The sequence below is a fragment of the Megascapheus bottae genome, chromosome 5 (assembly GCF_031878675.1).
Source record: "Megascapheus bottae isolate mThoBot1 chromosome 5, mThoBot2.hap1, whole genome shotgun sequence".
NCBI classification, from domain to species: domain Eukaryota; kingdom Metazoa; phylum Chordata; class Mammalia; order Rodentia; family Geomyidae; genus Megascapheus; species Megascapheus bottae.
Genome location: NC_143513.1, coordinates 59222664 through 59359430, shown reverse-complemented (window position 1 = coordinate 59359430; position 136767 = coordinate 59222664). Strand labels below are relative to the sequence as shown.

Genomic DNA, 136767 nt, shown 5'->3' with positions numbered 1-136767 from the left:
TCCAGTGGAGAGCTAAACAAAGGGAGCCAGGTCACTTGTCTGCCTTTGTATAAAGCTCTGCTCCAGATCTCAGCCTGGTACTGCACCAGGCTTCCCACAGTCTGCCTGCCAAATCTCCAAGTTTTTTTTTTTTTTCCTGGCTGCTATTCAGGAAAGTACAGCTCGGTCCGAAGCATGGAAAGTTAAAAAGGCCTTGCTTGGATACGCTAAAATATATACAAAACACTGCTTGACATATGGGGAGGGCCAGATCCTCACAGACTGGTGTAGCTGTATTCTAAGGAAAGAGAATGTGAGACTTTTCAAAGCCATTATGGTTAAAGGATTGAAATAATAGCTGGAAGAAAACAACACTACTGAGGCACAACAATAGCAACAAATTTGTCATCCACCCTTCATCTTAATAAATATCTACTTTAGTAAGGTAGCCTACAAAATATAAATCATATTCTGAGCTGGGTCATCTTGGCCAGTCACCAACTTAAAGCCTGGGTTTAGCATCTATGGGAGATCCTGGATGGCTGCTGAAATTCATCTTGAAGGTCAGTGATATGAGCTGGGGTGAGCCACACTAGTCCTGGTTATGCCACAGACCGGGACTCAAACATACATTTGCTAGTTGGTGGCCTTGTCTGTGGTTTCATTATGTGACAGGGACAATCTCACCAATGGGACTGCGTCTGAGTTGGAAGAAATTTCAGTATGATTAGAATGTTTGTTCTCATTATAATTAACATCCCTTCAGAAATCACAGCAAATTTACTCACCATGATTATTTTTTCTTTTGTTGGTACTGGAATTTGAACATAGGATCTCATGCTTGCTGGGCTGGCACAGTACCACTAAGTCATGCCTCTAAGCCATTTTTTACTTATTGTTTCACTCATTATTTTTTAGCATTGTTCAGTTGTATATGTTTTCTTATTTTCAGTTGTTTTGTTTTGATATGTGCATATATTTTCAATGTATTTAATCTGATTTAGTCACTGTGGTATTCTCTTATTCCCTGTACTCTTACTTTCAAACCAATTTCAACAAGCTTCCTTATTCCATTTTCATGCATGTGAACAGAAATCTTATGCTAAGTAAGCCAGGTTCAGATCAGCCAAATTTACACATTTCCTTTCATATGTACATGTTAAAAACTAAAAAATAAACATATACAAAAACACAGGATTCTATCATCTGTTTATCTATCACCTATGAAAAACACATTTAACTGAGAAACTGAATATTTGGGGGTAAACAGTACTAAAATACACTTCACCTGTGAAAGAGGATAGCAGAGTGAAACTGTGGAAAGTTGTTGAAGGGATAGGAAAACCTAAGTGTGATGGTGGTAGTGGTGGAAGGGAGGTGGTCAATCTGATTAAGACAACAGATATAAAGGGTGAAAACTCTCTGAACAATGAGAATTCACTAAAAAATTAAATGACAGAAACATAAAGTTGGTCCTGTGTCTGGTGTATGGGTATGGAATGAGGGGAGCAAGAATGGAAAGGCTGAAGGGGAGCACTGCGCCACTATGGCCAAAACATCCGATGCCCACGTGTGAAACTTGGACAGTGAAGCTTATTTCCACCGAGGATATTTTAAGAGAATGTCTTGCTTCCTGTCTAGTGAGCCCTTGAGCTTCAATCTGCCTGCTTTCTGGCTTCTTGTCATCTCTAGGATTATAGAGGTGTGCCACTACACCCAGCTTCTCTGTGTGCAGATGGATACTCACACATTTTTCTGCTAGGGCTCATCTGGACCTGTTGAATACACAGAAGCTTGAAATGCCTCTTTTAATTGTAGCTAATACTAAAATGCACTGTCATGACACCAGTTATTGTTCATACATTATGGCCATTCTCCTAGTTGTGTACATCAAAATGAGATGAAACAAAAATTACTTTGATTACAAATGTAAAACATTTTCTCAAAGCAACTGTCTTATGCTAGAAAACAAAATAGATTGTATATTTCTATTAATGCATACAAATTAAATAATTGTTGACAGAAATAGGAAGGTAATCACCTGTTGTTGCCAATTGTCTTATTACTTTTTATTTGCCGCTATAACTGCATTTCCGCTAAATTAATGAGGCAGCCTGGGATATGATGAGGAACTTAGAAGGCATTTACTCAAGAATGTTGGGAACCAGGATCTTTCACTGCAAGAGAGAAAAAAATAGCAAAAGAACATTTGAATCAGTATTCTGAATCTTTAATTTGGTTCATTCCAGTCAAATTAGAATAGCTTTCCAATGTTCCCCATTCTTCCACTCATCTCTCAGTTTCCTTAGGTACATTATAGCTTCTGTGATCTGGTGCTTGGTTTCTCTCATCTAGAGTGTGCTTTCCTCTACTCTCTGTCTTCCAGGATTCAGTTCAATTCCCATCAAATTGCTGAGTCCTCTGAGATTTCTCTAGCATCATCTTGTTTTTCCTCTTTCCCCTTTTGTGAAGAAAAGGTTGCATAGAATGGATGAATTGTTAAGATTAGGCCTAAGTTTGAACATGTTACTAGAAGGAAGAAGCAGCCAAGGAGTCTTTAGTAGATGAGCTAGAATGGAGCTGGCAACAGCCCACAACTTGAGATAGACTAGGTTGCTCCTGGAAGGTTGCTCTTCCTTCTGACTTATCTCTGTAAGTTATCATATTCTCTTGGTAGCTGGTCTGCTAAACAGAACTGAGACTCAATTAAATAAATGAATTGCAATCTTGCCAAACAAATAACTAATGGGAGATTTGAACTCAACTCCTTTAGGTCCTAAGTCAGACCATTGATCTCTCAAGAATTTGAGTAATCTTCCCAAAGAGTATTATAACTTCTAATTGGACTCTGCTATTATAAAACAAAAAAATAAAAGAAGATAAAAAAATCCATTTTCTCTGACACCCCTTTCTTAAGTGAAGTCTATCACAAATAATGGGGAACAGAACTTAGAAGAAATTCACTTCAGCTGCAAATAAGAATCAAACTAGTCCTTGAGTAACGTGTATAAACTACCAAACAAGGGCTACCACTTAAGAAAAACTAATAGTGTGGCAAGCACAATCACTGTCAGAATAAGGGTCTTCATAGAAAACAGGAGAGATGCCTGAAAAATCAATTGTGTATTAGTTTCATTTTTAAATTAACATATGGTGTATTTAGAATGATATGCTCAGAGGTTTTATCCATAAAACAATTCCATTCATTAGAGAATGAGTCAAGAATTCCTAGAAATAAACAAAAAGTTGTTTTAATTTAAAAAGAAAATTATGGGAGATAAAGTCAGTTAACTATCTCAGAAGATAGAGATTAAAATACATGAAAGTTAAATATGGTGAATCAAATCCAGAATGTGAGCATTCAGCTGTTAAAATCCTGTGTGTGTGTGTGTGTGTGTGTGTGTGTGTGTGTGTGTGTGTGTGTGTGTGTGTGTGTTGTGCCAGTCCTGGAGCTTGAACTCAGAGCCTAGGCACTGTCCCTGAGCTTTCGTACTTAAGGCTAGTATTGTACCACTTGAGTCCCAGCTCCATTTGTGGCTTTCTTGGTAGTTAATTGAACATAAGAGTCTTATTGGCTTTCCTGCCTGGAGTGGCTTTGATTCACAATCCTCAGATGTCAGCCTACTGAGTAGCTAGGATTATAGGCATGAGACACTGCCACTCACCTAGAAACCTATTTCTAAAACATTGTAGGAAAAGATAGAGAGTAAGTACAAAAATCTTTTTCCACATCTGAACAATCATTGTACTGGCAGATTCTATCTGATGATTTGAACTTTGGATCTATTTAAAAGCTTCCAACTTTTAATTTTGGATCTTGGTCCAACATCACCTTGCCTCTACCTCGTATCTCCAACCCCACAAGAGACAGCCATGTATGTATTCCTCGAGCAATACATACAGCTTGTGGAAGTCAGAGTTAGCAAAAAGAGTCATATTCTACAAATCTTTGCTTTTCTTGTCATTCGTGATTACAGAGGTACAAAATTACAAGAGAAAGGCAGCCATTTCATTGTACCTCTTTATGTTATTTGTAAGGCATTCCTTTGAATCTGAGTTGACTTCAAGGGCAGTTATTGGCCTAAAATTCTGTTGTTTTTTTTCTTTCCCCTTAGTTTTACTTTTTTCTCTCTTAGGAATCCGTTTATAGAAGACTAGACAATTCAAAAGCAACTGGGAAAATTAGAAAGTGGGTACATGGTCAAGGAAATGCATGGGTGTACTGAAGTCTTGAGAAGACCTAACGTTTCTACTCCAAGCTCATTGACAGCACAGATGCAGACTAAAGCAGCAAAAAAAAAAAAACATAAACAAATGAACAAATAAACAAAAGCAGCATCTTCAAAGAATAGGGAAGAATCTGATTTCCAAATTTGATTCAAGTATTTGTTTTCTGGCCACAAGGGAAAAAAAAACCAGGAAAACAAAAAAGCTGTAATGTATAGAAACAAAAAGATGGCCAGTTTAAAAAAATCATCAAAGGAATCAGTCTCTGAGAAAAAACTGATATCATCTTGCAAGGAAAAGACCGACTTTAAAGACAGCTATTTTTTAAAAATTATTTTAAAAGCTAAAGACGAAAGTCAAAAATGCATTACATGAGCAGAGAAAAATACTGAAAAAGAGAATTCTTAAAACAGAAACGTATAAGAAATTCTAGAAAAATACAAGCACTGAAATGAAAAAAAAAGTCATTGGAGGGAATTTTTAAATGAGCATCTGGTCACCATTGGCTCACATCGATAACTTTAGCTGCTCAAGATGCTGATATCTGGGGCAGGGACTTTGGCCTAGTGGTACAGTGCTTGCCTAGCATGCACGAAGACCCAGGCTTGATTCCTTGGTACCACATGCATAGAAAAAAGGCTGGAAGTGGTGCTGTGGCTCAAGTGGTAGAGCTCTAGCCTTCAGAAAACCAAAGGACAGTGTTCAGGCCCTGAATTCAAGCCCCAGGACTGTCAAAAAAAGAAAAAAAAAGAAAAGAAAAGAAAAGAAAAAATAAGTTGCTGATATCTAAGGATTGAGATTGCAAGATATTCTAGGGAAACATATCCTCAACACCCTTATTTCTAACGAAACAAACGAACCAAAATGTGACTAGCTAGTAGAGCACCAGCCATAAGGGAAAAGCGAATGAGATGAGGACTTGAATTCAGTCCTTAGGTCTGGTGCACATATAAAAAAGACAGAGAGAGAGAGAGAGAGAGAGAGAGAGAGAGAGAGAGAGAGAGAGAGAGAGAGAGAGAGAGAGAAACTTGGAGGCCAGTGGGATAGAATTAACATATCAGCTACGCATTGTGTATATTCCAGGAGTTGTTGAGAGATAAAAAGAGACAAAGAAAATTAAGAAATTACTAAAATCAACCAAAAATGACCGAGAAATCAACCTTCAGACCTGTGGCTACCTAATCTCTGATAAGGGAGCAAAAAAAAAAAAATAACATGGAAGAAAGACAGCTTCTTCAACAAGTGGTTTTGGAAAAATTGGTTAAGCACCTATAGAAAACTGAAGTTGAATCCTTCTGTTGCTCTGCACAAGGATTAATTCCAAATGAATCAAGGACCTTGAGGTAAAAACAGATGTCCTGAAAACTTTACAGGAAGGAATAGAAGATATACTAGGTCTCCTTGGTACAGGTTGAAACTTTCTTAATAAAGACCCAGAAACACAACAAATTAAAATGAATTTAGAAAATGGGATTGCAGGGCCAGGAGTTTGGCCTAGTGGTTAAAGTGCTTGCCTAGCATGCATGAAGACCTGGGTTCGATTCCTCGGTACCACATACATAGAAAAAAGCCGGAAGTGGTGCTGAGGCTCAAGTGGTAGAGCTCTAGCCTTGAGAAAGTCCAAGGACAGTGTTCAGGCCCTGAGCTCAAGCCCAGGACTGGCAAAAAAAATGGGATTGCATTAAACTGCAGAGCTTCTGTATGGCAAAAGACATGGCTAGCAAGTTAAATAGAAATCTCACAGAGTGGGAGAAGATTTTCACTAACCATACAACAGACAAAGGCTTCATATCTAAAATATATCTACATGCTGCCCCTTAGTTTTCTCATATTGTTACAGTACTTTATCTTGTTATCTGATATATTGTATATATGTTTATTTGAAATAGGATAAGGAAAGGAGGAAAACAAGATGAAGGGTAGGGGCGGGGGGAGGGAAATGGGGACCAAGACATGAGAAAGGGTATCAATGTTTGTGAAGTAATGCACCTTCTCTCTGGTGAATATAATGTAACCCTTCTATTAATTACAATAAAAAAAGAATATCTACATTCTAAAAAAAAAAAGAAAAAAATGCAAATCAAAACAACTCTGAGATTCCACCTCACTTCAGTTAGAATGGCTATGATCAAGAAACAATAGATGCTGGCAGGGATGCGGCCAGGAGGAATCACTACTACACTGTTGGTGGGGGTGCAAATGTTTCAACCACTATGGAAAGCAGTATGGCGAATCCTCAATAAACTAAACATAGAGCTTCCCTATGACCTAGCAATTCCAGTCCTTGGCATTTACCCAAAAGTCCAGAAACAAGGACATACTAAACATACTAGCACAATGATGTTCATTACAGCATTCCATAGAGAAGATATGGAACCAATCCAGATGCCCCTCAGTAGATGATTGGATCAACAAGATTTGGTACTTATGAACAATGGAATTCTATGCTGCCATCAGAAAGAATGGTATTGCCCCATTTGTAAGGGAATGGAAAGACTTGGAATAAAACATTAAATGAAGTAAGCCAGACCCAAAGGAATATAGGAGCTATGGTTTCCCTCATTTGTAATAATTAGTACACATCTAGGACTCTCCTAGCAGAGGATTTACAATAGTTCAAAACCTAGGTACATAAGGACATATAGGATAAGACTAAATGAAAGGAACTCTAGGAGTTTTATCTTGTGTGATTGTTGTTCTTAATGTACTATGTTATTTCTCTTCTCTTTTTTTGCTCTCATACTGTTACTGTATCTGACTTTGTTACCTGGTATGTTGTATATACATTTATTTGTTAATTTGAAATAGGAAAGAGAATGGGAAAAACAAGATGATTGAGAACTGTGGGGAATGAGAAATGGGACAAATACATGAGAAGGGGTATCAATGTATAAGAAGTAATGACAAATATAACTGTATCCTCGCTAAACATTATCCTAACAATAAAAAAGTTAACACATACTAAATAGAGCAGAGACTTATAATTAAATGTATGCCTACAAAATTCTAAAAGAAAATGGAGTACAAAAGCTTTTATGATATTGGACTTGGTAAAAGTTTCTTGGATATGACATTAAAGGCACAGGTGACAAAAGAAAGAAAGCATACACTGATTTCATGGAAATTAAAGTTTTCTATATCAAAGCATAATGTCAACAGAGTGAAAAGGTAATTTATAGACTAGAAATCAATAATTAGGAATTGTATGTATGTTAAGTGATCACTATCTAGAAAAAATACAGAACACCACACACTTAACCATCACACCAAAACTGAATATAAATAGGCAAAGTATTTGACTATCAAAAAAGCTTATCAGAAAAGAGAAACTCATGGCATTAAGCAGATCAACAGATGTTCATTCAGTATCAGTAAACCACAGAGAGATAGCACTTCATAAAGTTGAAGTAAAGTTCAAAAAATTAAAACTGAAAAGTAATAGTGTAAAGCAGCCCAGCACGGTGGCTCATGCCTGTAATCCTAGCTACTCTGGAGGCTGAGGTCTGAGGATCAAGGTTCAAAGCCAGCCCAGGTACTAGAAAATCCATGATCCTTATCTCCAATTAATCTGGAAGTGGTGCTGTGCCTCAAGGGGTAGGGTAGTAGCCTTGAGCTGAAGAGCTTATGGACATCACCCAGGCTCAGAGTTCCAGTCCCATGACCAACCAAAAATAATAATAATAATAATGTAATGCATGTGGAGATATATAGTCCACTGTATACTGTTAGTGGGGTTGCTAAAAGCTACATCCACTGTGGAAAACAGTATGGCAGTTCCTCAAACTATTAAAGAATACATATGAGCCTCCAATTCCATCCTAAGTATACAGCGAACAAAGCATGACTTAGAGTTTCACAGAGATGTTTGTACATTACTGTTCATGGTGGCATTATTTTCTATCTCCAGAATATGGAAGCAACCTAAGTGTTGAGTGTTATCCATTCATCCATTGGATGGGTGGGTAAACAAAATGTGCTAATATTCTACCTTCAGTAGAATATTTAGTCTTAAAAAGGAAACAGCATTCAGATACATGCCAAAACACAGTATATCCTTGAGTGCATTATCTCAACTAAAATGATCCAGTCACAAAAGGTAAACACTGTATGATTCCGTTTATACGACGTAGTTAGAGTATTCAGAATCATGGAGGCAGAAAATAGAATAGTAATTGGTGTGTTTAGGGAGGAAAAATGACAGGTATATTTACTAGAAATAGAACAAAGTTATCCAAATTTGATCAAAAAGCATAAATCTACCATTTATAAGAGCCTACAAAGTATTGATAGGACCAATGAGAAAAAAACCCACTTGTAAGGTTAACTCCAGTCAAACTTGAGAAATTCATAATCTATGAGATTGGTTGGAAAGAAAGATATAAAGAACAATGCTAGAACAGTGACATTGTAAATATTTCTTTCTTAGAGTGAAAAAACCATTTACAGAGTTTAAAAGATTATACATAGGCAACAATACAAGGCAAATATGATAGGAAATCTTACATTAATTATGGGCTCTGCATTGTTCAACTCCCACAGACGTAGTTGGTAAAAGAGGCAGGAAGACATTTACTCTGTTGAAAACCAGGCTGATGTAAAATGAAAACAATGCACCACATCCCTTTTGAGTACCAGCTTCCTGGAGTTTTATATTGCTGAACTTTGATTTTGGCCTTCTTAGGAATTACTATTCAAGATCTTCCTGGAGCCTATCATATTTCAGTTAATACATTTGTGTATACATGTATAGCATACAACATACTTATGAGATTGTAAACTAAAACTGGCTTCCATATATAAAGAGAAAACATGTATCTCTTCAACCCTGACGTATTTCTCTTAACATAATTTTTCCAAGTCTTTCTAATAAATCATCAAAATTCCATTGTGTACATATATCACATTTTCTTGTTCATTTGTCTTTTAAGGGGTATCTGGACTGATTACATTCATTGACTATGGTGAATAGTACTGCAATAAACATGGCTGTGCTGGTGGCTTTACTGTATCCTGGTTTGTAATCTTATATGCAAATTCCTAGGAGTGAAATTGCTGGATCAAAAGATAGTTATGTTTACTTTTTTTTAGGAACTCTACACTGCTTTCCAGAATGGTTAAACTTGATGAACCAGAAAATAGAAAGTCTAAGTGCCTCACAAGAATAGAAGAGGAATCCAATTACTGAAACTAAGAGATCTGCAATACAGCAAAACCTTGATACATAAGGCCATATAGTATGAAGCTAATTGAAAGGACCTCCAGGATATTGAAACAAAAGCCATATAACGAATGATTGTTGTCCTTAATGTACTATGTTATCTCTCATCTCCTTTGCTGTCCCTTGGGTATCTCATATTGTTACAGTATCTCACTTTGTTATCTGATATATTAAATTTATTTGTATTTGGTTATTTGAATTTTGATACCCAAGACGGGGGGGGGGGTAGGGGGTGGGGGGGGAGAGTATTGGGTACCAAGACATGTGAAAGGGTATCAATGTATGTGAATTAATGCACCTTCTATCTGGCAAATATCATGTAACCCTTTTACTAATTACAATAAAAATATATTTAAAAAAAGAAATGGGATAGATAGGCAGTGGTAAATTTTGCTCATCTTGGAATTTTGCTTATCTTGGAATTTTGCTTATCTTGGAATTTACTGTTAGCCTTTTAAGATCTCTGTTTTGATTTCTCAAATATAAACCAAATTTAAGCCTCATAAGAGCTCTGCAAGGATTCAGGAAAGATACTAAAATACTCCTCCATTTAATAGACAATTTGGGATCACTGAGAAAGAGCTGGAGCTAGCTATAATTTTTCCGTCCCCTATTCCACACTGTTTAGTAATCTGCAGGGGTATCAATAACATTTAAAAAGTATGCAGACAGCTTTTGAAAACATGAGAATCACATTAATAAGAAGAAAGGACCCACAAACAGGAAATCCTAGTGAGTGCCTCAGCTGCAGTCTTCCTCACTGCTAAATCTTGTTCAAATTGAGCAGTGTAATCATTAGAATGTAGAGCAGGTGTGTGTGGAAAAGGAAAGAGTAAGATATGTCACTTACTTTTTCCTATGTGTTGTGGTATCACAAATTGAACTCAGAACCTCATGCTTGCAAGGCTGGCACTTTATCTTTACAGTACCTCCCTGCCAGACCACGATTCTGTCTTTTATGCTCACCCAAATTGGTTTAGTGCATGGTCAGATAGGAGAGATTGATGAACTCATATAGGTCAGAGAGTTCAGACTATTAGTTCTGACATCTTCATAATGCTCTTTTTAAAGCTTAGATTTTATTAAACAAAAATACATCTAAGAGCATATTTTTGTTTATATGAGGCTCTCCCTCTACTATTTAGAATTCTTGACTTGAACTGGATTTTTTAAAGCAAGTTTAGTTTCAGGGCACTGCCTCTGTCTTACCTGGCATCAGGGTCAGAGTTGGATGAAACATGTCTAAATACTGGGTCTCCCACACTGACTCAGTTTCTACCTCCTGGTACAATGTGATCTGCCAAGCTGGAATAGATGCCATATGATGACTCAAATTTTTTTTGCTTCTATTTCTAAATAAGTCAAGTGCAAAAAACATTGACAAGAATGATATTAGCAATCTTATTATCAGTTTATAATGAGGTAATTCCTCTTCCTTCCTCCCCTCTCTCCACTCTCCTCTCCAATCATAACAGCCTTCACCCAAGAGAAACAAGCTACAAAAAATTTTAAAGATATATTTTCAGTTTTCATGTTGGCATTTTATCTTGGAATTGCTTAGGAGTTTAGGGCACTTAGCCAAATCATTACTGACATTCTTTTTCTTGACAATTGCCATGGCAAACAATGTAAAATGTTTCTATCATGGGCATCTAGCCACAGACAATTAAGATGTATCTTAATTTAGAGACTTCACTGATTATTCTAATCTCCATGACATAAATGTGTTAGAATAAGGAATGAACTGATACCAGTCATTTAGTTGGCTTTTAAATTTAAAGTTTCTTGCTTCTACAAGATATACTAGACAATGAACTATATAAACATGCTCATACTTTTCTTCAAGCTTTACTTCTCTCTGAGCATATGGTTCAAGATAGTTGAAGACATGAGGCATATTGGCATTTGTAATTTTTGTGTTCTCTAATTAAAATTTCATTTTCCCTTTCCTTCTTTGTAGCAGGAGCAGGAGATTACCAAGAGTTATCTTCAATCTGTGTTCTCAGAGAAGGGACAGCAGGCCATGGAATAAGGACACATCCTAAAATTATCAACAGCTTCCTATGATTGTATCATAACCTGCTCAACTAATCCCTAATGTTGCCTATGCTTTCTTTTCACTTTTACCTATTTATTTATTATTTATAATTAAATTGTGCTCTTGAAAACCCTTGATGCTAACATGCATTTTCCTCCTTCAGATTAACGCCTAGAAGCAGAATTGCTAATATAAAGCATGACTACTTTTAGAACTTCTGATGCAACTGAAGCTCACTTCCAGAGTGTTTGTGCCAATTTATACCATCTCCAGCTACTCCAAAGCACTAATTTTTATATACCCCCATCTAGGCCTATTAATTAGATATATAAAAACACTTCATTGTTTTAATTTACATGTCTTTAATTTGGGTGATCTTTCTTAGTAATGTGCTAGCCCTTGTGTTTCTTCATCATTTCTTTTATACATTCTTCTACTACTATTGTGCTCATCATTGTCATTAATTTTAAAAGACTCTTCAGTTATAAAAGCTAACAATCAGCTGGGCATGGTGGCTCAACCTGTAATTCCAGCTATTCAGGAGGCTGAGATCTGATGATCAAGGTTAAAAGCCAATTTGGGCACAGAAAAACATGAGACACTTAGGTCCAATTAACTCTAGAAAATGGGAGGTAGGGCTTGGGTCAAGGGTAGTGTGGTAGCCTTGAGCTGAAGTGCTCAGAGACAGTGCCCAGGCCTAGAGTTCAAGTCCCATGACTCACAAAAAAAGCTAACAATCACTTACCTTTTATGCCCCAAATATTTCTTCAATACATTGTCTTTGAGGTTTGATATCTAAATTTTAAAGAAGGGTTTTATTTAAAACATATAATGTAACTAAATCAAAGTTTTGGCTTATTTTTCTATGTGAAATATGATAAATTATTGTTTTACCTTCTAATAATAGTGAGTCCAAACATACCATAGGCCAAGTAGGGCTGCAATTGTGCTCAGATGATGTTAAGGATTCATCAATAGCTTTGTTATAACAACTGTACTTGATCTCATTTAGTTTTGCCACTTTGAGATAGGATAAAATGGGGAAAAAACTATGCTGCAGCATCAATTATCAGCATATTATCTCTGAGCTCTACTTCTGGATCTTCCTTCACTTTTCCAAATATGTTTTAAATGCCACAATGTTGTTGAGAGCTGACCAGAATTAACTTCTGTGAGTTAGATGGAAACTGGCTGAGAAGCAATGTGTGATGGGAGGTATTTCTTCCAAGAGATAGCAGGCCGATGGACTGCTAATCTGCATGCTTTAAAGCTTTTCAGAAAAGTTAAATCATTTTGTCTTTTGCTCTAAGACACCAATCATCCATCTGCAAGCTTTCCAGCCTTGTGTGAGAGAGTTACTGGTCATATCTTTTTAATCTTTGTTTTTTATTACCACCTAACAAAAAATACCACTACATTTTTGCTGTCCTAGTAAAGTTTTATTTTCATGTTATAGACTTTATCTAGCATAAGCTAGATAAAGAAATATTAAGAAATTGGAGGCATTATTGAATTAATTGCTAAGTTCACTAAGGAGCATACATTCTAGATGCATGCTTTCTGGTTTGTAATGGCAAATGACTCCTCTTCCAGAAGTTTCCTCCAACTCCTCATACAGAACACACCCAGACTATGCACCCCTTAATCCCCCCACCCCACCTGCACAGCTAGCTCCCAGTGAGTCTCTTCATTTGTTTAGTGCTTGATCCTGAGATGTGAGTAAACCTATGGCTTGAGTCCAACCAATAAAACATGGCAAAAATTTGATGAAATTTCACTCTTTGGAGTAAGTTATATTGCAGGGGAAAGGAAGTGGAAGTTCACTATCTTATGTATAGCAGCACCTGTCTTTGTATACTGATCCTGCCATTGACCTTGAAGAAGCAAAGCATTATGAGAACTGCCTTTCGGGAAAGTTAAGTAGCAAGCAGCTACCCTCTGAGACTCAGGGTAACCTCCAGTCAACAACCAGCAAAAATAGCTAAGAACATTAGTCATATATTTACAAAGAAAATGGTTCTTAAAAATTTTGAGAGGGAAAAAAACGTGAAAAATTAATCTTCCACAGTCAAGCCTACAGATGAGAAGGTAGCCCAGTGATGCTTTGTTTTGCAGAATAGTGATCCAGAGTCATTCAGATATTGATCCACAGAAATGATGAGGTACAAAAGGTATTTGCTGTTTCTAGTACTGTGTGAAACAGCAAATAGAACTAAGATACTGAAAAGTGCTATCATTATACCCTTCTCAAGACTCTTGTATTTTCTTTATATCACTACAATTTTTCCATAAAATTTATTATTGTGCTCTAAAGTCAAAAATCACCAGATCCTGTTGATTTTGCATCTAGACCATCTCTTATACTACAGTTTTCTGTCTTTATTCACTTTTCTTGTTAATTCCCTTGTGTCTTCTCACAGACCGATGAGAATCTTTTCCTTATCCTTTTACTGTACCTTCGTTCTGAGCAATGTAGGCACATTTCTCTACACATGATTGTCCAACCTAAATCCCCTTTTGCTGATACCAGCCTGATGAAATGTCCACTACATTCAAGCTCTGTGCAGGAGGGCCGGTGGCTCTTCCAGTTCACCAGTTATATCAGAAGTTTGATGAGTCCCAAGTTTGCATGTTGGACGATAACAAGTGTACAGATCAGAATTTTGAAGATTAAAAATAACAACATAAAATCCTGAGAGTTTTTGCTTTAGGTTCTAGGAGAAGTATAATAAATTATTGCTGTATGTAGAACTTTCAGAACCCACCAGTCTCTGAACAGATATGGGGGCATGCCATCCTAGCCAGAGTAGGAATGTATGGTGGTTGATAATGGATAAAGTTGCTAGCATTATAGTTGAGGAGGAACATCAGATCAATTAGTCAGGTATGATTCCCCATTCTAGCCTCTATACATTGCGTCCTTTTTCAACACATTGGATTGGGAGGACATGTAGAGACAACAAAACTGGATATTCTTGACAATTTTTTCCCTCTCTGTTGTTAAACCATTTCAGTTTGCCAGATCCTTTAGCCCCAATTGTAAATCTCAAAGGGATTTCAATCCCATGTGTTTCTAGTTATTTTGCACTTGAATTATCCAAAAGTTGTGTAAGAATATTTGAAATCCAAAAACCTTTGTGAAGCCTTTCCATTCCCTTTTATGTTACTTTTTTTTGTTAGTGATATGTTAGTAAAGGAAGTCAGTAGAAAGGGAATATTGAGTTTAAATGAAGATCAAAAGAAACATCTCTAAAATGGTGAAAGTAACAAAATAATAAATTTTTAACATACAAAGCCTGCTCTCTCTGTCTCTTTCTTTTTTTTTTTTTTTTTGTGGGTGATAGTGTTTGAACTCTGGGCCTGTGCACTGTCCCTGAGCTCTTCAGCTCAAGGATACTACCCTAACCTTGAGCCAAGCCCCATTTCCCCCATTTTCTAGAGGTTAATTGGAGATAAGAGTCAGAGGTCCTTTTGTGCTCGGGCTGGCTTTGAACCTTGATCCTCAGACCTCAGCCTCCTGAGTAGCTATGATTACAGGTGTGAGCCACTATACCCAGCTATATGTGAAGGCTGTTCTATTCAAATAAATTTGATTATTGTGAAGTAAATGGCCTCATTGTTGAAAACAATCTCTGCCTGTAATAAACATCCATATGTTTCCCAATTTATGTAACAAGAGATTTAAATACCTTATTTCTGATTGGGGAAGAAAATATTGAAATGCTTGGCCATCTATTTTTTAATATTAGTAGAATCTCTTTTCTATTAAATGAAAATTAAAAATTAGAGAATCTCCAGACTCAGAGAACAAAGGAGCTCTTAGCAATAGACTACCAAAAGACTGGATGATTTTATATTGAGTTCTGATATGTGCACAATAATATAACCAGGTAGCACTTTTGAAAATGGATGTTTGCAGCATAAAAGTTGGTTGCATTGGGCCGGGAGTTTGGCCTAATGGTAGCTTGCTTGCCTAGCATACACAAAGACCCGGGTTCAATTCCTCGGTACTACATACATAGAAAAAAAAAGCCGGAAATGGTGCTGAGGTTCAAATGGTAGAGCTCTAGCATTGAGAAAGTCCAAGGACAGTGCTCAGGCCCTGAGCTCAAGCTCAGGACAGGCAAAAAAAAAAAAAAAAGTTGTTCGCATTGTAAACAATTTTTAAACCATTGTAATATAATTGTTTTATATGGAAGTACATAGAGTAATGTTGCATTTACAAACTCCTTTTTGTTCAATTTATTTTGCTAAATTTCAGCCTCTCACATCCCTAGCAGAGAATGGCAGTATGCCGAGACCTCAGGGAGTGGCATCTCACCTCACTGTTTCCACCTATTGCAAGTTGTATTTGGTCCAGACATGGTTCATGACTTACCATGTCAAAGTTGCAATGACTTACATTACGAAATGAAATTCTTATGAAGCATCATTTCCTAACTCTCTGAAATTGGATGGCCCGATACATTCAGGATTTAAACATACATATATCAGTTCATAGGCTTCTCCCCTGCCTTTGAGGCATTACTTACTCTATTCAGTGCCTCTTATTTTTGAACAAAAGACTTTATCACCATAATCATAGAATTAACTTGCAATGAAATTGCTGCTTACCACATGCAGTAATGGTAACATACTGGCTTCTTTGGGGAAGCATGTTTATTTTGGGGTTTCTGAGCAGATGCGTTTCTACAGTTGAAAAGAAGCTTGCCAAGAATGTAGTTCTGAAATCTAGCCATTTTAATAAGTAAATCGAAAATAGTGGTATAAGTTCTCAACCATCTGCTAGTGTTTTTATAGAGCATTATGGCCTAGAGTGGGAAGGAAGAAAATAATGAATTTTCAGGTGCTAACCAGTTCTAAAATTCTGTTACTTAAACAACTCATGTTCACTTATTATTTAATGAAATGTATTGTAATTTATTTTGGGTCTAGCTGTGCATAGGCTTTGTGTTGAGTTCCATAATTAGGCCTGTCAAGTTTATTTCTCTAACCTTATTGATATTTTTGCTATTCAATCCTTGATTTTCAAAATGTACTTAAAATCTGAGGAAGAAAATAGAAAATAATATTCTCCATGTTGTAAATAAAGATTAAAATTTTCATCTTTAGGAGGTCGAGCTGTGGTTCAAAGTTGCCTTAAACAAAAAAAAAGAAAAAGCTTAAGCAAAAAGCCTTGGCCCTGAGTTCAAGCCCCATCACCAACCAAAGACAATACAATTTTTTGGGAGAGGGATGAGATATTTGGAACAGTTGCCTAGTAAGCATGAGGACATGAGTCAATTCTTGATATCTGGTGCAAAAAAAAAATCTTTATGCAGAGAATATATAGCTGCTTTAATTTTCTATAAGGCAAAAAATGATGGATTCTAGTTTATGTACTGAGCAGACTGCGCAGACAGACATTCCAATTCCTTAGAAGGGACATTTCCCCAGAGAAAGAGGGTTCACAGAAATAGAAAAAGTGGGGAAATCACCATTTGTTTTAGAGGTAGCCTTTGTTTGTGTCATCCCCTTGTAAATGGAAAGCTATATAATCTCCAGACTTCATGGTTACATACCCCCAAGGCATTGCAGAGTAAACCTAAGTCATTTGACTGCTACCTTCTTTCTACAAAGCTTAGGATTGTTTTCACTAGGAAAAGGGGACAAAAAGCATTTGTTTGGCATTTAATCATGTGTTCCAGGGAATATAAAGAAGTACAAAAGTTAATAGTTTTAAATAATACAGAAGGAAAAGGGAAAACAATCTAATCTTAGAACTAAATTGCCATTCTAATGAGTTTAATTATATATGTAATTCTTGTCAAATTGATTCTTTATTTTTTACAATATTTATATTTGATACAAGGTACCTAATTGTCTAGCCATAACAAAATTAATAATAACAAATACTAATTTTTCATGTACCATAACATTATCAGAGGTTTAGGGGCAAACAGGCTTCTGTTCTTTTCAACAGGCTATGACCCTATTAGGAGATGTTTTAAAGGCGTTTCTTAGCATTTTGAACAAAATATTTGTACTCCCTACTGAAAATAGTTTAACAAGAAGTCCCTAAGGAATCTTGTCTTCCTCATAAAGTTGCTTTTAAATTTTTTAGCTTTGGACTTTCCAAATGCACAGTTGATACATGCTTGATTTCCAAATGTAAATTTTGGGGAAACATGTATTGCTCTTAATAGATTTTTGCCCAGTTCTTCCAATAGAGGACATTTAACTACCTTGAAACACTCAATTTATAAGCCCACAATTTAAAACAATGGCTTATCAGTCAATTATAGTATAGTTCCTAGTATGTTCAACTCATCCTCTCTTTTCTGACATACAAACACGCATGCCCACTCTTTAGCTTCCATATTTATCCTAGTCTAATAGATTGTGCATTGTAATAGGTTGTGACTTTGACTATCACATACCTGCTGTGTAGCCTTCCTTAAGAACATGACTTACCTAATGATTCTTTCCTAGCTTGGAAAATAGAATTGTCGTGGCAACACCAGTTAGGATCAGTGCAAAGGATACAGTTAACTGTTTGTAGCCTAGCAATGTGGTTAATATATGATAGTCATTTTTAGCTTGTCATTAATTCTTTCCTGGATTTCGCTAACTAAATCATATTTTCCTAAAACCGAAATGCTGCTTTTCAATAATAATAATTATCAACCACTAGTCAGTTTGTGAGCAAGTGCAGGGTATTTGGTACACATAGATAGCAGTGTATGTCATGCAGAACCTTAAGATTGTTTTGACCCCTGAAAATCATCACCTACAAATGTGCTTACAGCTCATTGTAAACTTAAAGACTCACTTTGATATATTAACATTTTATTGGCTAAGTATAAAAAGAATGCATGCTATAAGAAAGTAGATTTGATATATTTTTGAAAACTCTCAACCTAACTAATTCAAACATGTCATTCATTGTGTATCAGATCCTTAAATTCCAAATCAGGAAGATAAATGAAGAAATAGGTATGGAGCCTTCATGATCCTCTCCTAAGAATACCCTCCTCCGGTCTACTGTTTGAGTGTCTACAGACCTGTATAATTTATCCTAATAGTTATCAAAATGGCTCTGAGAGATGGAAACAAGAAGGCTTTTCTTCTTGTTGCTGTTTTTGTTTTCTGTCTTGTTTAGAAATTTATCTGTTCTGGGGATGGTAAGGAAGGAGACATAGAAAGAGTGGGACAGAGACTAAACTAATGTCGCAGTGCTACACACTAGACACTAGGTGGAACACGAACTATACAACTGGTAGGTGGGGAAGGAAGGGAAATGACACTATTCAAAAGGAAATGTACTCATTATCTGAATTACTGTCACCCCTCTGTACATCAACTTTGCAATAACAATAAAAATATGTACTTCTTATAGAAAAAGGAAAAAAAGTAGAGATCATCGGTTCTCGGGTTTATACTGGGTCATTTCTATTATCATCTGAGATGCAGTATTATCGCCTGCCTTCAACATACAAATAAACCCTAGCTGACTCTACGCATGCCTCAAAGACCACCCTATTTCTCTGACCCATACTATATCTCAGCTCCTCTTTGGGGTTGTCTTGGTCTAACAATTCCACTGAAAGTTCTCTTGTCAAGGTCACAGATAGCTCCAACATTGCCAAGTACAATGATATGCTTCATTTTTCCTCTTTTACTCCGTCTATTATTTCGTGGCATCTAATCCACTGTCCTGTCTTACCTCCCTTATTTCTAAGCTTTGAGGTGCTTGGCAAGGCCAAGTTCCCCTCTCCTGCCCCCATCTCTCTGCCTTTGTCTCTCTCTCTCTCTCTGTAACCTTTCATCTTATCCTTTACTTCCTAAGCGTCTGCCACCAGGTCCTAACTTCTTTTTTTTTTTTTCAGATTATTGTTTTATTTTTATTTCTAAGATTCCACACAAATTAACAGAAATTTTGGCTACATATATGTGAAAACCAAATTGAGCATCCTTTTATTTCAGTCAAATATATCAAAGGATTAAGACTACTTCTGAATATCTCAATATACAATTTTATCCTAAATCTCCCAATACTGACCTATTCCTTATAATACTGATTTGTTTAGTCCATGGCTGATTCCATTCTCTGGTTAAATGAAATATAGGTACTACAAGGTTAATTTTTCCACAACAAATTTCCTTCAAATTTCTTCATCCTAGAGATCTAAAACATGGAATATAGTTTTCTATTCGCTTTGCCAAAAAAAAATTTCCAACAAAATTAACAATTTTGGAGGCCAGGAGCTTGACCTAGTGGCAGAGGGCTTGCCTAGCATGCACGGGTTCGATTCCTCAGTACCATAGACAGAAAAAAGCTGGAAGTGTTGCTGTGGCTCAAGTGGTAGAGCTCTAGCCTTGAGAAAAGTCCAAGGACAGTGCTCAGGCCCTGAGTTCAAGCCCCACAACTGGTAAAAAAAAAAATTAAGAACTTTGTAATTTCTTCTTGTATTTTTGTCTTTCATGTTCCACATTCTATTTATCAGTGAATCCTTCAGCTCCACCAGAGCAGAAACTTCTCACCACCTACCACATTAACCTTTTCATAAATGCTCTCATCACCTTTCCCTTTTTTAGAAATAGATTATTTATCCTCTTGTAGTCTGTGATTAATCTAAATAACATCAATATACTTACCACACTTAAGTATCTTGGTCATGGGCCCCTAATACTAATTCTTTTATAATGAGAGTGGTTATAGGAAAGTGGTTCAGCAAGTACTCTAAAAACAGGAAGTTAAGAGTGTTGTGTTTGGGGGGAAAAGATGAAATCATAAAGTAGTTTGGGGTCTTGCATTATGATTTTCTAGGTGAGTCCAGGGCAGGCCTCCCTGACTTCTAATTATGTCCCACAAATGAAGCTAATGGATCTTAAACATTCTCTATAATGACTTGTGTGCTAGAAATTATTCCACTCTGAATTGGAGGAATAGGTATTGGTCTGAGTTCTGCACAAGCTTATTGATATCTGAAAATGGTGTATATATTGCACTTTTTTCTTTGTAGGGCTGGGGACCAAATCCATAGCCTTGTATGTAAAGCATGTAGTCTACTACTGAGATGCATAGTATGTCAATTCATTGTACGTGTCCTCTTTAATTTTTATCAGAAATTTTATGTTGCTTTTTTGTTAAGTTCATGCATTATAATTTTGCCTTTTTAATATTTTTATAGATGTTTCTATTTTGTTGTTTTGTTGGTTTTTTTTTTTTTTTTTGCCAGTCCTGGGCTTGAGCTCAGGGCCTGAGCACTGTCCTTGGACTTTCTCAAGGCTAGAGCTCTACCACTTGAGCCTCAGCACCACTTCCAGCTTTTTTCTATGTATGTGGTACCGAGGAACCGAACCCGGGTCTTCGTGCATGCTAGGCAAGCACTTTAACCACTAGGCCAAACTCCCAGTCCCAGATGTTTCTATTTTGTTAGACCTTTTTTCTTGTTTTGTCAGTAATGGGATTTGAAGTCAAGGCCTCACACTTGAGTCATGTCTCCATTCCTGCCTTCTATTCATTATTTTGGAGATGAAATGTACTGAACGTTTTTTGACTGGGCTAACCCCAGTATCCTGAGTAGCTAGATTACAGTATCTGACTTTATTAGTGTTATACTTTACATTTTTACATTGTTCTGAGCCTAAAATGTGCTATTTTAAATTCTAATTTTTCATTAAGTACTAGAACATAAAATTATAACCAATATTAATACATGCACTTGTATCCTGAAAGCTTATTAAACTCACTTATTAGTTCTCATGACTTTAAGTCATTCATTGGAATGGTTTATTCAATCTAAGACTCAATGTTCAATAGAAAGGAAGAAAACAGGCATTCTTATTTAATTTCTGATCTTAGGAAAAGCATCTAGTCTTTTACCAATAAGGGTGATCTTTCCAGGCTAAGGAAATTTCCTTCTGTTCCTGAGAAGTGTTCTTAATACAATGAACAGATATTGATTTTTGCCCATTACTTTTACTGCACCTGCTAAAATGAGTATATATCTTTAAAATATGACACACTAAATTGATTTTTAAATGGTTAATCTCTTTATTTTCATAATGAATTTATTTATTATATATTATTGTTTTACACAGTATTGGATTTCATTTGCTAAAATTTTCCTCAGGTTTTGTATATAAGTTCATATGAGTTATTACTTTGTAGTTATCTTTTCTTGTAATGCATGGATTATGGGTTAAGACAATGCAGGTCTCATATATGAGCAACTGGTCTCTTAATTTTTCTGGAAGATTCTGTATAGAATTGATTTTCTTTCTTAAATGTTTTGTATAACTTAACAGGGAAGTTCCTGGTGACTAGAGTTTTCTTTGTAGTGTTTATAAAGTAGAAATTCAACAACACTAATAGATGTAAGGCAGTTCTAGTAGTCTATTACTCCTCCACGTGAAATTTTCCCTTTTCCATGTCACAGGAGTTCTTGAAGACCAGCTTATTTCTCATTTACCCAAAACTTCCTAAAATACTCCCTTCAATTCAAGCTACTCAGGAGGTTGAGATTTGATTACCAAGACTCTTAAGTCAGCATAGACAAAAAAATCCATTATATTCTTATCTTCCATAAACTGCCAAAAAGCTGGAAGTGGAGTTGTGGTTCAAGTGATACAGCATCAACATTGAGCAAAAAAAAAAAAATGTTCAGAGTCAACACCCAAGCTCTGAATTCAAACAGAAGGACTGGCACAAATACACACACACACACACACACACACACACACACACACACACACACACACATCCCTTGCTCCCATGCATGACTTATTGATTGCATTATATTTAACTTTTTTGTCTGTGTAGTGTCTTCCCAAATAAACTAGAAAATGGATAAGAATTATGTCTTTCTTTCCAGACATTCTGGGACCTATCTGCAATCCCAGCATTTGTGGCTGAGAAAGTAACATCCAGTTCTATGTGAGCCTGGGATACATAGTGAGACCTTGATCCCAAAACAAAATCAAATGAAACAATCTCCCCCACCAAAATGTCTTTCTTATTATAGCCTTGATCTCTAGAAAACAAAGACAGAGACATTGAAACTCATATTTATGCATGCATATTTGCATATATATATTTTATTGCACATGTATGCATATATGCATACTTCACATAAATATATAAAAGCAAGTCCTTTTAAACAGCTCCTTAAAATGAAAATTGTCAGCCCCATTATTGAAATCACTGTTGAGCTTAACCGAATGAGATTTAGAAAATATTTTGGAAATTATTTAGAACCCTTGAAATTAATTCTTGTGTGGAAAACCAGGTAAAAGCCAATGTTATTTCCTTATTTTCTAGAACTTACTTGAAATCGTTGAGATTTATAACAACTATTTTGATTATAGGACATCTATTAATTCCTACACAAGTTTCTTTCTGTCTTGTTTAACATTTTTCTTTCCCTTAAAATAGGCTATAGCACTGGGCACATTTTAACACCACAATTAGTCATGGATGTGGTGATTCATCTGGTTGGCTTATAAAATGAAAGCTGTCTTGCCCTTCCTAAGTATTGACTGTTGGCGACTCTTCTTCCCCCAACTCTGAATCAGATGTGTATTTGTTTGAGTAATCAAGAAAGAACTGTCTGTCTTGTGACCTTAGAGGCTGGTGAAAGGGAGTAACTGAGTGTTTTTGGCATTGGAAAGTTAGCAGAACAATGCAAATCTGTAGACCAGAGAGCCCCTCTGCTTGGCTGCTTCTTCAGGGCAGACTTGAATGTCACACAATACTCTGATTGCCGGCAGGATTTTTTATCCTCAACAGAAAACCATTTTAATATAAGCAAAATGGACCTCAGGTCTTATTAAAACACACACACACACACACACACACACACAAGCTTAAGCTCTCAGTGTGTTCATTTTGTTAAATTCCCGCCTTCTATTAAGACCTTCTATTAAGACCTGCAGCCCTTCTTACTGTGATAAGAGCCAATAAGAGACAGCTTTACAAAATGCATCCCATTAGGAAAAAAAAAAGCACTCCAAATAACCCAGCTGGGGAAAGAATGAATCAACCTAATGTAATTAGGTGAAACAATTAGACCACACAGAGAGGAGATGGAAGCCATTTCAAAGATGAGTTAGCAGGGGAATAGATAGCCAGGGAGCCCAAGAACTTTGAAGGAAAGGACAGATCTGATAACAATGAAGCCAAAAGAATCTGTGAGAGCAAAGGATTCACATCCTATAATGAATCCACTCATCTTATATGCCTGTTAACCAATGGGAGCTTTGAAGATGTCATTTAAAGGAAGTTCAAGTTTTTGCTTTTAAGGATGCCTATTAGATACTTACAAGATTCTCTGTCTCTGTCTCTGTCTCTATCTCTGTCTCTCCTTCTCTCTCTCTCTCTGAAATGCCACTAGAAGGCCAGATACCTTAGTGCAGTTTATAATGCAAACATTTAAGACTCCTCTAATGTTTGCCATCCTTCAAATATATGCTTTTTGTTTTGAACTATTTAGAACACTCTCCAACGTTCTTTTGCCTGAATAAGAAAAAAGATCTCCGTTAACAGAGCTGAGGTTGTTATACATCTTTGACTTGATCTTATTTCATATACAATCATATGCAATCTGTGGAGATATGCATGTTGTTCTGCTGTCTTCCAAAAGGAAATTATTTTGAAAATAAAGTATCTGATAAAATTAACTCAGTAAAATACACTTTGGAAATATGAAGATATAAGCATTTTGTAAGCCTTGCTATAAGAATACTGATAATTATTCTTATCAGAAGGCAGTATTAAATAAAATTAGGGGAACATTATTGTTTTGGATTAGGGTTCTTCATATGACTTCCTCAACACATCAGACAAAACCAGAAGTGAGTTAACTCTGAGTAGGTGCTATGTAATCTGAACTGAAACAAAGTAGTAAGAAAGAAATATTGAAGTCTCAAAACTGGTTCCTTAAACAATAAAAGAAAAGACAATCATTTAAAAATAGCCTAATATTTTGAAGATGTTCATTTATTCAGAAATAATGCTCTTTAAAACATTATAATGCAGGTTAGTAAAATCTTAGTATTTTCAAGTGGTGGTTCTAGTCCATACTTCATATTTTCATTAAGAGTATAATTACAAGTGATGAAAATATTATTAACTATATAATTAAAGAAGGTTAAAATGTTATGTTGTTTGACACATTAGCTACATTTCAGAAAACCTGGTCCAAGAAGAATTATTAAGTTCACCTCTCATAACGTGGTTCAAAATAGTGAAAATAAGCTAAATACTAACAGTAAGGAAATGGTCACATAAGAGAAGAAATAATTTCAGAAAAATTACTGAACAGCACAGCATCTCTAAGAGAAACAATACTTTCATAAATCCAATTGCTACAAGGCTATGATTCTAAAACTAGCAATTATTTCATCCCAAATCATGTTCTTTCTAGGGGGCAAAAAACCCCCAAACCCTATCAATCTAGATATAACTGAAGCATTTAACAAGATTGTCTCCAACAGTGAACAAAAACACCAAGAAAAATCTTATTTTCATTTGTAACATGACATGACATGAGTTTCTACCAAATGAGGCCAATCTGTGTGCAGTCTTGGGAATTCCACATGGAAACTCACCTATTTCAAGTGACAGAATAGAGCTCACAGTTCTGTGTTTTAGAGTCCAGGCTGGAATCAAATCCATACTCACCCACACACAGTATGTTTGTCAGGTATGCAATTCTGTAATGAAGTGAGGAACACAAGATAGTTATGAAGAATTACTTAGTTCACAGTTTGGGAGGCTCAAAGCCCAAATGGGAAAGAGCAGGTGCTATGGTGAAAGCCATTTCTTATGTGTATTACAATATGGAGAGCTATGGTGGGAGCATGTCTAAGAGCAAACAAGTAGTTCCATCTTGAATCATGGGCAAAGAAGATAAGACAGGACAGACTTCCCCTTTCATCACAGTCTTCATCAGCACTCTAAAAGTCCTATGAGAACTCCCATCAAAGAGCAAGGTCTGAACGATGTGAGGACCTTCCACATAGGCCCCGTCTTGTTCCTCATCACCCCTCAGTGACAACATCCTGGAAACCAAACTTCTAATTGCACTGGAACTTGAAGTATGCTCAAGCCACAGGCAAACCATGGTACAGAGGAAAACAAAAAGAGTAGAGGGATGAATGGGAGCTTTGGGGAGACAGGATTCTCATCACACAGAATTTTAATCTTCAGAAAGAAGGAAAATAATAGGGAAATGGGAAGGAGAGACAGGAAGCTGGAATGAAAAGGGAGATTTCCTATGGCATGGGAAGGCATTTGGGAAGGAACCACAGGTTTCAATTTTCAGATTATTTTGACATACACAGATGATTTGTTTATTTGTGCCCAGCTTTATTTAGGAGGGACTTGGAAGAAAATAAAATTTATGCCATGAAATTCTAATTGCATATTTCTATTTCTGTTTCTAAACATTATAGTGAATTGTATTTCAAGAATTAACTGGGTCAATGTTCCTATTATGCACAAATATTGGCTCTAGAAATAACTGCAGCTATCTCTAGGTGGGTGTTTAGTTACTATTGTAGAAACTGAGTAAGTTTTCAAACTTCTCTCTTCTACTTCTACATCTATATGATGGAACTAAAGAACAGACTGTTTCTGGAAGACGCCTCCAAAAATAGAAGATTGGAAAAAAAATAAAACAGAATTGATCCTTCAAAAAAGTGATGTACATGAACAAAATCAAAATGCCAACTGGGTGTGTATGAAGAACACAGAAACAGAAAAAATATGCAAACCTTCCTGCATCATCACAAATTATGACTGACATGCATTTTATGTATGGCTTTAGACAGTCAAGAAGCCTCACTTCCTCTTGCTAATTTATGAATAGAGGCCCAGTAACCTTGCTATAGCATTTGTAATCCAGATCCTCTATGACTAAGGACATTTTATTGTTACTATTTTTTTTAACTAGTTGAGTGTGGGAGTTGTCATTTAACAAAGCAATTTGTAATTACAGTATCTTAATCAATGTCACTTTTTTTCAATATTCTCACCTAGTCCTTCATCATCCATTCATTTTGAACTCTGGGCCTGGGCACTGTCCCAGAGCTCTTCATTTCAAGGCCATTGTCTTACCCCTGGGCCTGGGTGGAGCTGTTCAGCTCCAGGCTACTGCCCTACCCCTGGGGCCATAGCCCCACTTGCCATTTTCTAGTGATTAATTGGAGATAAGAGTCTCAGAGTCTTTTGTGCCTGGGCTGGCTTTGAACTGTGATCCTCAGATCTCAGCCTCCTGAGTAGCTAGGATTACAGGCATGAGCTACCTCACCTAGCCTTACATTGGATTCTTAACTGCATTTTACTATACTTTTTCTCTTCATTTGTCTCCTTTCCTCTTGAGCCCCACCCACCACATCCATTTCACATATACATTTCTAGGTGTTTTATTTTGCTAAACTTTGATTTTTGACTTCCTAAGGAATTAAACTATTTGACTTTTCCCTCGAATATATCATATTTCAGTTAATACATTTGCATGTGCCCGAAAACCACCAAATATATTTACTTAGATGTTTACGGGCTAAATTTAGCTTCCACAAATGAGGGAAAACATGAGTTCTTGTTTCTTTGGGCCTGATTTACTTCACTTAACATAATTTTTTTATCATTCTTTTAAATGGGTGAGTAAAATCCATTTATATATTTATATATATACACCATATTTTCTTCATTTGTCCATTGAGGGATAGCAGGGCTGTGGTGAATAGTGCTGCAGTAAACATGATCTGATAGCTATATTTTGTCCTGGTTTGTCATTTTTTGTGTAAATGCCCACAAGTGGAATTGCTATATCATAGAGTAGTTCTATATTTAACTTTTAGGGGAACCTCCACACTACTCTCCAGAGTAGTTGAACCAGTTTGGTTTTTTTTTTTTTTTTTTTTTTCATTCTTATCTGAAGTGTGTAAAGGCTGGGTACTTGTGGCTCACACCTGTAACCCTAGCTACTCAGGGGGCTGATATCTGAGAATGAAGGTTAAAAGCAACCCTAGGTAGAAAAGTCTGTGAGAGTATTTTCTCCAATTAACCATTGGAAAAACAGAATTGGAGCTGTGGCTCAAAGTGGTGTAGTGCTAGCTTTGAGCAAAAGGGCTCAGGGACAGACAGCAACCAGGCCCTTAGTTCAAGTCTCATGACTGACCAAAAATAAAAATAAAAAAGGGCATTAGGATTCCCTTTGTGCCACAACTTTGCCAGCATCTGTTATCATTTGGTTTTTTGATAATGGCCATTCTAACTGGGGTGAGGTGGAATCTCAGTGTCATTTTGATTTGCATTTTCTTTATGGCCCAAGATGTTGAGCATTTCTTCTCATGTGTGTTGACTATTTTTACTTCTTTTTCACAGAAGACTCTCTTCAGCCCATTAGCCAAATATTTACAGGCAATGGGTGAAAGTAAAATGAAAATTATTTGATATAGGGAAATGTCAATTTTAGGGTCTGACACATGGGGCTTGAACTCTGGGTCTGGGCACTGTCCCTGAGCTCTTCAGCTCAAGGTTACCGCCCTACCCCTTGAGCCACAGCCCCACTTCCCATTCTCTAGTGATTAATTGGAGATAAGAGTCTCACTTTCTTCAATGCCCTGGCTGGCTTTGAACTGCAGTCCTCAGATCTCAGCCTCTAGAATAGTGGGAAATGTAAACTTTTAAGACTGTATAATCCATATTGTTTGCTTTTTTATTTTCTTCTTCATTGCACAAAAGAGAATTTTCAGATTTTTTTACAACTCTGTACAACTTTTTTTGGGGACTACTTGATAACATCTGTTGACTTTACAGACAAGAAAAGAGATTAGAAGAGAAAAGTTATTTACCATAAATATAAACTAGTCTAGGACTTTAATCTCCATATTTGGTCGCCTTTATTCCCTTCCATGCTCTGTCAACTCCTAGCACTGGTTACATATAGCCAAGTCTTTCATTTGCCCTGGTCTCTTGCCTTTCTTGTTCTTAAATTGTTCTCTTCACCAGCTGATTCTTTAGGTATTGAAACCTCAGTTCTATACATTAAAGAACAAGTTACATTGAATGAAAACATATCCAAGAAGGAATGTGCCGACCCTAACCTTCTCTGAGGATCCACCCTGAGTGACCTTTCTTGTTGTGTTTCACTCACACTGTTTTCCAGGGGTTGGCATCACCTTAGCTATTTTAAAGCAAAGTTAAAGATCCAGGCCAGGGAAAGACTGCTTCTTCTGATGTTTTTGTGTACACCACTTGCTCTTTCAATAATCTCCCCATGAGTTTCTGGAATGTGAAGATTACTTTCCTCTGAAGAAATCATTGGCCTACATACTTTCATTGCAAAAAAGAATGTTATAGGAGGTACTTCTATAGCAAGTCATCTAAAATATTGGACTGCTTTTCTAGATAATTTTCTCTTTGTAGTTTATCCACATGTCTGAGGAGCCAGTTTCTGGTTACATTAAAATAAATAAGTCAAATAAATTAACAAATAAGTAGACTGAAGAGTATATTGAACAGTAAGCCACCTTCTTCTATAATATGCTCTTTCTAATTGCTTGACTTCCTTTGAAAATAGCATTTAGTCTTACTTATTCATACATTCTCTTTTTTTTAACACTTCTGCTTTTTCTTCAGCCCATTTACTTTTTGTTGTTGCTGTTGATGATGATGATGATGATGATGATGATGATGATAATGATGATGATGACTTTTTTCTTCTTGGTCAGTCATAGGGCTTGAACTCAGGGCCTCAGCCCTGAGCTTTTGTGTTCAGAGCTAGTGCTCTATCACTTGAACCACAGTCCCACTTCTAGATTTTTGGTGGCTGACTACAGATAGAAGCCAACAGCATCCAGCCCTAATTCACTTTTCTGTCCTCAGTTCCCTCCTTTACACTCCTCACATTCCACTTTAGTCTCTCCCACTCAAGAGCAGTTGTGATTGTTTAATCCTATTGATGGTGGTGACAATGATTACTCCTGTCACCCTGGTAGAGTCTCAGCACAAGAGTTTTTCCCAGTTGATCTATGATCAGAATTTACTGAAAAATTTTACAAAGAGAATAGTAAAATAGTTTGGTAACTTACAGTTCATTATTACTTTATTTCAGAGATTTTGAATAATAGTTATGGCCTTATGTCTTATAACAGAGGGGAGGAGAGGAAAGACTTGTTCCTTGTGCTAGCTAGAATCTGCTAAGGCAGAACAGAAGACTGATGGAAATTTCATTTCTGGCAATTTCTGGAGTGGTAACAAAAGTACCTTAAGTATAGCAGCAGCACCAAACTATTGTTCCTCAACTCTACGAGCAGTGCCATGGGGTGCCCTCCTCCAACAAATACTGTCTGGATTGTGGGGGGCATATATCAGATACCTCTCAGTGGTGTCTTATGGTTCTAGAAACAGGTTCCTACAAGGAAATGCACTCTCGTGCATGTAGGCAGATGAAATTTCTTTTCTTTTGCTTAAAGTACGTGGAACATAATGTTACCAAAGCTTTATTTTATAGGTGGATAAACAAGGCATTAAAAGGAACAGTACCTTGTCCAAGATCCTAGTTTACATAGAGCAGACTCACTCTCAAACCCAAGTAGTCTGGCTTGAAGCTGAGCTTGATATAATCTGATTTTAATTTAAAGTTATTAAAGACAGTGAAGGAATCACTCTGCTTTTATTCTAATAATTGCTCCAAAAAGTGGAAATAAATTCTTTCTGAGGTGCTTACACATTAGCATGAATTAATGTCACAGGGTGACAGGAAGCTATCAATGGCATTTTACTGCAAAAAAGAGCCATACAAAAATATCTAACATTTGGCCTTGGAAAAGTTGAGGCTGCCTCTGTACACAAGATTGAGATAATATTTAGTTCTGTGAAACATTTTGAGTCTGTTCATTTTTACACCCTGAAGCTTGGCAACCCCAAATTTGCTTAACCTTGTTAGTATATTTTGTTGATGGCATTTTATAATGAAATCCAAGTTTTAGGTAAAAGGAAAGGCTTTCTTAAAATAAGTGTTTTCACTACTTCTCTCCAACTTGGTGTCTGAAACACAGGGATTGTAGATCATAAAGTTTAACAAGGTTTAAAACATGTAATTTTAAATCAATAAAAACTGTTTTTCTTAAGAATTTAAAGCCTCAACTAATATGTTATTATTATCAATTAACTTTTGAGAACATACAAACTTTTGGGTATTCTTTGGAGCCAGAGGATTATTTAATGTGCATGAATTTTCCAACAATTGTAATTAACAACAGTTTCCTTTATTAGAGATACTTGTTCATTAAAAACAATGGAAGAACCTTCATATGTTTTATAAAGTCTAAGGTTATATTGCACTTATAAACTGGCATGTTGAATTGTAACTCCTTTTTTACAATTACTTGCAAACAATCAAAAGAAAAAAAGGGAAAAAAGCCTAAGCACAGGTAATAAATTTGGTCTGGATAGTAATTTTAAAAAAGAGAGAAGCTGTCAGTAAGTTAAAAACATCACCAATTGGAGATGTATTTTACATGTGTAATGTTACATACTTAGGATGCTCAGATCTAGAGATTCTGATTTGAAGCTAGCCAAACCAGTCCATAAGAACTCCACCATCAAAATAAGCAACAAAAATCTTGGCTGGAGATGTAGCTCAAGTGGTATAGCACAACTCTACCAAATGCAAAGCCCTGAGTACAAATCTTGGTGGAAAAAAAGAAAAGAAAAAAGAAATCGAAATCTTAATGTTGCTTCTTTCAAAAACTCTAAGCCAAGCCTAGTGGCTCACACCTGTAATCCTAGCTACTCAGGAAGCTGAAATCTGATGTTTAAGGTTCAAAGTGAGACTGAGACTCTCATCTCCAATTAACATCTAGAAAATGGGCAAGCAAGGCTTGCCCAGAGCTCAGAGACAGTGCCCAGGCTGAGTTCAAGCCCCATGACCCCCTCTCCCACTCCCTGCAAAAAAAACAAAAAACAAAACAAAACAAAAAACTCTAGGCACATATTATTGGGTTTTTTCCCCTGGGATATGACATTGGCATTTTCAAGAAACATATTCTAAACAAAACTCACCATTTTCTTCCCTCAAATCTGTTTTTTTTCCTGGACATGTACATTCTCTATCTTTATCCAGCACTGCAATTGGAAGTGGTACTGACTTCGTTTCTTACAGTAAAATCCTGAGAATGATAACTAATTAAAACATTTTTAGTTTCACTAATTTGAAACTTATGGAGAAGCTACAGGAAAATGTACTAAATGTTTCCATATACTGCTGGCCCAGATTAATTTTTTAACATTTCTTATTTATTATTCTTTGTATATGGATATAATATACTCTAAATGCATCATAAAATACTACTAAGCATTTACATAATCCTTATATTCTTTTTGGAAAGAACATTATAGACATCTTCCTTTTCCTTTGAATGTTTTGATGTAATTTTCCAAGTATCACAATATTGCATTATATAATTCTTTGATTATATAATTTCTTGGATTTAATGGTATTTAGCTCGCTGATCTTGTAGAATTCTTTTCGGATTAGTTTCAGCTTCAGCATTGTTGGTGATGACACATAAATATATCAATATACATCAGGATCTCTGTGATATCAGTTTATATCATTTCTAGTGGTGGTACATTTGATCACCTGGTTAATTCATTATTTACTCTCTACCTCCATTCATGTCTTCATTTTTCATGTCAACTACCTTTTTGTTGCTGATAATTCTGAAAAATGTACAAAATACAGACTTTCTTCTTTGTTCCTATGAACTTTTACCATTAAAAGACCAAACCTACAGATGATGCACATAGAAGGAGGATAGATTTGAGCCAAAGTCATAAGAAAAGTAATAAAATAATAGGAAAAGACATCTCTAATCTAGGAAAAGTGATGGACATCCAGGTACAGAAGTTTTTTAGGTTACTAAAAGAATCAACCAGGAAAGATAAAACCAGATAAAGAACCTTAACAAACTCTATGGAACTCACAGCTCCACTGTGCCTTGAATGGAAGGTAAAATGCTGACTTTGAACAAAGGAAGCTCACTCACCTCTGAAAGACCCTGCTTCCTCATACCAGCACCTTGGAAATGAAGATCTTAATGTAAGAATTTGGGGAAGGCATACATATTCTGGCCATATCCATGACGTTTGCATGTCAGCCTCCTTCCCCACATTCTAAATATCTTGAGCTCTTCAGCTTGTTGTAAACCTTGTAAAAATCACAAGACTTGGTAAGCAGTGAGCATTGCCTGGTGAAAAATGAGCAAACACTGGTTTTCTTTATACTATGGGAAATCTTTCTTTAAATAGTGATGATGTACTGGTATCAGATATAGTTCCAGTTCCATTACTTTTTTTTTGTAAGCTCTATGTCTAGTAATGTATCATTGTTTTAGGTTTTAAAAACCAGAGGAAACTACAGCATATGTACATTCTAAAATTTTAATACATGGTCAATTATGTATAATATGTGAGTTCCATGTAGTTAGCTTTGAGGGGAATTTTACTTTTTTAGGCACACATTTTCTTGTTTTTCCTGTTCATCCAACAAAAGCTTTCACTAACTTTGAAGATCCTAACTATGTAGGTATTTTGTAAGACTTACAGAGTTTCTCTGAACTAAAATTTAGAATTTGTCTGCTGGTCTTATCTCATTTTGCTAGACTAGGTGCACATTACTGTTGAGTCCATATTTTCAACTTAGCACAAACAAGTTAAGACATGATAGAGAACCATGTTTTCGTGGCAAATCTATGTCTTTTATGAGCAAATCTTTTCTTGCAATTTTTTTTGAGTGTATACAGGTTCTGGGACTTGAACTCAAGGCCTAGGAACTGTCCCTTAGCCTTTTTATTTAAAGTTGGAGCTCTGCCACTTGAATCATAGGTCTACATTGGGCTTTTTGGTAGGATATTGGAGATGAGTGACCTGGACTTTCCTGCCATTGCAGTCCTCAGATTAGAGCCTCCTAGGATTTGAGTTATAAGCCAGCAATGCCCAGCTTCTTGTAATATATTTTAGCCTTCATGTAGTCAAAGATACGATCAATTGAACATTTACATTTATTCAAGGGAACTAATGGAATCCTTGGACTATGAAACTTGCTTATTCCCAGGGGAGCTTCTTTCCATTTCAGTTCCTCACTGGGCTAAGTGCCCTTATTACCTTTGCAGGAAAGCAAGGTCACCTAAAAGCAGCAGGAAATGGGAAGGGTCAGAAACCTCAAAGCTTGAGTTGTGCAACTTCACTCCTGTCCCTGTGAAGAGAATGTTATGAAAGCAAACTTTTCCATAGTAGGAGAGACTGATTTTTCCCCCATATTGTTGTCCAACTTCTTGAGAATGTGTTTGAACTAAATTATAGATTTCCCTCTTCTGTTTCAAATACATTCCTTGCAGATTATGGCACAAGACTAGGCTGAATCATGCAGTCTCCCTGCCTACTATGATTCATTAGGCAACCCCTTTTACTGGCTGCCAACAAGTTAAGAGCTGAGATACTAGTGCTTGAGGGAGTATAAATTTTAGGGGGAGCTTGATCTAGGCAGAAACACAGTGTGCCTCCCAGGTTGGCAAAGGCACACAGTTTACATTTGCAAGGAAAGGTGGAGCTGTCAAGCAATTTGATAAGTACTTAATAAAAATAGCTATAAAAATAAAAATCTTTCTCCTCTCTCTCCCTTTTTCTCTCTTCCTCTCTTCCTAATGTGCTTGCAGAGCTAAAGCAATAATTTTCAATGCTCCAAAGCCCCTTATCCATCATTAATGAGGACCATTAAATAGCTGTACAACTACATAGAACCAATCCAACTCTCCAATCACAGCAGAACTCGGAATGCCTGGGAATGTGGTGGCTTAAATCAGCATGGCCCTACAAGGCAGCTTCAATTCCTCATGGCAACCTTTTTATTACTGTTTAAAAGTTTCCCAACTACTGCCAAATGTCTTGAACTATGTGGAATGATTGTAAACTGTTATAAAGATAAACCTTTCATTCCACTTTGAGGTTCTGTTCAAGAATGCCAAACTTACAATAAAATTGCAAATATTTCAAAATTAAAGATTTGCCTGAGAGACCATTTTGATTATTCAGCCCTAGAAAGGATCTGTTGGTATCATGGACAGTGCATAAATGGGCATCACTGTGACAACTATGCTGGTTTTTAAATTCTATAAATAAATAAATAAATAAATAAATAAATGATGCCTGGTCTTCAAAGCTGGGCTTTGTGTCTGGGTTATGGGTTGGATACTTTGGATATTTAGAAAGCTACCACTTTAAAGCCTCCCAAACATTTCTTAGAAACACTTCACAATCTGTTTGTTTCCCTTGGCACCTGAGCAAAGTGGTTCTTGCTTCAACCCCTATACCAGGGATTTCATTTAGAAACAAAGGGTTTGGGGAAGTGGCTCTGTGGCTCAAAGGGTAGGGCAGTAGCCTTGAGCTGATGAACTCAGGGACAGTGCCCAGGCCTAGCGCCCAAGTTCCATGAATGACAAGAGAGAGGTGTGGAGTGGGGGGGGGGGGGGGAGTTGTCTCTTGCAGGCTGACAGAGTGCTTCTGCTGGCTCTAGAGCTCCATGGTCAGATAAGTCCTTAAAGAGAGAAAAGCTTGTCATAGAATGGACAGAAGCTTCTAAAACAATAGCATGTTAAGAATTCTCAGTTAAATAGCAAGCAAGCAAATCCTCATTGCTTTTATGTGGTTCTGACAAAGTGACTTGTCAGTATTGGTATGAAAGAGGAGATTTCTCTATGTAACAGTTTGGGACAGTAAATAAGAATTTAGACTTTGTGACAAGGACCTCTAGGAATCACTAGACTTTTATGTCTGGTTTTGCGTTCATTACAACTGATTGCTAATTTGTATAAGTAACTCTTCTATGAGGTTTAAGATGGTTGACTTTATATTAAATTTTATGTTCACCATATTTGGGTGCCAGAGCCAGCCAGCAACGAACTGTGATTCCTGCCCCTAGGGGTGAAGACTGGGAAAAGAAGAAGAAGAAAAGAAAAAGATGGGGTCAGGAGGACTACAGCCTAAGTCAGCAGCCCAAGACACCAGCTTAAGGAAGACTGTAGCCTAAGGCCGTGAGCTTAAGACTATAGCACCATTTATTTCGAGTTCCAACCTTAAATACTTTTCTTAAAACCAGGAAACTGACAGGGGTTACATTCCTACAAAACAGCAATCAAGTCTCAAATAGGTTAAATGAGAAGTGATTGACATCGCCCAAAGTCATCATAACAGCTTACTTCCTTGTGTACTCAAATGTCCAAGGTCACTGACCCCATACTCGGTCCCCAACATTTGGGAACTCATGGTAATTAACTAGTTTCTTCCTTTGTCCTTAAATAAAAACGTTTGATAGCTTGGAAGTTCAGAATAAACAAGGCCTTGCAGTCTATGTTCTCTCTCAATGAATTTTTTTGTAAGACTAAAGATGTTTCTCATATCTCTCATCTCCTTTGCTGTCCCTTGGGTATCTAATATTGTTACAGTATCTCACTTTGTTATCTGATATATTGCATTTATTTGTATTTGGTTATTTGAAATTTGATAGGGAAGGGGGGAAAAACAAGATGGGGGGTGTGTGGGGGAGGGTAATGGGTACCAAGACATGTGAAAGGGTATCAATGTATGTGAATTAATGCACCTTCTATCTGGCAAATATCATGTAACCCTTTTATTAATTACAATAAAAAATATTAAAAAAAGATGTTTCTCATTTTGAATGAGAAACTGGTATGCTAAAGATTCCATTTGCTCAACATAAAAATACTAGATCTGAAGATGCCCAGGAAATACAAATCTTTCACCTGTTCCTAGACTAGAAACCTAATGCCTCAAATGCACTATTTTACAAAATAGTGCTCTCTAGATTTTCTGAAATATAGATTATCATAAATGCTCAAGGGTTTAGAATATAAAATCTATAAAGATTGCCTAACTGCATAAGCCCTTCAACAAAGGGAGAAGGTGGATAAGAGAATGCAAAGATAAAAACACAGTAAACAATGTATTTGCATGAATCACAAATTATAACACACAAAGAGAGGCAAGAATCTGATGGCTCAAACCTTTAGCTCACATCTTCTTTTAGGATCTGTCACTTCTTATCATTTAATATGTGTGCCACATTACAGGTAAGAAACAGAGGCACTCCCAGTGAATGAGATATTAGTATTCCAATGTAGTTGAATTCTTTCGAAAGTGATGTGCAGTCATGCCATACAACTTGGAGGTGCCAAATCTTCATGCAAGCAATCAACAGAAAGAGAGAAATGCTAGGATGCATTTTTTTGGTCATGGGACTTAAACTTTGAGCTTTTCAGCTCAAAGCTACCACACTACCCATTGAGCTACAGGCCCCACTTCCGATATTCTGGTGGTTAATTGGAGATAAAAAGTCTCAGGAACCTTAGTGCTTGGGCTGGCCTTGAACATGATCCTCAGATCTCAGCCTCTTGAGTAGCTAGGATTACAGGTATGAGCTACTGGGCCCAGCTAGGAATGCATTTTTAAGTTTGTCTTTTAAATTGATAAATACTAATTGTATATATGATGTTTTGATGTTCACACTGCAGAAAAATTTAATCCAATTAATTAAAATGGGCACCATCTCATTTACTTTTTTTGCAGTAGAAATGTTTCAAATTTACTCTTTTAGAAATGTTAAAATACATAATACATTGTTGGTCACTGTCATAACCACTGCTGTACCATGGAGCATTAAATCTTATGATTCATAGACAATGGTATACTACATACCCTAAGACAATGATATCATTTGTAACAAAAGTATGAACTTCAATTATATGCCTCATGTAGTTCCCTATGCTAATAAGTTTAAAATATTCACTGTTATTGTAAAGGTAATGTATAGAGGAGCTAGTTACATAAGTCAGATGATGAGTACGTTTCTTTTTGAGCAGTGTCACCTCTTCCCTTGTTTTCTCCAAGTTTTTCCCTCCTGAGTGACCTCCTTTTGTTAATTGTCTAATCTTATTCCCCCATCACTCATTGGCAATGATTTCATTTGATCCATTGCATTTGATCATTTACAATCTTTATACTGCATTCTTTCTAGAATATAAACTACCACCTTGTTTGTCTTGCCTACAAAGTTGTTCCTAGTTCTATAGCCACCCTGGCACATGGCAGAAACTCAAGAAATAGTGATTGACTGCTCATGTGAATAAATAAATACCCCAAGAGAGGGCAGAATGCAAAACAATAGAAACTGGGCAAGACTAAGGTTTGGACTTGTACACGGTATAAATAAAGGTATATTATTCTGGCAGTCCATGCTGCAGTAGTAGCATGTTGAGGAACCTCATTCTGGACATGAGTAGACACTGGTTCACACCAACAAGACTTTAAACCTCGGGTCTCCATGTACTGTACTTGTGCTGGCTGCTTCAAGAATAGAGTCCCTTCTCATTAAAAAAATTTTTTTTTCTGTCCCACATAAGACAAAAATTCTGTTGTCAGCAGACATCAAGAAGATCATTGGTAGGATGGCCCCTGTGCAAGATGACATGCAAATCGTGAAGCATCCCTTATTTTTATAGTTTATGGATGGTTTGTTCAGTGCATGAAAATTTTAATTCAGGAATAGATTCTGCACCAGAACTTTGGTAGAAGAAGAAGAAGAAGAAGAAGAAGAAGAAGAAGAAGAAGAAGAAGAAGAAGAAGAAGAAGAAGAAGAAGAAGAAGGTGGTGGTCATTGATGGGGTGCCGGGTGCAGTGGCTTATGCCTGTAATCGTAGCTACTCAGGAGACTGAGATCTGAGCATCAAGGTTCAAAGCCATCCCAGGAACAAAAGGACTGGAGTCTCTTATGTCCAATTAACTTCTAGAAAACGGGAAGTGGGGCTTGACTCAAGGGGAGGGTGGTAGCCTTGAGCTGAAGAGCTCAGGGACAGCACTAGGCTGACCCACAAAAACAAAACAAAACAACAAAAACAAACAAAAAAACGGAGGTTGTCGTTTTTTGCTCTAGTATCTTGCCCACAGGACTCCAGGTGGAAGCTCTTTGACAGCTGATGTTCTTGCTGTTATTCTTGATGGCCTGAAATCTTCATTGGCATCCACCAAATACTTGGGCTCATTATTTCTTAATCTCCTCAAATGTAACACTCTTGTCCTCCACTCTACTCAGCTGTAACTGGAGAGAAAGAAAACAGTGGGACAAGCCAAAGGTATTTGTTTAAAGGACACCCAGATTTCCTTTGAACTATACACCATGGAGTCCTCATAGTCAGGCAATATTTAGGGACAGCAACTCTAAAGTCTCTGCATTCAGTAATAGCTGATGCTGATAATAGCAGCGGACAAGTTGCTTTTGCTGTTATGGGAAGGTCGACATATCCCAATGAGAAGCATCATTGAAGAAAAATCAATAGCAGCCTTTAGAAATGTCATTCAAAATGCCATTCAAAACAAATATAAAAGGTTAGTGGTAATTTGCTTTGTTTCAAAATATATTATCATGCTGCCATCGGAAAGAATGACATTGCCCCATTTGTAAGGAAATGGAAAGACTTGGAAAACATCATATTAAGTGAAGTAAGCCAGATCCAAAGGAACATAGGCTCAATGGTTTCCCTTATTTGCAATAATTAGCACACATCCAGGACTCTCCTAGCAGAGGATTACAAGAGCTCAAAACCTATGTACATAAGGTCTTATAGGAAGAGACTAAATGAAATGAACTCTAGGATATTTAAACAAAGGTTTATCTTGTGTGAGTGTTGTTCTTAATGTACTATATTATTTTTCTTCTCTTTTGTTGCCCTTATGGTTAATCTCATGTTGTTACTGTATCTGACTTTGTTACCTGGTATATTGTATATACATTTATTTGTTTATTTGAAATAGGGAAGGAGGGAAAACAAGAGGATTGGGAAGGAGTGGGGGGGACAAAAACATGAGAAGAGGTATCAATGTGCCAGATGTAATGCACCTACTACCTGATGAATGTAACTAACCCCTCTCTACACATTATCGTGACAATCAAATTTTAAAAATTAAAAAAATAAATCATCAACCAAATGGAGGATACAATGACAGGTCTCCATGAAAGGACAAAATAATTAGCCCAAACTATTTAAGTGTCTTGCAAATACACTAGAAAAGGATTCTATTAATCAAGCCAGGAATTTTTGTCAGGTTGTATGTTCAATAAACCCACATTCTCCAGTGCAGTGGCTCATTTCTACACATATGAACAACACTCAAGAAAACCATCAATTTGCCATTCAGCTCTTAATCAACAGAGTTTGGGGAAGGACAGCGAGAACCTCGTAACACACCAGGTGAAGTGTTTTGTTTTTTCTTGGAGACATTGATGGAGTCATGTTTTCTAAGGAATGAGCTGACTATTCAGAGACAAGTTTAAATATGCCATGGCACCATGAGGCAAATACTTAACACTAATGCTGGGTGGTAGTGTCTCTTTGGTAACCATAGTGAAGTTGGATGCGTTTAAACATTGTATTTGAAATTGCTCAAGAATGAGTCAATAGTGACTTTCTTGCCTTTGTTGCAACTGGACTGAAATACTTAAGTCTGATTTGGAAATCTCTACTCGATGACTTTGGAGTCACTTAAATTTTAGCTTATGTGAACAATTCTCAGTTTGTTATTTCCAGGGTGGGGAGAGGGGAAAATAAAGATAGCATATAACAAGTGTGAAAGGCCAATACGTCTCAAGGGCTACTTAGATTTCTTAAATGAGGTTGAGTAACAAATACCCACTGATTTCTCAGAATTAGAACTATATCCAAGGGTTATGAGCAACACCCTTCTTTCTAGAGATGAATAAGCTGTGTGCAGATCTCATGAGTTCATGGTTGTGATCATTTTAATGTGGCCTGATTATTATACTAAAATTAGTATTACTTTGGTAAATTTCATTAATGAGATGTCAAAATCTTTTTTAACTTTCTGGATCACTATAATACCTAAGAGAATGTCTTTTAAAGAAGGAACATTGGCATGTGGGTTCTTGATCTGTTATGCAACCAGTGGTTCCATATACTCAAATATTTTTCCACCCAGTGAGAATCCCTAAACTGCCAACTACACTGAGGCTTGTTAAATGTCTATGTTAGGTATAAAAAGTATGAGGTCTACACATAAGAAACAGAACTTGTATAGGATTCTCATGTATGGGATTCTCAGCCTGGACAAGGGTAGCAGCCAGAATGTATTTCAAAAAAAAAAATAAAGTAATAGGGCTACAGGTACAAAGCCAGTGTTAGAGTGCTTGCCTAGTGTGCAAAAAGTACTGAATTTAACTGGGCTATGAGCATAGCGTAGTGGTAGAGTGCTCACCTATCATGCACAAAACCCTGGGTTCGATTCCTTGGTACCACATACACAGAAAAACCTGGAAGTGGCTCTGTGGCTCAAGTGGTAGAATGCTGATATCAAGCCCCCAAAGCTGGCAAAAAAAAGGAACTAAGTTGTTCTGTACTATCCATGTGAAAACCCTTTTCATGACTTATCTGTATTTCCCCCCACTGTCAGGGAAAGATTTTGGTCTCTACAAAAAAGAAAAAAAAATTAACGAAGCAGGGCACAGTGGCTCAAGCCTGCAATTTTAGCTACTGAGAATTTTAGCTACTGAGGAGACTGAGATCTGAGGATCACAGTTCAAAGCCAGCCTAGGCACTAAAGGCCTTGAGACTCATCTCCATTAACCACTAGAAAATGAGAAGTGGCTCTGTGGCTCCAGAGACAGCATCCAGGCCTAAGAGTTCAAGCCCCATGATCGACCAAAAGATAGATAAACAAAAAATAAAATAAAATGAGTTTTGAGAAGTGAGGACAGTGAAGAACATAAAATATTGAGGAAGATATATCCATAAAATCGGAAGAAAAGCAAATCTCAAAGAACTTAACCATCAGCCTACTCTTCTTTTCATAGTCCAAGTATTTAAAAGAACATAAAGAAATAAGCAGTAAAAGTGGCCAGGGGTCTCTTTACTAGAGGCATGCCCTTGTACTACGAAGTCAATTTAAAATCAGTAAAAGAATGGACAAACCTAGTGTGTCATGCACACAAGACAGTTTCTTTCTTCCAAGAAATAGCCTAATATATGAGTAATGGGTAGTAAAATTCTCTTGGGAAGTAGTTGACAGAGTAGGTCACATCCCTTATGTTTCTATAACCCAATCCAGCCAGGCTGGTAGACACAGGAAGACTTGGCTATGATGGTATGAAAGGGTTCTGCTTCAGTTTATTCTCAATTAGCCCCATGTGTGGGAAAAGTAAGCTGGTCACCTTAATGGAAAGGATCCCTGATACTATTTAAGTCAAAGGCCAAAACAATAAGCAACCACGAAATTTTGTAGTCACTTATGGGCACTCTGTGATACTAGAACACTTTCTTCTATACCATTTTCAAGCTACAAAACATCACTTTCATGGATGGGCAAGGCAGAGTACAAATGTGTATATTTGTACAAAGTATGTGTGTGTGTATGTGTGTGTGTAAAAAGTAAACAAATATTATCATCGAACAGACTAACAGCTAAAAAAATTAAAAATGAATTTTCTTGAGTATATGTTAGGAAAAAGTATAACCCTCACATATAAGCACCCTCAGAGCCTGTTAATATTAAGAGAATCTACTACTATTTCTCATTGTTTCCTATCTCACAGTTGGCTGCCACTTTTAGTTGGGAAACTAAAAGACAGTTGACACTCAAGTGTTAGAGAAAAACTTGTTAGATTCAACTATAGCCTCCCTAAATGTCAATTTCAATAACATTTTTGTAGGTTCAAAGACAACCTTCTAGAAGACCTTAATATAACTAAATGCCCTGATTGAAAGGCTCAAGTTTAATCCTTCATTCAAAGAGAAGTCTACTTGCTGTTCTGTGCTGTCAGAAGCAGCCTTGTTTTTGCCTAGGTTGTTCTTATGCTTGGAGACATCGCCCTCTGCTGTAAAAGATGTCTAACTGCAGAATGATGAGAAAAAAGACAATTGTTAAAATGATAGAAACTTTATTTTAAAATAATATACATATCACTCATGCTCTTTTTTATTCATAGTGTATAGTTATGTATGGAAGCATATATGAAACTAAATATAAGAAATAAAGGTAGAAGTATATAGGCAAAGACATTCTGTGTACCTATGAACAGGCTTAGAGGTATCAAAAACAAGATTAAAAATCATGCAAAAACCTAGTTAAACAATGGTAGGCAAGTACAATCAGTAAAAGTTATGTTTTCCTAGGTACAAAACTATACATATTCTCTAGTGTGAAAATAATATAAAATGGTGTCTTGGCTTTTATATTCCAAGGCAAACATCAATAAAAGTAAAAAAAAGTGCATATTGTTATGCCATATGCGGTAATAAAAAATTCAAGGCCACAGATGAAGGTCACTAGCTTACAAAAGAAAATTGAGAGGTAAGGTAAATAAAATATAGAGAAATGCAATAAAGAAAATGTCACCTCTGACTAAATCAGGAAATGGCAAATACACAGGCATTAAAACAGCTGAACACACTATGCTGAATTTTTATTTATTTTGATAAAAAGTACTCACTGTGTATTATAAAGTTCAGTGAATAAAATGAGCAATAAATGTAAAGTGTTGTCCTCAAGGTAAAGTTCATTTCCTTTTTATTTTATACATAAATGGAGAAAAAAAGAGTATAGAATTAGAATTGCTAAGCATTTCATTCAGGCCACTATCTTTTATGATAGATAGACAGATAGATAGATAGATAGATAGATAGATAGATAGATAGATAGATAGTTAGATACACAGATAGATGGAGATGAGAGAGAGAGAGAGAGAGAGAGAGAGAGAGAGAGAGAGAGAGAGAGAGAGAGAGAGAGAGAGAGAGATTGCTTGGCACCAGGGTATAGGAACATGAAGACTAATTAAATGAAAACTTTCTACCAAGATTTTACATTAGGAAATCAAATGTTCTCACCTTTTTAAAAATCAGATGCTTAAAGTAGGTTTTAATGTCAAGATAGAGAACAAAACATTCTGGTTGCATTTACAGATTTATTTTTCCCTTTTATTGGTTTGAAATTGCATTCTGTTGTTGAAATGTGGGCCACTTTGGATAATTATGGCTCAGTATTGCTTGCTGCTCCCCTCCTAAGACAGCATCCTCTTACACTCCACCGAACAGAAAACCATCCCTTCCACTGGCATGAACTTCTGTCCAATGAGACACTTGCTGCAGCAAGAGCACAGAAAGCACTCAGTGGACGCGTGCCAGTTGAAGTTGTTGTAGGTTACCCGCTGAACCTCGGGATCGATGGCATTGTGGCATCCTTGACACACCTGCTCAGAGATAATACAAACAAGACAAAGGGAGTAAGGGACCCAAATACACGAGGAAAAGTTTTACCATAGCATAAATTGAATGCATTTTTTTTTTGCCAGTCCTGGGCGTGGGCTCAGGGTCTGAGCACTGCTCTAGGATTTTGTCAAGGCTAGAGCTCTATCAGTTGAGCCACAGCACCACTTCTGGCTTTTTTTCTATGTATGTGGTACTAAGGAATCGAAGCTGGATCTTCATGCATGCTAGGCAAGCACTCTACCACTAGGCTAAACTGCCGGCCCAAGTAGAATGCATTTACATCAAGAATACACAACTGAGAGTGATCTCTCAGTGAGCTTCTTTAGCCAATAATCATTCCTGGAGACTTATATGCTGAGTACAACAATAACCAGCAAGCAAATCCAAACAGGTGATTTGATGCTGACAGGATATCTCCGTAAAGTTTAAGATGGAATGTCTTGACACCAAATTTCAAAACACTGAATTTGGTTCCAGTGTATTTTGCTAGAATAGACTTCACATTGGTAAATAAAAAGAAGCTTAGAAGATGATATTCTTTTGCTTATTAAAGCAGCAATTTCAGTCTTACCATGATGCATGATCTTAACACCACTAATTTCTAGATACTAGAAAATTAAAATTATGTTCAAAGTAATAAGGACTTGTATTAAAAATCATGACAGCATTTGAGAATGAATTTGTACTCAAAATATGACTTGTAGTGAATTAGCTTTTGTCCTGTCATAAAAGCGATCATGTTTATGCATAATTGTATATATAAATCACTAATAGATGCCATTCAGTAATATATGTGTGTTAAATACACAAACAATCTACACACAGACACACATACATATACATACTTGCCTTCCTGAAAATATGAAGAAAACAGAAGTATATTCTATTATAGCATGAATAGATGAATAAAATAAATGAACTAAAACCTCTAAAACACCATTTTATTCCTTAACCAAGACTCTCCCCTAGTGATAGCTGATGATGACCTGTAACTAGTATAGTTTCTTGCAGATAACACAGTAAAAAAGCCAGATGTTCATAGTTCAAGCCTGTTTGTAGCTACTGAGTAGGCTAAAATCTGAGAATCCCAGTTCAGAGCCGGTAAGGAGCCAGAAGTAAAGCTACTTCTCAAATGGTAGAGTGAAAAAATTCTGAGTGAAAAAGCCAAGCAAGCTTGAGGGGACCTAAGTTCAAGCTCCAAAACTGACACACAAAAAAAGGAAAAGATACTTCTGACGATCAACTTTTTACCTTAGCTCTATATTACCTATCTCTTGGCAGTTACACAATAGCATCTCTGTGTAACAAATAAGCAAAAAATACGCTCTCACATTAAGTGCCTGATCAATGCAATAAATCTAAATACACAGGTCAAATTTGGCTAGATTAAATCAATTCAATAAGAATTTGAAAAACATACTGTATAATCTCTGTGGAGCAAAAACAAAATCCTACTGAGTGGTCCTGTAACAAGAATAAGAAACTACAAGCTGGGTGTGGTGGCTCACGCCTATAATCCTAACTACTCAGGAGGCTAAGATCTGAGGATCAAGGCTGAGAGCCAGCCTGGGGCACAAAAGGACCAGAGACTCTTATCTCCAACAGGAAGTGGGGCTTGGCTCTAGGGTAGGGCAATAGCCTTGAGCGGAAGAGCTCAGGGACCAGCCACACGACCCACAAAAGGAAAACAAGATGAGGGGCAGGGGTGGGGGGAGGGAAATGGGGACCAAGACATGAGAAAGGGTATCAACGTATGTGAAGTAATGCACCATCTATCTGGTGAATATAATGTAACCCTCCTATTAACTACAATAAAAAATATATGGAAAAAAAAAGAGTAAGAAACTACAGATATTCAAATAGGGCTACAGACAGAAACAGCCACTAAGAACATTTACTCAAATAGGATCTGATCTACACTCATTAGATTGATCAATTTCACTCCCATTAAGGATTTTCCCAAGCAGATTTATAATCTTACATTGTAAATGGGCAAATACAATGACCCATTTTGAGGTGTCTCATAGTCGATATATGTATTTTAACACCCTATGATGAAATCAGCTGTGATTTATGTAAAAGGAGTGACTAGTGTCTGCACACCCTTCCTTTTTTTTTGTGGTGCTGAGGACCAATTCAGGACCTTGAACTTTCTGGGTAAATAATCTTCCACTGAGCTAAATCCCCAACCCTCAACAAGAGAAGAAACATTTTGTTTTCTTGTAATGCTAAAGAAGAAACCCAGGGCATTAAGCATGCTAGGTCAGTGCTCTCCTACAGAGCTTCAACTCCAATCCTACTCCTCATTTTTAAGAGGCTTAAAAAGCTATAGATGAATGTCACAAAGCAGGCTGAGACAGAATCCCACAGATTCTCACCACGGCATGGTTCTTCACATAGCAGGGCTTGCACGTGGGCTTGTCACTGACCATCACGTAGATTTCTCCTGCCAGGATGTTGTCACAGTCAAAGCAGCAAAAGTGTTTCAGATGCCAATTCTGGTTTTCTGCTTGGGTATACTCATTGCTGAATATCAGCTGCAAAGAGGAAGAAAATGCAATGAATTCACTTTCCTTAGAAAGTGAAACATTTATCTTGATAAGCAGATCTGATACTTTCTTGGAGCTGAATGTCTGAACACGGTAACACAAAACAGATTTATGTTATTTACCCCACATCAACCTTTAGTTTCACTATAGTGTTTTGTTAATCAACAAAACTAAGACAGAGATCCAGAAAGAAAGGAACCAAAAGTTTCATGACATTTTTGGATGAAAATGAAACATGCTGTCTTCTGGATATGGCAGCCACCCAGAGGACATACCTCATCACAGCCAGCACATCGGGGCTTCTCACTGTCACAGTAATGTCTGCCACAGTACAGCTTCCCATTCTTCCAGAAGTAGATCATGTCAACCAGAAGTTCACCACAGTTGCTGCAGATGAAACAAGCTGGGTGCCATAGCTTGTCATAGCCAGCCCTTTCAGCATAGATGGCTGGGTCCCCTTCTTTCATAGCCTGTTTGCAGCAGTGGCAGGACTAAAAGAGAAGGATGGCATCCATCATTCTCAGCTTCGGAAAGCATTCGGAGCCACAACTTCAAGAGAAGTCATTTCTATTGAAACGATCATTTTTTAGCATCCAGATAATAAGTATTGATACTTGTATTCAATGTAATCTCTTGTCTGTCTCTAGGCTGTTCAGTTTACTTCTTCCACCTTAACTGTAATAAAGCAGTTTCCTGAATCGAATTCACTTATAGGAAAGGCTGATAGTAATTTTCAACTGAATTTTACCTAAGTTCTTACAAGAATGATTATCTTAGAGCATATTAGAAAATTCTCTTTAGAATTAAACCTCATTAGTTTTATGTGCTAAATAGATCTATGAAAAGCAAAGCACAGTAAGTACAGATTTTATGGCTTCTCCACTTGTGTCACAATTGTCTTCTAATTTCAAATCATTAGTAAAACACTTCATTAGATACACATGAGGATTTTGAGAAGGCAGAGACAGGAGAATTTTGTCTGGAGGATAGCCAGGGCTAAAGTTAGTGTAAGATCCTGTCTAGAAAACAAGTTAAAAACAAAAGATTGTGATCAAGGCTGTAGTGGGAGAGCCCTTGTCTAGCAATCACAAGAAGTCCAATCCTCAGTACCATTGAACACACACACACGAATGAATGAATTAATGAATGAATGAATGAAATAAAAATTATTTTGGAAATTTAGCCACATAGATTTAAGTCTGAAATTTAGGCATAGTCTCACAAGCCAGGCTGAATTAATCTAAGCGTATATTACTGTAATTTATGGGAAGGAATAAGTAAACACCAAAATTATCTTTAGAAACTGATAGTAAACCAGAATATTTTCTTCTACAGGATGCTAATGCTGACTATTGTGTATGGAATTGTTCACAATTATTCAGACAAGTTAGTTTTTTACAGATGTTCCAAGAAAAATCTATATTATTTTTTTCAATGACTTTTCTATATCTATTACTTACTATTATTATTATTATTATTATTATTATTATTATTATTATTATGTCCATCATGGGGCTTGAACCCTGGGCCTGAACACTGTCCCTGAGCTCTTTAGCTCAAGGCTACCATCTTACTCCTTGAGCCACAACCCCACTTCTGGTTTTCTAGTGGTTAATTGGAGATAAGAGTCTCACTGACTTTAGTGCCTGGGCTGGTTTGAACAGCGATCCTCAGATCTCAGCCTCCTGAGCAGCTAGGATTACAAGCGTGAGTCACCGCACCTGGTCACATCTATTACTCTTAGAAACAGGGGAACAGCACCACAGAAAAGGTGGATGGAAGGGAAAGAATCTGTAAAATCCACAAACTAGATCAACAGTGTGACCACTCCACTTACATATTGGGATTTTTTGTTTTCCGAAGACTTCTTCTCCGGGGTTCCCATTGCTGCTGGGGTGCTTCTGTCCCCACCAGAGATATGCACTTTGTCAGGACCTTCGGTGTTCATCTCACAGGGGAGTGTGACATCTCCTACTCCCAGAGCCTCATTCTTATATTTCTTCACAAACTGCTCCATCTCCTTCACCTCACTGGGAGACAATTCATGGCACTTGGCAGGATCCTGGTCATGAGCAGGGAGCTGCTTTGCCAGCTGCTTCTTCCGATACTGTGCCCCCTCAGAGCCTGCCACTGGTTGCTTGTCTTTCGGCAGCATCTGCATGTACTGTCTAGCCTGAACCACAGGGAGACCCAGGTTAACTGAGAGAAACACTCGCTATTGGACAGTGCAAAATTCATAACAAACATCAGGAACAAGTCATTTAAGAGAGAAGCAGGTTTTATCCATTAGCAAGAATTTATCCTCATCCCATAAAAATACCCTGAGATGTTAACACATTAAAATGATACTCTAAATAGATTTAATGGATTAACATCTTTTTCTCTATAACATTAATTCACTTCAGTTTGTAAAAACCACTGGATTACTACTTGGTTAAATTAATAAATGCAAGATTGCAGGCACTGTTAGGATGATCTATGGATCAATAACATTTAATCATATTAAAAATATCACAAGATTCACTTTAAGGATCAAATTAACCTTCCTAAAAAACATGTGTATCTTTATCTAGATGTCATAACAGTGGAGAGGGCTTGATACTAAACTGCCTTTCTTTTTTTTTGGTGTGGGCCTTCCATAGGAAAAGAAATACAAAGCTGAATGTTTTTTGTTGTTTTAAACAATGGCAGGAATTCCACTCTTTAGATATATCATACCACATGGACAGAAATTTTCTCAAGTGTGAACCAGAAGAATTACTAGATGGGCACAACATATCTGATTTTCATGTAATCATTAAAAATGTTAAACCAGATCTAGGTAGTCAAATAAAACTCTGTGAGCTATTTAATCTTAGTTTCCAAAGACTGGTAGTTGTAGAAATTAAGGTAATGGCAGCTTCAGAAAAATAATTGATGTAGGATATGTGAGGTTGACCAGGTCACTTAAGAAAGTACCCCAAATACATACTCCCAGGAATCTCAATAAACAAAATCTTCTTCCAGTATTATTTACCAGTGCCTGATTCTGGACAGGAGGAGCCCATTCATAGGTAACGGTATTGATGGAGACATTCTTCTTGGCAGGAACGGGATTGGTCAGTATCATAACATTGCGCTTGTACATGGGAACTCCATCAGACTTCAGCTTTGCAATCAAGGTGGTATACTTCGTGTCTTCAAAAAGTTTCCCCACTTTTTGATCCTCCTCATTGCTCAAAAGGACATCATGCTCTTCTTGGCCACATTTGCAGTTACGACATACTTTTCTACAATTTAGGAAATAATGAGGGAGTAATTATGGATGGTGAACCAATATTAATAAAGCATGAGCATGAATCTATTGTTCAGAAAACATTCACAAAATATATTCTCTATTGAGAATATATATATCCTCAAAAATTATTCTGATAAACATAATCTCAAAAAGGATTAAACAAATGAGAAAATTAATTAGGGCCCATTTCCATCAAGGAAATGGAAATTATGGGGAAAAAACTAAACAGAAATGTTAGAAAAGAAAAATAAAATTGCTGGGCACAGTGGCTCACACCTGTAATCCTAGCTACCCAGAAGGTTGAGGCCTGAGGATTGCAGTTCAAAGCCAGACCAGCACTAAAAAGTCGGTGAAACTCTTATCTCCAATTAATCACCAGAAAACGAAAGGCACTGTGGCTCAAGGGGTAGAGGGGTAGTCTTGAGCTGAAGAGCTCAGGGACAGAGCCCAGGCCCAGAGTTCAAGTCCCAAGACCAACAAAAGAAAAAGAAAAAGAAAAGAAAGAGACAAGATCAACCAGATAAAACTAATTTGTCTAGTACTATTAGAAGACAGTATCAAGAGGAAAAACCATCCGACAAGGAGGATAGGTTGAAAGATGAATATCTACTATTGCAGCATATAAGAAAGAACTCCGAAACATGATATCAAATAACTAAGCCTAGGAATTCATTTAGTTGCTAAATACAAACTAAAGGTCTAAGATACCTACTTAGGCTGGGAGTTTGGCCTAGTGGTAGAGTGTTTGCCTAGCATGCACAAAGATCAGGGTTCAATTCTTTGATACCACATACATAGACAGAAGCTGGAGTGGTATGGTTCAAGTGGTAGAGCTCTGGCCTTGAGAAAGCCCAAGGACAGTGCTCAGGCTCTGAGTTCAAGGTCCAGGACTGGTGAAAAACAAAACAAAAAACCAAAGATACCTATTTAATGACTCTCATATGCAAAAGGCATTTTGAACTCCAGACATGAACAAAAACAACCGTATAATAATCAACATGTGAAGACTAAAGAAAAGATACTGAAAGATCCAAGAGGAAAGTGTCAGCTTCCATCCTGTGGTAAACAGAACCACCGTGATGTCAACCAGGAACCATGAAAGCCAAGAGAGCATAAAGAAAAGTAGCTCAAGCTTAAAGGGAGAATAATTTCCAATCAAAAATACTTTAAGCAGCAATTCTGAGGAATTTTTTCTGAAGAAAAAAATAAGTCTTCCAGAACTAAGATAAAAAGGTTTCCCTTTGCTTGAAACAAAACAAACAATAAAACCTTAAATGAATCTCTTTGCCAAATAACAAATTATCCAATAATTACATATTTTTGTATCCTAAGTTTTATTTTTATTTTATTGTCAGGATGATGTACAGAGGGAATACAGTTTCATTTGTCAGGTAGTGAGTACATTACTTCTTGAACATTGATACCCCTTCCCATGTTTTTCTCCCCCTGAGTTTTCTTAAAATTTTTCTCACCATATAAATTCAAAATATTAGACATTTTTGGGGTGTAGAGAGAGGAAGGAAAAGAGAAAGAAGGATGAAGAGGTAACAGAAGCCCTTGTCCTTTTGCACATATTGGCTAGGAATCTTTATTTGGTAAAAAAAAAATATATGGAGAATTTGCATATTTTATTACAGCTATAAAAGATCCTTTCTTCCCTCTGATTATCTCATACTCCCATCTAGTGGAAAGGAGTATATTATTCTACCACACAGTGTGATCTTTATTTTTGTTCTTCAGTTACCAAGAAGAATGGAATTATTTACAAAACTTCCACAGTGCTTTTGGTTCAAAATGAAAATTACATCTTCATGGGTGGTAAGAATAGGTTGGATAGAAATTTATAAACTTCATATTGCTTTAGATCCTTATATGACTGTGATCTGTAGCACACATCCTAATAATGAGTAGTATGATTGCCTTAGGATGAAGGACATAAAAAGTCTGAACTTTGAAAACACTTCTATACCAGTACACTGTAAACCAAGGAGTTAAGTTTTAGAAGTTGAAAAATGAATGTTGAAAGACAAAGTAAAGAAAACAAAGACCACTGGATTCTAAAGCATGAACTACAGCAAGCTAGAGCATGGTCTAACATATCATATTTCCTGTGAACGTACTAAATATGAATGATTCCATTAGCCATCTCTATAATTGTTGATTTCTCTTGGCCACTTTCTGGCAGATTCACATTTGGAGAGTAGCCTATTATGTACCTGATGTACCTGTATTTGACAAAGTAAAATCAGGTTAAAAATCTATACCAGCAACCTTGATGAAATAACAAAAAAACAGCTCATTATCAGCTTATTGAGTAGAGATATCTTATGATTGATTCATTGCTAATTTTAAGTATGAACTGCAAGTATATTCCCTCCCTTGTATTCTCACTACCAGACACAAGTTATGGTTAAAGAATGCTTAGTAAGAATGTGACTCAGAAATGACAGGCTGAAGCTGTCACCCCAGCAGCAGCTGGAAGTGACCACATCCTTTCCGCAACCTTACACTGCAGTCTCATTTCCAGATGAGAAGAGCCAGATTCAAATCACGATGCAGCATAATATCAGGCCCAGGCACCCAGAGCTAGCCACCACGAAAATCTGTGCATTTACTGCTTAATGTTTAAAACTGTGTTAAAGTATTTCTCGCATGGCTTTAGGATATATGGGAGTGGGGGGAAGGAAGCAGAGGAGGAGATTCAGAATTCAGTTAAAAGGTACAGAGGTACCCTGGGAAGAATTGTGGTGTGTGTGAGGGGGGGACTAAAAAAGTTACTAAAGTACTAAAAAGTTATTTATTTGTACTAAAAAGTTATTTATACAAAAATGTTTAGTAACTAATATACATACATATGCCAAACGTTAATATCCAGGACAAACCAAAATGGTATACTGAAAACTTGATGTAACAATTTGAGAATTCTTAAGTGTGAAGGAGTGAGAAAACCATAAAAAAAAAAAAAATAGAATTAGAGTCCCAAAAAACTATCCATCTGCCAAAAGAGAATTTTTTGGTATCACTATTCATAAAAATTGTTATATTTCCACAAGTAGCAGAAACGAGAGTGTTTTGATATACTGCCAGTACTCACAGTGATTTTAAGGCAAGGCCAAAACAGGGTTACAACTGTAATTTAAAAGGGCTGGAAGCTGCCCTTTGTAACAGGGATATATTTATATGGACTCGAACATGGGCCTCTGTTTTAGCATTCAACACATGTACTAAGCCATTCATGGTGGGAAATTGTCGTTTTTCTGCCAGTTCTCATTAATTAATCAAGTAATAACTTGATATTTTTTTCTAAAATGTAACTTTTATTAGAAAGATTTTTCCCAGGTAATGCAAAACAATAATTCTGTTACTTCTATGGCTGCAATGATATATGTGTGTGTATATGTGTCTGTGTGTTTAAGTAAACATAATATATATTGCTAAATTTAATAGGATATTATTGACTATGAACTACTTGAAATCTTGGGTTTGCTTCAGATATTTCAGAAATATTTTGTGTGTGTGTGGGGGGGGAGTCATGTGGTTTGAACTTGGCCTGAGCGCTGTTCCTGAACTCTTCAGCTCAAGGCTACTGCCCTACCCTTGAGCCAAGCCCCGCTTCCCTTTTCTAGAGGTTAATTGGAGATAAGAGTCTCAGGTCCTTCTGTGCCTAGGCTGGCTTTGAACCATGATCCTCAGATCTCAGCCTCCTGAGTAGCTAGGATTACAGGCCTGAGCCACCGCACCCGGCTTATTTCAGAAATAGTTATGTCTAAATATAGAGGAATAGATAACAGGGTGTTCTTCCTCCCACCATACTCATCAGGATTTGTCAAGCATTCTTCCTATATTCTTGTAATCACTGGCATACTGAAGAATGGGAGGACTCACATTTAAAGGACCTCATTGTTCACCAGGATGTGTGAAAGTATATTTCTATAAAGACAGCCTGTGGCAGTTCAGAGTCCTTGTGCTATAAAGATGAAAATGTGTGTTTTTAATGTCATGTAGATTCAATTTCAAAATCAGCTTTGCCATATATAAACCAATACTTTGGTAAGTTATTTTATTTTACTAAGATTCTCTTCACTCAAGATTCTCAAGTATAAAAGGTATTAGGAAAATTAGGTACAGTCAGGTGCCTAAAGTCAGAAGAATTCTAAGATAGGCACTTAAAACCTTTGCCCTGGCACCACTTCCATTTATTTGATACTATATATGGTAAATGGAAGATTATCTAGGTGTGACTAATCTAGCCAAGTCCTTCAAAAGCAATATATTTTCTATGGCTAAAAGAAGAAGAGGACTTCAGAGGAATCAGAGGAACAGAAAAGATTCTAATCACAAACATAAAGCAAAGTTGGCATTGAGGGTAGATGGACGGGCCTGTATGTCAAGAAATGACTGGCTTCTTGAGTCTAAGAGCAACATTCAGCTACCTTTAGGGAGCCACAGAGGAAACAGGGATCTTAGTTCTCCAACCACAAAGAATCAAATTCTATCAACTGCAGGAAAGAACTTGGAAGCAGACTCTTTTCCCGTGCTTCTAAGCTCAACACCCTTCTCTTCCTAGTCACCCAGGCTTTTAACTGAAAGAATAAAGGGATGTTGAATTAATTGATAGGTGTTGTTTTATTCTGCTAAATGTGGTTTGTTATGTAATAACAACTATTTCAAGTGCTTACCAATACTTGGTACAAAAGAATTGTTGGTAAGTTGTATTTCTATTAATGGCCTAAAAGCAAAAGCAAGTGATTTTGATGTTTTCGAATTTTAATCCTCTGATCTATAAAATAAAAGTTTGACTGAGTTGCAAAGTTGTAATTTTTTACTTGAAATTTTCCTAGGCTTAAGAATTCATTTTTAAAGCTTTTTTTTCAGCTTTTGTTATGTACTCTAAATTGATTTCTTCTATTCACCCTTCTTTAGCCATTCTGCACCCTTCCATGGACAGGATGAGGCTCCTGGAGGCTGCCCACTGTTTTGGGCAGTCTGTGCTCAGCAGAGGGGCAACAGGAGGCAAAGCTGGAGAGTGAAGCAATGACAAAGCATGAGTTCTGAATAGTGATTTTCTGACTTCTACGTGCAGTCAGCAGGCTAAAGGGGAAAATGATCTCCAAACTGGAGATGTTTGGAAGTGGGGGAAAAAGATGTTATTGACTAGACACATATCACATCCTTAATCTCCAATGTGACAATATTGGAGTTAAGGCTTTTTTTTTTTAAGAAGGTATGAAGGTCAATGAGGTATTAAAGAACAGGGTAGATAGAATTTATGGCCAAGTAAGAAAAGGATAAAAGAATTCTTACTCTCTCCCTCTCTTTGTTCCTCCTCTTCCCTCCCCCCACACACAGGAAGAAAATCACATGAAGATTCATGATATAGAAAATGGTGTGTCCATTGGCACATGTCAGTAATCCTAGCTACTCAGGAGGCCTGGATCTTAGACATTTATTTCCAACTCACCAGAAAAGAAGAAAAAAGAAAAGAAAAGAAAAGACAGACAGAAGTTGCTGTGTGGTTCAAGTGGTGGTGGAGTGTCAGCCTTGACTGATAAAGCTAAGCATTAGTGTAAGACCCTGAATTCAAGCCACACTCCTCTCTCTCTCTCTCTCTGTCTCTCTCTGTCTCTCTCTGTCTCTCTGTCTCTCTCTCTCTCTCTCTCTCTCTCTCTCTCTCTCTCTCTCTCTCTCTCTCTCTCTCTGTCTCTCTCTGTCTCTCTCTCTGTCTCTCTCTCTCTCTCTCTCTCTCTCTCTCTCTCTCTCTCTCTCTCACACACACACACACACACACACACACACACACACACACACACACACACGGAAAAAAATTAGGAGAAGATGGCTGGGAGTTTGGCCTAGTGGTTAAAGTGCTTGCCTAGCATGCATGAAGACCCGGATTCGATTCCTTGGTACCACATACATAGAAAAAAGCCAGAAGTGGTGCTGAGGCTCAAGTGGTAGAGCTCTAGCTTTGAGAAAGTCCAAGGACAGTGCTCAGGCCCTGAGCTCAAGCCCAGGACTGGCAAAAAAAAAAAAAATTGGGAGAAGAAAGGAAGGAAGGAGTTTACAGGCAGAAAGAAGACCCTTATTTTTAAACTTTCTAGTCCTTAAAAAATAAGTTATGCTTAAGCTATTAAGTCTATGACATTTCATTAAAGTGTCTTCGGCAAAGTAATTTGGGAACAAGAGATACTTTCTTCTCAGAGGCAGTGCTGGACCAAGGCTTTTTGTTGCCTGGATGTGGGAGGAAAGTCTTCCCAAGCAAGAACACAAATTAAGAAATTCAGAAAATTTCAGGGAAGAGCATGGATCACAATGCCCAGAACTAAGTGAGGGAGGCTGGAAAAGCAGTGGCCAAATATTGAGGTCTGCCTGCCATCAAAGCCAAAGGCCTTTCCCAAAAGATGAAATCCAGTGGGTTCAAGCTATAGGGAGAATATAATAGCACTTAGTTCCACAATTTTTGACATAACTTCTACCATTATACAGAAGGCCCACTGGTAAAGAGACGGAAGACAGTTACACTCAAGTTTTCTAACTGTGTCTGAGAAGCTCAAAGAATACTCAAAGTCAAGGATCCACAAAGATGAAGGAGGAGGCTAAGTGGAAGCAGGACCTGTGACCCTAGACTACAGGTGCAATCTTTGTTATACTCAGGACTAATAATCTAGAATATTTTACCTCAAAGACATGGCTGGATCTGGAGGTCAAAGGCGTCTGCCTCTGCACTTCCAGTTACAGTAAAAAGTCAGGAAATGATCAAGAATACAAAAGAAGAAGTATGTCTGGACTCAAGCTAAGCAGATAACAGAATGAAGGAAAACCATCTGGATAGATTATATCAATGTCAGGTAAGTTTAAGGCTAGCACCCTAGTGTTTTATGACTCAAACTCAAAAGGCTATGCCCAGTTTATTATACAAACTTATGTAATGAAACAAAGATAAAAAAGTGGTTTCATGTCACAGAAATTTGCTTTTACCTGATAATTTTTAACCTAGATCACACTAATATGAAATACAAAGATAACATAGACCAAACAAAATAGGCAATTATTCCTTAGGAATAGATTTTTTAAATCTTAATGTACCCTTCTATCTGGCGCATGTAACTGTAACTCCTCTATACATTACCCCAACAATAAAAAATAAAGAAAAAAATCTCGGCAGTATTTGGCAATTGCATGGTTGAACTAAAAAGATATTAACTTTCCAAAGTAAAAACTATACCCAGCAGAGGGTGCTATAGTCTCCTTCAATTTGCTACATGTAAGAGAAAGTACTGGGTACAATAAGAAATGGAATACCACAATACCTTTTGGTTCTGCATCCATGAATTCAATTCAGCAGATGGAAAATATTTTTTGAAACGTATCTATATGCTGAACATTTACAGACCTTTAAAATTACTGTCCTTTCTTTAATGATACAATTAACTATTTACATAGTATTGGGTATTGGAAGAAAATTAGTAGGTTACATGCAAACACTACAACTTAATACAAAGAGACCTGAAAATCTGTTGATTGTGGTAGCACAAACCTGAAGGTTAATTATATTGTAATCCATGAAAACGACTTTGTTTTTAGACCCCAAAAGGTATATGATTTAACTGCTCTGTGCTCTGCGAGGCAGCACAAGAAGATTTACTTAAGCCTAGATTTGGCGAGGAGGGGGAGTAAAAAAGAGAAAGAAAAGAAAAAAACACCCTGGAAAATTCTAAGCTCTCTAAAAATACTGTATCATCATTTCTTGGAAGACTTAAGTTTCTGTCATTATCACTGTTTTAAAAACAAACCACTGTTCCTTAAGATTTATTAAATAAATTGGCTCTTAAGACTAATAAACTCAATGATTCTTACATCCTTCTTTAACCTACACAATGATAATTGTTGATTAGATTGTTTATTCTAAAGTTTCCTATGGAAATCTGTAATACAAAAGTAGTTGTCAAATAAGGCTCACTATTATAATGAAGTTGCTAATCCCCTATTATTTACTGAATCAGTTTTTTTCTTCTAACAGGAATACGCTGATTCTAACTTAGAGCAGACACTTGAATTACCATAATGATCTTGATAGGCACTAATTAGAACACATGTATTCTTCATAAGAATGATATACAAAATCAGTTGCAAAATATTAAAACAAAGCCAGGCATTTTTGGCTCAGGTCTTTAATCTTAGCTACGCAGGAAGACTGCAAAGAATCCAGAGGATTACTGCTTAAAGTGCAGAACAGTCTGAGAGACTCCATCTACCAAATAACCACCAAAAGGCCAAGCTGGAGGCTGGAGCAAGCAGGCCAGGCAAGTGCAAAGTCCTAAGTTCAAAGCCCAGTACTAAAAAAATACTTAAAATAAGATCTACCAAAAATTTACATTTTAATCTAAGTATATAATAGCTAGTTTGCAGTTGCATGTACTTTATTCAAACCAAGTCACTGGCAATAAATTATTTTTTCTTAATAACAATATGTAAATGTAGTATTTATACTTATTATTCAGTACCAAATAAAGAGGTGAGTTGTTAACAATCAAGATTAAATTAATAAACAATCCAGGCAATTACCACAAACTTATTTGCTTACAAATAAAGGAATAAAAAATATTTATTTATTTATTTATTTTTGTTGTTGGTTATGGGACTTGAACTCTGGGCCTCGGTGTTGTCCCTAAGCTCAAGGCTACAGCCCTAGCCCTTGAGCCAAGCACCACTTCCGGTTTTCTAGTGGTTAACTGGAGATAAGAGTATGGGGGGGGGGGGGTCTTTAAATGCCTGGGCTGACTTTGAACATGATCCTCAGATCTCAGCCTCCTGTGTAGCTAGGATTACAGGCATGAGCTACCATGCCTGGCTTAAAAATAGTCAATATTTTAGACTCATAGGTAAACTAAAAAGCAGCAAATAAGTGAAACATCTCTAAACAGTGTTTTGGTTTGTTTGTTTGTTTGTTTGTTTGCCAAATTCACTTAGTCAAAACTAACCAGGATCTAGTACTAGTGGCTCATACCTGTAGCCCTAGATACTAAGGAAGCTGAGATATGAGGATCACAGTTGGAAGCCAGTCTGGTCAGCAAAGTCCATGAGACTCGTCTCTATAATTAACTACAAAAAATAAGAAGTGGCACTGTGGCTAAAAGTGGTAGAGGGAGTGAAAAATATCAGGAATAGCACCCAGGTCTACAAGTGACCACACACACACACACACACACACACACACACACACACACACACACACGTATTCATGAGCTGGCTTCTGGTGGCTAACACCTGTAATTCTAGCTACTAATGAGGTTGAGGATCACAACTTTAGAGCCCTCGAAGGCATAAAAGTCCCCAAGATTCCAGTCTCCAAAAATACACAGTAATAAAACTAGGCTAGAGTTAAGACTTACTTGGAACATAACCAGCTAAGCAAGAAAGCCAGTATATGTGAGGCCCTGAGTTCAAATCCTCATACTAGCAAAACAAACAAACAAAAACCCAGATTAATGACCAGAATATACAACAGCTTTACTCTTTATTAATTTTTCATAAAATAACAGACCTGCAACTTGGCAACAATGCCTGAGAACACAAAAAAAGGTCAACATTATCTGAAGAATTACTGTTAAAGAATGAAAGGTGGCTGAGAGCGCGAAGCCCTGGCTTTGATTGCTTGGGACCACGTACACAGAAAAAATAAAAAAATAAAAAGCCATGCTGTGGCTCAACTGGTAGAATGCTAGCTTTGAGAAAGTCCAAGGACAATGCCCAGGTCCTGAATTCAAGCTCCGAGACTGGCAAAAAAAATAAATAAATAAAAGTGAAAAGTGCCAATGCTGTAGTTTTGAAGATATTACCTCCAGAAGTGTAGTTCAAATCCTTCACATTCTTTGCACTTTAGACAGGGGGCTCCAAATCCTTGTTCATGGCCTAAACCCATCTGTTAAAGGGAAAACAATGAGGACCTATTAATTATGTATGAGAAAAAAAATCTAAAAAATGCAATAAATTACACTTTCAATTTCACTTAACACTCTTGTTGATATAACTTTTGAACACACCTTTTTTTTTATCAGTCATGGGGCTTTAACTCTGGGCCTGGGCATTATCCCTGAGCATTTCAGCTCAAGGCTAAGTGCACTACCACTTGAGCCACAACACCACTTCTGATTTTCTGGTGATTAATTGGAGGTAAGAGTCTCACAGACTTTTCATGCCAGGGCTGGCTTTGAACCACGATCCTCATATCTCAGCCCAGTAGATAAGATTATAGGTGTGAGCCACCATGCCTGGCTTTCTTTTTTTTTACAATAAGAATTTTTATTGATATCCTCACAAAACAAGTTACCAAACAGATCTTCTCAGACCACTTGTCTGTGAGGAAGGAAATGTTTCTGAAGCCTTTTAGTATAGAAATATTGCCACTGACTCTGGCTGGTAGTAATAACATCATTTGATCCCCTGCAATGACAACTTGGATGCAGTGGATAAAGTAATGCTGGAAGTGAGGAGCTTACAGATATGGAAGGGAAGGAAACCAGAGTGCTCTCCTACTAGCACATGCTTGGCTTTCAAACAGATCTTTTGAGTTTAGCCAATGATGACACCGGGTATATAAATGGCAGTTCCAAATACATAGATAACATACTTCATATTCTCATTGCTTTTGATCATAGGAAAATATTAAAATACAACTATATGGAAGACTATAAATATCATATGTCACAGAAAGTCATGAATTTATATCATGGTCCATACCTATCCTTGATATATTAAGATCAGAGTGCAAAGCTTAGAAAGCAAGTCTGGATCCAGATGACATAATTTTCAATAAAGAACTAATGTGTGAAGATTATTATTTTATATTATGTGAAATGCAATTTTATTCTATGTGAACACACTATGTTTATATTATAAAAATATAAGAATAGTCACTACAAAAGTGGCTGAATGCCAAAAATAGATTGTTGCTTATTGTTTAAACCTTCAAAATCTCATAAAATGCTTCTCAAGTAGGCAAATATAAATGATCCACTTTAGAGGTACCTCAGAACTTGCATAAGATCAAAATAAGGGTTAGAAAACAGATTCGTGTGCAGGTCTTTGACTTTAAGGCCTGAAGTCTAATGCCTGAGATTAAAGTCCTTACCAGAGTTGGGAGACCATCTATATTATGTCTTTATGAGATAGTAAATGATTGTTTTTTCCTTTACAATATTAATACCCAGGATTCCTGGTAAGTTGTGGATAAGTAGCCTGATAAGCAGAAGGGGTGCAATGCATGGGAAGAATGTGATCTCCTGGATCCAACTACTTAAGCATCTGAGCAAATCACCAGTGACAAGACCATTTCACATTTCAAATGTCAAATTGTATACTTTTCTCCAATGTCCCCCCTTTTTTAAATTTTATGAAGCTTAATCACTATGCAACCAAAACTACATTACAAGTTGTTCCTTGGAAGAGCGGTCCTGAAAATGCTCCCATGCAGCCATTCTTTTCTCTTCCTGATGAAAATGACCGACCATTCTCAAAATATTGTAAGAAGTATAAATATCACCAAAAGTGTTGTGATGATTTCCTATTTCTAAACACTAGTTGAATACTTGAAAGTTCAGTTAGTCTAACAAGAACCTCAATTTGTCAGCAGTTTTTACATTAAAGTACTCACGTGTGTGTGTGTGTGTTTGTGTGTGTGTGTGTGTGTGTACATACATGTGCATACTCATCAAGCTGACTAAAGTATTGTAGATGCAGGAGCGATACTCTATGATGGAAACCCTTCAAACAATTAAGAGTTTAATAAAATTAACATCAGGAATGATGTAAAATAAACTGAACTCACCTAAACTTAAACTCATCTTTCCCTCTGACATGTACCTTAGAATCATCTTCACTGCCAACCCCGCTGAATCATCTCCCCTCCCTTCCCTCTGAACAAACCCACCCTGTGGTCTTGGAAGATAGCCTGAGACTAAGGCCACATCTGAGGCTGGCACTGCTGGTGAACAGATGCTGTTGAGACCCTAAAACTCCTCAGGCAAAATAACACTGCTCTCCTATGCCACCTCCATCTCACCCTGCTCCACCTGCGCCACCTAACTTCATCTTTTCTGGCTAGTATCTACAGAGACCCTAATTGTAAGGTAGAGGGGGGGTTGGGGGGAACAGGGGCACTCCATTTTCCATCAGCCAGGCTGAAGGAGATCTGGTTGCCCTTCCCAGGCTTTCCTGTTGAGTTCACGTTTCTGCCCTTTTTCTTTTCTTATAAGGAAACAGAAATGTGTTTTAAATGGGAGGCTAGGGGATGAATGGACAAAGAAGCAAGGGACAATTTCAATCATAATAATGTATATTTATAGAAACAGAAATGGAAAACTTGATGTGATTGGTGGAAGAAAGGAGTAGTTGGGGGGGGAGAACAATAAAAGATGACTGGTTGAGGGGCAACTTGACACTAAATATGTGTTGAATCCTAAGTCCCCTGTCCAATCATTTGAAAATAAACATTTTTGCTTTTGTAAAAAATAAGCAAAGTGAATTCAGCTACCAAATAAGTTCTTTCCAGTACCATTTGTGACCTGGACAAAGTGTAGCTCCTCCATTTTCCCACATGCTCAGACTGTAGGGAGGGGCTTGGAAAATGTCACCGGCAACAAATAAATTCAGTAGGGTGGAAAGAGGTCACTGCAGTAAAATAATTTGCTATAACCCAAGGAGGACTGGGTCTAATTAAAAACAAAGACAAATAAAGACACCCATTTTCAAGATCATTGTCAGCAACTAAATCAATACGAATGAGCTTTCTCCTAACAATGAAATTTTTTTCTAGGGGGCTTTCAAAATGAGAAATAATTTTAAGCTCACTAATACTTAGCCAAAGGTCTCTCTTAGACCATATTACTGTGTGCAAACTTCTAAGGTCTAAATCTTTTTTCAACTTCTATTAAGATAAAAAAAAAAAACTGAACAGAAAGGACATATAGTCACACTCTACAATTCCCCCATTTCCCTGCCAGTCTGCATTACAATCCAGAATTTAGTTGTAAAAACCCATACATATTAAGACACTGCCTAGATGCAGACATTGCTATGAGGCCAATTTTGTTTGCCTGGTACTCACTGGAATTGGGACATTCCTCTAGGCACCTTCTACTCTCCCATCACAAAACAAACTTCAGATAAAGGAAAATACATCTAATTCTACCCATGTGAGTTTAAGATTCAAAGCTAGCATCTTCTAAAATGGATTCTCATCCCCTTGGGGGTAGGTTGCTAAGTGGCCCTAGGTACCCCAACTCTTTTTAGTTCAGAACATTGTAAGTTCTTGGGGCTCATCAATATCTCATTTCCCTTACATTATGGTCAGATTCCTTAATCCCGGGTAAGCCTCTTCCTTTCTACCCTCAGCACAGACAACACCTTTTGGTTCAGATCCTCTTCCTTTTCTCAAGAGCCATGGCTATCATTATTATTATTGTTATATGTTAGTTTCTGTTTAGTGTCTGTGTTTGAAAATACTTGGTGAGAAGTAAGAATAAGGAATGTGTCAACACCCCTTTATGCTAAAAACTCTGGAGAAACTAGGAATCCATGGAACATTCCTCAGTATAATAAAGGCTGTGTATGACAAACACACAGCTAGCACTATACTTAATGGTGGAAAGCTAAAACCATTTCCTCTAAAATCAGGAACGATACAAGGATGCCCACTCTCTCTACTCCTCTTTAATATAGTATTAAAATTCCTAGCCAGCGTATTAAGGCAAGAAGCAAGCATAAAGGGGATCCAAATAGGGAAAGAGGAAGTGAAACTTTCCATCTTTGCAGATGACATGATTCTGTATTTAAAGAACCCTATAGACTCCACTTCCAAGCTGCTTGAGCTGATTCAAAACTTCGGCAAGGTAGCAGGGTATAAAATTAACCCTCAAAAATCAACTGCTTTCCTATATGCCAACAATGAGAGGAATGAGGCAACAATCAGGAAAACAACTCCTTTTGCAATAGCCTCAAAGAAAATAAAGTACCTAGGAATTAGCTTAACTAAGAATGTAAAGGACATTTTTTATGAAAACTTTAAAACCCTGAAAAAGGAAATTAAAGCAGAACTGGGGAAATGGAAAAACTTCCCATGCTCCTGGATTGGAAGAATTAACATTGTGAAAATGGCAATCTTGCCAAGGGCTGTCTATAAATTCAGCTCAATACCCATCAATATCCCAATGTCATTCTTTAAAGAAATAGAAGAGGCAATCCAAAATTTCATATGGAATAATAAAAGATGCTGTATAGCAAAAACAATCCTTAGCAGAAAGAACAGCACAAGAGGAATTTCAATAACAAATTTTGGACTCTATTACAGAACTATAGTGACCAAAACAGCTTGGTACTGGCACAAGAACAGGCCTGAAGACCAATGGAATAGAACTGAAGACCCAGATATTAACCCACAGACCTATGTCCACCTAATCTTTGATAAGGGAGCCAAAAAAATAGAATAGAAGAAAAACAGCCTCTTCAACAAGTGGTGCTGGCAGAACTGGTTAAGCACCAGCAGAAGTTGAATCCTTCTTTGTCACCCTGCACCAGGATTAAGTCCAATTGGAACAAAGACCTGGAGGTAAAAGAATATACACTGAAAACTTTACAAGAAGGCATGGGTCTCCTTGGCACAGGTCAAAACTTCCTTAATAAGGACCAAGAAACACAACAAATCAAAGAAAGTCTGGATAAGTGGGACTGCATTGAACTGCAGAGCTTCTGTATGGCAAACGACATAGCTAGCAAATTAAATAGAAAGCCTACAGAGTGGGAGATCTTCACTGACCATACAACGGACAAAGGCCTCATATCTAAAATATATCAACAACTCAAAAAATTGAATCACTCCAAACCTAATCTCCAAAGAAACAACCATCCCATTAAAAAATGAGAGTCTTGTCTGAAGAAGAAATAAGAATGGCCTATAGACACATGAAGAAATGCTCAACATCTCTGGTCATAATAGAAATGCAAATCAAAACAACTCTAAGATTCTTCCTCACTCCAGTTAGAATGGCCAGGATCAAGAAATCTAATAACAACAGATGCTGGAGGGGATGTGGCCAGGAGGGATCACTACTACACTGTTGGTGGGAGTGCAAACTAGTTCAACCATTATGGAAAGCAGTATGACAGTTCCTCAAAAGACTAAACATAGAGCTCCCCTATGACCCAGCAATTCCACTACTTGGCATTTAACCACTCATCCAGAAACAAGGACATACTAAATCCACTAGTACAATGATGTTCATTGCAGCACTATTTACCACAGCAAAGATATGGCACCAACCCAGATGCCCCTCAGTTGATGAGTGAATCAACAAGATGTGGTATTTATACACAATGGAATTCTATGCTGCTGTCAGAAAGCATGACATTGCCCCATTTGTAAGGAAATGAAAAGACTTAGAAAAAATCATATTAAGTGAAGTAAGCCAGACTCAAAGGAACATAGGCTCAATGGTTCCCCTCATTTGCCATAATCAGTAGAAACCTTGGACTCTTCTAGCAGAGAATTGCAACAGAGCAAAACCTAGATACATAAGGCCATGTAGTATGACACCAAATGAAAGAACTTCTAGGATATAGAAACAAAAGCCATGTAATGAGTGATTGTCCTTAATGTGCTATGTTATCTCTCATCTCTTTTGCTGTCCCTTGGTTATCTCATATTGTTACAGTATTTTACCTTGTTATCTGATATATCTATGCTTATTTGGTTATTTGAAATTGGATAGGGAAGGGGAGAAAACAAGACGAGGGGCAGGGGCAGGGGGAGGGAAATGGGGACCAAGACATGAGAAAGGGTATTAATGTTTGTGAAATAATGCACCTTCTATCTGGTGAATATAATGTAACACTTCTAATAATTATAATAAAAATATATGAAAAAAGAAAAAATAAGCAATGTGTCATTTAATAATATCCATGATGCATCCAGGGTGTGGGGAAAACTGAAGAAGAAAGTATCTTGTAAGTAAAGGCAAACTGTTTAGAAAGAGAAATCTACATCCTTGGCTAATAAATGCCAAGATATGTGTGTTTGTATGTTAAAAAAAAAAAAGGTTAGCAAAGAAGAATCAAGAAAAGTACCAGTGCCAGTCAAGTCCAATAAATTTTGGATGTCATTTCTTCCTCACCTAGGCCTTCTCTAGTTAATAAAGGAATTGAATTAAATTGCCTCCAAGAAAAAAATTGAATTCTAATATTATGATTCAATTAGTCTACCATGTAACTTAGATTAGTTCTTACTGGACTTGGTCAAGCATAAGTCTCTACATAGAAAAGTATTTGAGAAAGTTAATATATGTGATACTCATATGTCAGAATTATGTAGAGCTTGGAACTTGGTTTGGAGTAGTCTGTCAAGTACACATAGGAAATGAAATGACCAGCTGTGAATGACACAACTCAGCAACGTGAATAGTATTCCCTACAGTATATATACTTATTGCTTAACGACACATGGTTTTCATAAGCACACAGTCCCAAAATTATATTTCATATAATTTTAGTAACACATTCTGGCCACCATCAATACAAAGATATGACAGATTGATTTTTCTTCTTCAGTGACCCCTAGAAATAGGTCCTCTGGGTAAACTATATTCAGAGAAACATGGTCAGGCTTTAGAATACTTACCAGGATCCTCTAAAAAATATAATAAAATGTCTCTATAATAGTTGTCCTAAAATACAGTAATGAATCTATGTTTTCCATCTTTAAGTAGATGTACAAAGGAGCTTCCATTAACAAAGCAGTTTATGGATACATAATAATATATGAATGCACCTTGATTAATGTCACCCCTTTTAATATCCTCTTAAGATATCCACTGATTCCTTGACTGTATTCCCCCCTTCTCTGCTTTCGTCTACCTCTTTACCTTTGACCCCACCCTATCCCTTTCAAGTAGCCCTTTCCTGTGTTATTTTGTTGAAATTTGGATCTTTTTTAAATGCACCTATTATGTACTGTAGAACTTACATTTCCACAATTTGTATGCACAAACAGCCATACCTCCTTTCCCCTGCTCATTTTTAGAATATAAATGGGAATGGAATAAGTTTCTCCATATTCATCATTTTAAGCAATCAGATAGGTTGGCAACATTTCAAGTGACCCTCTTGACCCAGAAGAGAGTATTGCATGTCACATACTTTAAAGGAAAATGGGGGAGAGTATAAAACATCTGGTATTTCAAACATGGTTTGGGTTGATTTGGATCTGGAAGATATTATGCAGTATTCAGGGTGAGATCATCTGATTCATACTGTTTTCATCATCAAATTTCTCTCTGGAGCAAAGAATCATATATGGTTACTAAGTAAGTAAGTGCTACTAAGACTTCGTTAATCACTTTGGAATGAAGTTTTCTAAGGCAGATTATATAAAATATATACATTTTCTTTCTCTCGACTACAAGTATGGATATTTACCTACTTGCCTGTAATAGCCAAACACACACACACACATGTGGTATGAGTGTGTATATGTGCACGTGGGTATTATCATATTAAGCCCATGAAATCTTGCTCACATAGATGGGTATCCTGGATAAAACCAGCACTGCTCTTTCAGAAACCAAATTCAACCAGTATATAATTATTAATCTCAGACATGAGATGATAAATTGTTTCAATTTCTTCATATCATTGAGTATTTCCTAATTTTTACTAAGACTTCTACCACAAAAGATAGAGAGTGGGGGTGGGGTACATGTGACAGAAGACAACTTGGCAGAGAGCTTTCTCCAGATTGAGTGATTTCAAAGACAGAGTTTGCATCAAGATGAAGCTGGAACCCTTCATCATGGAAATTACACTGAATTTCTGCCAGATTTCATTCTTAGGCAGCAACAGATCAGATCTAGCCTGTACTCAAGAAGAGAGAACACACAAGACTATCGTAAGAGTAGTGAAATCACTGGATCTTTATAGCCAGAATACTACATTCTCTGTTTGAACCCAAAGAACAAATGATTTGTGAGGAGGCACTAGACATAAGGGAAGAAAAGGTTCAAGAGGATAATAACATCTCTTTTGCCTTATTTTTTTCTGTATCTTATTTAAATATCTCTACACTCATATAAGCATACTAATGAATATATATATATATATATATATTCTGCTCCTCTGTTATAAATACTTTCCCTTCTCTTCAATATGTTAGTTGCTTACTCAGTAAGGGCCAAGAAACTGTCTTATGAATGTCAGGGTGTAAGATGTTTTTACCCTCTAAATCTCATTGTCTTTCTCACTATACACATAAACACTGTATGCACACATATACGCACACATAGTCACAATTTAGATTATAAGATGCTATGAACCAGACTGGATTAGCAAAAAAAAAATCCAGAAATACATTTATGAGAAATTGTCTATAATTTTTAGAATACAGCATCATTTTCCTTTAAAGGGCTTACATAAATCTGTCTGGAGCTGGAATTAAGTAAAAGAAAACAAACACAATTTCTACACTATCAAGCTGTTAAGTTCTAGACTTAAATGAGAGAGTGCTTATACTTAATAACTTCTTCTCCATTCTACTTGCCTACTCAGACACTAATTTTTTTCTCCCGCTAATTTTTTCTCACAATAGTATAAGGAACAAGGTAATCAAATGATTAAAGAAAGAAATTCTGTCTGTCTAGTTTATATGGACTCTGTATAAACATTTTTAACAGACTACTATAAAATTACTTTTATACCATGTTCACCAGTAGAATATCTCTTTTGTAAGCTGCACAAAGAAACAGTCTCCACCAGCACCTGCTACTTTGAGAAAGACAATGCATGCTATAAAGAGATGTTGTTATTAACAGGCTATGATTCTCACTGAAATTATTTAGGATTCATCCCACCAAACAACTCTGCAATGACGTACTTACACAAAGGATCTCAAAACCTTGTATCTACTGGCTATAAAAGGGATTTTTAGAATCTGATTCCAAAAGGTATCTGTAGGAGTTCTTTAAAAGAATTTGAATCACAGCAAGTATTCCTAATTTGGTCTTGTGTTAGCACCTCTCCACGGCTGGCATTAAAGAGTGAGTCAGTCATATATGGAGAAGCCTTTATCAAGGCTATATCTGAAACTTGAATATTGCCATCATTCTCAGCATGCCTAAGGCTTATAATATAGTCTGTTTTCAAGAATAACACAGTATAACACATTGGTAAGAACATGGGGGAGGTGGGTATACAATGAATTAATTTGTTGCCATTTATTATATATCTGATTGTAGCACAAGCATCCAAAAGGGAGCACAGACAGAAACGTTTCAACACAATGGAGAAAAAAAGAACATAGTTGCAGTGTGGCTGAGGGAGACTTAGAGGAAGATGCCCAGGAAAGCAGGAAATCTAAGGGAACTTGGAATTGGAATTGGCTTAATTGAGACAAGAAAATGGGGGAAAGAATACCAAAAAAAAATCTGCTTATTTTCCAGTTTCATCCAGGATTTGCATGGAAGAGCACTTAGAATATAAATCAAGTTTTACAGCACAGACAGGGGTCTTAAAATCCAGGAAAGAAGTGAACAGATACAGAAGCCCTACTGTCAGTTCCTTATTTCTGCTAATATATTTTCTATCTAGTCTTTTCATATAGTCTCTTAGTGTGAAAAATACCTGAATTGTATTTATTTGGCATGCTTGAAAATGTAATAGCCTTAACTAAATATTAACCCTTCTGACTTTTGATGGGTCAAATGGTCGGAGTAATTTCTCTCCTTCCCTCCTAAAAGAAAATCCACAAACTTAATATGATTTGTCAAATGGTATAAGAGAATTAGACAATTTTCATGTATGCACCACCTATTTGCAATTAAGATCAAATTATAACAGCATGCAAATTTAACATGCCTTTATCTTAAGGAAGAATAAGAAAGGAAGTAAAAATTAACTAGATTAGGCTGAGACAAGGACTAAGAGGTAGACTGATACTTAGCAAGAACTTGGGTTCAAACCCTCAGTAAAACAATGACAACAAAGCACTCTAGATCAGAAGGAGGGCCCATTCTCAAGCTACTCATGATGCTAGAGAAGCTACCACAGACTAACTTTAAAACTTCCAGAGCATGCATGCTAGGACGTTCAAGAGTCAATCCCAGGAATATAGAGTGGTGCCAGTTATGCTTTGGTGTCTAACAAGCCACCCTAATGTGTAGTAGCTTAAAGTAACAGCCATTAGTTTTATGCTCTGTGACCATGATGTTCTGCTCCTGCTCTTGCTGTTTGTTACCATGAGCTGGCTTCACCTGGGAGATTTTCTGGATATAATTGGGATGGGCTGGCTACGTGAGGAATTACCTTTGGAGTCAGTAGAAATAAGATGGCCCCGGAGAAGCCCTGCTAAGATGTCTCTTCACTGTACTATGCAATCTATCTTTTGTTTTCTAAAAGGCTGATCTAAGCTACTTCACAAGGTAGAATCAGGGTTCCAAGGAAATGGTGGAAACAATCAAGTATTCTAAGTATTCTAAGCTTAGCACTCACACATCACTACCACCACCTTCTTTAGGTCCAGGTAAATCACAAGGCAGTTCAGATTCAAGAATGGCAAAAATGGATGTCATTTTTTATTAGTATGCATTAACTTTAGAAAGGAATTTAATTGTAATATTTCCATACATGTATATAATACACTTGCTACTATCACCTCTATTATTGTTTATAAGAGCAAGAATTGACAAATGAACTTGCATTCATTAAAAAGCTTCTGCACAGCTGGGTGCTGGTGGCTCTTGCCTGTAATCCTAACTACTCAGGAGGCTGAGATCTGAGGGGTGAGATTCAAAGCCTTTCAGACTCTTATCTCCAATTAATCAATAGAAAACCAGAAGTGGCGTTGTGGCTCAAGTGGTAGAGTGCTAGCACTGAGCTGAAGAGGTCACAGATAGAGCCCAGGATCAGAGTTCAAGTTCCACGGCCAACAAAAAAAAGCTTTTGTATATCAAAGGAATCAATTACCAGAATGAAGAGACAGCCTACAATAGGGGAGAAAAATCTCTGCAAAGCACTTATTGAATGGAAGATTGATACCAAAAGCATATGAAATAAAAAAACTAATAATTAAATTACTACCAAGAACAAATAATCCTATCCAACAATAGGCAAATTAATTGAATAGAGAGTTCTCAAAAGAGAAAGTACAAATTGCTAATAAGCACATGAAGAATGTTCAACTTCGTTAAACTGGTAATAATCCAAGAGTGAGGTATTATATCCACTTTACAGATGAGCTCCTGGAAGCCAAGGAATTATAAAACTTGTCTAAACTAGGCGTGAGCCCCTTTGGGCCGGGGAGGCACCAGCTGCCGCGCGGGAGGAGGCCCCGGCCTCTCTGTGCCTGTGTCTGGCATAGCCAGTGTGAGTGAGACGAAGGTTACAGTCCTTCTCCAGCCGCCTGGATAATCAAGAGTTTTGGCCGGACCCTTTGAGGACACACCAAAGGTAGTGAGGAGCCAGGTGAAAAGCACAGACTATGGCGCTGAAACAGATTAATAAGGAACTTAATGATTTGGCCCATGACCCTCCAGCACAATGTTCTGCAGGTCCAGTTGGGGATGATATGTTTCACTGACAAGCCACAATTATCAAGGTGGTGTATTCTTTTTGACAATTCATTTTCCTACAGACTACCCCTTCAAACCACCTAAGGCTGCATTTACAACAAGAATTTATCATCCAAATATTAATAGTAATGGCAGCATTGGTCTTGATAGTCTAAGGTCACAGTGGTCTCCTGCTTTAACTATTTCTTTTATCCATTTGTTCACTGCTATGTGATCCAAACCCAGATGACCCCCTAGTGCCAGAGATTTCACGGATCTATAAAACAGACAGAGATAAGTACAACAGAATATCTCGAGAATGGACTCAGAAGTATGCCATATGATGCTACCTTAAAGCCAGAATAACCTGCATTATAGCTAGAATAAACTTTAAATTACTGTTCCTTTTTTGATTTCTTATCCGGCTGCTCCCCTATCAGACCTCATCTTTTTTTTAAAATTTTATTTTTTTTTACCTCCCTCCATTCATTCACATGCTCATCTGAGAAGACTTAAGTTCTTCCAGCTTTGCACAATAACTGCTTTTAGAAACTGTAAAGTAGTTACAAGAGAACAGTTGCCCAAGATTCAGAAATTTTTTAAAAAATGGAACATGTGTATTATGTGGCCAGTATCTTCATTCTTAACTCGGTTATGAAACTAAACCATTCCTCACTGCTCTAACATGCTGAAGAAGCCATCTAAAAGGGAGGGAGATGGATGCTAAGTTGTCACATCAAAGGAAACAACATCCTAGCAGCATCCTTCTTGTTTAAGCCTTCCACTGTTAAGAGATTTGAGGTTACAACATATACTTTATGCTCATAACTGATGTGTCTGGAGAATTGGTATTAAATTTATAGCATCAGCAGAACAGAAAATGTGATGTATTTTATGCATGTCAATAAAGGAATGACCTGTTCTGTTCTACCAAAAAAACAAAAACAAAAACAAAAACAAAACTTGTCTAACCTAGTAGGTAACTAACAATGCTGTGATTCAAACCGATGCTGGAGGCAGCCAAGTCTGCATGGCTTCCTTTAAATTCCCTGTGTCCTAGAGAAGAGAACAATAGTTTACATCGTCCAGTTTTTCTTCTGATCCACTAGAAAAGTATGAGTGAATTTGAATAACAACTATTCTATTACTTTATCACTAATATTTTAAAAGAAAAGTCAAATTAGATCACAAAAATATGTCTTGCCTTCTTTTTTTTTGGGGGGGGGGGGAGTTGAGCTCAGGGCCTGGGCACTGTCCTTGGGCTTTCTAAAGATTAGTGCTCTACCACTTGAGCCATAGCACCACTTCCAGCTTTTTCTTAGTATGTGGTACTAAGGAACGTTAGCCCAAACATTTTTTTATATGTTAAGCTTTTTTTTTTTTTGTCAGCTATGGCACTTGAACTCTGGGCCTGAGTGCTGTCCCTGAGCTCTACAGCCCAAGGCTAACAATCTAACACTTGAGCCACAATGCCACTTCCTGTCTTGCCTTTCTTTACCTTTAAATCTTCCCATTCTCTTGGTATAACTTTTTAACCCTTTTCTCCTGGCATATAGTAATTTCAATGTTTGTATAAAGTATTTTCAATGTGCTATAGTATTTCAAAGGTCAGATTTTGCAGCCTCTCTTAGGAATCTCAGGTACTTTGCCACTTTTCACAGAGGGGTTCTACATTTCTTTCTTTTTTTTTTTTTGGCCAGTCATGAGCTCAGGGCTTAAGCACTGTCCTTGGACTTTCTCAAGGCCAGAGCTGTACCACTTGAGCCTCAGCACCATGTCTAGCTTTTTTTTCTATGTAGATGGTACCGAGGAATCGAACCTGGGTTTTCATGCGTGCTAGGCAAGCACTCTACCACTAGGCCAAACTTCCGGCCCTGGTTCTACATTTTTTCATGAAGCATGTAAGTCACATGACCTAGCTGAAATAAATTTGGAGAGGTCTATGACTCAAAGGTAACAGGAAAAAAATGACTAGATTAAAAAACAGATTGTCTATAAGTCAAGTGAAGGCTATTTAAAGTTCACTTTCCTGTACCTTCTCTTTTGAAAGGAAAACTCACATTCCTTTGAAATATCAATGTGGTACTGTATAAGATATCATTGAAAAATAGACTCACCATACACACACACACACACACACACACACACACACACACACCTTTAGGAAAGTAACTTCAAGTACCATATTGAATAGTGCCACTATTGCACACAAGGTAGACTGTAAGTAGTTGTCTTAATTCTTGGCTCTCACACATTAGTACTGAACATTCCTATCTTTACTATAACCACACGGTTGCCAAGCTGGGTCTCTCCCTGGATGTGTGACTGCATCAGCAAAGTAAACTCACATCTGAACATGTCCCAATGTCAACTTTCTGCTTAGGAATATAATGAAGATCTTAAATGAGAAGTCAAGAGCCTCAACTATCCCTGAGGATACTTGACTAGAGGTTCAGCATTATTAAAATTCACTGGAAAAGAATGCTAATTTTTGCTCTAGGTCTTTGCTTTAAGCAGTCCTCCATAATTTTCCTTTCTAATGAGTAAGGCCACCTGGGGCAAGAAGTTCAGGGGTTGGATAGCTAACTGTCACAGTCTCCCTGTTATAGCAGTATTGGGGAGCAGTACCTAGTGACTACCCCCAAGTGGGGTAGAGATGACAGGAAGCCACTACTCTGGTCCCCAGGGTTCCAGAGACTTCTTGTACTTCTAAAGGTCATAGGGGGCAGTGTCAACCACAATATCAAGCTCACAGTTCTAGTGGAAACTGTCAATCAAATATCCTTTCTCCTTAGCTCCTTGAACTGTCATTATGACAAGCCATGGTTATTTTTTAAATCTTATGGTTGTTTGGAAGGCAGAGGCAAGAGGCACTGATATAGCTGCCTGTGCCACAAGAAAGACATACAACAGCCTTGACGGTGCAGAAGGATTTATTTCCCTTTGTAGCAAACAACCATATCTGCCATGGCCACCACCTCTCTAACTGAGGCTTTGCTGTAGGAGACTTTGCTTTTGCTATGACAACTTCAGAAAACCCTTAATGTTCTCTCTCTCTCTCTCTCTCTCTCTCTCTCTCTCTCACACACACACACACACACACACACACACACACACACACACACACACACCTACAGCCAACTAAATGAGTCTGCCCACAGCCCTAGAACCTTTTTGCTGCAGCAATCTTCAACTAGAGAGGAGTGCCTCCCAGATCCCCTGTGCTAATGGACATGGGTGACAAGCTTTGAAAGTAGTGCTCTTATTCTCCGGGGAGCAGAACTGGAGACTTGGACATTATCCCGTTGTGCTAGATTCATGGCCTCAATATAGCCTAGTGTTTTATTACCTACTTGTGATCTTTACCACAATCAGAGTTGACTGACTGGTAACAGGAGAGCAGACAACATACAGAACTACCAGCCCCAGAAACACCCAGCAGCAGCTAGAGGGCAGCTGGAGGATTCTAGGGCAGCCCAGAGAGAGGATACTGTGAAGAGCTGAAGGTGTGATGAAGTATGGAAGGCTGAGACTGCAAAAGAGAAGAAAAGCAGAAACCTGAGGCTGTGAAGGCAGCTGGCTTTGGCTGCTGGATGAGTTCCAGAAAGCGTCAGTGCTCCAACTGCTGAAGAGTTGAAACACAAGCAGTGGAAGGTCCCAACCACCCTAAGCTTAAAGTTGCAACACCCACCAGATACTGGATGCTGAACCACTGGTACCTGAAGCCCAAAGCTGGAATACTTAAGAGTTGGGGGATTCCAATATCCCAGGCATTGCTGATAGGGAGTTATATCTTGTTTACTAATGATTTCCATCTGAACCAAACAAAAGACCCATCAACCAACCGGTGTCATAAGGAGAATAAAAAACCGTCAGGCCAATGAAGTTGACCCACAATTATGAACCAAACCCAGCCAACACCAAAGCAACACCAGGGGAACTTTTTCTCTCTCTTATCAGTACATAGACACAATATATGATATATATATATATATATATATATATATATATATATATCAAAGTTCACGTGCAGGGGTAAGATACTTGGTAGTCAGCTAAGCTCTGTACTACCTAGCGTGCCAATTCCTCTATTCGAACCTGAACTTTAGGAAAACTACAAAACACTATTTTTAATGTGTTTTGGTTTTATTTTAGAAAAGTCAAGAGAAAATGTGAATACCATGGATTGTAATCATGAGTTTTCTGGCTTTTCATAATCCTACCTTCAGTTCATGTTGTTATTCTCCTGTGAATGCCTTCTTTGCCTAAAGTTTTAGAAAATACTGATACTGATAGAAATGGAGTTTAAGAATCTGAAGGCTTCGGTTTAAACTACAATTATCTCTGTAAAAAATAACTTGTGGTTAACTCCCAGTTGTTTTTATTACAGTCCAGTACCCTATAAAGGAAAAAGAGAAAAAAAACAGATTTTTTTTACCAAATGAATCATTCTATTAATGCCATTATTATGATGTGTTTGGATAAAGACAAGACTACTTTAATATCTGCATGATCAGTTTACAAAGAAAGATGATGGTTCTTGTTATTTTATCATCCAATAAAATAAGGAATGTTCTTGTGACTTTGATGTATGAATGTACCCCATCCAGGTATCTGAGGAGACATTTATCCTTTTTTTACTAGGCTCGTTGTTTGGATAAGATGTGCAACAGACACAACGCTGTAATGCCTTTTCACAGTTTTCTGAGATGGTTAGGACCTTACTATAATAAACACAAGCTAGATCACTCATGTTTTAAGGATGAGTCAGTATTATAGAGATGAAATATATTTATACAGAAGCAGTCTTGCTACCATTTATTAGATAGGATCTCAGCAGTCCCCTGTCAGGCTTCTTAGGAAGCTCTTTGCATTGAAGGCTCATCCAAACCCAAACAGACCTCATATTAAGATTGAGAGAAACTGACCATTCTAAGCTATGTTCATTTATTTAATTTTGTGAATATAACCAAAAAAGCAGGTGATACCTAGAAAACAGTCACACATACTGTTATCTCTCTGACTTTCTATCATTTAAATAGGAAGCCAGGTAGATAGGAAAATTAATGATTAAAAAAAAATACATGAGCCAGGCTCTCACTGGTGGCTCATGCCTGCAATCCTAACTACTCAGGAGGCTGAGAACTAAGGATCATGGTTCAAGGCCAGCACTAAAAGTCCATGAAAATCTTATCTCCAATTAACCAACAGAAAATCGGAAGTGGAACTGTGGCTCAATTGGTAGAGCTCTAGCCTTGAGCCGAAGAGCTCAAGCTGAAGGGTTCAAGCTTCATGACCAACTAAAAATGAAAAAATACATGATGCTAAATTTTATGAAACCAAATTTTATGGTAGCTCTTTTATAAGAGAACTGAAAAATGCAGCTTCTAAAAGCAATCTTTCCTTAAGACTGCTTGAGGTTAAACTGTGTTTCCTAAAAGAATGGTGGTGCATTTATTAAAACCTGATTTTAGTATTATTAGAGCCCTTTCCTTGAAAAAAATATTAGTTTTGATTTAAATTATTGTCACGAGGCTGGGAGTTTGGCCTAATGGTAGAGTGCTTGCCTAGCATGCACGAAGACGGAGGTTCAATTCCTTGGTACCACATACATAGAAAAAAGCCAGAAATGGTGCTGAGACTCAAGTGGTAGAGCTCTATCCTTGAGAAGGTCCAAGGACAGTGCTCAGGCCCTGAGCTCAAGCTCAGAACTAGCAAAAAAAAAAAATATTGTCATGAGCATTTCACCACCTGTGTCTATTGCACATTAATGATCTATTGATCAAATTTTTTAAATTCATAATCTTAATTACCATGGTAGTAAGTACCAAACAAAAATTTGTGATATGTGCAAATAAATAATAAATAATTTCATACATTATTTATAAATAATTTACAATCAAGTGTCTCTTGGATACTCTCTAAATGTAACATTGTAATGATTAGTCTTAGCCATTAATACTCATTTTCACAGTCTACCAAATAGAACCAACCTTCTTTCTCATTTCATTTCCACTTGCCAATTCTTAACATAAAGGGAAAAAAAGAACAGAAAATAGGGCTATGGTTTCATTATACATAAACCTTCTAAAATCCTGTTTTCTAGTTCTCAAGAACTAAGAAAGCAGTCTTTTTTAAAAAATATTTCCAGGGTTTAAAAAAATTCATTATTTTTCAACTGAGAAGTCCCTGTTCAGTAACCTTTTTTGCTATACTGGTGGACCACAATGCTAATTCCATGCTTACAATGCTGAGTGTTTTCAGAAAACCTCATGAAATAAATGATCTTGTTGGCGTTTGCCACTGTTTTCAAGCAAATGATTTTAAATGCAGAATAGGAAATTAAAACAATTAGTTCTCCTCTCATCAATAATCAAGTTTTTCTGTTTTATTTTGTTTTAGGTGCTATGTTCTTAACAGTCTAGTCCACCATGCAAGTGGTACTTGTGGGAATGTTTCCACTAGAAGAATAGGATTCACTTTTATGTGAGCTTTCTAGTAACTGTGGCATTCAGAACGAAGAAGATAATCCTCTAGCACCACTCCACATACCTTCTAAACTACTAGATGCCACTAGATAGACTACCACAACAAAAAGCCAAATGGAGCACCATTTTAATATGCTGAACACCATATTAAATAGCTAGACTACAGCAACCAAGAAAAAATGGGAAGTTGGAAGAATCCTGAAAAATAGGTCCAGAATACTATTGCAAGTTAAGCAATATCCCTGCCTGTAAAAGTTTCCCAAATATACCTTCTCATAATGCTTTTACTACTTTTAGAGTTTGTCTCTGTCTAATTACACAATGGCAATGAAGGTAGATGAATTGGCATATATACACTATGGGCAAAGTATAAATAAAGCCCCAAAACAACTAGGTTGGTAAATTTACTGGATTAGAAACTACATTCTCAGATACAATGCTTTAAAACAAGTGAAAATTTGCTATGTACCTTATTTGTGTTTGTATAGTATACTTATTTATGCTCAATATATAGAGAATAAAATGGAGGTATAAGACTGAAAGGCTAGATGCCATGAAAGAAGGAACATGGATCCTGCAGTTTATGGTTTAAGTTCACAACAAAGTTCTCTAGTTTCAGACTTAGCTATCTGAACCTCAGGCTCTTCATCCAAAATAGAAAAAGGTCTAATCTTACTTCATAAGATTGTTTTGAGAGCAAGCAAAATAAATATGCAACTACTATAAAATACAATAAAAAGCTCAAACTACAAAAGTAACTATAATTCACAGGCAGAGATGGGTATCCTTACAGTTACAAATGATATGCTTTGGGAATTGAGGGGAGAAGATCTTTCAGTAATGGGGAACAAGGGAAAAGATTTTCTAAATACAGTACACTGTGCTAGATAAGAACTTGAAGAATGGGTAAGAGTTAGCATTAGAGATGGATGAGTATTTTCAAAAGTAATTTTACAGGTAAGGTGAAAGCAAACAAGCCAATCAAGATGTAAATTCCTTTTTTGAATTCATAGGCTTAGATGAGCATAGAAGAACAAACTCATGAAAAAACCAACTGCAATTTTATTCAAACTAATCAGAACAAGAGAAAGTGATTTTTTTTCATAAGTAATCAACGTAATGAGTCCCATCATGAATTAGAAGAGAGAAAAGCCTACCTACTAAAATTCTCTCTAGGTACTAAACTCCCTTCTTTACTTATTTTGAGACACAGAGAACCCACACCTAAAGCAAAGGTCTGCATGTGTCTTGAGCTCATACTATCCCAGCTCTTGCAAATACTCTTACAGCAAAAGTGGCTTCAAAGATTCATGCAGCAATAGATAAGCAGAGACTTGAGCATCCAGGTTATTATGTACCTGCATTCTTCACTTCACAGGAGTTTTCTATGACAGAAGGCTCATTCTAATTTCTTATGGAAATAATCTTTGCCATTCTGTCATCTCTACATTTGTATTCACTACACTTATTATATTTTTTGACCTATGACTCAAGTGTTTAAAACAAATTTGGATGAAGGGAGAGTAGATTTTTAATGCTGTATAATATTTAAGGTACATCTCATTTTTTTTAATTTTTAATTTTTTTTGTATGGGTCATGGGGTTTGAACTTAGCCCAGGTGTTGTCCCTGAGTTCTTCAGCTCAAGGCAACCGACCTACCCCAGAGCCTGGGTGCTGTCCCAGAGCTCTTCAGAGCTCAAGGCTATAGCTCTACCCTTGGGCCAAGACCCATTTCCCAGTTTTCTAGAGGTTAATTGGACCTAAGAGTCTTAGGTCCTTCTGTGCCCGGGGTGGCATCAAACCTTTATCCTCACATCTCAGACTACTGAGTAGCTAGGATTACAGGTGTGAGCCAAGGAGTCTGGTGCATCTTACTTTTTAAAGAAATGAGAAAACAGAGTCCTAAAGAAAGTATGCAAAATGTCAGAATGGATCAAAAGAGGTTGGAAAGAATGTGAAAAATGAGCACAGCAGAGTTCAAGCCCTGCGGTAATCTAGGCAGCACCAGGGAAATTACAGGAGGTCTTTCTCTGGCATGTTTTTGGAAAATACGGGAGGTTCTTCTCCCTCTGGCATGTTTTTAAAGGAGGGCAAAAAAGCGATTCTCATGGGAGAATAATACAGAAAGGAAAGACGAAAATAGCTGGCTATGGGCCATGATTCACCATTCACCACAAAATGAGACTTTCTACTTCTCAAAGTTTGTTTTGGAGAGGTTCTTCTTTTTTCTTCTTTTATGGAGCGGGAAGGGGGATTACAAGGGGAGACAGTTTCAAGCAGACACAGACCGTGGTGACACCAAGTAAATTGGCAACTGGGATGAGGGGCTTCAAATATATGGGAGAGGGGAGAGGTCCAGATGAATAACTCAGAGAATGAAAAGTGAACACAAAAGTCAAACTCTGCTCTAAAATATTTAAACAAAACCCTGGTCTAATTAACCTTGTTACTCTATTTTAACAACAGCTCACTTGCTTTGAACAAAGTAAGATACAGCAAAATTGAACTATAAAAACCTCTGTGTCTGTGATAGTGGGTTTAACTGGTAATCAATACATTTTCATACAAATGACAAATATGGACAAGTGCTTCTTTTATAAATCAAGGGCCCTATAACAATATTCATCACCTAATTCACTGTACAGTAAAGATGATCCTTTTTTTCTTTTTTTTGGGGGGGGGAGGGATTGGTCACAGGGCTTGAGCTCTGTGCCTCAGTGCTGTCTTTGAGCTCTCCTGCTAAAGGCTAGCACTCTACCACTTGAGCCACAGCACCACTTCCTAAGTCTTTTTTATAGTGGAGAAAACAAAGATGGCTGGGTGCCTGTGGCTCAAGCTTTGTAATCCTAGGTATTCAAGAGGCTGGAATCTATTCAAAGGAAAGTCCTGGGGATTCTCATTTCCAATAAACTACCCCAAAAGCCTGAACTATGGCTCAAGTGGTAGAGTGGCTAGCCTTGAGTAAAAAAGCTCAGAGTCATCTCCCAGGCTGAGTTCAAGGCCTAGGAAATCCTCTCTCTTCCTCTCTCCTGCTCCTTCTCTCTCTCCCTCCCTCCCTCCCCCTCCCCCCCAGAGGCAAACACAGATGTTTATCATCTGTTTGGGGGAAATTTCCTATGAAATCAACAATGTCAAATGAGAGCTTTGGATGAAAAAAAAAATGCCATGCATCTTAAAGTCACATTTAGTTTTATTTAAATAGTTACATTTTTATTTCAACTTTGAACCTGTTTTTTTTTCAAGGATCACTCAAACATTTAAACTACTACTTGTCAACCAAAGAGTGAATGGAAAATTATCTAAGTATCAAAATAGGCTCTGCTAGTAAAAAATGCCTTTGCTGTAAAAATCCTTTGTACTTTCTACATTTGTCTTTTCTTCTCCCCAAAACTATGCAGTAGTTTAGAAACAATCTTTATACTCCTGCCCCTCCCCCACCCCCCAAAATGCTCTTACATACATCAAAGCTAAAGGAATACAATATTCATACTCCTTCTAAACTGTAGAGCCAACAAAATGTGATACGAGGGCAAGTTACTGATGAGAAATTTTAAAATATATCAACTTGGAAAAGAAATAGACTAATTACAGTACTCTCCGACTTTACTAGATGATTTCCTCTTCTCGCCTTCCCTGTTCAGTGCTGACTTCAGTCACAATCAAAGAACAGGTTTCCCATTCTGGTTTCAAATGGCCAACAGATTTCTTACAAAACTCCTCGCATTTGCATTCCATTTCAAAAATTCAACTGTGAGCAGAAAATGTTAGAGAAACTGCTTTTATAGAAGACATCATGATAGATGCATGAGTAAGGGAAGATTTGTTTAAGTTTTCTCCACTTTTTCTTTTCTCTGTGCACAACTTCCTTATCTGGTAAGAGACAGCTAGGTTAAATTTACTGCAGAGTAAACTTGAGCAATTTCCCCGGAACCAGAGAGTTCCACAGAGAGAAGGTGAACGCTAGAATGTGAGTGACATCAGCGTTCTTTCTGAGTCACAGTCCGGCCTCCCCTTTTCTCTCCTTAGCGACCCAAAGACTGTACACACCCAAGGCAGGGCTTCAGGTGGGGTGGGTCCTGGTCCCCGAGGGTGGAAAGCTGCCAAAGGTCGGGCTGAAAGCCTTCCCCTAGGTGCTGGCTCTGAGCCCTGGTGACAATCTAGGGCTGTTGGTGGCCGGCTGCCTAACCTCGGGGGCGGGGGGGGGGGGGGAAGGACAGTGTGTTGGAGTGTGAAACTTGGGTGCTCTGGCAAATCCTGTACTGAGTGACCAAACATAAATAAATCATCACTTTATCGGTTATCAGCCTCCGAAGACAGCACGGGAATTCAACACTCACTACTCCAGAGCAATGCGGGTGGAGGGGGTGGGGGTGGCGTGTCAAGTCCATATCAGCACCCCTAAACCACACTGGCTGGGCAGGCAGAGTTGAAGTTCCTGACACAGGAAGACGCGTCGGGCTCTTCCCCACCTCGCTCTCACCCGCAGCCTCGCCTCTGGGCGGGGGGGGGGGGGGGGGGGGGAGGGGAGAGCGTCTGAAAAGTCAGGAAAGTTTTGATCACCTCCAACCTTTGGGCGCGGTGACCTGGGCGAGCCTCGGCCAGCGCCCAATTAAGCTCCTATCATCCCCAGGTTGTGGGGGGGGGGAGGTTGGCGGGCTCCCCCACACACACACGGGGATCTCCTCTTCCCCTAGGTGCCATTACCTGTCCCCGGAGTCCTGGGACTGCTCCGGGCGGTCCTCCAGCCCCACTGGCCGGTGGTGACCAGGAGCGGCACCGCCCGCTCAGGTGAAGTCACGGCCCCCGCCCCCCCCCTCACCTTCATCATTTTGGATTCCAGGTCCATGTTGGTACGTCGGGGGTTGGGGGGAGCTCCGTTCTGGTCCTGGATATCACGCCCGAACTGGGCAGGCCACCCGCTCCGCTGCGAGCACCGCGGGGGGCGGAGGAGACCCCAGCGCCGCTATCACAGCCACCTCTGCCCGCGCCCTCGAACTTCCGCCGAGCAGTTGGCGGCCGCGGGCCTGCTGCAGAGACCGGGAACAAAGAGGCGCTAGCAGCCAATAGGAGCCCGGCAGCGCTGGACCTCGACCAATCACCGAGCGCCGCACGCACCTTCGCGGCCCGAGCGCAGAGCCCGCAAGGTGAGGGGCGGGGTCGCGAGCAGGGAGGTGCCAGGCAGAACGCGCGAGGACCCCGGCTTCACCCTCCCAGCTGTGCGCCCCTGGGACCTGGGTCTGGATGGCCTCCCAGGCGGCAGGAGGCACCTGTGTTTGTGGAAGGCCTATGATGCAGGTCTAGAGCAGCAGTTACCCCATGCCGACCTCTTGGTTCCTTCTAAGACACAGAGACAGACAGACAGACAGACACATAAATACATACATACATTCATATAGATAAATTAATAAATATCCTAGTTTGTATTCTTTTTGGTTTGGGGGTTTGGTTTTGGTTTGGTTTTGCCAGTCCTGGGATTTGAATTCAGGGCCTGAGCCCTACACCTGAGCTTCTTTTGCTCAAGGTTGGCACTCTTCCACTTGAACCCACAGCACCTCTTCCAGTTTTTTTTTTCTGTGTATGTTACTGGGGAATTGAACCCAGGGCTTCAGGCGTGCTAGGCAAGCACTCTACCATTAAGCCACATTCCCCAGCCCGTTAGCTTGTATTCTTAATGTCAGTGAAGATTGCTGTGTTGTTTTCTGAGCATCTCATACTTCTCAGATGCTGAGAACCACCTCGGAAGCAGGTTGGGGGCAAAGGCTTATCTTTTGTTACTATGGGAAATAGGCCTCAATTGAGGCTTTAGTGAGGAAGTTTCATAACATCACTAGCACACAGAAGTGTGAACCTTTTCCATGAATACTATCAGCGGCGAAAAGATCTTAATCCAATTTCCTCTATTCACAGGAAAGAGGGGTGTGGAGCAGGGCCCTGGGACTTCAGGGACCTGCCACATGTTCCCCAGTTGGGTAGAACAAGTGCTTATAAGTCTTATGATAAAGTCTTTAGGATATTTAGGACTGGGTACAGCATTTTTTTTTTTACTAAGAATAAAGTAATTTTTTTCATTCGTTATAGCAAGTGAAAATGGAAGAACAGGTAGTAACCTAACTTGTCATTTACTTCCACTTTTTTCTTAAGAAATAAAATAGTGGTCTGGGGTATGGCTAAGTGTCAAAGCTCTTGCCTAGCAAGTTCACCATCCTGGGTTCAATCCTCAATACCATGAAAGAAAAGACTAATAATAATAGTAACAACAACAACAACAAAATTCTCACATAATGCAAACTCTACTTTCCCTACTTTCCCTCTGGAAATAAATTTGGCACTAGAAAACACCCAAAACTCCTTTTAGCCAACATTTTTAATCTTTGGTTTTAGTTGATTAGTGCTTAATGTCCTTCAACAGACCATTGGTTTATTGTTTTCCTTTTCCAGCTAACAACTAAAAATGAAATGAACAAAAATAGATTGGGTTGTTTTTTACTCAGTTGATACATAAAAGTTGTATGTCTTATTTTCTTAAATTGTTCGATAAGTTTGGGCCCTGCAGTTTGCCCAGTGAAAGCTCTGTGGTCTTGCTATGACAAGGCAAGTTTTTAACAGATGGAAAATGTCTAGTACAGCAGTCTAAACAAAGCAGCAACAAACATAGTAACATAAGTTTGGGGAACTTATTTAGGAGAGAATAGCAGAGATGACACCATCAAATCCTGCTTGCCTTTTTTTCCTTCCAACCTTCACAGAATCACTTTTTATGGGTACAACTTGGCAAAAATGGATAGAGAAATTCTGTTAAATCTACTTGGAGTCCTCATCTGGCCAATTAAAAAAAATAATTATAAAACACTTATAAATTGGTTGCAGAAGCAAAATTGAAGGAACTAAGTGTTCAGTTACATTTGATGGTAAGCCCTTATTTAGTTATTCAAGAGAGAAACTACAGAGATCTTAAGAATGTAGAAAGGCACAGATGAATAACCAGATATAGCTCGTGACAGAGGAAGGAGCAAAAGTCAGCACACACATTTCTAACAAGATCGCTCCTGTGGGTAGTTCAGGAAGAAAATCAAAGATGAAGGGCAGAGGTTTGTTCAGACAAAAGATATGGTTTGGCACATAGTAAGTTTGAGATGAAATTGAGAAGTATCAAAATAGAAATTATAACACTGAAATGATGTTTAGAAGTTAGCATCTTGCCTAAATTAAACAACTAAAAGTCATAGAAATAAGCACAGCCTGGGAGACAGCAAAATAAGGAAAAGCATCAAAGACAATAATTGTACAAGACTGAATGACACATGCCCCCAAAGGAGATGAAGGTTCATCAAAGGATGTGACCCTGAAAAGAAAAAGCAGAAAGAGAAATCAGTCAAGAAAGGAAATTCAAGAAGAAATTAGTTAACAATGAGCGATTATAAAGAAGGGTCAGATGTACACTGGATTTAACAAAAACATCATTGATAACTTTGGGAAGTGTATTGTTGGTGGAATTGTGGAGATAGATATTACATTACCATTTAGCTTCCAAAGTGCTTTGGTCAGAGTTTGACTTGGCTCCTCCACAAAACTTATGGAAGCATCAGCCAAATAAAGGGCAATCAAGTAAAACAGAAATGAAATCAATATACTGGATAATATAGAATGTTCTTTCAAAAAGCAGCTACAAATACCAAATGTAATGCCAAAATAATTTATGTTAAGGTTAAAGTCAGTCTCTAGGTGATCAAATTCCTTTCTCTGATGAGGGCAATGTGTTGAACATTCATGTGCTCTGTACTTTAATGCAAACTGGAAACCTATAAGCACATGTAAGACATTTTCTCTTTCCTTAAGCTGTTTACAGATGGTTAAAGTTGTTGACAGTCAGGGTGCAGGCCTGGAGGAGTACGAAGGGTTATAAACAGGGAGAAAGCATAAATGAGAAAATCAGGCAGACAGTAGTTCTGCTGTGTACAAAGGATTCTGAAAGGAGTATTTTCTGGCTTTTGTTCTTGTGCTTTATTGAAAGTACTAGAAATCCTGTTGAGTTACTTAACAGTTTTAAAGGTGCCATTTTATTTTCAAGATACAGATGTTTCTTGCAAAACAAGAGCCAGAATGAATCTGGGATTAGAGCCAAGAACTATATAATATCTGCAAACAAGAGGGTTGCTTTTTCTCAGGGGCTGTGTGGGCTTTCATGCTGCTCTGACTACATTGGTTTTAGCCCTTCACAAAGTATTTTCTGCACCTATGAACTTCCAATAAAGGCAATCTAATCTAATGAATTGAGAATCTTTTAGTTTCAGCTACAGACCAAGAATGAACCCCCAGTAGCTTAAATAGACTCTGTTATCCCAGTTTGGGTAACTTTGGACTTCTGATCCAAACAGATGGGTATCAATGCAGAGGCATATAGGACAACATACTGACTAAAGCCCAAACCGATAGGTTTTCCAAATATCACAGAATAAAAGGTCTCTTTCTGGTATGAAAAATAAAGCAAAAACCGGCACAGTGGCTCACACCTGTAATCTTAGCTTCTGAGGAGGCTGAGATCTGAGGATCAAGGTTCAAAGCCAGTCCGGGCACAAAATGACCTGAGACTCTTATCTCCAATTAAACCTCTAGAAAATAGGAAGTGGGGCTTGGCTCAAGGAAGTGGGGCTTGACTCAAGGGTAAAGCTGTAGCCTTGAGCTAAAGATCTCAGGGACAACTCCCAGACCCAGGGGTTGGGTAGTAGCCTTGAGCTGAAGAGCTCAGGGACAATGCCCAAGCTGAGTTCAAGCCCCATGATCCACAAAAATATAGAAAGAAAGAAAGAAAGGAAGAAAGCAAACAAGCAAAAGAAGAAGACTAATGGATATCAGAAGAAAATTGATACTCACTTGTGGACATTTGAACACTTCAGAATGTTCTACTACAGAAGAATTTACACTTCAGAAAACTTACTTGGTCAAACAATTGTAGATCTTCCTTTCATTTGGGATGAATAAGTATAAATGGGAAAAATATGAGTAAGATAAGGGTGATTAGGAAATTCTAGCTAAAGCCAACATGAACTTTGCTGAGAGCTCAAAGTTGTAGTGGTCATGGACAAGTAGAGGATTTTCCAAAGATAGTAAAGAGTTAAGAAGTAAGAAATATTGGAATTGACTAGGTCTTGGAAAATGGTAGGATATGAATCCTACTAGGACTCTATTATCTCATGTCTTTGAAATCTATTTTGGGTCACAAAGTAAATGGAACTCATGCCATGTACTTTTTTCTATAGGAAATAGAAGAAGAGAACGAAGTTAACTTGAGGAAAATAATGAATTTAGTGTCATGTGTATGTGAGTGTGTGTGTGTATGTGTATTGATTTTGAGAGTCCAGTGGGAGCTGAGACTGTAGAGCAAGATAAACATCTAAGTTGAAAGTACAGATGTTTATATGGCACATATTCACACATGTATAAAACATAAGCACACATATATGCTTAAAAATGCTCACCGTTTTAAATGCACTATGACCACCAGGAGAAAATATTAGTATATACTTCTATAGTATATGAAGTAACATCAGGATTAAGATGAGTATACCTTTCTCTTCAGTTGTTGTTGTAGTCCCAAGAGAAGTCAACCATATTTAGAGTTTCTGAGCCTGGTACAGTTATTATTGTTCATTAGCAGCTTGGATAAAATTACAAATTATCCCCTGAGGATATTTTAATAGAATACAGGTACCAATATATCTCAGAGCAAGCTATTCCTTGTAATTATTTTTAAATTGACCATACACTGGGATTTAACTGGTAATGAATGAGCCATATAGTAGATTTAGCACAACTACTGAGCCATGGTATTTAGGTATTATTGTAACAAGTACAGGAAAGAAACATGAAGGAAATACACTCCACTGTCAGTAATGATTTGTCACTGATTTGTCAGTTTATGGTGATTGCTTCACTTCCTTCCTTTAAAAAGTATTCCACAGAACAATAAGTTTCCATGTCCCACTGCTCATTCCCTTTCAGTAGCCTTTACTTTCACTTTGATAAGTAAAGTCTTTGTTGTCTTATTATAACTGCAAAAAAAATTCTGAGATATGCATGATATGGAAAACCTAAACTTAAGAATATACCATTCCAAGCATTTGGGGGAGACAAGGTAATTTTCAATCTCTCTGGAAATCCACATTAGAAGCTTAAAAAAAAAAAAGATAAACGAGTCAGTAAACAGACTGCCCCAGAATAATCTTTTTGATAAAACTAGGCAACAAGCTATCACATAAACCCACTAAAAGGAATGAGAGCAACTTACCAAGAAGCACAATTGATATAATCTATTCAGCTGTAGGCTGAAAGTAATTTGAGGTTGTCTAACCGGATGTTGTCCTATAGTTACTTATAAAGAACTTTACCAGTTTTATATTATCAGCTGAAGAAGTGAGGATTAATGAGATTGAACCCATCTAACCTTGTGTGCCCTCAAAACTAATATCTAATCTTCTTTCCAGTATGGGAACCAACTGCATGAAATAACTTCTTAAGAAAACAGTATTGGGTAGAAGGAAGGAAAAGACAATGGAGAATGGAAATATAGAGAAGCACAATCCAATGTTGTAGCCACTAAACACTGATAACTTTATTTAAAGTGCATTGTCCCTGAGATATACACTGCTCCAGCATTTACTAAGATAGCTTAACGGAGGTAATATCTAATGAGACCACATTCCAGTGAATGCTGGATTTGACCTGGGACCTCAGTTTGTCTCCCTCAAAGATTCTAAGGAACCTTTTTCAGCACAGTGGTTGAGTTTAAAAGGAAAATGTCTCAAAAAGAGTGAACTGAAATTTATATTTTAAAATGATTGGCTTTCAAAGTCATAAACTTTCTTGTCCACCCTGCTCTATAGTTTCAGATACTTCCAAAAATCTGCCCAAATTTAAGGGAAGAAGATTAGTCTCAACTCAATAAAAGAAAACTGCCACGAATATAACAATTTTTCTAAATTCCTCAGGTATTTCACTGGATCATTCATTGAATTGCAAGGATGTCACAAGGATATATACACAGAAAAGTTTGTTTTTGTTCCATTGTGGCTGGCTCTTTAATTGGAAGACTTGAAATTTTCAGGTGACCCCATGATTAAAGAATAGTATTCTCTTCACTTCTCTGGTTGGCAAGGTCTATCACCAAGCCCATCTACACAAAGCCTCTCTCTTTCTTCTTTCTTCAAGAGCTGCATTCACCTGTCATAGCATGACAGCTGGCTTCCAAGGGTGTGTGCCTCAGAAAAGTAAGGAAGAAGTGCTTGGTATTTTTCTATCCTGGCCTCATAAATCTTATAACTTTCTTTTGTTAGACTCCTTTTGGTCAAGGCAGTTGCAAAGATCTATTCTGAATCAAGGGAACATTATCCACACTATGCAATGGGGAGAGAGTCTATATCACTTAGTAAAAAAAACATTTAATTGATCATGTTTATTTTAGTGTACATTTGTCAAGTAGAATTGTTGTATCCGAATTTTTTCACCACAGTTCTTAAGATATTGGGAGTTATTATCTTCCATTTAAGATGAGGCTATTGACTCTGCCAGAGATAGATAAGAGAAAGCCTTATCCTACAGACCCTTGGGAAGATTCTAGGCAACTGTGCTTTAAAACGAAGGCTGTGAAGAAAGAATCAAACAGGGAATAAATAGATATTTGATGACAATGGAAGAATAATTTTTTCCTATTTCTCTGATTCCTGAAAAAGATCTCCAAGCCAGCATACAGAACAGAACACAGCTAGTGCAGCCATTATATCTGGCAGTACATGTGCTTTTTAATCTTCCACTAACTTGGATTTTTGGTAGGAAGAAAACATTTCAATCTAATATTAATACAATATATAATAAGTTTACTGCTTCACTGGCTTCATGTGGCAGTGAAAGGATGGGTTACTGAAGAGAGGCATGATCATCACTGGAACCAAAAAGTAGTCCACGTCTCTCTGTCTCTACCTTTCTGTTTCTTGTTATAATCCAGAGTTAATCTCTCAGGCCACCGATAGCATGGTGGTATAGATGCAGGCTCTTTCAGAGACAGGGGAGACTGACACCTCCATACAGTGTTTCTAGGTTTTTATCACCATTAAAAGAAAAATAATTTAAAGAAGACAGTATGGTGAAACTTTAATAGATAGAAGGGTTATTCAAAAGCTTAAGATGCAGAAAAGTCAGGGAATGGGTTGAGATTTTTCTGGGACAAGATTCCCTTCCCTTTTCTGTTCTTACATGGGGTTCTGGGAGGTGCCATGGCATCAGTTGCACAATGAAGAAGTCTTACAAGGCTAAGGATTATGGAGTTGCCATTACAATGAAACCTAGGAAAGAAGCTATCTTGGTCAGTCATGATGGTTTCTGACAACCCATAGGGTTGTTTGTTTTATTTCCGATTTATTTTTATTTATTAATTTTTGTTAACTGTTTGAGTGATCACAAGCTAGAGGGCTTCAGCCTCTAGCTACCATGTAGTTTGCTCAGAAAGGAATGATCTAGGCTGTTTCACTCATAAGTAAATGTTAAATATCCACCACAATGGTAAGTATATGCTCACTACTTCTTTGGCAAAGAAAATGTCATTAAAAATAGAACTGTGAGAAAATGTGTTGAAAAAGAACATTGGAATTTAACTAGCTAGTTCAACTGGTATTGAGGTAATTGCCTAGGAATTCTTATGTGTGTTGGAATAGGAAACATTTATTTTTAAAACAAATATAGCTTTGAGGGCAAATGTGGATAGTGTTGAGTGGTGTTGGGGAGCTGCAGCTTGTGACTGCACTCCCCAGGTAGATGGATGCCTTTTAGACGCAAATAAGAAAGGGGTTTGAATATTTTAGTCAGGAATCAGAATAACACTGGAAGTACCATTCCATGCCTGAAGAGCCAGGAGTATGACTTAAATGGAAACAAATGGCATTTGATATTACATTATTTTTTCAATATTACATTATTTCACTACGATAGACATTTGTTTTCTGAATAATGTAATTATGTTTCTCTAGGATGAGCAGGTATGTTATTTAGTATAGAATAAAAGAAGTTAATTTGAATGAGACCTAAAGTGCCTTGTGACATTTCTACAAAACTTAAGGAAGGAAAGAAATCCTGGGGCTTGAATTCAGGGCCTATGCATTGCTGCTGACCTTCAGCCACAGATCCATTTCTGGCTTCCATTTTATTGGCTAACTGGAGATGAGTGTCCTGAGGGCCGGGAGCATAGCCTAGTGGCAGAGTGCTAGCCTTGAGCAAACAGTGTCCAAGGACAGTGCCTGAGTTCAAACCCCAGGACTGACAAAAAAGTAAAAAAAAAAAAAAAAAAAAAAAGAATGTCATGAACATTCCTACTCCCACTGGCTTTGAACTGATTCTCAGCTCTCAGTGTCCTGAGTAGCTAAGATTATAGACCCAGCTCATATGATTTTTTTTACTTTAAATATTTATTAAAGATCTCAGTTTGAAAACTGCCTTTCTTTGAGCATACAGCCTGTCCAGAGCTTAGAATGTTATGTTCAGTGAAAATGTTGTACCTTTAAAGTTGCCAGTTAACTGTAATATAAATCAGAGACTCTGGTAAGTTTCAGGGTGAACAGTTACTCATTTACTATTTTTCATAAGTTGAAGAAGTCCTAAAGAAGGTTAGTATCTATCTGTTGGTATAGTTTTTTTTTCTTTTGTATGATTCTTAGGAAAGAATGAAAATCAATTATAGTTCAGAAAGAAGAGTAGATTCTTTCCACATAAAATGCAGGCCTCTACTCTTTGGATAAAAATCTCCTCAGGAATGTGTTCTGGCCTCTACCAGAAAAGAATGTGGCAACTTCTAGAAGACTATCACTTAAATACACGATAAACCAAATAAGGCTACCATGTTTTTAAAGCATTTGTGAAAAATAAATGGCAACAAATTTTCCATCATATTTCATCTGTTTCTGATAGCTTACAGAAGATTTATGTGCATAAAACTGTGTTTCTATGTGCATGAGATTTGTTAGAGTATCAGCAGATGATTGCATTGATTTAGTTTCTTTGGGTTACATTTTGTATCTCCCTGTAAATGATGTATATAATTTTGTTTTTTCCCCTTGTTTTTGGTGAATGGACACAAAGCAAGTTGATGATTGTTTTTTTTGCCCAAAGCAAGACACTAATTTCATTTAAGTTAATTCAACTCAATTAATTTTCCAAGAGCCTACCTCCTTCTCAGTATGGCACTTCATACAAAGATTTTTAGATTAAATGTAAGATAGAAAAAAAGAATTTTTTATTATTAAAAATGATCATTGTCATCATCATCAAGGTGGGGGAAGGTATTGCTATGTAGTTCTCGATGGCTTCAAATTCCCACCTTCTACCTCTGCTTCCTAAGTCCAAGGATAACTAGTATATGTTAATGTCCCTAGCTCAGCCTGTATTTTAATTTTTGTGCTTTTCATCAGGTCTCTCTACTTTCCTACCTCAATAGTTTCTATCTTGTATGTATTTTCTCCTTGGTCAGATTTTATTTCTGTGCTTTAAGTTATTTTTTAGACATAGTATTTTTTAATTTTTTTTTTGCCAGTCCTGGGCTTGAGCTCAGGGCATGAGCACTGTCCTTGGACTTTCTCAAGGCTAGAGCTCTACCACTTGAGCCTCAGCACCACTTCCAGCTTTTTTCTATGTATGTGGTACCGAGGAATCGAACCCGGGTCTTCATGCATGCTAGGCAAGCACTTTAACCACTAGGCCAAACTCCCAGCCCCAGTATTTTTTAATTTTTAAAGCATCTTTATATTATTTAAAGTGTTATATAATGAATAGAGTACCAGAGATTTCTCAGAACACTTTTTATTTGTTGTTTTTTTCCTGTGTATGGGCTATTCCTGTTTTTTTTGTGTGTCTAATAATTTTTATTGAAAACTCAGCATTTTAAATAAAATAATACAGAAGATCTGGAATTCAGAACACCCTCTCTCCCAAAGGTTGTTGTGGCAATTTATGGCTGGTGGAGTTTAATATTTAATTCTGTGACATCTACCACTTTTCATCAGCTTTTCTTCAGTAAATCTTCCCCTAGAGCCAGATGCTGGTGGCTCATACTTGTAATTCTATCTCCACAGAAGGCTGAGATGTGAGGATCACAGTTCAAAGCCAGGCAAATAGGGAAGGAAAGTCCATGAGACTCTTATCTCCACGTACGAATCAAAAAATCTGGGTTGGAAATGTGGCCTAGTGGTTGAGTGCTTGTCTAGCATGCATGAAGCCCTAGGTTCAATTAATTCCTCAGTACCACAGAAAAAGCTGGAAAGTTGGAAGTGGCTCTGTGGCTCAACTAGTAACTAGTAGCCTTGAACAAAAGCAGCTCAGGGACAGTGCCCTGAGTTCAAGCTTTAGGAGCCTGACAACAAACAAAAAGACAAGCATGCATGATGTTTGATTAAATTCTTGATGAAAAATGTTCATATAAACTTGTAAAATATGGCTTCGAGACAATTCGCAGAATTTAAACAAATGTGGAATGGGAAGTACGTGTCATTAAGCTTTCTGAAATTGTTTTCAGATATATGACAGTATTGTGAATCTGTAGAAGAATGCTTATTTTCTGGAAATAAATGCTAGTATAGCATAACAACTGTCATTTATCTTATAATGGATAAACAAACACATATAGAAGAAATGACTATAGAAAAATAATAAAATAGGGTATTGGAATGATTTTATAGGGTATGTTGTGTTGTCTATATTTTCTGCATTAAATGTTGATGTAAGCTTTTAAATTTTGTATGTGTATGGTGTGTGTTCTTGTGTGTTCAGTCGAATCAATTATACCATGAGTGGTTGAAGGCAATTAACTTGTTATTACAGAAATAATATTGTCTGTTAAAATAACTAGAAGAAGGAAAGAATAAATTGGTCAGCTTCAACCAGACTAACCTTTTCTCATCTAGGGATATTTTTTTAAAAGACAGTTATTTTATTTTTTTTAGAAGGTAGAAGTAAAATTTCTAAAATCACAAGAATAGTTATTACAACATAAATGATATATATTTTTTTAAAAAACAGTATATTCTTAGTGCCTGATACATGGTTAGTTATGAATATAAGGGAAAAGTATTTTTTTTAGTGTCCATTTGCTTCCAACAGATCTTCAGTTACTAACTCTTATACAATCTATGTATTGAGTTCTAGTATGTATCAAGCAAAGGACCAGCTCGAGTTCTTGAGAGAGGTAAGGATATATTTCTCTCATTTATCATGTTTTAGAAGGGAAGGGGAGCATAGCTTGCTGGTAGAATGGGTTCCATCCCCAGCACTCCAGAAACAGACATGTTCATCATTTGACAAGGTTAACAAGTACAAGATACTATCCAGAAGTTAGCATTTGGCACATCATGAGTAATTAAAGAGAAGTCATTCATCTGCACTTAAATGTTTATGAGAGCCTTGTACATCCAATATATAGTGACAATCGTGCAGCACCTGACTTTCTTACTACAGTTCACTGCTGCAAAGACCCTTCCCACTTGAGCCAAGTGATACTCTGCCAGATACTCTGTCAGAGTGATTGGAGACCTCTGGTGGCAATAAAAAAGAAAACAGCCCACTACAAAACTGAATGTAGAATGGAAAATGGCATAAATGGAAGCATCTTCACTGAGTTTTCTTTTACATTTCTGACTTTTCATATCACTTTCTTTCTCTCTTAGAAATTATATTTTCTTTGCAATGTCTTGCATGGCATTCTTATCATTTCTGTGTTTTCCTTGAAGGATCACATGTATTTACCAAAACCATTCTCCGAATAGGTTTTTTTTTCTTAAGGTAGCCTCATGCATATATTTCCAATTCCCTAGTAGATATCTGTTTATATAGCTCTTAAACTCAACATGCTTCATTGGAAGCATAGTGCTAAAATTTGCTGGTCTAGTATTTTCATGAAATGATACCAGAATTCAGTCAAATTTCAATAAAACTTCAAAGTAAGGTTAAATGCAGGTGTTTGGATAAAGAAAAAGAACACATAAAGAAACAGATCTGTCATGAGACAGAAGAATATAAAACCTAGTTTGGGGTTCTAAGGGGAGAAATCTAATGCAGTTTGAAAAAGAAAAATTCCCTATGAAGTTGTCCAGGAAGAAATTGCTGTCAGACTATTATTACAATAACAACTTTTCCACATTTTAGGCTGAATTTGTATGCCTTTCCCCTGACCACGTACACTCTAAGTACAATGATCTAGAATGCCAGTGTATATTTGGATGTAGAGTCTGTGAAGAGGTGGGTTCTAATTCCATCACTGGCATCTTTGTAAGAGGGAATTTAGACATTTGCAGATGCAGAGTGAACACAGCTCAACCACACAGAAAGAAGACAATCTGACACAAGGACAGGTGCTTTGAAAGAAGTCAACCCTGTTGAAAATTCACCTTAGACTTCTAACCTCTGGAGATACTGCAAGAAAAAGATTGCATTTAAGCCATTTGGAAAGAGAATATACAAGGCAAGTAACTATCAAAAATTACAAGTTCCTTGGGAAGCAGAGTAGTTTTGAGTGTGCCCAGATTCCTGTGCAAGTAGGGAGGAACAGGCATGGAGAATTTTGGAGAGTGAGACTAGAGAGGTAGGAAGGCCCAGAAGAAAGACTTCCATAGAAATGGAGGGGTAAGGGGCTGGAAGTTTGGCCTAGTGGTACAGTGATTGCCTAGCATGTACGAAGACCTGGGTTCGATTTCTTGGTACCACATACATAGAAAAAAAGCCAGAAATGGTGCTGAGACTCAAGTGGTAGAGCTCTAGCCTTGAGAAAGTCCAAGGACAGTGCTCAGGCCCTGAGCTCAAGCCCAGGACTGGCCAAAAAAAAAAAAAAAAAAAAAAAAGAAAGAAATGGAGGGGTAAATACATTATGGGATTAATTGAAGTGAAAGGTATGAATCTTCTAGGGTTATTATAGTCAGTATTTCATGCTAGTAACTTGAATTCCATGGAGATAATGATCATTCGTCCAAGAGATTGAGAAATATCACTTTCCCCATATTGGGACTGAAATTTCAACTCTAGACCTCATGCTTCTGAACACTGAGCACTTTGCTGGTACTCTACTATTTAGGGTGGCCTTTGGCTGACTATGTTGGAGATTGACTTTTCTGCCTGGGCTGGCTTTGAATCATGATTTTCTGCACCTTAGACCCTTGAGTAACTAGGATTATAGGCACCTGGCATATAGAAATTTTTTTTTTTTTTTTTTTTTTGTTGGTCGTGGTTCTTGAACTCTGGGCCTGGGCACTGTCCTTGAGTTCTTCAGCTCAAGGCTGTCCCTCTATCACTTGAGCCACAGTACTGCTTCCAGTTTTCTGGTGGTTAACTGGAGATAAGAGTCTCAAGGATGGAGGCCGAGAGTGTGGCCTAGTAGTAGAGTGCTTGCCTAGCATAAACAAAGCCCCAGGCGTGATTCTTAGGTATCACATACACAGATAAATGCCGGAAGTGGTGATATGGCTCAAGTGATAGAGCTCTAGCCTTTAGAAAAACCCAAGGACAGTGCTCAGGCCCTGAGTTCAAACCCTATGACTGGCAGTAAAGACAAACAAATAAAGAACAACAAAAAAGTAGTCTCAAGGACTTTTGTGCCTGGGCTGGCTTTGAACCTAGATCCTAGATCAGCCTCCTGAGTAACTAGTATTATGGATGTGAAACATAAAAATACTTTTAAGAACTACATTAATCTTTTCCTCTCATACAACTTTTATTTCCCTGAGAAGTCTAAATGTTCCTTTACTTAATTTTATGCCTACATTTCACTTCATTATTCCAACTTGAATAATTCCTTCTTTCCATTGTTTATATTTTAACAGCATCTGGATTTTGTTTCTGCAAGTCGGTTGAGTTGGCGCATATGTAAGCTGGTTTAGCTAGAATAACTAATTTTAAAGTTATTGCATCTGTTTCTAAAGTCTCATTTTTTTTTTCTAATTCAGGTCACAGTTGTCCTTTCTAAGTCTAAAGAATAATAACATGTATTTGCTCTCCTTTAAATCATCTCCCCCATCATTACCTTTTTATTCCTTAACTCCCCTATGAATATAGTAGGATTGATCACTAGGCTGTAATTAACATACAAGGCATGTTATAATAAGTCGCAGATTCAATAAGAGCAGTGATCCTGACCAAGTTGTTTATGAATAGCACATGACACATGGATGATTGTAAATTTATTTTACAGGAAAAATGTAGCTTGTTCCCTTTCTTCTCTTAACTATCAACAAATGTTTATGAGGCAGTTATTCCAGTTATTCTTTATTTTTCCTTTTTCTGTAATGTATAGAAGGGTTATAGTTATATTCACCAGATAGAGGGTAATTACTTCTCACACACTGATACCCCTTTTCATGTTTTTTCCCTATTTCCCTCCTTCCAACCCCTCCCAAACACCTTGTTTTCCCTTCTCTTTCCTATTGCAAATAAATAAATGTATATACAGTATACCAGGTAACAAAGTCAGATACTATAACAATATGAGATTAACCAAAGGGCCACAAAAGAGAAGAGAAATAACATAATACATTAAGAACAACAATCACATAATACAAAGCTCTTGTTTCCATATTCTGTAGATCCTTTCATTTAGAAGCAGTTGTACTTCACATAGGAGCACTATTTTTTTTTTTTTTGCCAGTCCTGGGCTTGAGATCAGGGCCTGAGCACTGTATTTGGCTTTCTCAAGACTACAGTCTACCACTTGAGCCTCAGAACCACTTCCATCTTTTTTTTCTATGTATGTGGTACATACATAGTATGGGGGGGGAGTTTTTCAATACACACAGGAGACAAGGCTGGAGGAATAGCTCAAGTAGTAGAGAACTTGGCTAACTAATGAGAGGACCTGTGCAAAACCATGTGCTGCTACAAAACAAAACAAAACAAAACAAATGTATGACAGCAACTTCAAACAGGGTTAATTTAAGTTGAAGAACGATGTGAGTAATGGAGAAATTTCAACATAAGTATTTCAAAAAGTTCCCAATGTGAATTTGATATCTGTTACTAATGGTTAAGGGTTGTTACTAATGGTTAATAGTTGTTGTTCCTTTTGTTTTAGTTACCATCCTCCTAACATGAGTCAAAGGATGAATAATTATGTTAGGGGTAAGAGCTCAGGGACAGTGCCCACGCTCTGAGTTCAAGCCCCACCACCGATAAAAAAAATTTAGCGAAAATAGAAACTGTCCAGTACAACACTGACATAATGAGTGTGAATTGTTTGGATTACATTGAAGAGTAAAATAATTCTGCTTAAAAAATTAAGATAGCTTTCTTATTAACCAGTAAATGATTAAATTCAATGCATCACTAGTCTCAATGCTTATGTATGCTCTCTTTTCCAGAAGGAACAACTAAACATTATTTCCCCGTGTGAGTGAGAATAAGCTGTCATGTTAGGAAGGAGACAAAATAAAAGCTTTGAAATCTTAAAAATATGGAAGAGCTTTGCTGCCCTCTAATGGAAAGGGAGCACGTTTTCATGATTAAGCAGGCAATTTCTTTTGCTATCCCAAACCATCATATACAACTGCCAAAATTCTTTAACAAATAGGCTTAAACTGAATTTTTTATTTCTTTTAATTTTAATATTTTTAGTATGCTTGTTTTGTATACTTGTGTTTTGTGGCACTTCAGTGGACATGATAAAATATGAAATTACTATTATTATTTATTAGTGGCAGGACTGAGGACTAAACTCAGTGTTTTAGTAGTTTTAACCTTTCTTGATTAAAAAAATCCCCATGTAATTACCACAAATACATCTTACTGTAATGTTATTGTAGTTGGTGCATTCCTGCCCAAGATTATTTCCTTGCTTTAGAGTGGAATATTTGTACCTTGTCTCTTTTCTCATATGGCCTGTAACCAATTGTTCATTACAGTCCAGAGAAGGTATCAGAGTATCAGATGCTATAATTAGTTCAGATTTAGCCCATGGAAATTTCACCTAACCAAAGGACATTCAGTTCTAAATCAAATCTGCTCCTTTCTTGTGACTATCAATGTATTTGACGTAAAAATTTCCTTTGAAAACTCCTACACTTTCAGGACTTTACAGTGTAGTCACATGTGAATGAGTCAGAAGTTTAATTCGAATATCTGGTTCACCCCTATCTAAATCAGGAACTTTCTAACAAGAACTTGGATGGTTTCTTAGTTTTATTATTACCCAAGGAGACTAAAGAAAAATTTAAGGAAATAGATTAAATCTATTATAAATGTTCACTGGACTATATTGTGATCATTCATCAAAATGATGAATGTATTAATCAGACAAATCACAACTGCTAAATGTTTCAAGTATAATGAAGGTAATAGAATAATACAGAGGATGAAAGAATTATGCAAGCGATAAAAGAGTTGAATGAACAGTAACTGGAAGATATCTTAACCCAGAGACTTGAAATATATTTGATTACTAAGATGAACAATTTGACAAGGGGTAGAACAGTGGAAGAAAACAAAACAGGGCCAATCTGGAGAGTCCAGTTTCACAGGCACCTTTGGTGTTGTTGGTAGTGGTAGTAATCCTGAGGCTTGAACTCAGGACCTAGGCCCTGTCCACGTGTCTCCTTGTGCTCAAGGTTAGCGCTCTATCATTTGAGCCACAGTGCCACTTCTAGCTTTTTCTAAGTAGTTCACTGGAGTTAAGAGTCTCATGGGCTGGATTTGAACCATGGTGGTTGAATTTTAGCCTTCTGAGTAGCTAGGATTTTAGGTGTAGGCCACAGGCCCCTGGTCACAGGCACTTTTAAAATTAGCACGATAAAACAGAGACAGGGGCATGTTTCCTAGAGAAAACAAGACTCAGTGCCTTTCTCCTTTTACCACCTTGTAATCTTGCACCACTGCTTGTCTTTGCTTAAACCCAAATGGAACTGAGTTGCAAATGATCGGAGAATAGGGAGCCTTTGGATAATTGAACAGAAAAAAATGGAGCTAAGACAAAGATAATTAGTATATCACACCATCATACATGGTATATATTGGTATGAACATGATTTTAATCTTTGTAGACAGTTGGTAATTCTTTGGATTCGGAGTGTAGCTGCCCTAAACACTGTTTTCAGCACATTTCATGGTACCTGGCTCATAGATTTTGGAATGAATGAAAAATGAATGATATCATCATCATTTCTGCCATATTCTCAGGAGTCATGCTGCCCTTGATAGAGTTAGCTATGAGCTCTACCAAATTTGAATAACTTAGGGACTCTATCATACATGAGGAGATAGCAAAATCTCCATCACAAAGAAAACCAATGGTGTTGCAAAAGGCCTCAGTGTCTTCAGTGTCTCAGTGGCCTCTTTGTTTCTGTCTCCATAACTATTAACACAGAAAGGTGTAGCAGGAGTAACAGGAGACAGACATCACAGGATGCACAACAAAAAGAGAGCAATCTACCTGAGACTTGTTGCACTGCAAGTTTAGTTCGCAGTGTATATTTTCTGCTCTCTTTCATCTCTTCCTATTTTACACTGTCTTTAAATAATTGTTCAAAGGAGTTGCCATTTAACAAAGCAGTTAATGAATATAATGCACTCTGATCCATGTCACCCCTTTCAACCTTCTCATTCATTCCTGTTTTACCTACCCCTTCCCTCACCTTTATTAATTTTATAGGCTATACATTGAGCTCCTGAATGGATTTTCCTTCTCTTTTCTTCATTTGTTTACCCCATTCTCCTCAACTCCATCCCTTTAGGGTACCCACTTCCTACTGCTTTATTTTGCTAAATTTTGATTTGGCTTTTTAAGGAATTATACTATTTGAGTTCTCCCCAGGAATCTACTGTACTTCAATTAATATATTTGTATATACTTGCGTATCACCTAATGTATTTACTTGTAAGTTTATAATCTAATTTTAACATCCACATATAAGAGAAAACATGCATTCCTTGTTTCTCTGGTCCTGATTTACTTCACTTAACATAATTTTTTCCAAGTCTTTTCCTTTGCAAATTGTAGAGTATCATTCTTTCTAAGGGATGAGTGAACTTGCACTGTGTCTATCTACCACTTTTCAGAGCTTGTTATTAGAACAAAAATGTCCGAATAACAATGGAACAGAATAGAAGACCCTGAAATAAATCCACAGATCTACAGCCATTTAATATTCAATAAGTGAACCAAAAACATAGGCTAGAAGAATGATATTCATCCTCTTTAACAAACGGTGCTAGCAAAACTGGATATCCACATGCAGCAAACTGAAATTAGATCCCCATATATCACCTTGCATTATCACCAATTAAAATTGGATTATCGGCCTCAATATAAGACTTGAAACTATGGAACTATTACAGAAAGAAGTAGGGAAAACATTAGGGATCCTGGGCACAGGTAGAAACTGTCTGAATAAACATCCAGAAGCACAGCAAGTCAAAGAAAGACTTGATAGATGGGACTACATTGTTTTAAAAGGACATAGCCAACAAGCTACAAAGATAACTATGTATAAAATGGGAGATTTGTGGCATCAGACAATGGTCTAATATCCTGAGTATAGTATACGGCAAACTTAAAAAATTAAACACTCACAAAACCAACAACCCAATTAATGGGGTAGTGAACTAAAGAGAGTCTTCCTAGAAGTAAAAATGGCTAATAGACATGAAGAAATGCTCAACATTTCTGACCATGAAGAAAATGAAAATCACAACACTGAGACTCCACCTTGTCCTGGTTAGAGTGGCCATTATCACGAAAACAAATAATAACAGATGTTGGTGAAGAGGTGGCAAAAAGGAAACCCTAATACACTGCTGGTGGGTGCTCTGTGGAAAGCAATATGGAGATTCTTCCAAAAACTAAACATCATACCCTATGATTCAGCAATTCCACTACTGGGCATTAGCCCCAAAGAATTCAAACCAGCATACAGTAAAGCCACCATTAACAACCATGTTTATTGCAGCAGCATTCACCATAAAGTTTGGAATCCACCTAGATGCCCCTAAAGGGATGAATGACTTTTATATGTTTTAATCCAAGACATAGATTCTGAGAAAGGGCCACAGACAAATGATTTACAAACTTGGGACATTTTCCTGATTTTTTCCCTCCTTTTGTAGCTGTAATTACACATATATGAGACCATTTCTGTTCTACCACTGTTTTGGTATCTTTGCTCAGTTTGGAACAGTTTCTGTTATGTCTTTAAATTCATTTATTTCTCTTATTAAGTATCAAATTTTCTAAAACTTTGTATAAATTTCATGTGATTTATTGAAACAGTAAAGAAAGGAAGAACAATTTTCCTCTTTTTTCCCCAGTTACTACTAACTAGTAAAATGGTAAAATGAGTAATCAGAAAATAAGTACTAAACAAAATTACCTTCTTGAGTATATGTGGTGAAAGCAGTTTTTGGTTGTTTTGCTTTTTTTTTTCTTGTGCTGGTTCTGGGGCTTGTACTCAGAGCCTCATTCTCGCATTTGGAATTTTTAAAAAATATTTTTTATTGTAATTAATAAAAGGGTGGCATTTGGAATTTTAACTCACAGCTGGCACTATTCCACTAGAGCCATTGAGATAAGTGTATCATGGACATTTCTATCATATCACTGCAATTTCTTGCAATTAAGGGGTCAATAAATTCCGTTATTGACTTCCCTTTTCACAAGAGCTGCTAAGATGATTTTTAGAAATGCTATTAAACTTTGTTAGGTATATTGTACTAGTAGGTTTTCCACTTCATTTCTTGTCTTTCTTAATTGCTGGAAACTGAATTCAAACTTTTTCATTTCCTATGTTTGTTTTACCTTTGCATATAACTTTACTTTTATCTGTCTCAGTTTTTCTGAGTTTAAAAATATCAAGCACATGACAATGGTTGAATTTTTAAGCATGTACATAGCTGAATCTTAGTCTTACTTTCTTGAGGGTCATGGTATAGAATTTTAATTTTTTAAGCAATCTCAGTTTTGCTGGTCTAGAATTACAATATTTTAGTAGTTGTCATGAGCCAGTGACAGGAATTCAGACTGATTTGAGGGCAAATCACCTGAATCCCAAATAATGTTAATTAACCCTAATCCCAAATAACCTTTTTTGTCTTGTGAGTTTTTCTAAGCTGGATTCCATCTCCTGAGTTCCTTACCAAGCAAAAAGCTTTTTTGGGGGCATCTGGGGATCTTTGTTTGTGGGTGGGGATATATAAGCTCTTAAAAACTGCTTGTTATGAATTCTGTTACACTTAAAAACTTGCTTGTAATTCTTTGGGATCAGCACATATGCTGGATGTGAGTCTAGCATTTATGAGAATGCGTCAAAGGAGGTACACAGAAACAGTAGTGGCCTCTGTAATGTGATTTTGGTGCTGCTAGGCCCTTTCTGACCCATATATTTTCTCATGTATATTCTCATAATCCAAAGATGACTGTTGGAAGGATTTCATATTGAACATAAAAAAAAAGAAGGAATCACTGTTTGTGGAGAGTTCCTGGAGAGGTGGGATTATGAACGTTACCCTGCTTTCTCTTTCTTTTCCTTATACATTGCTTTTATTTTCTTTCTGTTTCTTTTTTCTCTTTCATCTCTTTCTTTCTGTCTCTATATCTTCAGTTATTTCCTTTTCTTCCTTCTTCTTCCCTTCCTCCTTCGCTCTCCCTTCTTTCCTCCCTTTTTCCATTCCTGTTTTTCTTTATTTTGTAATAATCTCTCACAATCTGACTGTCTTGGACTACTAGGCAGGAGATTCAGAAAACAGTTAATGTTTTAGTCTTAACTTCAAAATCTACTTAGCTGTCTAACTCATGGGAAATTTACTAAAGGTCTCCATGTTGCCATTTTAGGGCACAATTGCTTAATTTTTGTTAAACCACAGTCTTCAGGCTTCAATTAATCAGCCCAAAATTTTATACACTTAAATCACACCTTTATAGTAATGTTTAGATTAGTATTTGATAAAAATAAATGACACTATGAACTAGCCATTGTTATGAAACAAATGACCATAATTTAAACTAAAATCTTACTGATGTTCATACCAATTTCACTCATAATACAATTTCTGAATTTGCTGAAACTAATATTTTGGCATAGGTGTGTACAATAGGACATATAGACACATGTCATATCTTTATACATAGCTAATTTTGGTAACTTGAATATGCAGATACTGATGGAAACTCATGAAGACTATAAATTTCTGCTACCCAATTATCAGTAAATCAAAAATATTTATAAAATTCGAGGCTGAGGAAGCATGTCTGCAGGCCCTTGATCTCTACTCTGTGGGACTTCTCTCCCTCATGTGCTAAACAGGATTTGAGCCATTGTCATATGTTTGTGGAGGGAGTAGGGGCAGGCCCAGAGGGTGTTTTCCTGACTTCTTTGACCCCGCCCACTCCCATTCTAAGCATCAGGATCCTGCAGTTCCCTAATAGAGGCATCAATCATTTACACAGCAAGGGGTGATGAGCAGTATTCGATTTGGCAAGACATCTATCCAATATCTTGATTTAGATTTCAGCAATTTCAGTTCACTAAACATGTTTTCTCTAACTGCTTCCAGCTGGGAAACCCTAGATTGGCATTTGTCTTTTTCATGTTTTACTTCATTCAGCTTTTCATCCTGAAATGAGAATTTCTACCCACAACTTCTCTGCTCAACTGGCTCTGCATGTTCTCTGAAGGTTTGTTATGACAACCTCTCTGTATTGATTAAGGGAGGTGAATGCCTTTTCTGTATTAAAAAAGATGTTATATAGCCATGCAAGTTGCTGGTCCAGTCAGGTTGGTGGACTGATAATCTTGGTAGAATCATTTTTTCTGAAGATCATTAATTACATTTGATGGTGGATTGGCTCTGTCCTCACCAATATGTTTGTGTGTGTCTGGTGCAAGGTATTTGCTTCAGTGGTCACTGTTTTCTAGCTCATAAAAAGTCAGAAGAAGAAAATTTAGAAAAGACTTTTGTTTATGGGTAATCGTCTCAAAACTGTCTGCCTTAATTCAGTTATATGGTCATATCTAGCCATGAGTTAAATCCTAAAGGGTTCTCTAAACAGGATGAAGTTGTCCTTATACAAGGCAACAAAAGAGTCAATGCTCCATTCATGCCAAGCATTGTTTATTGTTGAAAATGATTCATTTCATTTTTATAAGTAATAGAAAAATCACTGAGTTAACTTAAAATGGGAAGTTTATTATGGAACTTAATTAGACAGAGAAAAAGAGTGAAATGCAGCTGGGTGTCTAGATGATATTGAAATCAGAACTGGGAATAGTCATAACTTTCTCTGTGACTCTTGGTTTCCCTCTGAAACTCTCATTCATGTGTCCTCCAAAAACTCACCTTTCTGGGATCTTAGGAGATACAAGAGATGGAGAATCTCAAGAGCCTGCTGAGTTTACCTTTGATAATAGCAATGTGGTACAAAACTCATTTGTTTCTGGGAATCCCAATTTCACATTTCTGAGTGGAATAGCCTGATTGGTTCAGCCAGGGACACATGTCTGTCTAGCTCTTCTCTAAGTCATCATTGCATAGAGTGAAACTGCTAGGATCCAGTGCTAGGCAGAAGAATATTACAGGAAATAGGGCTTTTATAAAATGTGTCTACCTGTTACATATTCTGATCAACAAGACAACACAGATATCCTTGCCTTTGATCTTTATCTTGATCCTTGTCTTTGGTAATAACACTCTCAGTTTACTGCTAAGGACTGTGTTCACAGGGACCAGCAGAATTCATAGAAAAGCCACATGAAATTTAGAATTTCAAATTATGGGGATTTTTAGGCCTATGAAGAGCCATTTTCCTCCTTGAAGGATGATGGTGGATTATTCTTCCCACAGAATTGTATTCAAGAAAGCAAAGGAGCAATGCTGACAGCTGTTATCTGGTAGCTTTCCTGGGACTAAGTGCTGAAGTTTATTCTCCTATTTAACCTAAAGGACACCAGAACAAGACAAGTTTACTCTGTCACAATGATGGGAAAACAGAAAGTCCAACTGTGGTTTGGTGTGTTCTGAACAGAGTACATTTGGGAACCTCAGATGTGACCTCCTGGTTGGCATATGCAATTACTACTTGCTTAACCATTAAAGCTTTATACTCTTTCCTGTCCTAGAAAAGAGTTGACACCAAATTGTTGAATCACTTTTACTTCTTGATAATATACAATTTATAGCAAATCTCTTCTTCTTCAAGTACTCCCTGAAAGTCACCAAATATAAGCCCCAGTCTCTGTAACAATCTGCCCAAAGTGCTATTTACTGAGCTACTACTCATGGGATATGACATCTCTTTTACCTGATTATGCATCCATCTTGGGTTTTAGCTGGGCTCTTAGGGGTCCTTGGATGGTGGCATTGGTGTACTCCTATTTAGTGGTCTAACTAAAAGCAAATAAAAGAAAACAAAAAAAAATCTACAATCATGTGTGGTTATGTTCAAGGTGCTCTCTCTTCTACCTTCTGTCCACTTGTATTAGTCTTAGGAGTTAGTTTGTACAGGTGATTAAAGACAACTAATGCAATTTAAGGGTTTTATAGTTTGCTGCAAGATATGGTGTCATAGAAACTCTTCAAAGTTGGAAACTTAGCTCTCCAAAAGCTATTAAACATTTAGAAAAATCCCCATGAAAGATTATTTAGTATTCATTACATTAACATAATGATGAGAATATATTAGTTTAAACTGTTATGGCTCCTTTATACCATTCTAGATATTTAAAATTGCTCAAGCAAGTTAAATTGGGAAATGGCAATTGGATTTTTAATTTGTACTTCTACTAGCTGTGGTACCTTACTGATGGATTCTTCCATGGACTCCTAGAGTGATTGCTATAGTACTTATTTATTGTATTATTCATTAGATTGTAATGTATCTGCATTTATTTGTATGTCTATGTACTTTATGTGGATTATAAATGACTGGAGGGTGTTGATCACATAAGAGGGTTTTTTTTTTTCCTTCAAGTTTCTGATAGGGCTTGAAACTCTATAAAAAATTATTACTAAGTGGCTGATTTCTGGTTAGTGGAAGAAATCTGGTGGCAGCTCAGAAATCTGACTAGGAAGACTAGTTCCTTGAGGATTGAGATTACGTTCATAGTTGATATTATATATCTCACAGACAGAATCAGAACTAGATGTGTGCTAGTACATCATGGCTAGTCCTATAAGTATTTGAGGAATAAAGAAAATATTACCGCCACCGAAGTGTGAAGCATCTGTTGTAGTTCTTGAATGGGAAGCTGAAATCTAAGGTCATTACCACTTGGTATATTACTTTATTTCTAATATAGGCCTTGTATTGGGTAATGTTGGTATATTGCTTTAGTTTATACTGTATATTTAGTATTAGCTTTAATAATGTAATACTTAAAAATTGCATAAAAATTGCCCTCAGCAGAAATTCGGAATTTAGAAGAGGAATCTGCTATTTATTCTATGCTCTCTTAACAATGCTGATAGTTTTTTAGGATTGAAAATTCTTCCTCCTGGGATGGAGTCACAATGAAAGGCAAACTGATTGAAATGCACCATTCGTTCTGAGGAATACTAAACTGAATGTACAAATGAAATTGGTTTTCCTCCTGAGAAAAGATATTCAATGGTAGGATTTCATGAAGGAATAGATCTTCCTTCTGCCCCTAAACACAAACTTCCTTTCACTTTCTACCTTGCTTATTTCTGAGAGTTGCTTTGATTTTCCCACACCATTCCAGCAACCAACCTCAGGTCTTGTCTCTTATTACCTGTTTACTTAAATAACTGACAAATGTGTTTCCTGAGTCCTTTACCTCTCCTGGAAGAGGTGATGTTTCCTATTCCTGGCATACCTATTCTGCTTATATTGATAATTTTAGAATATTCTTTCCAGTGCTTCCTGCTTCAGCAAAAGACATACTGGCTTGGTTGGTTTTGCTCCTTTAAACCTTGGATCTGTATTATTTAAAAACAAAAAGAAGACTCAGCCTAAAGGGTGACATTTCATTTCTTCCCAAGCATCTTTGGGTGACTGCTCTAGACCTAGGTTCAAATGGCTTCCTTCAGTCTTTTGTTTGGGTCATGTTTATTTGCATTCCAAAGTCCTCTCACCTGGTGATTTACACCTGCCTCTCCTTTTGCCTTTCTTGGTTGTCTCAATCCTCCTTATTCCATAGTGTGTTCTTCAGGCTTACTCTCCTCTAGATTTGCTTCTTCTCTAGGATAAAAGTCTAATAATCTTTGTGAACCACCAGAGAAATTCTTTCCAGGACTCTATGGTTCACAAGTAATCTGTTTTCTAGAAGTCCTCCTGATTGGATTGACTCTTTCTAACCTTGATTATCAACTAAATAAAGCCAAGGCTCAATGATTTCAACCTTCTGTTAACATGAGCTCCATTTGGGGGCATTCTTCACAAATAATAAAACAGTAAGATGAAAGGTGAGTTCTAATCAAAGAAGTCATGCTGAAGACAAGGCTGTTGAATGGAGAAAGCTTGTTGAAAGGCAGAGGATGGGTTGGGAAGCAATGAGAATGGGCCATTGTTCCCAGACTGGAGTGCTGGGCAGTGAAGCGAGGCTGCAGCTCGGGTTAGCTGCGGCCATTGTTCCTGGGATGTCCGCTTTAGCTCTGAGTAAGAGATAATTCATCAGAATGCTCTTGTACTTTTTAAAACTCTCTTGCTCTGGGGCAGATACGGTTCTACTTCACAGGCTGAACTTTTTACCTCTTGCCCTGTGAGGCAGAAACACAGCGGCCTGAGAGCTTCTATTTGGAGATACCTTGTAGGAATCCTTATTGAATAGCTTTAGAAGAGTGGAATCTCAGCTCTCTGGAGTAGCAAATCTGCCAGACTAACCCCAGAGGCTTGTTATTTTCAGGTGGAGGTAGGAGTCTCCCATGAAATGGGCTCATTGGGCTTTGGGGGGAAAAGGCAGCATCTTTGCAAGTTCTAATTGAACATCCCATGTTGCAATTATTATTGTATCTCAGTCTTGTCCCTTTTGTTACAGACAGTTTTTGTGTGAATTATGAGGGGGCATGTTGGGTGACCGTTCAAACCTTTGTGCTTTTTTTTATCCCCTTTAATTTATTAAAGTTCAAATTAAACAAGGCTCCTGCTGTTACCAAAGTTTCTTGAACTATTTTGTGTAAATGTTATTCATCCTTTGAAATCAATACAATTAAAAGTTGCATTAAGAGTCTCTCTCTTTTTCAAGGCTATGAACTTTTTACTCTAAGGATTTTTTTTAAACTTGTGTCGGTCTTTGATTTCTTAAATGTGTCTCAGAAAAGAAGATATACATGTTCTTTAATTGCTTCTTAAACTGACAAAGTCATATTCTGTCTCTTACACAAAAATCTTTACATGATTGCATTCCTCTGTAGATTAGTAGCTTGTTAATTTGGAGGATGAAATGAACTCAGGGATAAAAATCATTTGACAAGGTGTCTCAAGATTCACTTCAAAAAGATGCAGATTCTCACTAACAAGGTCTTATCGGAGATCAGAGCTGCTGTGTGAGTAACGGGGGCCATCTCGTGGACAAAAGTGGGAATGGAGCATGAAACTACTACTTCCCCAAGAACCAGAATATTGGTGTATCTTCTGTGAGAAAGGTCTTGGGACTCTTAACTTTGTTATTTTGATCTCATTATGATTATTTAATACATTCTTTACCCATTGGGAGATACATTACTGTCCAATCAGGAGAGACAGATTGATTTAAATAGCATGCATAATTGCTGTATTTAGCTAGTGATTCTGGGAATGTCTTTCTGAATCTTGTCTTTGACATCTTTTTTCACATGTAAAATATGGGGGTCAATCAAATAGAAATGGATGTTTCTTCCAATTTGAAAGTCTTTTGTCCTACTTTGTAATATTTTCTATTTTTTAAAACACTAGGGTTTGGGGTGTGGGTGGTGGGTGGGGGGGAGGGTGATGGGTACCAAGACATGTGAAAGGGTATCAATGTATGTGAATTAATGCACCTTCTATCTGGCAAATATCATGTAACCCTTTTATTAATTGCAATAAAAATTATTAAAAAAAACACTAGGGTTTGAACTCAGAGCCTTTCCATGATAAGGAAGCTATTCTATCCCTCCAGACATGCTCTAAATAGTTTTTGTTTGTTTTTAACTTTAGTAGTATTTCAAATAGGCTCTTGTGCTCCTTCCTTGAGGCCAGCCACAGACTGTAATTCTCCCCTCCTGAAGTATCTGGGATTAAAGATCTATTCCCAACTTATTGTTTTTATTTTCATTAGTATTTTAATCTGCTCAAGTTTTTTTCACAAGTATTATCTAATTTTAGTTTGAATTAACATTTCCCCAGTCTGCATGTTTTAAATAATGAGCAAGGCAACAGGACTGTGATCTGAAGAGCAAGCCCAAGTTTGTTCACATTTCAGACTTTCTAGCAGAATACCACCTAGTGTTTACCTTTAGCAATTCTTCACATATACCATTTCTTACAACTTTAATAATGTCATAGAATAGGATTACTGAACCTAGTTTACACTTGAGAAAGCTAATACTCCCGAGGGGCAGAATCAAGTCCTCCATTCCAATCCAGATGTCCTCTAGATTTCTTAAACAAAGCGCATGAGCATCACTTTTGTAAGGGAGGGAATCCCAGAAAGCTGGTGCTGTGATTATTTTCTCTGAAGATTGAGAATCCCATAGGTAGAGGTTCTTAAAGTCTCAAACTAAACTGGGCTATGTTGTAAAGGCATGCTTTAGAGTAGTATAGCTATGAATATTTTAAGAAGTCTTAAAAATTGAACAATTTGGGAGAGATTATCATTATGAAAATGTATGGAGAGAATGATGGAATGGCTAACTCTGATCATGATGCACTGTGCACATAAACTGACATGTTGAATTAAATCCCTTTTATACAACTATTTGAAGAAAATAATAATAATTGCGGGGCATGAGATGTATGTTTATAAAAATGTTTAAGACTCGATAGACACACAAGCAGAATTCCATTTTAAAATTCAATTAGTGAAAAGTAAATTTATGGAAGAAACAATTTTAAAGAAAAGTGATTAAGTTTGGAGGAGTGTTATGTGAAATTGTAGCTTTTTGCCAGTTCTATGGCTTGGACTCAAGGCCTGTTAACTTTCCCTGAACTTCTTTTGCTCTGTATCACTTGGACCACAGCACCACTTCTGGTTTTTTTCTGTTTATGTGGTACTGAGGAATTGAACCCAGGACTTCATGCATGCTAGGCAACATTCTATCACTAAGCCACGTTCCGAGTCCATAACTATTTTTACTCATTCTGATTAGCTACATAAAGAGAAAGATTTATCAGGAACAGTATGAAACAGAAAAGCAATCAATTAAATAGAACCACTTAGAAATGTTTATATATTTTGTTTTGATAAAGTTGAGTTCTTTGAACTCCAAGAAATGGAAGCAAGAGATTTTTTTGTTGTTGCTGTTGCCGTTTTGTTGTCTTTTCCTTTGTCATATTTGCTTAGTTTATTTGTCTTCAGGAGACTAAGGGGGGGACACAGAAAAGGTGGGACACAGGGTGAACAAATGCAGCAGTGATACTCACTAGACAATGTAGAAAATGAACTATACAACTATTGGGAGGGGACATGAGGTAAAAGAGAGAGAGAGAGAGAGAGAAAGAGAGAGAGAGAGAGAGAGAGAGAGAGAGAGAGAGAGAGAGAGAGAGAGAAGTGGTGACTTGGTCTAAAAAGAAATATACTCATTATTTGACTTACGAGACTATAACTTCTCTGTGCATCATCTGTACATCATAATCTCTAACAATAAAATGTACTTTTTGTAAAAAAGTTGATTTCTTGATTTTTTCCCCCGAGAAAATTTCTAATTGGTGTACATTAATTGTTCGTTAGGATACCTCCATACAGGACTATAACAGGCTTTGCTCAGATTCACTGCCTTTCACTATCTTTCCTCCCCCACGTTGTTATAATTTTAATGTATTTATTATCTTATTTTTATACATGCATACAAAAATGCATGCATATTGATCATAAGCAATAGATTCTCTTTCACCCTTCTTTCCTGGATTCCCCTTCCAAAAGGGTCAGTTTGAAAAAAAATTGTCACCACAACTAAATATTGATAACATCATTATATATTACACTTAATATTTCTTTTAAAGCAAATATTTAGTCTTAGAAATACACCCCAAAACTGTTAGAATGAACTGAATGTGTAAAACTGTGCTCAAGTGGCTGGAGATTGAGCTCAGTAGTAGAGCACTGACTTGTATCCACCAGACCCTGGGTTTAAGTCACTGCAGGGAAGAAAAAAAAAACCCCAAAACTGTGAAAGTATACTAATGAATTAATTGACTTCTGACAAATTCAACAAGGTAGCTTAAGTAACTTCATCTATTAATATTCAAGTTTTTATTTAATCATACTATACTTCATTAATTGTGAAATGTCTATATTTTATGTAGTCTCTTTAAGAGAAACCCATTGTGCTCTGTAAATATTTTGTAGGAAATTAAATCTTTCATGATGAAAAAATACATTATGAATAAGTAATTGTAAATTTCTTCATAATTGGACTTTTGGTCTTAGCAGATATGCTGTTTACAAGTATATATTACCTTGATGACACCTACTATAACTTATTTGTTAGTTAACACATACATATTTCAGTTTTGTAAACTCTAGTTATTGTACATTTTTAAATAATACTTTTGAATTGTTAAATTTCTTGGGTTTGTTTCCATTAATGATGTTCATATGTCTAATAAGTCATATGATATTGGTAATTTATTACCAATGGCATTTTTTTCTAATCTCCTTCATTTCTGAGAAAATTAAGCACATATTATCAAATACAATACGTTCCAACATACTTCATACAATAATCTGTTCACCTGGTAATATAAAGAAGGCAACAGAGAGGGCAGATGTAAGTGACTGAAAGAAAGCATAATGGTATGGAAAGTAAACAGACCAGCAATAGCAATATATATAGATATAGATGATATAGATAAACACACTGATAATAATTATATATACACTAATTATATATATGCATATATATATATGTATACACACACTCATAAGCTTTGAGTAAAATCTAATATCCACTGAAAGGAACCAGTCTAGCAGAAAACCCTATAAACTAATTTTCCTAGGCAATGTTTTATTTTTCATGTTAGTTTTAGTGGTTGTACATCTTATAGAAGGGTAGCAACTAACTCAATATTATTTTAGTTTAATTGGATTAAAATTAGAAATGCAAATTTTTCTCCTACAAGCCCTTATCTCTGTTTTCATGGTAATACCCTTTTAATGGCTTAAGCCTATGAAGGAAAAAAAAAAAAACTGAAGATTTTTAACTAGCCGCTTTGCAGGGGGGCAGAAAGGAGCAAAGAAGATTTAGTGGTGAAAAGAGCAAATAAATAGGTGCTCCAAGATTAAAAAGAGGGTAGAAGTGCATGCTGAGCTGTTGAAAGCCCTCTCTGTGTTTAAAGAAAAATATTGTTTGGTGCTTTTACCAGCGCATGATCAAAATAAGAGGTACAAATTAGTTCATGGCTGGTAAGGCTACAAAACATCATGCCGAGAGCTGTCTTTGGGAACGTTTTAATGAGGAGAAGAGGTCATCAGAGTGTGACATTGCTTTTCAGAATTCTTCAAGAACAACACAGACTTCCTGTTCCAAATGTGGTAGAGAATAAAACAACCTTAGTAGTAGTCGTACAACTTTTGAACCACGTTCCTTGGAAATGCTGTAGCGTGCTCATTTTGTAGCTTTAGTTAGCTCTCTCAAAGGAAACGCTTCCAGAATTTTCCATGTGCCCTTATTTCAAAAAAGTACAGTGAAACGGAGGAGCTTGAACGTGGATTATATTTATAAAATAAAGTTTTATTCAGGCTTCTAAAGAGATTTTAATGTTTTCATTGCTCCAGGTGAAATGGCCCATGGTGGCTCTCTCTGTTCATTAACATTTAGCATCAGTGTGAACAAAATCAAGGATTACCACAGACAGCATAAAAGGAGGGATAGTATGACTTTGAAATTAAATTCACTACAATCTTAGTTTTGCTCCATTTCAAAACGTGATTTTAAAATGTATCAGTTGTTAATGACATTCTAGGTCAAATATTCATAGTCCAATAACAAGTCCTGCAGAGACTGGCATTATTCAAATGTGCAACACGGCTGAGCAGCAGTTGAAGAGGTTTTTCCAATGCTTAATAAATAAGACATTTATTTTGGTTTCAAAGGCAAATATTGCAGCATTATTTAATACCTTACGTAGAGATCCATGACTTTATTATTACCTCTCTGCCACAAAGCTATCACGTATTATTTCCTGTTAATTTGACCATGTTTCTAAAAATCAACATAGACAGGAAAATATGCCCATATACTTAATGCAAATAAAAATACTCAAACTGAACTACCAATTTTCAAGGAGTAATGTTTACAATTTTGTTAATCTAACAGTTCACTAGTGATTTTCCCTCTTAAATAGATTTCCTCTCGATGTATAAAATTGTCAAATGCATGAAAATAATTCCAAAGGTTACGTACAGGAAAAATTTGGACTGGAGTAGAGGCACATGGCAGATCATTACATGCAGGGGAATGTGCTGTTTCTGATTAATGTGGGAGGCAAAAGTGATTAATTCAATTTGTGTACGCCAAATTCACTTAGAGGCAACAGTATATAGAGAACATCTTTTCCTTCTTTTTTTTTTTTAATCTTCCCTTATTTTCCTTAGTTCTAGCATGAGAACAAAGTTAAACATAGGTTTCCTGATCTAAGTATGATAAAGGATAAAAGCCATCACTTCAGTCTTATAGCTTTTTGACTAATCAAAAAGTTTCTGAATTTAACGTGGACTTTTATGTTAACTTTATTTCTTTTAATGCAAGCAGGCTTTGTTCCTAAATATTTTTATTCACAATTCAGACACATTTAGATTGTCATCCTTTGTACATTGAATTTTCCTACGAACACCTAACAAGATAGCTACTTTTTAGCTAAAGCTTTTAGGCTGGTTGACTTGAGTTAGCTTGGTTAGTTGTGTTGTCAGTAAATAATTCCACACTAAGAGCTTGTGTTGATTTAATTTTTGTTTTGCTTTACCTTGTTCAAGACTTAGTGTGTTTCCTGCTCTATGGCTTTGACAGTATTTGACGTCATAACATTTAAAATCTTGCAGATGTCTAAGAAGCTGCATGAAATCTTGACACTTTTTACAGCAGCAGAAGTTAAGTCCTGAAAATGTACATAAGAGCGTGATCCGACCCATAAAATGCTCAAAACACGGGGCGGGAGTTTGACATAGTGGTGCCTAGCATGCACGAAGACCTGGGTTTGATTCCTCAGTACTATATACCTAGAAAAAGCCAGAAGTGGTGCGGTGGCTTAGGGTAGAACACTAGCCTTGAGGAAAGCCCAAGGACACTGCTCAGGCCCTGAGCTCAAGGCCAGGACTGGCAAAAAAAAAAATGCTCAAAATATAACATTTTCCTTAAATCGACTTTAGTCAGGATAAAGGGGGGACTTTAGGGGGAACTCATAATAGTACCCTAAGAAGCTCTACTTTAAATGATTACATTGTATTTTTCAGAAAACAATTGATTGCCAAAGGAATTTATGCAAAAATTTAAAAATACCTTTTTAATTGATAAGTAACAAATACTTGCAGTTTTTGTCATCAGAATCTAATTATGAAGTCATTGTTATTCAAATAAAAATTAAATTGTTCTTTGTTCTTTATACTGTACACATTTGAAAGTAGTCCAAAACCTAAAAAGACCAAAAATAAGTAATTTTATGAAATTTTTGTTATATACATTTATGTATGTTTATTTGGATGGATTTATTTGTCTCCTAATATGGATGAAAAAGTGTTCACTTTCAAATATGAAGAAAAATTTAGAATGTAGCAGGGCAAAGCTGAAAAAATGGATACTTTAGAAAATAATAATATTAGAAAAAGGACAAATAAGAAATAAGTTAATGGGGGCCGGGAGTTTGGCCTAGTGGTAGAGTGCTTGCCTAGCATGCATGAAGACCCGGGTTCTATTCCTCGGTACCACATACATAGCAAAAAGCCGGAAGTGGTCCTGAGGCTCAAGTGGTAGAGCTCTAGCCTTGAGAAAGTCCAAGGACAGTGCTCAGACCCTGAGCCCAAGCCCAGGACTGGCAAAAAAAAAAAAAAAAAAAAAAAAAAAAAAAAAAAAAGAAATAAGTTAATGGGTGTAGGGGAGAGGGAAAGTGGGAGAAAAACATGGGAAGGAGTAACAATGTTCAAAAAGTAATATGCTGACTACCTTACAAATGTAACTGTAACCCCTCTATAGATGCTGATAATTTAAAAAATGAGCTAAAAGACTCAAACTGATTAATACAGTTTGTATACATATTGGTGGTTTAACTTTTATATGAATCTTCATTAGTGCTTTTGCTGGAAATTTTCACAATAAAATTTAGTGATATATTTATTACCTTTATTTTGTATGCTGGCTCTGGGGCTTGAACTCATGGCCTGTGTGCTGTCTATGAGCCTTTTTAAGGATAGTGATCTAGCTCTTAAACCACAGTTCCATTTCTGATTTTGTTTTTGGAGCTAAGAGTCTCACAGACTTTTCCTGCCTGTCTAACACTGAACTGTGATCTGCAGGTCTCAGCTTGTTGAGTAGCTAAGATTACAAGTGTGAGCCACTGGTGCCTGGCATGTTTATAAACCATACTTTCCATTTTTTTTTCCAGGCCCTAGTCAACTGATGCTTCCTTACACATTGATTCAATGCTACTCTTCTCAAAGAATATTTCATAGTGTTTGTGAAACCCTTTCAGGGGATTTAAAATTTTATGAAAATTCTAAAATATTAGCCATTTCACTGATTGCACAAAAACAATTATAAGTAAAATTGTTGGTCCCACTTCTTGAATCTAAGCAGAGATACTAAAGTGCTTGGATCAGTGTGTTCGTTAATGAGCCCTACACTCATTCAAAGAAAACAAACGGCAGCTTTATTGGTGATTATCCTTTGTTATGTTTGTAAAATTAATTTCACTAAATCTTGACCTTTGAGAGCATTCAGGTTTTCTTTTTTTAAAAAAATTTTATTGTAATTAATAAAAGGGTTACATGATATTTGCCAGATAGAAGGTGCATTAATTCACATACGTTGATACCCTTTCACATGTCTTGGTACCCATTACCCTCCCCCCCACACTCCCACCCGTCTTGGTTTTCCCCCCTTCCCTATCAAATTTCAAATAACCAAATACAAATAAATTCAATATATCAGATAACAAAGCGAGATATTGTAATAATATGAGATACCCAAGGGACAGCAAAGGAGATGAGAAACAACATAGTATATTAAGGACAACAATCATTCGTTATATGGCTTTTGTTTCAATATCCTGGAGGTCCTTTCAATTAGCTTCATACTATATGGCCTTATGTATCAAGATTTTGCTCTATTGCAGATCTCTGCTAGTAGAGCCCAAGGTTTCTACTGATTATGACAAATGAGGGAAACCATTGAGCCTAAGTTCCTTTGAGTCTGGCTTACTTCACTTAATATGTTTTTTTTTTCTAAGTCTTTCCATTTCCTAACAATGGGACGATGTCATTCTTTCTGACAGCAGCACAGAATTCCATTGTGTACAAATACCACATCTTGTTGATCCACTCATCAACTGAGGGACATCTAGGTTGGTTCCATATCTTTGCTATGGTGAATAGTGCTGCAATAAACATTGTTGTGCTAGTGGATTTAGTATGCCCTTGTTTCTGGATGGTTGGGTAAATGCCAAGTAGTGGAATTGCTGGGTCATAGGGGAGTTCTATGTTTAGCCTTTTGAGGCACTGCCACACTGCTTTCCATAGTGGTTGAACGAGTTTGCACTCCCACCAACAGTGTAGTAGTGATCCCTCCTGGCCACATCCCCTCCAGCATCTGTTATTATTCGTTTTCCTGATCCTGGCCATTCTAACTGGAGTGAGGTGGAATCGTAGAGTTGTTTTGATTTGCATTTCTTTTATGACCAGAGATGTTGAGCATTTCTTCATGTGTCCATTCAGGTTTTCTTGTTCAATTGGTAACCCCTAGGTATGGGGTTACCATTTATTTTCTACATTAATCTTTAATATGCATCATATTTTTCATTCAATGTAGATGTAAATGGTCGACCAAGTGATCTGCTGTCCCATCTAAGGAACAATAGTTTGCTCAAATACGTAACATGTAATATGAGAAACAGCCTTCTTGAGCAGAGCTGTCTAAACAACACCAAAGAATACAGCTTATGGGGATTGGGAGTTTGGCCTAGTGGTGGAGTGATTTCCTAGCATGCAGGAAGATCTGGGTTTGATTCCTCAGTACTACATGCATATAAAGCCACAGATGTGGTAGAGCTCTAGCCTTAAGAAGCCCAAGGACAGTGCTCAGACCCTGAGCTCAAGCCCCAGGACTGGAAAAACGAAAAAAAAAAAAAAGAATACAGCTTATGCATGACTGTGGTAATATATGAGCTCTGATGGACTCCTGAGCCAACTTGAAGCATTAACTCTGAAAAGTGATGCCTTGGCTTCTCCCCAGTGTATTACACTACTTGGAAGCCATGTGTGCTGATTTAGATGGAATAGAACTAAGTTTGATTTTAAAAAATTCAACCACAGGGGCTGGGAGTTTGGCCTGGTGGTAGACTGCTTGCCTAGCATGCATAAAGACCTGGGTTCCATTCCTTGGCACCACACACATAGAAAAAAACCAGAAGTGGTGCTGTGGCTCAAGGGTAGAGCTCTAGCTTTGAGGAAAAAGTCCAAGGACAGTGGTTAGGCCTTAAGTTCAAACCCTACAACTGGCAAAAAAAAAAAAATACAAGCATGTTGACCTCTTCAACTTTTCCCTACAGATTTTTTTGAGGATAAAATGCAGCATCATGAGCTAATATGGTTATATAGGCAAGAGTAAAATTTCAAGGGCAAAGTTTCAGAACTGCATAAATTGACAATGATAGTTAATTATTGTGATCTTATTGTTTATTCTGCTAATGTGGCAACTGCTTTTGTCAACCTACTTGATGTTTAACGTGTGTTAATATGTCCAGAATACGAACTATTACAAACCATCATTTAGAGAAATTACATTTTAGGACAGAGGCTTTTCTTATGCAAAAGCCTTCCCCTTTTTGTTTGGCTGGTCTGAGGTTTTGAAATTAGGATCTCACAGTGTATTACCTACCATTTGAGCCATACCCCCAGCCTCTTTTTTTTTTTTTGCTTTAGTTACTTTTACAAATAGCTACATTGTTTTTCAAATATTATCAGGTCTAGCTTGAAGCTGTGATCCTCTGACTTATGCCTCCAGTGTAGCTGAAATAACAAGTATGTACCATCACAGCAAACTTTCATGCTAGATAGGGTCATGCTAATTTTTAGCCAAGATGTTTAAAAAAAAATGTAAGCCAAGCTAACCAGATTCCAAAGATAAAATACCAGAATATTGTCTCTCCAAAACAAAAACAAAACACCTCTCCACGACTTGTTTGTCAGAGATGACTTCTAGTGAATAGAGATACAAAAATGAGCAAAAAGTCCTTTACCAAATAAACATATGTGTGTGTATTTTCTTTCATGTCTGGTAGGAGGAATATGGTAGTACAGACCGAAATGCAGAGGAAAAATGTCTCAGTAGTGAACTCATGATTATGATGAACATAAGGACAGAAGTGGGGATGGGAGAGGTAGTATAAATACTTTCCTCCAAAATGTTATATTTATAAGACTATTAACCAACACCAGAGTCAAAAGGAAAACATCATGACAGCCCTTGACTATGACCTAGAGAGGTCTTGTTCTTTTATCACTTAACTGGTGAGCTCCAAGAATATATTTTAGTATCCTTAATATTTTCTGAATACTTATGAACTATGGCATGCCATTAGAGGCAGCTTAGGAGGAAGAGAAGATCAAGTGTGCTTGCCAGTGTTCTTTCAGGGGCATCCTCTCCTACACATTGTGCATTCATTTCATGCTTTTCTGTACATCATCTTTTCAAGTCACACTCATGTATCACCTCTAGATTGCTCTTTAGCCACTTGCTTAAATTTTTTTTAAAAAATATTGTTTCTCTTACCCAATCTGTTTATATTGTCTATGGGTTTACAAAGATTTTAATAATGTAAAACCAAAGCCAACTATATATTAAAATATCAATCACTAGTATATCCACTGCTGATAAAAGATGGAAGTTAAAATATATAACTTTTCAAAAGCCCAAATCATGTATACTCTACTATAATAATCTGAATAGTCATTGGTACAGCTGAGGCTGAAACATATTCATTTGAACCCACATTTCACATATTCAGTAAGTGGAGCCATGTTGACTTCATACTCAGCAGACTGTTGTCTACAAATCAATAATATTTAAAGGCAGCAGAGATCAAATGATGATTGATTTAAGTGGACATGAATGGGAATGACTGGAGATACCAGAAACAATAAAGGCAATGGTGTAGTGAAGGAAAAATAGTTATTAACCTAACAGCTTATAGATAGCTAGCCAATCAGGGTTAAGAAAAAATTACTAGCACTAAAAATATCAACAAGATAAATTGATGCTGTAAGTTTGTCAGAAACAGCAATGAGGGGCTGGGAGCCTAGTGGTAAGAGTGCTTGGCTAGCATGCATGAAGCCCTGGATTCAATTCATCGGTACCACACACTAAGAAAAAGCCTTAAGTGGCACTGTGGCTCAATGGCAGAGCACTAACCTTAAGCAAAAAGTGTCCAAGGACAGTGCCCAGGTTGAGTTCAAGCCCCAGGACAGGCAAAAAAACAAAAAAGAAAAAAGAAAAAAGGAAAAAAAAACAACAATACATAGTCAATACATGGGTTTACCTATGGACTATATAAAATTAAGTTCTATCTTTATAACTCAAAGCTAAACTGAACCTTGACTAGTACTGTTTCAAAGTATGACCCTCTGAGCTATAGCTATGTATGGACTATATGTTATTGGTCCACAGTGAGTAGAGAAATTGAGATAATTGAAGCTTTTAGATATTTGACTTTGATTTCATTATTGATTGGGGAAAAACACAAAAACATTCCACTGATAGATTGAGAAAGGGATGGTAATAACAAAATGGAGGAATGGTACACCTCCATGTGGATACAGTGTTAGAACATTTGAGAATAAGGATTTATCGGAATATCTCAGATAATCATATCTGTTAAAAACAAAACAACAGAAATGGAATGCATTGTCACAGCTGAAGAACAATGTTGGAAACAGTATTAACCCAACAGAATATAAGAAAGAATAAGAAAAAGAAACAGAGAGAAGTACATGGAAAATAGAAACCACAAGGAAAGTAAGTCAAAATTAAATAGATTTATTCACTAAAATTAATATTGTATAAGAACTGGAGACATAGCTCAAGTGGCAGACATCACCTATGAGTATAAAAGCTGAGCAATTATGAAAGACCCTGAGTTCAAGCCCAGTATGGGCACACACACAACAATAATATTGGCTACACTTACATAAAGTTTCAGACATCTGCTTTTTTTCTTTTAAGACCACCATGAGAACAAAATTACCCACAAAGAGTAGAATCGTTGAACAATAAGCAAAGGATCAACTAACATGAGGAAATGTGACTGATATTTATATATTTATTTTAATGTTTTTGGACAAAGAATTCTTGTTTTGGTTGTCTTCCATCATCCTGTGCCCTCCTGGACGAGTGATGTGAAGTCTGTATCATAAGGCTATCCAGACAACCATCATCCTCAAATGTTACAACCACATTCTTTATTGCCATCTTCTTCCCTCAGTTGTTTTTTGTTGTTGTTGTTGTTGGTTTTGTTTTTTTTTAATTCCTACAGGTGACTGAAAAAAATCATTCAACAGTGACTAAGAACAGTATGTTGGGGGATGAATGATCCAGGCTCTTACCTGCCCAAATTTGCTTTCATTTATATTACTCCTGTGTAATACTTAATGTTCACAAATAATTCTAGGCCCAAAGTCACTTTCTTCAGAATTGAAAAATGTATTTACACCGTGCTCCAGTCTCCAGGATTACTGACTCCTGGAGTTTAGATCTGTGTTCCCTTTCAGCAAATTCCTTGACAATATGTCTTTTTTCAAAGTAGTTGATTAGTAGTCTTTTCAATATGGCAACTAATTCAAAATTCATGCCTTAGTTCTCTGATCAAGTCCTTTCCCATTTTCCTGAACTCTAAGAAGTTTATTTATAATGTTGTACTTTTGTAACCGAAACTATTTTCTATTTTTCTCCTCTCTTTCTATTTTCATCACTTTTTAAAAAAATGTTCTTGTGTTTTGAGATGGCGCATTTAATTGCCTTAGGTAAAGTTGTTTATTTCCTCCCCAATTATAGTGCATCCTGATTTTTACTTCTTCAAACACATCATTGTGGGACAATACACTTCAACCTTTATATCTTTTTTTTTTCTTTTTTCTTTTATGCCAGTCCTGGGGCTTGAACTCAGGACCTGAGAACTGTCCTTAGGCTCTTCTCAAGGCTAGAGCTCTACCACTTGAGCCACAGCACCACTTCTGGCTTTTTCTGTGTATACTGAGGAATTGAATCCATGCATGCTAGGCAAGCATTCTAGCACTAGACCACACTCCTGGCCCCAAGTTTTATATATTTTTAACACCAAAGTCATTGTTTCATTTTCTTCTAAGTTTTTCTTCCTGTGCCTATTTTATTGTGGGATTTTCAGTAGTGGCTGACCGTATTTTCATAATGCATAAGTCTTTTTCATGAGCAAGATGTAAGATGAGAAAAAGGGAATTTGATTATTCATCATACTTTTTCATATCTCCCTTCCCTTCCCTTCCCTTCCCTTCCCTTCCCTTCCCTTCCCTTCCCTTCCTTTCCCTTCCCTTCCCTTCTCTTTTTGTTGTGGGACTTGAACTCAGGGCCTGTTCACTGTCTCTGGGCATTTTGACTATATTTGATCTCCATTCTTCTGGTTCATCTCATCCTGTCCACAAGTGCACCATCTCAGATAGGACCTGTCTGACATTCCTGTCATTTTCTTCTTTTTTTTTTTATAAGAGTAAACTAATTGTTCAAAGCTATTCCATTGTCACATGTGTATGCAATACTTTAATCAGATGGATGCTTCCCCTCCCTGCTTATTTTCACATTCCCTAGCCTTATTATCTACATGTGTCAACAGCTTTCAGTGAATTTTATTTTACTATCTTCACTCACAGATGCAGTGTAGTTCAGTAGTTACCTCTAACTCACCTTTTCTTTAATGCTATACCTTTTCCTATTAATTCAGCTCTCCTAGCTGTCTTTACCTGGTTTGAGAGTTTTGTATGTCTAGTCTTTGATTCTCACTCTAGATGATTCCAATTTACAACTTTGGCTTTGATCTTAACTATCCCACCTTGCTAATTTCCAAAAAGATAGTTTCTTCTGAAAGGCATTTTAAGCTGAAAGCACATCACAGTGAAGTGACCAACTCCTGTAAGACATCTCTTCTGATCTCAGTTTCTTTAAATTGCATTATCTTAAGTTCCCATCATCCTTCATAGTTAATGCAAGCCACCACATCTTTGCCAATTCTTTCTCTCTAAATTCTCTTGGAATTTTCTCTTTCATTTTATTTTGGCCACTACTATGGACTCCACTAATTTTACTTTTTATTTTATAAGAAGCAATATAGCCTCTTAATGCATTCTCCATACCTTCACATTCCAGATTATTGTGACTTGCCACCTGACTAATTGTCCCAAAGCACAGCCGTGATTATATTACTCAACCATTTTAATAACTGCTTTCTGTTTGCTAAGGTAAAGCTATGTTCTTTAGCCTGAACTTTAATACCTTTAATAGTTAATACCTTAGGTCCATCCTAGCTTTCTAATATCACTTCCAATAGTTTCATGTCAGTTTCTCCATACCTCAATAAAAGATACAATCCAATATTCTCATATGTATTATTTTTAACCAGTTATGTGCCTGGAATTCTTTCTCCAATAGCTATCAACCTTAAGTACTTAACTCACCTGTGTTTTGCTGTTATTTAAGATAAATCACAAAATACATCCTTTTTGATCAAGTAGTCACTTGCCTCTGTTGAATATACCTGCTACCCATTTCCTACTAGGCTTACATCTCCCAATGGTTAGTGAAGTCAGTCATTTATTTTGTACTACCAAATGTCTCACATAACGTCTTTTCAATTAGGGGTTCAGAATATTTTTTGAGGCATAAAATTATAGACAATTTTTATAATATACTGTCGCATTACTTAAGAGTTACCATGGAATTATTTGTAATGTGCTGCATACAAGAAGACCTTCTTACTCCAGAAAGCAAAGTAAGGATAAGACCTTATGATTTCTATATTTTGTTTATCTCTATAAAAGTTTGTACAATGCTGTGCATATGCACTGTTCTTTTTTGGGGAAATAGCAATGTATGAAGCATATAAATAGTTCTCTATTATGACTTTGAAAATGTGAATCTGAAAAATTGGAGGGGGATATTTACATTGGAGGAATATTATATTCTCTTGAGATGCAATAACTTGCCATCCCGTAAAATTACTCTAAGTATTTTTACTGGAGACCTAGTTATAAAACGATTTGCAGTTGCACTAGAAATAGACTTCTGGCGTCACTGAATGAGATCTTTTTCAATTTCTCATTACTTATTCTGCACACATCTTTATTTGAATAGATTATTTAATATTTCATTTGTTTTATTATTCACATTTTGAGGGTAAATTATTTCCACTCATATTCAAAGTTGGTTGGATTCTATACCAGAGTTTCTTGCATTTCTGCTACTTCTCCAAGTGTGAGGCTGACTAATGGGACTCCAATTCACTTCCCTGGAGTAGATTTTCTTCTACTACCCAGGAAATAAAACTTTGTCCTACCATAATCCAGTGCAAGTTAAGCTGTTACTCCTTGTGCAGTCTCATTACCACACCTTGCTTGCTTTCTCTTTGCATGTAAAACAACTATAACTTATTGAAGATTTTTATAATTATATTTTACATTTTGGAAAATTTGTAAGTATATCTTTGTATTTTGGTGAGTATATTCCTATATAATTGGTGACTGATATTTTATGGAATAAAAGTGGGTAGTCATTTTCTTCAGTTCATTGAATACATACCCAGAAATCTTTTCCTACTGTTTTTGCATTCCTTTTTCCATGTCATCCTTCAAAAGATCATCAAATGTATTTGATTAAAAGGATTCTTTTCTATTTCTGTGTTAATCATTTATTTTGTGAGCTCTTTTGTGATGCATAATAATACCATGCTAAGATTTGTGGGATACAAAGATTCAACTGAGTCATGGAAATTCCTTCTCAGACATCTGTCTATAAAAAGAAGAAAAAAATTATAATCTCAGAGTTTAGAGAAGAAAAAATGTGACCTTGGAAGAAGTAGTAGTGACAAATATATGGAATAGGTACGTATAGGAGTTAGATCACATAGCCAGAGATGGGTTTTAGAAAAAGGAAGGCTTATGTTTGTGCTTCTGGGTATGAGGAACACCAGTAATCTAAGATACAGTCAATGTGTATCCTAAGGTGAAGTGAAGAATTGCGTAGATCAGACAGGCCCGATGTGACAAAAAGGCCTGATGTGACTTAAACATTCAAGCCGTTGGTCAGGAATAGTGAGTTGGAATGATATTGAAACACAATGACTTCAGTTAAGACTAGTAAGAGCTATTTGGTCATTACAAATGATGGGTAAACAAAGTGGACAGCTCATTGCAAATACTAAAACAAAAGTAACTGAATAGCATAGTTTAAAGATAATTTGGAATGATAAACTAAGAGAAAGGAAGTTCAAAATGGCAGACAAAGGGAATTTGGGTCTAAGGGACAAAGAATGAACAGTTTTAATGTTACTTTCATCATTGTAGTAAACCCTAAGATTTTTTTTTTAATTTCAACACTGTTCAAGTGCAATTTTACTGCTAGGGCCACTAGGTGGTGGTCTTTGTTAGTTGGAAGCCTGTGTTGTTTTAGTATTTATTTCCTTTTTCTCTTTCTTTCTTTCTTTCTTCATTTCTTTCCTTTTTTCTCTCTCCTCCTCCCCCCCCTCCTCCTCCTCCTCCTCCTCCTCCTCCTCCTCCTCCTCCTCCTCCTCCTCCTCCTCCTCCTCCTCCTCCTCCTTCTTCTTCTTCTTCTTCTTCTTCTTCTTCTTCTTCTTCTTCTTCTTCTTCTTCTTCTTCTCCTCCTTCTTCTTCTTCTTCTTCTTCTTCTTGAATTCAAGAATTTAAAAAAATTTTTTTTTCTAATGATTTTGTCTTGCATGATCCTGGAGACAAAACTATTTTAGCTATGGAAATGCTCATAAAACTTCTCTTTTTCTGCTATTTTTTTTGGTCTGTTCTGGCCATGAGTTAGATGGGATGGATGAAAATCAATATTTGGATTTCAGTCATCAAAGTACCAAAGAGCTGGTTAGGCTCTTCAGTACTTTCCAGACTTATTCACTGCTGGATGGGGAAATGAAGCAGGGCAGGCATCCCCTGTCTCTGGGGCTTTCACCGACAGTATCTGCTACGAGTTTCCTGTGTTAGAGACAAATGGCTGTGGAGAGAGCAGCAAGCAGGGTCGGCACCTTGCTTTACTGGTCTCCAACATTCATTGCTTTTACTTGTCCTCATCTCCTCTTCACCATGCTGGATTTTATAAGTAAAGCAATTTACTTCCTGTAAGTTGAAGAAAACATGCTTCCTCCCAGGTGAAAAGGAAGACAACGTGCCAAAGGCCTGAGAACATTGCATGTATTGCCAGTTAGTGAATGATTGAGGGGAGAATGAATGAATGAATGAGCATCAGTAGTGCAATAGAGGGAAGAGAGAGCTGGGGACATAGAATATGAAATGAATGCTTCTTTGAAGAGATTTCATGAGCTGTTTAGGAATAGGAGCACCTGTGTGTGGCTTAGCTAGGCCTTTGTTCTTCATTCCATAACATCCCCCCACCAAGGCTCAAATATTCTTCTGTAGGGGAAGTCTTTCTGAGTTCCAAGCACTCAACTTACCAATGAACTTTTGTTAACCTGCGATTTTTCTAGCAAGTTCTTATTGCGTGAACTAATAGCACAGTTCATAAAAGTCACTTTGGAAGTACTTAGTCACACAACATGTAATTAACAGTAAAGGCTTACGGTGCAAACAGGGGTCTTTATCTACCCAAAGAGTTTTTTAATGTCAGGTTTCTTGAGGATCTTTAATAAACCCTTGCAACTGTTTCAACAATTACAACTTTAGTGGCTTCAGTATGTCTGAAGACTCCTCCTTAATTTATTTCCAACATTTCCCTGTAGAGGAAAAATTCTAGGCACCTAGCTACAGCTATACATTTGTTACCTGTTCTGAAAATTAGACTGTCAATTCTCTCTTTAGTAGAAGAAAGGAAGGTTATTTCCTTTCCTCCCAATAGCTACATTTTAATGAATTTTTTATTTTACTGATTTATTCTTGACTGCCTTTTCCTTTCCATTTGACCTTTTGGGCCAATCAGGGCTTTTAGCCAAGGATCAAAGAAACCTGAATCCTGGCTTAGGCAAATCCCAGGCTCATCTCTTTTTACCTTATTTCCCTGCCTTATCTCTCTCTGACAAAGATAATCATCACATAATATTAATCATTTGGAACCTTGACCTCTGAAATAGTGAATCTGTACAACTAAATTCCTTTATAGAAAGTGAATCCATTTTAATGCTTCTATATTTCAATAGCTGTCATTTGTTTTTAGTTATTTACTTTTTCTGTTGAAGTAAAATTCATACAATATAAACTTCATTGACTTATCCCTTTGCAAATTGTACAGTTTAATGACTGCCACTGAGTTTGTATTTTCACAGGGAAAGACATCTCATTTTCATTGCAAACCCATTGTATTTCCACTACTGAGATCACCTACAGTTAGGTATTAAGTAGTGATGGGGATGCATTTTCAGAAATGTGGCAGTTTTGTCCCTGTATGAATGTTACAGGATGCATGGACACAAGCTGGAGGTGCCAATGATGACAATGTTCAATTTGCAATCTTTTAGGATACTGTTGAATATACAATCCACACTGACTGAATAGATTTATCACTGTCAGTCTAGAACATTTCCCTCTCATCTCCTGTAAAAGAACTCCAGGCCCATTAAGCAGGTATTCTCTATTTTGCCATCCCTCAGGCTCTCCATAACTAGTGTTGAACAGTCTGCTCCACAAAAGCAAAATCAATAGTTACATGTCATAATAGATAACAATACCAAAAATAAAAGTTAAAAGGTACAGTAACAGGCAACCAGTGTTGCCTTTTCTCCTATGGATTTGTCTCTTATGATATTTTTTTCCATGTGGTTTTTGTAATGCAAAAAAGCAGATACAAGGCCCACATCACCTTTCTATTATTTTTAACTTATTTATGTTTCTTGAGCTATTACAGTGTCAGGATCCATGTCTTTTCTTTTCATTGTTGTTAATATTATTTTGCAATTTAACATTTGAGTTAGGAGTGTGCGTGCATGCGTGTGTGTGTGTGTGTGTGTGTGTGTGTGTGTGTGTGTGTGTGTGTGTGTGTGTTAGTAGTTGGGATTGAATTCAGTGCCTGGGTACTGTTTTGCTCAAGGCTAGCATTCTACCACTTGAGATACAGTTCCACTTCTGGCATTTAGTTGATTAATTGGAGACAAGAGTCTCGAAATTTCCTTCCCTGGGCTGACTTTGAACCTTAATCTTCAGCTATGAGCCTCCTGAGTTGACAGGCATTGAGGTACCAGCATTGGGATAGGAGCTTATGTTTTGAAATCAAACTTTCTTGGCTCTAATAACTTACCTGCTAAATGAATAATAGAGAAGCCAAATACCTTATGATTCTTGAGTTTTGTTTCTCCATTTATAGATAATAAAGAACATTAATAAATAGGTTTTTTGAAGGTGATATCAGATGAAATGTTTAGCAAAGTGCTTAGCATAATGGATGCTGTTTCCTGTCCTGTGATATTCTGAAGATTAATATTGCCTAGGAAATAAATGTGATGCAAAACAAAATATAGGTATTACAATTAAACTATATTATCATTGAATAGACTTTTTAAAGTCATTCTTGAGCTAAGCTGTGTCTACCTTATTAATAGGTAGTTACTTTATTATATTTATTTGGAACCAGTATCCAAATTAAGCCAGCCAAAAATAAAGCTGACTGTCATATCAGTCATAGATATACTTATTAGTATGTACAGCCATTAATTCTAAATCTTTAAATCACTTGCTTCCTATTGTACCTTGTAGCTTTGATTTTTGGTATTGTTATCTATTATGACATGTAACTATTGATTTTGCTTTTGGGGGGCAGACCATTCAACACCAATAGTTGTGTCTAAATTGACACTCCAAGTTTGTTAAATTCGAAATAAACTTGAGAGTCCTGAATAATTACATTGGTAGAAGACTTATTTCCATACTCAAACCTGTGTTACCATGACTTAAAATTAATATTTCTATTAGGAAAAAGATATCAGCATAAAGTCAGTTGATCAAAGGAAATTCTTTATGATATAGGCACATCTAGCTTGATAGTTTTTTGTTTGTTTGTTTGTGGGTCATGGGGCTTGAACTGGTACTGTCCCTGAGCTCTTCAGCTCAAGGCTACCTCCCTCCCTTGAGCCAAGCCTCACTTTCCATTTTCTTGAAGTTAATTGGAGATATGAGTCTCAGGTCCTTTTGTGCCTGGGCTGGCTTTGAGGCTGGCTTTGAACCTTGATCCTTAGATATCCAGCCTCCCAGGTGTGAGCCACCTTGCCCAGCTTAGCTTGACAATTTTTTAAAATAATTAAATATAAACATTTTGTTAAAGAGCTTAATAATAACTTTGAGGAATAATTGATTACTTTGGAATTTTTAAACATTACACTGTTCTGAATATTTTGGCAGTGATGTTAAGCAGCTAACAATTTAGTAATTTTCAATGTTAAAAAGAATCTGACCATCAGTAGTGCTACAAAATGATGATTAAGAGGTTAGGGCTGGGTGTGGTGGCTCATGCCTGTAATCCTAGCTACTCAGAAGGCTGAGATCTGAGGATCAAGGTTCAAAGCTAGCTAGGGCACAAAAGGACCTGAGACTCTTATCTCTAACTTCTACAAAATAGGAAGTGGGGGCTTGGCTCAAGGGTAGGGCAGTAGCCTTGAGCTGAAGAGCTCAGGGACAGCGCACAGGCCCAGAGTTCAAACACTATCACCCACAAAAAAAAAAAAGAAAGAAAGAAAGAAAGCGGTTAGAGAGCTGTCTATTTTTATCCAAAGTCAAGGTATTCACTGAAAAAAATTGCTTCAGGCCATAACTTTGGCACGATATGGGTTAAATAAAGGTCAACTCCAAGTGAAAAATAAAAATCTGTTGATCTTTTTCAATAAAGGGGAAAATAGTTATTATTTTAGATTCTTTTAGTGCTTTTATAATTTGAAGATTTTCAGACTAGTGGTATCCATAATGTGTATGTGTGCCTATGGGCATTTTGAAAGGGGGAAAAAAAGAAAATTCAGCATATTTCTTTTTTACTGTTCTTGCCTCTACAGGCTTTTGTGTATTATTTAACAACTCAGATCACAGATGTGAGAGCGTTTTTCTGTTCCATTTTTATCAATAGTTGTTTTTCTATAGAACTGAGTTCTAATCCCATCTATGTCACATTGCTTGTTTCACTAAAAGATGTCAAAACACAGACTCATGATTTGCTTTTGGTATTTCTTCTGATGTATCTGTCATTATTAGGCAGAGATTAGAGTTTGAGGAGGGAGTTTATCAATCAGTAGTAGCTCAAGAAATTCACACATGATCTCCAGATGGCAGGCAGCAAAATCTTGATGGAGTTGAGAGGAGTTCCAGTGATCCTCTCCATAATCACACATTCTAATCAAATTGTATTTGGGGTACAGTCATCTCTGTTCTCTGTCTTCTGCACAGAAAGTATCATGAGCAGCAAAAATCTCATACAAGTCTATTAATTCGGACAAATACCAAAAGATAGGTAATAAATAATACTGGCTGCTATCATTACATCTATGGACGACAGAGATGCTGAGCACATTTGTCCTGAGGTTGGAAATATTTTTGCACTGTCCATGTATTTCAGACAATTCTCTAAAAGCAATCTCCTTTAGTCTAGAAGAGCAGGTAAAATGAAAATAGACAACCTTTGAAAACTTTCCAGGACAAATTAGAATCAATAGATTTCTATCATAATTAATTTATTGTGGGTCCAAAAGAATAGGCAGTTTCTACATGTCTTTGTTAGAGACACTGTCAAAGGACAGACTTTTTTTTTCAGTACTAGAGGCTAAACCTATGGCTTTGTACCTACCACCTGAATTAAGACCCTAACTCTGATCTGGCACTCGTGACTCATGCCTATAACACTAACTACCCACTAGGCTGAAATTGGAGGATCATAGTTCAAAGCCAGCCCAGCTCAGACAGAAAAGTCTGTGAGACACTTATCTCCAATTAACCACCCCCCCCAAAAAAAAATCAACAACAACAATGACAACAAAAGCAAAAAACTCCACAAAAATGGAGCTGTGGCTTCATGTGGTAGAGTGTGAGTCTGAGCAAAAGAGTTTAGGGACAACACCCAGGCTATGAGTTAAGCCCCATGGCCAATAGAAAATGAAACAAAACAAAAAGGACCCTAACCCCCTCATCCTTTTTATGAGTGGAAGATGTTGAAATTGTACTTGACTTTGATTATGTATTTGATTGTTTATGTTTTTATTGTATTTGATTTTGCTTATTATTATATAAATCATAGGAACAATACTGACCAATGTGAAACAAAATTGTCTTCCTTCTTTTCTAGAAAACGTTTTTCTGTGTGTAATTTCAAATGATAGCAAAAACAAAACAAAACAAAAAGCCCCGAAAGCTATCTCCAATTATACTAGAAAAAACAGTGGGAGTTTGGAGAATCTGTAGTTATTTCCAATACAAAATATTGTATATTTTGATAATATATTTTCTTATTTTCTCATTCAGAGAATAGCAAATTCTATTATTTCTAGATCTATAAGGCCCCTTACATGTGTGTCACCTAAAAGATGGTCATAAACATTTACTAAATAAATGCATTTAAATGTTCATCTCACAGCTGACATTTTTCCGCACTTTATATACTTACAAAGAGTCTTTTAGCTTGTGCTTGCACAGTTCAACTTACTGAAAGCTTACTAAATTATGAAGGAGCCTCTTTCATTGGCTGGTCATTCTAATTATTAGATTTCTCTTTTTTCTTAGTCAGATTTTATCACCATGTAATTTTCACCCTTAGGTTTTAGTTTGGTTTTATGGAGGAATATTAAAATAAATCTACTTCCCCTTTACATGAAAGTTCATCATATATTTCATGATAGCTATCATGTGCCCACACAATTCTTCTTTCCCTCTAAAATAAACTACCATTTTCCAAGTAATAGCGTTATCACTTTCTTGGCATCTTTATTCTCTTTTTTCCATTTGTTTGCCCATTTATCTAATATACTTATCATATTATAATTGTACTAAGTAAATATTGTGACAGGAATTTTGACAAATACTTTCCTTATATTACTTTATTTAAATTACCACATTAACTCTGAAAAATATATTTTTCTTTCTGGAAGAAAGGCCATCTGAAATAGATATGTTAGTATCACAAAACTGGCTCTAAGGGGCTGGGAGTTTGGCCTAGTGGTAGAGTGCTTGCCTAGCATGCACGAAGACCCGGGTTCGATTCCTCACTACCACATACATAGCAAAAAGCCAGAAGTTGTGCTGTGGCTCAAGTGGTAGAGCACTAGCCTTGAGAAAATCCAGGGGCCGTGCTCAAGCCCTGAGCCCAAGCCCAGGACTGGAAAAAAAAAAACTGGCTCTAAGTAATTTCAAAACCATATGTAAATCAAATATCTCCCTTATACTTTTATTTTTATTGGCAAGGTGGAGGGTTAGATTGACTTCTGTCTCTTAGGATTGCTGTAAAGATTAGAGGACTTAATAGTTGTAGAACACTTAGGAAAGCATCTGGAACATAAAACAGTTTAAGTGTTTTTGAAACAAGCAAGCTACTTTAGGCTCTGGGTAATCAACAATCCTCTCCCTGTAAAGTTGCTTTTAAAATGGGTACAGTATAACGAATTATAATCCTTCAAATATGTCCACATCTTAACTCTGGGAACTGGCAAATATGGTTAAGTTATGGAATCCTGTGATTGGGAGAATGCCCTAGAGAATGCAGATAATGCAGATGGACCTCCTTTTACCACATGGTCTTTATTAAAGAAATGCAGAATTCAGAACCAGAGAGAAAGACATGTGGCCAGGCATACCTGGAAGGAAACACATTGAAAGTCAGAAAGGGCCCATAAGTCAAGCAACAGAAAACTTACCAGGCTCTGAAGAAAGCAAGGAAGTAGATTATCTTCTCCACTGACCTGGCAACTTCACGAAAAAGAAATTGATTTCAGATTTCTCCAAATCCAGGACAGGAAAAAAAAACAACAATTACAACGAGTTTTTTAAAAATATATATATTAGCCCCAGGAATCTTAATATGGTTCTATTGAAACATTTCATTAGAAATACCTCAGGTGTAAAGAATATGCGTTGCTTTGTGGTGAATACCACAGGCCCTGTGCTTCTTATCTGCCAGTAGATTTGGTAACCAGGAAGATCTTAGATATTTTGTGATTCTAGGCAAAGGGGTTTGACCAACAAACAACCATGCTGACAACACTAGATATGGCCACTATTTTCTTTTTTTAAATTATAATGTATAGAGGGGTTACAGTTATATTCTTCAGGTAGTAGGTACATTACTTCTCACACATTGACACCCCTTCTCATGTTTTTGTCCCCATTTCCCTCCCCTTACCCTCTCTCAACCACCTTGTTTTCCCTCCTTCCCTTTCCTATTTCAAATAAACAAATAAACATATACAATATACCAGGTAACAAAGTCAGATACTGTAACAATATGAGATTAACCAAAGGATGGCCACTATTTTTTTGAGTATCACTGATAGTCATGGTGAGCATTGTGTGCTGGAGATTTTTCTCTTTTCTTGGGCCTTCATCTTTATCCTGTGTCACATAGTATCGCTCCCTATTACCTTTGGTGCCTTCATTGCATCCTTAGATTTTCAGGAGCAAATGTTCTTGTCTTTTCCCAGCTTTCTGTTATTTTATCTATGGCATTGTTAATAGTAATAGCAATTTGTTATGTATCTGCTATGCCTTAAGTGCTCTTTAGGGCTTTTGAACATTAAATGCTGGTAATGATGATTGTTAAATGATGTTAGGATACCAACTTATTAATAGGATAATAATTTAATTCCTAAATATGTTGATTTTTATTGTTTACAACTTTGTTTTCCACTATATTTGGATTGCATCCATTTTGTATAACTCTTTTTTTTTCTTTTCTTTTATTGTCGGGATAATGTATAGAGGGGTTACAGTTATTTTCATCAGGTAGTAGGTGCATTACTTCTCACACATTGATACCCCTTCTTATGTTTTTGTCCCCATTTGCCTCCCCACCTCCTCCCAATCATGTTTCCCCCTTTTGTGTATCTCTTTAAATCCTAATAAATACATTACTCAGCAAATGATGATCGAAATATTTCAATTCCACATTAGCAATATTACTTCAAGTCAGTTTCCTAATCTTGTGGGTTTGTTTGTAGCCAACCTTAAAAGATAGAAATCTGAGACCCGAGAATGATTTCCATTATATAAACAAGTGAACATCTTAGGAAAGATAGTATACTTTGAATAATAGTATATTTTGAATAATTAATCCAATCTTTATAGAAATCATTATGTAAATTTGATATAATTAAGATCACTGAGATTTACCAGTAAAAACATTGTAAGAATCCTTGCAAAATTCTGTGCTAAAGTCAGTATTTTCTTTTTGGGGGTTATGGGGATTGAAGTAGGCCTGGGCACTGTTCCTGAGCTCTTCAGCTCAAGGCTACACCCCACCCTTGAGCCAAGCCCCACTTTGCTTTTTCTAGAGGTTAGAGTCTCAGGTCCTTTTGTACCCAGGCTGGCTTTGAACCTTGATCCTCAGATCTCAGCCTTCTGAGTAGCTAGGATTACAGGCATGAGCCACCATGCCTGGCTTAGTATTATCTTAAATTATCATTATCCTGAAAATCACCTGAGGAATCAAGTGTTAGACAATCCTTCTTGGATATTTAGAGAAAGAACTTCACATTACTAGCCAACTCTAATGACCAGTTCTGCAGTTAGCTCTTGTCTTTCTACATCTATGTTCTCTGTTTCTTCCCTGGTACCTGTGACATCTGGCATCACGTAGTGGACTTCATCGAGTTCCAGTAGAGCCTCATTTTAAATTGCATCTTATATCTGCAACAGCCCTTTTTCCAAACAAATTCACATGCACAAGTTCTTGCATTTAGGATTTTAACTTTTTTTCTTGGTATCAACCTTAAAAAACAAAGAAAGGCCTTGGTGCTGGTGGCTCACACCTATAATCCTAGTTACTCAGGAGGCTGAGATCTGAGAATTGTGGTTCTAAGCCAGCCTGGATAAGAAAGTCTTTTGAGACTCTTTTCTCCCATTTGTGGCCTCCCTCCCCTCAAAGAAAACCAGAAGTGGAGCTGTGGCTCAAGTGGTAGAGCACAAACATTGAACAAAACAGCTTAGAAATAGCACTTGAGTTCAAGTTTAGAACAGAAAGGAAAGAAAGAAAGAAAGAAAGAAAGAAAGAAAGAAAGAAAGAAAGAAAGGAAGAAAGAAAGGAAGGAAGGAAGGAAGAAAGAAAGAAAGAAAGGAAGGAAGGAAGAAAGAAAGAAAGAAAGAGGGGCCGGGAGTTTGGCTAGTGGTTGAGTGCTTGCCTAGCATGCACGAAGACCCGGGTTTGATTCCTTGGTACCACATACATAGAAAAAAGCCGGAAGTGGTGCTGAGGCTCAAGTGGTAGAGCTCTAGCCTTGAGAAAGTCCAAGGACAGTGCTCAGGCCCTGAGCTCAAGCCCAGGACTGGCAAAAAAAAAAAAAAGGAAAAAAGAAAGAAAGAGGGAGGGAGAGAAAGAAGAAAAGAGGAAGGAAGGGAGTAAGGGAGGGAAGGAGGAAGGAAGAAAGGATGAAGAAAGAAAAGAAGGAAAGAAAGATAGGAAAGAAAAAAGAAGGAAAGAAAGAAGAAAGAGAATGAAAAAGGAAAGAAAGGAAGGAAGATACTGTCACTGGACTGAATTGAAGCACACATTTGGAACATGAATTAGGACTTTCATTTTTATACAATACCACCAGTTTTTTTCCCTTGCATAGTAAATTCGACTTTATTATTATTATTATTTTACAAATTCATAGAATAGTTGTTTAATGACATAGATTAGGATTTCATGGGGTCCAAAGTCAAGCTCACTAGCTCTTAGTTTCTCAAATTTATCTTTATCGAGGTTTTGCTTATTATCTAGTTGCTTAAATACTTTTATTGTTTCTGAGCTCATGTAATTAGTTTGGGCCTCAACATTTTAAATTCATTTAGATGAATTTACTAATATATCATTATTTACACTACTGTATTGGGTTTCAACTTAATTTTAATGTTTTCTTAGTATATTCTAGTATACAACACAATTCATGCTAGGGAAATCACAGTTCAAAGCCAGGCTGAGAAGGAAAGTTCCTGTGACTCTCATTTCCAATTAATTACTCAGAAAAAGATGGAAGTTGTGCTGCAGCTCATGTGGTAGAACACTGACCTTGAGCAGAAGCAGCTTGAGGACAGAACCCACACTCTAAGTTCAAGCCCTGGAATAGAAAAATAAAACATAATTATTTACATTATAGTGGTTCGATGTTTTCAGCCAGAAAACTATTGCTTCTGGGCTGTAGTTTGCCATAGAAAATGTTGCTGTCTTTATAGCTGCAACACAGTAGCTGTCTCCCCATCCAGTTCCTTATCTGTCTTCTTATAGGAGGATGGCAATCTCATGTGAGGTTCAAATTTTCTATCATCTACAATGTCTGTCTGTCTACCTATCTTGCCCTG

At 37.0% G+C, this 136767-nt stretch overlaps 1 protein-coding gene and 1 pseudogene across 3 annotated transcripts; one reads left to right on the top strand and one right to left on the bottom strand.

The window, feature by feature from the left end:
* Positions 1–43487: 43487 nt before the first annotated feature.
* Tes (testin LIM domain protein) lies at positions 43488–82718 on the bottom strand. Of its 3 annotated transcripts, none has more exons than XM_090333181.1 (7): positions 82527–82718; positions 59471–59553; positions 49371–49623; positions 48192–48527; positions 46630–46845; positions 46184–46342; positions 43488–43786 (listed from the first exon to the last, which is right to left on the bottom strand). In XM_090333181.1, exons 1-7 carry the CDS (start codon positions 82551–82553, stop codon positions 43598–43600), a joined length of 1263 nt encoding a protein of 420 aa, XP_090189307.1. In that variant the 5' UTR covers positions 82554–82718; the 3' UTR covers positions 43488–43597. The 3 variants fall into 3 exon arrangements, with proteins under 3 accessions (XP_090189307.1, XP_090189308.1, XP_090189309.1); XM_090333182.1 differs by lacking the exon at positions 82527–82718 and adding an exon at positions 82412–82476; XM_090333183.1 differs by lacking the exon at positions 82527–82718 and adding an exon at positions 75442–75566.
* Positions 71061–71943, top strand: LOC150063462 (ubiquitin-conjugating enzyme E2 D3 pseudogene; annotated as a pseudogene).
* Positions 82719–136767: the final 54049 nt, after the last annotated feature.

Excerpts from the sequence above, each read along its gene's own strand:
- Tes (XM_090333181.1), bottom strand. The coding sequence starts at position 82,553 with ATGGACCTGGAATCCAAAATGATGAAG. Across the intron at positions 59,554-82,526 it reads TGGAATCCAAAATGATGAAG|ATGGGTTTAGGCCATGAACA; the intron begins GTGAGGGGGGGG and ends TCCCTTTAACAG. Across the intron at positions 49,624-59,470 it reads TTTGAACTACACTTCTGGAG|AAAAGTATGTCGTAACTGCA; the intron begins GTAATATCTTCA and ends CCTAAATTGTAG.